Consider the following 144,179-nt stretch of genomic DNA (forward strand, 5'->3'; position numbering starts at 1 on the left):
ACTATGCTACGTAATTCTTTGTATCCGGGGAAGCAGTTACATCCACTTGTAAACCTCCCTTAAGGCTTGGGATTGGACATATTAATCCTGCTAGAGTTTGGATGGAAAAAAAGCATTCACTGGAGTAAACAGGAAAAGTAATCAAGTAGAAATCCTTTTTAAAGCTCATTTTGCTTCTTCATTCATTCTTCAGAATAAATTGCTGTACAGATTGGTCCCAGAGCTCTGAATTACAAAGCATCTAGAGTGTTCAAGACTAAGGCATTTGTTCTCTCACTGAAGGTCAACAATGAAAAGTCACTGAATAGGTCTGAGGAGGAAAAAAGCATAAGATTATAAGGAAAACTTTAATTTCTAATGATCAAATTTAAAAAATCATGAATACATTGTATATCTTGTTAACCTGCTTTAGGATGAACAGTATAAACTAGATGGGTCGAAAATACTGTGTTACAGTTGGCGTGCTAATAAATAAGCTGGTTTATTGGTTAATAAAGTATTTATACCATTTAGACAAATCTGACTCAGTATCACTCCTTGACTTATTGCTATCACAGTAATCAATCAATAATTACTTCTTTTTATACTAAGTATAAGGTACAATATAATAAAATATAATGCTTATCTGGAGTAATTGGCTTCATCCAAGTAAGAAAAAATGTACATTATTCAAAATTCTTGTTTGTATTTAGAGGAAGGACTATTAACCAAATATTTGGGCATTTGATTTTGGATAAACATTTTTGGTGCTGTTTAATTACTACAGAAGCTAAGATATAATGGAACTTTAATTGTCAACAAATGGTCTGAAGAGCCCAATGTGCTCCTTTGGTAGGATCAGGGCTTGGCATCACCAATAACAGGCATCAGAACCCGCTCAGCATCTCGAGTGCCAGCCTCCAAGCACACTTGGTCGAATGAGAGCACAGGAGGGGAGGAAGATCAAGGAGAGGGGACATGGACAACCAGGCAGAAGGAAGGCAGAGGTTACTGGAAAGGGAGAAGGAAGGCAGGGGAACACAACGGAGGGGGAGGGAGTGGAAGTGGAGGAGAGAAAGAAAGGAGGAGAAAGCAGTTGAGAGGACACGTGACATGGTTATCAAAAGATGAGATGGATGATTGAAGGAGATACGGGAAACAGAACGCACGTTTAAGAAAACACAGGAAGATACTGCACACGTAACAATTTGAAGACATGGAGACGTTTTATTGCTTATATTTTAAATTGCTAAATTTAAAGAAAAATCTCTCTGACCTATGACCCATGGTCAAGTCTGTGCAGGCTGTGCTTTGGTCTGTTCTCATGGCCAAGTCCCATAACCTCCCATTCCCTCTCAGAGAGTATCTTCTTGTGAAGTGACTATGAAAGTGAACTTTTGTCTTGCATATTAATTTGTGGGTACATTAACTTACAGAAGAAATAGGAAAAAACCCTTAGATCACATTGCCTTGAGTTTATATGACATATTTAAAGGCTTTTCATTGACATAATCCTTAATCTTTACAGTATCACTTTGAGGTAGATAGAAGATCTGTAGTTTTACCCCCATTCTGTAAAAACAAAATTAAAGTGAAAACAAGAATTAAATGGTATACACACAAAATCTAGAGTAGGATGATTTGCCTTAGCTGTCCTGATTAAATCAGGGGTAACAAAACTAAGCTAATTCCGTACTTTGTGATTGATGAAAATGTTTAAAGTTGTCCAAACTACAAGCAGGTTCAATTTGGCCAAATGAAACCACATTTCAAACTTAATCTGCTGAGTGCAAAGCTATAAAGATTATGCTCTGGTTAATCTTTTAGTTCTATTACTCTTTATCTGATCATTGTCCTTTGCGATGGAGATTAGCCCATAATTGCTATTGTCTGTTGACATCATCATTTTTGCTGCTAAATTTTGGCTGAAAGAGTGTCTGTCCCACAGGTGAATTACAGTCAAGAGCTTCAGGGCACAGCCTTGCTTTCCATTTGCTCTCCACAACAGCAATCCTAAGGGTACTTCATAGATCCTACGATTCCAGGTCTCTTTGTGACACCATAAAGTTAGTAGCCAGTAAAGTGTGGTGTGATGCAGCAGGCACTGGGGAGAGAGAAATGGGCAGGAGGAGACACATTTCTTGCCTTCGGGGCACTTAATGTGGCTCACAAAATTGTCTGTTTCTTCTTTTTAAAACTTGCATTTCTTTGGCTTGTCTGTCTTCTAGTGAATATTATTTTTCTGGTTTCTATTTCTTTACACTGTTGTGTCATTTGCTCATTACTCTTTAAGTATTGAACTAAATAAACCCTAGAGTATTGCAAATCTGTATTTCCCTCAGAAAAGAATGTGCTCATTACCCAATGATGTAATATTCCACTGGCCTTCACAACTGAACAAGCAAAACTTTCTACGGTAAATTTGTTTTTCCAAGGCATTTAAAGTAAATCATGTGGTTTATAGCCCAACATGAAGCAAAATCTTCCCCAGAAATACAGCATTATTGGCAAAATCCTCAACAATCACTGAGCCTCAGGGCCAAATGTGACAATAGGGGAAGAACAGGACTCTGAGTAGTAAATGTGACTGAAATACGAATAACAAAACGTGTGGTTTTCCAGACTCACAGAATATTGGAAGACAAAACCGTGAGCACATTATAATATGCAAGAGAAGGGCTGAAAGTTGCCACTAAATTATGTGTTTTTCTGTAGCCACGCAGCTATCCTGGCACTTCGCTCCTTGTTTTTCAGATTTTCATTCTTTATTGTCTGTAATTTGGCCTGAACTGTGAGTCTCTGGTGCTCCTCCAACATGTTACTGCAAAACTGCTGCAGCTGAAAGGACAAAGAGACGGTTAGTCCATCAGTGCAATTGAACTTCTCACTTAGGCACAGTAAGACAAAGTTCATGTTAAGTAGCGACATGATCTTGTGAATGGATGATGACAGTTGGAATGAGTAGAAATGTCTGTCCCTATATGGTGTGTCCCTGAGGAGACTGTGACTGAGAAAATGTGATGAAGACCACACCTGTCCTGAAGAATCCGATGCAGACTGGAAGCTCCAGGAAGTAGGAACTTTGTCTATTCTACTCACTGCTCTATTCCCCAAGCACATAGTAGGTGCTCAATAAAGATTTCCAGAATGCATATTGGATATTATACAAGAGTTGTAGACAGAGACACAATGAGACCTTTCCTTATTTCAAAAGAAACTTTGCAACTTCCAAAGTTCAAAACTGGTACACAACATCCATGTCTTTACAAATGTTATCCTTTATTTAAGAATATTTATAGTGGATTCATCCATTGGTTAAATTCCTTCATTGAGTCAGGTCAAGCATTCAGTTATGGGAATGTTTGTTGCAATATTACATTCAAGCCAGACAGATCCCAATTGAATAATTGGGATAATAATAATTGAACTGAATAAATCATATTCCAAAAGTCTATTTCTGTGTCATTGGATTATAACTCAGAACACACATTACCGTAAAATGACAGTGTACCCTACCAGCTCACAAAAGGTCACATAAACCCTAATGTACTTGAAATTAGGTAGTAATAGGGTTGTCAAGCCTAACTACAATGCAAAAGACAAATAAGGTTCTAGGAAAAAGTAGATTAAGGGGCCAGGAGTAAACTTCCCATCCTCTCCCACACCTGGGCATTCCTGCCAGGCAGTGGGAGCCACACACCAGCAGCACCACCCACGATCGAGCACCTGCAGTGGGTTGGAGGGGAGTGTGGGTCTGTGGGACTGTGTGTGTGGGGCTTCACAGGTGCTTGAGAGCACGAGTGAGGACAGGCTCCAGCAGGGTGGAATAGAAAGACCAGAGTAAGAGATAAGGAGAGTGTATAAAAACTGTGCTGGTGTGGAGGGAAAAGGGATTCATATGACTTTCTTTTCATTTACCACTTTTAGTAATTGTTTTCAATATTATCATGTGAACCAATACATTGCAGTAGGACTGCTGGTCATTAACAGCTTTTTGACAAAGATATTCATGGTAGCTAACTCTTTTCAAAATTACAATAATTTAACTACTGCTAAATCCATTTTTGCATTTTTTTAATGAACTATCAGTGATTATAGAATTTTGGAACTTTGGGGATTGCTAAAGTTATACAAACTTCATTCATTCGTTCAACAACAACAAAACTACTGGGTTTTGTAGAGATAAAGATGAACAGAGGCACTTTTGAAGATATCAACACAAACTCAGTTGATTCTAGGAGCTTTTGTTCCAGGATTTTTGGGTGTGCCCCTCACTCTCTTGTCTGGGGAATCCTTGATAAATCAGGTCCTGACAGCTCAGCCTCAGGCAGGCCAAAACCCAAACAAAGATCGTTCCTTCAGGAATTACCAGTTCTTCCTCTCTCTCTCATAGTAACAACTATATAGGATGATTTGGGAGCACAGAGGAGGAGAGGGTGTAAATTAGTTAGTTAAAAATTTCCTAGAGGGCTTCCCTGGTGGCACAGTGGTTAAGCATCCGCCTGCCAATGCAGGGGACCACGGGTTCAATCCCTGGTCCAGGAAGATCCCACATGCAGCGGAGCAACTGGGCCCCTGCATCACAGCTACTGAGCCTGCACTCTAGAGCCCGTGAGCCACAACTGAAGCCAGCGAGGCACAACTACTGAAGCCCGCGTGCCTAGAGCCCATGCTCTGCAACAAGAGAAGCCACTGCAATGAGAAGCCCGCATGCAGCAACGAAGACCCAATGCAGCCAAAAATAAATAGATGTATTAAAAAAAATTTCCTAGAATATGTGGTTGAAGCAGGGTCTTAAAGGAGGATTAGGAATTACCCAGGCAAGGACAGGCATGAGGAGGGCACCCCAGACAGAAGGTAGAGTGTTTCTGAAATCTGGGAAATGTGCAACAACATGATAATTTAAGAAATTCTGTTAAGTGGTACAGTGTAACTAGAGGAAAAGTGTTCGGGGGTACCTATGCCTCTTATTCTCTGACACTGGTTGGTGAAGTGGGCAAAAGTGAAGCTAGGGAGTAACGCAGGGGCCAGATTATGAAGGGCTTCATGTGCTAATGAAAAGATTTTAAAATTTCTTCTAAAAACTATGATGAGATACTGAAACTTTGGGAGCAGGGCAATGACCGGCAGTGATGTGATGGATGGGATGGAGGGAAGAACAGCCTACGCCAGGGAGCCCGGGCCATAGTCTACTGCAAGAATTCAGGTGAAATACAACCCTCCATGAACAAGAAAGGTCTCTATTTCAAGAGCAAGACAGAATTAAAAGACATTTCCTGGGCTTCCCTGGTGGCACAGTGGTTGAGAGTCCGCCTGCCGATGCAGGGGACACGGGTTCGAGCCCTGGTCTGGGAGGATCCCACATGCCGCGGAGCGGCTGGGCCCATGTGCCACAACTGCCGAGGCCCGCGTGCCTGGAGCCCGTGCTCTGCAACGGGAGAGGCCACGGCAGTGAGAAGCCCGCGCAACACAATGAAGACCCAACGCAGCCAAAAATAAATAAATAAATAATAATTAAAAAAAGACATTTCCTGCACAGTGATAATACCATCAATGGGGCATAGAATGTAACAATTCAGAAAAGCATATTATTTTTAATTTTAGCAACTCCAAACTACACAAAAAATGGCTTCTAAATTGTCTTTATAATGCACAATATCTATAGTACTTACCTCTAAGATCTGTAAATCCGTACTTATGGTTCTCCCTATTACGTATAACAGAGTAACCAACGATTGTGTTCCATACCTACAAAGCAACGAGATGCTAATCATGAGTGGGAAATGTTTGGCAAGACAAAGCTACAGAGCAGATAAATGCTAAGTATACAGCCCTTATTAATTCCTAACTCCCAAATCTAAGCAAAACCATATATGAACTTGTTTAGCTTCATCTTTTCATAGAAAATTCATGCTATAGGAAAGTCTATTAGCACAAAGAATTATAGTTTAATATTGATTTGTGTAACAGATAGTTTTAAAAGTTTCATTTAAATATAAAAAGCTGTTCTTAAAAACAGTAACAACAACTGTTTTTATCTTTCAAAATGAAGTGGTTAGAACAGATGTCACATACCCAAATTAAGAAATTTTAAAAGAGAATAGGTAGGGCTTCCCTGATGGCGCAGTGGTTGAGAGTCCGCCTGCCATGCAGGGGACACGGGTTCGTACCCCGGTCCGGGAAGATCCCACATGCCGTGGAGCGGCTGCGCCCGTGAGCCACAGCCGCTGAGCCTGCACGTCCGGAGCCTGTGCTCCGCAACGGGAGAGGCCACAACAGTGAGAGGCCCGCGTACCGTAAAAAAAAAAAAAAAAAAAAAAAAAAAAGAGAATAGGTAAATACTCAAAGTATACCCCTTAAAAAGTGTAGTTAATATAGAATCAGTTTCAGAAACGCTGACTAAAATACCCTGAAAGCTTATTGAAACTTCTGCATTTGTATATGCTTTTTGGAAAGAGATTCTCAAAATGTTGGTGATCCCTGAGGGCTAAGTACTCTGGCTTTCCTTAAGCTCCCTCAAACAGGTATGGTAACTGAAACTTCCCCTTTAGTTTAGTGACCTTGAATAACTGACAAGAATTGTCTGAAAAACAGCCATGAAATGTTGCTATGGAAAAACAGCAGATACATACCTGCTCCAAGTGTTGCTGTAGTTAAAAAAGTAAAGAAAGACTTTTGGATGCATTAAAAAGGAAAGAAAATTTAAAAGGTTAATACAATGGCCTGGACAAGAAAGGGCTGAATCAGGATTCTGTCTTGATAGTTGATAGTTAACACATACAATTGGTTTACTTCAAAAATGTATACTTGAAATGAAAAATTGTAAGAGTTAACATTGGCATGATATGCAGACAAAGGTGAGAGAAACACAGTGCTTTTGTCCTTTTTAAGTTTCCAGCTATAACTTAAGCTGAGTCTACTTCAGCAAAGTGGAGAATAAGAGACTGTCTACATATAATTCAGGCAACCAAATCTGTTTCTACGGGGAAAGAAGAAATATTTCTTAGTTCTTCATTTTGGTTGGCCAGGTTTAAAAAGCCTGTGAAATGACTCAAGAAATTTGACAAAATTTGCAAAGAAACTGAGTTCCAGACTTAAAAAAAAGTAGGAAACAAAAGAAAACTACCTACATTGCTAAATGTGTGCTTTTTCTACCAAATACAGGAGAAAGGTTACCCCAGAGGCAGGGCTGGGTTTGAAGTTACCTTGTGGCAACTTATAAATTGTAAAACTGGGGAATAACATATAGTTAGAAGCATTGGGATGGAGATTAAATGAGATAATGTACACTGAAGCACCTATCAGGGTGCCTGGCACACTTCATTCCTTCCTGTTCTTGAAAGTTTCAAGAGTAGATATTTTTGAGACAGATGATTTATCCTTCTGGTTGAGAGAGCAATCTCTCTGAAACAGTACTCAACAAAAATATATACATTACAGATAGCTTAGCCCACCAGTAGTCAAAGGTATTAACATGAAGACAGGAGGCAACATTTGTCACGATAGTTGCCCTTTCAAGAAATTGATAATATTCAGTGCTAGTCAGCGTGATTTGGGACTCTAGCCCATCTCACCTTCTGCTTCTCTCCTTTCTCACATTTGCCCTCCCCTCCCATCCCTTCCCCTGCCATGTCTGATTTCCTGCAGCAAGCTTGGCCACTTAGGCAAGCATGGAGGCAGCCAGGTTATCTCGCCTGACCCAGTGATAGGCAGTGAAAATGGGCCCTCCAGTGCTTGGACCCAGCGCTCCGATAACATCTTAATTCTCTCAGTTCGTTCCAATTTAACCCTTTCAACTCTATGTTCCCCATCATGAAATACAACAGAGTAGAAGTAAAAATGAGTGTAAGTTTCTGCTATATTTAAAAAGGATAACCAACAAGGACCTGCTGTATAGCACAGGGAACTCTGCCCAATGCTATGTGGCAGCCTGGATGGGAGGGGAACCTGGGGGAGAATGGATACCTGTATATGTATGGCTGAGCCCCTTTGCTGTGCACCTGAAACTATCAGAGCATTGCTAATCGGCGAGGCTCCAATTTAAAATAAAAAGTTAAAGAAAAAAGAGTGTAAGTTTTTCAAGCATAGGACTTTAGCCAGTATCACATATTTGGAGAAGAAATAAGGGGTTTGGTGAAGAAGAGGGTAAGATTCGTTTTGGATCAGTTGAGTTTGAAAGTGATGATACCTTGTATTCTATATTCAAATAAAGCTAGGGTATTGCTGTAGGCGGTGAAGCCTGAATCATTTTATGAAAGCCAAAAGCAACGTAACAAGCATGAAGCAAACATCATTTCTACCACATCCAATAAGAAGTCACAAAAATCCTATTGTTTCGTGTCTATTCACACATTTCTTCATAGGAGCTATGCACAAGGGCAGGTTCATACCGATTTCTCTGTAACCTGAAAGATGTCTTTATGGCTAGTGGAAGCTCCCTCACTGGGATCAGTATCCAAAAGATCACCTCTCATCTAACAATTAACTAAATACCCCACAGCCACCAGTGCAGTGCCCTGCACGTGGGACTGAGAAGCAGTATCAAACCAAAGTTGTTTTACTCAAGCAAGTGTTCCAAGATATATATTCAGATTAGGCTCTCTGGGAAGAATCTGGGGCCTGGCTAAGGGGAGCAGATGTTCCTGGACTGCTGTTGGCAGTGTCTCAACTCTAACGCTTGACCAGCCCTATTGCCTCCTTTCCAGGGCCCTAAGCTCCAGCCAGTTATGACGATCAGTCCCAAGTCAGACTCTCAGCCTTGCCCCCAGGCAATTACTGGTGTCCTCCCTTCCATGTAGAAGGTGAGTTTTTCCACCTGCTTGTTCAAATCCCCTTTCTTCTCTTTTAATCCCTAGAGCACTCTCCAACTGTCCTCTGTAACATTTATCAGAGACCGTGTCTTAATCACTTTATAACCCCCAAAAACAGCTTGAACTAACTGTGCCTTGGCATAGAAAAACCAGAACTTCTTATTACCAGAAAGAACTTTACAGCTGATCACATACAACATCTTTGATTTTATGCAAGAGGAAACCAAGGCCTAAATGTTAACTCATAGGCCATCAATAGATAAATGTTGTTCTAGTTACAGTTCCAGATGAGAGGGTTAGAGAATTTAGTTTCTCATTTGTCTTTCGCTTGGAACGACTGATCTACTGGCAGAATGACACTTTGTTTACATTAGCATAGACGGTACATAGCAGGATTACAGTGACAAGACGCCGGGCTAGATGCTAGATTTCCTTCTGATGGGCTTCTTGGAGCTTTATGATGTTAACATATACTGTGAATTTGTGGAGGTTAAAATAGACAGTTTCCAAACCGATGGGCTACTGTCTCCTTTGTTCATAGAAGGCTTGGCGGTGTCTCCATGAATAATGCTCAGTGAAACACACGGGAGAAATACCAGTTTCAAAGCTAATTTGCGAATGATCGGTCACATTATAGCAAATTTAAAATAAATCCTTTTCACTTAAATAACATCAAATTTAATTTGTCATCGCATTTGTTTACTTACACTTTTATACTACCTCTATCATTTTATGAAGACTGGTGGCATACAAATATTCATGTCAAATATAATGGTTTAATAAGTGCTAAGTAAATATTCTGATGTACAAAGAATAAGGTAAGCATTCCTGTGCCGTTTTAATGTATGTAACATTTTAATTATTAACTTGAACTTTTATTTCCTCTTAACAATCCATATATAACATTACTGTCTGTTCAAAATCATTTGCAAAATTCAGCAAGACTGGTGACTATAAATTGCATCCTAAAAATAAATGTTTTAGATGTAGAAGGCAAATTTATTTGAGTCTCAAAGACTTTTTGTAGCAGAATGTGTAAGAGGAGTGAACTGAGCTTAATGTATCATAAACAGAAAAGGGAAGGCATCTATTTTATGAGCATAGCGTTTTGTTGATAAAAGATAAAAACATTTAAGCCATGGTTAAAAGTGAATGCATTTAGAATTCTAGGGCTTCCCTGGTGGCGCAGTGGTTGAGACTCCGCCTGCCGATGCAGGGGACACAGGTTCGTGCCCCGGTCCGGGAAGATCCCACATGCCGCGGAGCGGCTGCGCCCGTGAGCCATGGCCACTGAGCCTGCGCGTCCGGAGCCTGTGCTCCACAAGGGGAGAGGCCACAACAGTGAGAGGCCCGCATACCGCAAAAAAAAAAAAAAAAAAAGGAAAAAAAAGAATTCTAAGACCTTCTTAGGGATAATGAAATACCTGTTTAGAGTTCTTTTTTTTTTTAAAAGGAAGTCCTTCTATACTCGTATTTAATACAGTTAAATCATTTAAATTGCTAGACAATGGACTTTTTAGAGAGCGCTGCAAACATGTCTCTGTTCTCCAAATGCAGAAAAAAGTTCTTCTGAGGAATAAAAATTAGCACACACTTAAATTAAGAGCAATCTTTCCCATGGGTTGCTCAAAGCCATTTGGGGGGCTTAACTAGTTTCATGTGCTGTGTATGGTATAGAAAGAGAGGAGAAATAAATTGAGAGGCTGTTTTACCCCTTAGAGCAGTGTTGTCCAGTTGAATTCTCTCGAGGACAGAAATGCTCTCTATCCGAGCTGTCCAGTATGGTAGCTACTGGCCACACTGAGTACTTAAAACAAGGCTACTACAACAGATGAACTGAATTTTTTTTTTTTGGTTGTGCCACAAGGCCTATGGGATCTTAGTTCCCCAACCAGGGGTCGAGGATTGAACCTGTGCCCCCTGCAGTGGAAGCGTGGAGTCCTAACCATTGGACTACCAGGGAATTCCCTGAGGAGTTGAAGTTTCAATTTTATTTAATTGTACTTAATTTAAATTTAAATAGCCATATGTTGGCGGGTAGCTATCATATTGAGCAATGCAGGTTTAGATAATTTTTTAATCCAGTGTCAATTGGTTCCATGTTAAACTACACCGGGGTCACCTGGGGTGCTACAGAAAGGTAGAGATTTTGCACCCTATTCTGGCAGATTCTGATTTTCAAGGGGTAGAGTGGGCTTGGGAGTCTTTAGGTGTATGAACCACCTAAACCTGCATCTTTCTCAGGGCCCGGCAGGGCATCTGAAGGCATGGAGACTGTGACAGGCTGCGGTGATTACAAGCTGGGTCCTCAGGAAAATCATCACTTATTTTTTAAAGGAGCTGTTCTCTCAGCAGTTTAATTCCAAAATTGCTGCTAGATTGTTCCACAGGATGCTCTGGAATAAAACAGTCAGGGCCTGTAGCTGAAGTGAATGATCTTGAGCAAAATGATCACGGCAGCAAGAGGGCAGATGGCTTCCAGTCCAGGCAAAGCTAGGCATGTCAGCCCAAGAGGCGGCATGATGGGGGTCAGAGCTTTAGATGCAACCTCCAGGGAGAGAGAACAGAATGTAATAGACAGCCCTACGAGGCTGGAACCTCTGAAACCCCATGGAACAAGGCGACCTGAGTAAATACTTCTGATTTATACCCAACTCTCAAATTCCCACTGGGAAGTAGGACCTGGGAAGGAGGGCATTACCTTTAATGACTTAAACAAAAATGGAAGACATAATTTACCCCCAAGGTCATAAGGCTCTCTGAACAATGAACCTAGAATGATAATTTAAAACAAGAGATAAGGCCAATTTCCTCAATATTGTGAGTATGCTATGCATGTCCCCCTGATGAGCCAGAAAAACGGTACTGTACAAAAGAGCTTTTATCTACATGTTTAAAATTTCTGATTTAAAAATACATTTTTGGTGTATTGTAAAGGTGTTCAATACATGTCCATGAAAGAAAAACATTCCATTATTTTGCTGTATAAGAGAACCATATTCAGATTCTTAAACATTTATATTCTAAATATATCTTCTGTTCCAAAGACCTAAATTTATTTGCAAAAAGTATCTTCCAACTTTACAGCTGTGTATGTACCTGAACTGTTGTCTACTCTGATCTGCTAACTCTTCAGTATGTGAATAGTTGTAGGACATATTATTCAAGGCTTTTAAGAATGTTATGGTTCAGGCTTTCAGAGACTGTGAAGCTGGGGAGATCCTGGCCTGGAGAAGGATGCTGTCAGATCTCTTTGTCTTCCCAGCCCTTCGACCCTCCCCTGAAGCCCCTCAATAAAATGGCTTGATCCACCCTCCCACCCCTCGCAAAACGAACGTATTGTTAAGTCATGTTCTAGAAAGAGCAGCTATCGAGGGTATGCTGCCTGACTTGTGCATTTCAACGTCTATTTTACCTGGCAGGCTGTAGCAAGCAGATTTAATCTTAAAAGGTGAGAAACATAAAAAGTTCAAGAACATGGAAGTCAGATACATAAAGGGAATCTGACAAAAGGCACAAGCAATATCCAAGCTTATGTAGTAATGAACATTGCTGTTTCTTAAAGATATGGCGATGTACTTCACAAAAGAAATGAATGGATGATGTACACTCACACCAAAAAACGTGACTTGCTCTAATCTGTGTCTCTGAAGACAAGATTCTTAGTGGGCACAGTGGGAAATCGAGGTAGATAAGTACCCCATGCAAATCTACATTCACAAAAAAAGCCAAAACTGAGGATAAGTGACCTTATCTTTCACACAGCTAGTTTGTGGTGAGACTAAACGCAGGAAAATTGATCTAGTTTTCTAGTCAATGCAAAGGACTTCAGTGACCTGGCCGGACTAAAGTTGAGCCACTAGCACCAAACCAATGAACTAAATGAAAGAGAGGTCTCACATTTCCTCCTTACCTTTCACTCACAGCTTGCCAATTGTTGATTAAAAAGTCCTTTGCAACGTATCGGCCAACTTCAGAGGCTGCCACAGCTTCGATTATATTTGTTTCATTAAAAGTGAATGGAGATGTAGTGATGGCATACTCCATATATCTGTAAAAGTGCATGTGGCAGAAAATAAATACGTAAACATTATCCAATGGAAAGAGTAAATTTAAATAAATGGAGCTAAAATCCCATATGGTTCTAAGTTACTGAATTATAAGTATGTTTCATATTAATTCTTATATTAGCTCATTTCTATTTTTCTCCCTTTGGTTTATTAATTGCATTCCTCCACCAAGAGCCCTTTCAAGGTAAGTTGTAATCATCACCTGTTAAGTATCCACGGATCTTTACTGCAGCTCATTGCATAAGCAAGTTGAATCCTTTCTTCTTCCTTCGTTTTATTATTGTAGATATTTAACAAAAAATCCCATTCTTTATCATTTCCCAAGGCAATGCCATAACATAAAATCACATTTTTAATCGGATAAGGTATTCTGTAAGGTATAACATGCAATGATATTTTTCATAGCAGTTAAGTTATATGTTAATCTAGGTTGTCATATATTTAGAAGTATAAATCTAGAAAAAATGTCTGTGATCTCAGATATAAATATCAAAAGTAGGAATCTAGAGAAGCAATCGTGAAAACTGTCATTCAGACCTCCATGAGACAATTGTGTGTGTGTGCTTTTTAAAGGACATTTGAAAAAAATAGTAAGAGAGAGAGTATCTAAGTAAAAACAAAATGTTCATTCCCAGAGTAAGAGCATCAAAAGGAAGAGAAATTGTTGGTGCTGAAACAGGACAAAAAGAAGGGCAATTACAATATTACACTTACTCATTCTCTGGATGGTTCATCCAGTTTCTGAAAAGGTCTCTTGACAGCTGAAGACAGTCCTCAAGACCCAACCAACACGCAGTTCCAAAAAGTTTTTCCAGTGATATTCTTGAAGGAAATATCAAAGAAAAACATATTTTTCATTACTGCATTGATTTTTTCTGCCGCCAAGAATATGTGTTTCATAAAAAGATGGGTATTTGAAAACATCCTTCCAATAACATCAGGTTTGTTAAAAAATAGCCTTTGTGGATGGCAACTGTATTTAAGGTTCAGGGAAATATTTGCTGAGAGGCTCTCAGGCACCAAATAAGCTCCAAGACTGGTACTTTTTGAAAGTAAGAAATAAATTACTGCCTTCCTTCATCTCCCTCAAACACACAAGGGTGTACACACATGCCACATCTGTTATCAATTTATTTTTCCTCCCTTACAGATGAAAAAAAATGGCTTTTAAGTATCTGATATAACACACTTAAAAATAAAGTTCTTTCTCTACACATGAGAGCAGAGGGAATGGTTTATTTCTCTCCTTTGACAGCGAGCCTCTCCTGGCTTAAGCTTCTGTTTCTTCCTCCTGACTATTAACGTTGTCTCCAGAAAAAGAACGGAGGTTTCTGCTTTGTTTTTATAGCTGAGCAGAGGTACACATTACCATTGCAAACGAAATAAGTTCAAAAGAACATGGAGAAGAACAATGATAAATCCAGATGAGCGGTGCCTTGAGGTGTTGCAGTTTGGAGTAAGAGGTAAAGGAATTCAAATGGGTCAGGAGTTTCCGGAAAATGCCAAGAGGCAAATTTCCATTGCTCCACCCTCCCTCCAGTTTCATCCCAGCCTGGCCTGACCTTCTGATAAGCAGAGGTAGAATCTCCAGGGGGGAGACCTTCTGAGAGACAGTTCTGAGCACTCATTTACACATTTACTCCTCTCCCCACCCACCCCAAGCTGGCAGCAGCAAGATGGAATTCTCTGGAAGCACAGTCTAACTCCCTGAGATTGCTCTGAAGAGAACTGGCCCAGGGATGCTACAAAAAGCAGGTCACTTCAGGCCAGTTTAGGAGAGCCAAGGCCATGGCTGGTTAACAAAGGTGCTGCCTGGTTGGGCCTTTCTGTTTGCCTATACAACTTGCCTACCCACTTTCCATCCTAGCTCATCTCTGCTGTCTTCCATCCATCTGTAAATCCAACCACATTGTTTGTCCATTCACACGCCTAGCTCTAAAATTTCTCCCCTCTCAGAAGGACACTTGTGAGAGAGAATAACCCCACCTTTTGTATTTCTTACTTGGTCTAATTGGTTTCGGCTTGATGTTGACTAGAGCTGTAAATATAATCCCTGTACCATTCATTGTTGGCCACAGATTCCCTCGCTAAATCTGGAAGCCCAGCCTACACACACAAACCTTGTGTCACAGGGAGGCCAGCGGTACTGCAGCCCTGTTTTGCCTTTCACCCCCTTTCCAGAGCAGCATGACAACAGGCATAGTCCCCTAACCGAACCAACGATGGGGAAATCGTTTGCAATACTTGGTCATGCTCACACACAGATGACTGATACAGTTCACTATCAACCTCCCTAATCATAGCTGCATAATGTTAGAATTTCTGTCTGACATAAATAATGGAACTTTTCCCTCTGTCATCAAGAATATACAGAGGGGATTTTTTTCCCCGTGTATCCTTCCTGTACCCTTCAATTTGTTTGTATAGGCTGGTTTTTCTTAACACAACCCTTCATCAATAGTACAACATACTTAAGATTTCAACCAGTAGCCTAAGATTGGAGAATATAAAGCTATAAATTCCTGTGTGTACTTGTATGTACTTCGCAGGTAAATTAAGATTCCCAAACTACTATTTCCTATTAGGATACATGTAGCTCACCAATCCCAAATCTACTATTCTCAAATGGCACACAAATCTCTCAGTGAATCATAACTATTAGTATCTTATTTTATGAATCTGGAAGCCTATCCATTAATATGAATTATTTAATTCAATGATCACTGCTCAAAAAGTACTTACAGAGCTAAATAGTCATCCTGCAATGTTGCCACATTTTCACGAATTATAGTTGAATAAGTATTCCATATTGAGATAAGTCTCTTTAACAGATACCTCTATAAACAATAAAGAAAATATACTGTTAGTTCTGCTCACAACACCCAATTTACACTGCTTTTCTCTTTGTCTGAAAAGACATTAACAGAAAGGTGACAGATATTTCTTCAGAAGTAATCTTTATTTGTCACTAAATGTATAACTTTTAAAACCTCTATAGGTTCAGTTTCCTCAAACGTAAGCAATACGTAAACAATATGATGTGTGTCAGCACACTGCTTGGCACATAGTAGGAACTCAATAAATATCAACCATTCTTATCATTTACTATCACCCAAACATTTCCAGTTGTCTTTAAAATAGGGAAAAAATGGAGAAATATAAAACGAACTTTCTACCTTGAAACTTCCATGCTTAGTATACGTATCTCTAAAAAAACAAGGAATACTGATTTATGCCTTGGATTAATTTAAGCCCTGACTCCAAAATAAAATTTCTTCAATTGAGCTATCGACTGGTAAATAATAAGGTTATAATAGTCCTACACTTACCAATACATCTCTCAGAATAAATTAATGTTATTCGTTGAAATTTTTAAAAACAAACATTAGCTTTTACTTCTTCACTCAAAACCAGTGATCAGATGTTATCAGTGAGCCACCTTGATCCCACCAACAAGTGCCTACTCCTACTGGTCGCCATGCCACATTCAAGTACGTTCCCATCAGCACTTTGTACACTAGATAAAAGAAAGTCTGGAACCCCGAAGTGCTTGCGATCTCGCCTTCAGACTGCCCCAGACTCTCACTTGGAATCATCACCTAACACACTTGCTGTTTTGTTTGCGGCCCTTAACTCTCCGAGGGGCTGCTCCCAAACTTTGGCTTTGGTTTTACCTGTACCATCTTTCTCACGATCACTGTTAAAGATCTAATAACAGAAATTTCCCCTTTTATAGATGTTATTTTCCCCTTTTATAAGGACAAGTTGGCATGGTTATTTCTTCATTCATTAACTCTAATTTCCCCATCTCTCTTCCCAATATCAAAAGCAGCTTCAAAATGTTTACTTTTTTGGAATATAACTCTCTGGTTTTAAGTGCCGGCCCTATAAATCAGAGTATATAAATCATGGATATAGAATTGTGAAAAATCATTCTGTTAGACTAACAATCTTTTAGGGAAACAGCTGTTAATAGATACTATCCTTTTTTTATAAGAAAAAAAAGGCATACCATTTCCATCCACTTCTGGTTTCTTAAGACACATTTATACCTCACCAAGAATTAAGAAACTGTCCAAACTTCTCTCATACTCATCTCCTAGACCAGGTCTATGACTAAGGTATTTTCTTCTAAGAGTAAACAACCATTCCTAAGAAAATGAATATATACAGAACAAACAGACTATTATTTTGGGAAAGACTGCTTTCACAGACACTATCTAAAATATGGAAGGAGGAAGACAGAAATTAAAAAAAAAAAAACCCATCTAACAAAGAATGAAATTACCTTTAATAGTGGATATATATCATGGTTGTTCACATCAGAAACGAGATCCCTGGTCACTAGGTTCACCAAAACTGCATGCCACACTATGATTTCATCTTCTTCAGCAAGGTACTTGGTTAAATCAAGTGCTGTTTCAATCTCTATATAACTGTTTCTGTTTGGTTTAAAAAAAACCCACAGACTCAAAAACTCATATTTGTTCCATGCTTCAGTGCCTGACTTCAATAAGGTATATGAAATCAAGAAGCTAGACGGTAAAAGTCCCATCTCATTGATGAAGTAGAACCTAAGCAATGTGGACAGACCCTCAATTTCAGCTTGATAGGTTCAAGTGCCCAAATTCTTGGAGGTTGTAGAAAATCCAGGCCAAATGTTGGGCTGATTGTCAGGCACTAGAATATTTGTGCATTTGGTATACATTCTTAAGAGACTATAATTTCCATTCAACAAGTATTAATTAAAAGTCATTCTCTATCTAATGCTCTGCCAGATACTAGTAGGAACACAAAACAAGTGAACACAAACAGGACACTCCTGTTGCTTACCAGCGAGGAGCTTATTACTTAGTGAAGAGCTGAGACTTGCACGTAAGAAGGTGTTAATGAAAGGCCCTAGCAGAGGCAACGAATACAATAAAGTAGCAAAGAAGAAAAATATACGCATGTGATGGGAGAGGCAGGGAGGCCTTCTGGAGAAGGAAGTTGAGAAAAGCAGTGAAGGAAGGGTAGGATTGGAATAAGAGAGATAGAGGAAGGCAGTTTAAAGTGGGAATTAGTGTGATGGGCAAGAAGATAAAGTGGGAATTCGTGTGATGGGCAGACCAAGTTAACCGAGGCAGGGAATTTCTTTTATGTGTAGTGAGAGATGGGAGTTAATAGGTAAGGTAAATCAAAAGTGTGGAGAGCCTTGAGTATCCGGATGAAGAGTTTACATGTGGTGGGAAGGTGTTTAAACAGCCGGGGTAACATCATGAAATCAATACCTTAAAATTTTGTTGCAACTGTGCTGCAGAAAACAGAATGGACTTCTAATATAAATAGAATTCTAAAGGACTAAAGGCTGGAAGCTAATGCGATAGGCTAGGCAAAGGGTGATGAAAGCTTGGCTTAGCACGGAAGCAGTGAAGGTAGTAAGTGAGGTGAGAATCCAAAAGACATTCCCCAGAACCCCGGAATGAATAGATAAGACATGATGACTTGATGGGAGATGGAGAGAGAGAGACAGCAGTCAAGGATATCTCTGATGTTTCAAGTGTGGGGATGGGAAAAGTAGTAGTAGCTTCGACAGACAGAGAGAAATTGATAGCAGGAGCAATTTAGAGACAGAAATAAAGTTCAGTGTTTAAGGTACTGAATTTAAATGACCACAGGATAAACAGAAGACAGGAGGAGACAAATAGACATCTAGATTTAGAAGTCATCAACATATCCTTTCATAAACATTTATTGCATACCTTATATCTGCTAGGCACTGTACATGTACATAATAAAATGATCACTGAAACCATCAGAAGGCATGAATTATCCAGAGGAAAGATAGAAGAAAATAACACAACCATGACTGGTCTTAAGGATGCTCACGGCAGCAAGAAAAAGAGAAGTCAGATCCTAGAGGAGAAATAGGTTTGCATATTGGAGCCTCAGGAAGTCAAAAAAGAAGTTTGCAGGAGGATGTGGTTAACAGTATAAAGTCATGATAATCTTAGAGAAATGTTTCAGCAAAGTAGTGAGCAGGGAAATGTGCTGTACATCACATGGGGAAAAGTAGTAAAAAAACGAAGGATAAAATATGCAGACCTTCATTCAAGAAATACAACAGGCCAAAGAAAGAGAGAACATACTGCATCATTTATTATGTGTACTCTTTAATTTTACTGTCTGGAATTTAAGTTCTGAACATATATTCATTTTCCTGGTTAGAAACTTATCAGCAGAGCTTATATTGAGTAAATCCAATATAAATGAAATCAATAATTCTGTAATACACTAAAATTCAGGCTCAATAAAATTATACCTACAGTCATCATCATTGGGTAATAAAAATCACTTCAAAATCTTAATTGATAGTCTATTTAGTTCCAGAAACTTTTTTTTTTTTGGATACATCAATTACTTTATTTCCTTAACTTCCAGTATCTTAGAAAAATATGAATACATCTTCTACAATCTTCCTAAATTTATCCATTTAAACATTTAGGGGCTTCCCTGGTGGCGCAGTGGTTGAGAGTCCGCCTGCTGATGCAGGGGACACGGGTTCGTACCCCGGTCTGGGAAGATCCCACATGCCGCGGAGCGGCTGCGCCCGTGAGCCATGGCCGCTGAGCCTGCGCGTCCGGAGCCTGTGCTCCGCAACAGGAGAGGCCACAACAGTGAGAGGCCCGCGTACTGCAAAAAAACCCACAAAAAAACCCAAACATTTAGCAGTCTTTACAAATGCAAGTCTGAATCACTTGTATTTTACCTAAGTTTTTACTCTTGATTGAGATTTTTAAAATAATGATTCTTATACATTTTGCAATAATCCTATAAATATTTAAACACTATTACTTTTTTCTATTTACATCATCTCTACTGCATCCTTCTAAAGGTTTTCCTTTAAGGGCTTCCTTTTTTTTTTTCTCATGGAAAGGCATTTTATTTTATTTATTTATTTTTACAAATTTATTTATTTTATTTTTGGTTGTGTTGGGTCTTCGTTGCTGCGCACAGGCTTTCTCTAGTTGTGGCGAGCAGGGATTACTCTTCCTTGTGTTGTGTGGGCTTCTCATTGCTGTGGCTTCTCTTGCTGTGGAGCATGGACTCTAGGTGCGCGGGCTTCAGTAGTTATGGCACATGGGCTCAGTAGTTGTGGCTCACGGGCTCTAGAGCGCAGGCTCAGCAGCTGTGACGCATGGGCTTAGTTGCTCCGCGGCATGTGGGATCTTCCCGGAGCAGGATCGAACCCATGTCCCCTGCACTGGCAGGCGGATTCTTAACCACTGCGCTACCAGGGAAGCCCAGGGCTTCCTTTTAAAACATTGAATTTTCTTTGCTGCTCCGTTAAGAGTCTTTCAAAATTTCTCCATAATCAGTTTAAACCTTATTATACCAAAGTTAATTTGATTGAAAATATACGATTTTCATATAATTAACTACCAAGTTTTGACTTGAGAAAGAATATATTCCTTCTTGTCAAATTGTTGTAAAAAACATTGTTTTCTGTGGCTTTCATTTCTAATAGTAGTAGATGTTATTGCTCTTATCCTGATAATGACTTTTTTGAATTGCCTTTTTTTCTAATTCTTTTATTGTTGCAAAATACACATAGCATTTGTCTTCTTAACTGTTTTAAAGTGTATGGTTCGCTAGTATTAAATACATTCATATGTATAACTGATTCACCTTGCTGTACAGCAGAAACTAACACAACATTGTAAATCAACTATACTCCAATAAAAAATTTAAAAAACATACATTCATAATGTTGTGCACCCATCATCTCTATCCATCTCCATAATTCTTTTCATCTTGTGAAACTGAAACTCTGTACCCATTAAACGATATCTCCCCATTGCCCCCTCCCACCCTCCTGCACCAGCCCTTGGCAACCACCAGTCTTTCCGTCTCTCTGACTCTGACTACTAAGTACCTCATGTAAATGGAAACATACAGTATTTGTCTTTCTGTGCCTGGCTTATTTCACATAGCTTAATGTCCTCAACGTTCATCCACGTTGTTGCATATTCTAGCAACTATTATATCATAAATTCCACAATAACCACAGAATTTGATCCTAATCTTAATAAGTTAGGGCCTGTATATACTAAAGAACCAAGTTCATAGTGATGAGGTTATTATTTTTATAAATTTCTCAAGGTATACGCTAAAATGATGAAAGAAAATATACTCACTTAGACAAGGAAAAGGCATCATCAACCAACTGAAGTCTGTGAATAACAGGAATAGCCTGCAAATGAGATCCAAAAATGTTCAGGAAAAGATGAGAACATTTTTAGTGAAAAAATAACTTTCAAAATAATAACAACATTAAAGATCATTGCTGCTTACAAAGCACTTTCATGTGAATTATGTACAGAGAAACGATCATTTCTAAGGATAGTTCCCATAATTTATTTATTATACATCTGCTTTTGATAAGTGATCCCTCTGGACATCAATCATAAGGCTTAAATATGGCTGAGAGTTTTGCCAAAATACTCTGTGAAAAACAGCATGCTAAAAAATAAAACAGGGAGCCAAGTTTAAAGGGCCTCTCCAAAACAGAAAGTATACATTAAATTGTATCACAATGTCCAAATTGTTGTCAGGGGACTTTTTGGCATAGGAAGCCTTAGAGAATATTACTTAGCACTATTTTGGCAATAGTGAGGTACTCTTTTCAATGGTATCTCTCTTCTCAAGAGTTTACTAATTTGACACAATACCACCAACAGAGCCCTTTGAATCATGAAAAGGCAGGAGTCAACTGCCAACCTAACTCCTCAGGCTTCGGTTTGAGCTCCCTGGCATTGTCAGGCCACAGAACTCTGTCTCAGCTTGTGTCCTAAGGGTGCCCAAAGTTTCCTACAGCAGTCCTTCAATACCCCCCCTCAGCATGTTCATATATGTGGTCCCAGAAAATTTATCTTCACAACATCCCTTTAAGCATCTGAACAAGCCAAGCTTAATTCTTTCCTTTGTTGTAGTCACATATCTTTTCTGGCAGTAATAATAACACTTACATTTTCTAGATTAATATTAATAATAGAAATGGAGCTTCCCTGGTGGCGCAGTGGTTGGGAGTCTGCCTGCCGATGCAGGGGACACGGGTTCATGCCCCGGTCTGGGAAGATCCCACATGCCGCGGAGCGGCTGGGCCCGTGAGCCATGGCCGCTGGGCCTGCGCGTCCGGAGCCTGTGCCCCGCAACGGGAGAGGCCGCAACAGTGAGAGGCCCGCGCACCGCAAAAAAAAAAAAAAAAAATAGAAATGTTTTATTTGCTCCGCAATTATGTTGTATGAATAATTGACCCCAGTTTTCCAATAAGTAAATCTACAAGGGTTTCAAGAAATCATAGCTATAATGGCATGACCTAGTGCTTCCATGGCTAAGACTGCCCTTAGAAATTAAAAAGAATTTAGCTACTCTGAAAAAGATTTTTAAATAAAGTATTATTATAACTGTTTTTTGTACCTTTATTCAAAAGACCAATGATAATTTTTAAAAATTACTGATCATGTTCTGAATGCCCAAATTGTGTCAGGCCTCTGTTAAACATACTACACACATCACCTTATTTAATCTTCACAACAACGCTTTAAGGTCTATTACACCCATTATTACACTGATAAGGAACCCAAGGCATGACTGGGTAAACAAGAGGCCCAAGGTCACACATCTGGTAAATGATAAACAAAAATATGAACAGAAGTCTACCTGACCCAGAACCCGAGCTCTGGACCAGTATGCTGTGCACTGCCTCTTCTGCCAGAGAGGCTGCTATGTGACTCACAGAACTCTTGAAGAGAGAGACACCTAAGATATCTTTCAGTTCAACTCTCTAGTTTTATGAATAGAGACTAAATGAACAGCCCAAGATTTCACAGCAGAGCCAACTCTATAGACCTCTAAGCCAGCACCCATCTGCACCAATGGAGATTTGGTTTAATTCAACCAATTAAAATCTGATTGATAATAGCTAGCCAATATTTTAATATTTCTACATTGCATAATAATTTACAGTTGTTTTACAACTTAAAGCAATATTGGATTATTATTGATACCTTGTGAATTAAATTGCCTCCTTTGAGGGAGGGTGAAAATACAGTTTTTAGAAAATTAACATTTTCTAGCATATACGTACTGGTACCTATTATGGGCTTTGAAATCTTAAGTATATGTTTACTTACATCATCTCTAATCCTCATAAGGAATAAGAAAGATATGATATTATCCCCATTTTAAAGTGAAGAAATTGAAGCAGAACATTTAACTTGCCTAAGATAACAAAATTAATGGTTAATAGGGAATTCTTCTGATTTTTTACCTAGAAAGGTAAAATTATTGTGGAAAAGTGAGATTAATGTTCAAAAACACAATGCATTCAACCAAAACCTCTCCTTTCTAAGAATAAGAAAAAAAAATCCAGTATGCCTTGGGGTGAGGGGTGGCAACAGGGGTCAGGTTCCCACCAGACAGGTTGATGAAAGCTCAACCTCTAAAGGCTAGAGAGTGCAATATTAATGATATTTAATAAAAGGTGTAAAAATATAACCTTACCTTAGGATCTTTTTCAAGCTGTTGATTTAATTTCTTCCAACCAAATTTATCATAGTTAACTCTATAATATCCAGTCATATTCAAATTTAAAATCACCCAGTCATGATCAGAATCTGAAACTTGCATTTCAGGGAATACTTCTACAAAGAAACAGGTGACAAGTTTGAAATCGTACATTTTAAAAATATTTTACTACACATCTGTACTACACCCTCTTAATTCTAAACAATAAGTCCAATAAAACAAAAAGTAAAGATATTGTAAAATATGTATTGATCTTACCATATAATTATATTTTTTCACATATAATGGGTTTTGATCAGAAACTTTTCTTTAAAGCTCTATGTTCAACAAGAATGATACAATATTTTAGTTGTAAACAAGATAGCTTTCCAAAAGATAGACATTTCAGGCTTCTCTGGTGGCACAGTGGTTGAGAGTCCACCTGCCGATGCAGGGGACCCGGGTTCGTGCCCCGGTCTGGGAAGATCCCGCATGCCGTGGAGCAGCTGGGCCCGTGAGCCATGGCCACTGAGCCTGCGCATCCGGAGCCTGTGCTTCGCAACGGAAGAGGCCACAACAGTAAGAGGCCCGCGTACCGCAAAATAAAAAAAAAGAAAGAAAGAAAAAAAAAAAAGATAGACATTTCAACATTTTAGTCTCTGCCTTTATATATATATATATATATGTTTACACACACATATATATATACATACACATATATATATTTGCATATATATGTGGAGATATTTTTTAAAATTTGTTACTTACTGCTGCTTTTATCTAGCCAGACTAAAGACTGTGTAGTTCCATTTTTTATCCAAAGGATAGGTACAATCCATGTGTCACTTTTTGGAAAAAAATGAAAAATTCAGTTAATGTTCACACATAAGAATATCAGCTCTGAGCCAATATTAAATAAGATGATAAAATAACTGAACTCAAATTCTTTGGTCATTCCCTGTGGATACGCAGGACTTTGCTCTTAGAATTATTCACTGTTGTTTCAGAAGTCAGTTTTGCTTTGGCTATTTGTTTACTCTCTTCTTGTGTCTTATAGATTTGCTTCTTTTTATAACTTAAGGTAGCTACTAAGACTCTCCTGTATCTGAAATTTTCAAGGCCTGTTTATATTAAATTACAGCCACCTGGCCTTACTCAGGGGTCATTCAAATGCTACAGACAGACCCAAAGCCATCTGTGCCAAGAGAGTTGAATAATCAGTTAAGAAGCAAAAGCTTGACAAACATTTCAAAATGCTTCTCCACCTCAAGCTTTCTCCTTGTCTGAAAAGTGTTCAACAAAAATCAGCCAGATTATTCATATTACTTGAATGCTGGCATTCTTCCCACATTGGTGGACATGACCTCGATGAAGTCGCTGACCACAGGGAGGACATTAGTCATCTGAAGAGACACACTACTTGGAATTTGGGCAATTATTTCCAATCTTGCTCAAACGCTCAAAAGTCTGGTTTCTCAGTCTTTGAACTGAGGGTCTCTGTTTATGTGATAGCTAAGGCCACCTCTTCTCACAAGTCATGAAATATCATAGGGAGAAGGGACCTGCAGGTCTCCTGTTCCCGCCCCTGGGGTTTTAAAGAAAGAGTAGGACAACTTGAAAATTTTGGTGGTGATATATGAAAATTAATTACTCATTTGTGCTGATACTTACTATAATGAGATCTGAGGATCAAAACTTTTATCAAAAACAGTTGGAAGGGCTTCCCTGGTGGTGCAGTGGTTAAGAATCCACCTGCCAATGCAGGGGACACAGGTTTGAGCCCTGGTCCAGGAAGATCCCACATGACGTGGAACAACTAAGCCGTGCGCCACAACTACTGAGCCTACACTCTAGAGCCTGTGAGCCACAGCTACGGAGCCCACATGCCTAAACTACTGAAGCCAACGAGCCTGGAGCCTGTGCTCTGCAACAAGAGAAGCCACCGCAATGAGAAGTCTGTGTACTGCAACAAAGAGTAGCCCCCTCTCACCACACTAGAGAAAGCCCGCACACAGCAACGAAGACCCAACGCAATAATTTTAAATTATTTATTTAAAATAAATAAATAAATAAAGTTATTTTAAACAAACAGTTGAAAATTATCTAACAAGAAAGAGAAGGAAAGGGAAGGAGAAAGTGATGAATGCTAAGCCACTTTATACTTATTATTCCATTTCACTTCTACAACAATCCCCTGGGATATATGTTATTACATTTACTTTATAGATAAGGCAACTGAAACTCAGAGATTTTGAATAAGACTTACCTAAGGTTTGGATTTGGGATCTATAATTCTAACGTTTTAGGTATGACTACAAAAGCACAGATAAGTGCATGGGCAGACATGCACAGAATTATTCCTCAAGGATACAGTCACCATTCAGTTCCGTTTCTAGGGAAGGGAAGACAACACTGCAACAGGATCCCCTTTCTTCTTAACTAACAGGAGGCATTTCAGGCTCTATTTTACTGCCTTTCACACAGAATTCCGACTAATTCATGACCTCTGTCTAAAGGACAGAAGAGAATGCGTAACACCCAAAGCTTTGGTCATGGGTGTGGCCCTATATCCCAGGGGAGGGGCACTGCTTGAATCCCTAAATGCAGGTCTCTGGCCTTGCTCAGCACATGAGGGGCTCTGCCCCATCCTAGCACACCAGCGACATCCTGCATGGAACACTCAGTCACCATCCCAGAATCACCCCATGGAAGGGTGTGTATCCAGTAGGGGTTATGCTTCCTCACCCACAGGCTGGTTTCCATTTGATCACAGCTCAATCCCAAGGAAGGTGAAGACAGAGGAGTAAATCTACCTACTTGTGGGTTAGAAGGGTCTGATTTTTAACCTTTCCAAGATAAAATGGCTCCTGTTTCATGACACCAGTAGATACATTTAAGGTGATAACTGGAAAACCACTCTGGTGTGTCCAACTGTCCATGATGCTTTTTACTGTTGCTGGCAAAAGAATTTTACTCTGGTCATCTATGGCCTGTTTTAAAAAAATCATCACAAAAGCAGATATTTATCATCCAAATCTTTTGAGGTAGCAATCTCCTAAAAGAAACTACATAGCTATTCTCTTCCTCATTCATATAGTACAGTAATTCCCAGTGGGTGATATTCTGGACCAAATTTAATGCTGTTCAACTCTCTATATATGAATGGTTCCTTAGTACATTCATTCATTCATTCATTCATTTACTGACCACATTTTTTATGGATCTAACATGCAGGCTCTCTTCTGGGCATTGGGAATATAGTGGTGAAGACTAAAGAAGCAACCCCTGACTTAAAGGAGTGTCACAAACAAGGAAAGATGGTTTTCCTGTGTCATCACCATACACACATGGCCTCCCAATCTTACAAAACAACTCAGCAAAAACATGGCAGGAAGTGAGAGAATTACCATTTGAAAATGCCTCCATAGATCATCTTGCTCAGCATTTGAGTAAGAAAATGTCTCCAAATATGACTGTCAAAATAGAAAAGTTAAGGTTAAGATAAATAACATGCCAAAGCAATTTATGTTTACTGTTTTCCAGGTAACAACAATTTTGTAAACTCACCTTAAGTGCGCTGATAAATATTTTCTCATTCAAGAAACTAGAAAGCATCCGGGCCAGAGACGCTCCCTAAGACATAAGAAGCTGTCCATTATTTAAACAAAATTCGGTATCTAAATATTGACGCATTCCATTCTGATAAGCAAGATTCTGGGCTGTGCTTCTGATTGCACTGCGTACTTTAGTTGAATGTCTGGGTTATCCCCAAATGTGCTAATAAAATAGGAGACTGTCACTAATTAATAGGTAAAAGATGAGAAAATGTCCTACATATAAAGAGTTCAGGGCACAGTAAAGTTTTTAAACTGAGATACTCATACGGCAAGTGTAAAGAAAAATTGTTGCCTGCCATTCCAGTTCTACGAGGATCAGCCATTAGCCACTGCAGATACCCACTGAGAGTGCACCCTGGGGGAAATTCAGGATGGAGAAAACAGGAAGCATTCTGTGCTTTGAATATCCTGGCCCCTACATAGTTAAGATGCATATGTAAGGAAACATTTCAATGACCCCAGATTCTTACATTTTTCCATATACAGAAAAGCACTAAAATCATTAACTTGAGATGTCTGTTCCTTGTGATTAGCAGTAATCTTTTTATGCAGTCAACTGCATGTTTTTCCCAGCAAAAAAAATTCAGATATATCCTGGCCCCTCCCTTACCACTTCGGAGTAGTTTCTCGGAGCACTCTGAGAGGCTGTCTCCTGGGCTATAGTCCTCAGTAAGATTCCTGAATAAAACTTAACTCACAACTTTTATGTTGTGTGTTCTTTCAGTCGATACAAGTACAAATTTCTACCAAGCAGAAGGGTTCACCTTAAAAGTAGCAAGCTAAGTCTATATTAATAAAGGTAGATGATACTGAGCACCTATTGTAGTTGATTAATATTTACTAGATAAGAACTGATTTAACCACGTTTTCTGAAATCAATCTATGGAATAATATTAAGGTTTTTGTACCAAAATTGTGTACTAGCACATTAGTCTAGGACCCTTAGAATCCATTTTATGTAGCTTTCTCCAAGAGTGCAGAACAAATGTAAATGTGTAACTGATTTTACCTTGTTGTAAGTAAATAGGTCAAAGAGCTCGTTTATTTCATTGGTTTCTGTGAAATTTTCCACCTTCATGGAGACGGCTCTAGATACCAGGGCGTGATCTTCTCTGAGGACACCATGTAAAATGTTAGAAAAAAAGATCTCATTCTAAAAGGAAAACATTGAGCCACGTTAACTTCTGAGGTGTCACAGAAACACAAAGTTCAATGTTCCTAAAATACTTTCAAAAACTAACACTGAAGAAGGGAAAAATCAATCATTGAGAAGTACTCTTTGGGCTACAATGGGCCAAATAAGTTAGGATTCCTTGAATAACAAAACGCTAGGATACTTTCCTTCCCGTTTGGTATCCATTTTTATTTCAATTTTAAAAAATCAATTACAAAAGTTAATGTGGTTTCCAAGAGAGACATCTACATTCCCCTAAGGAGGTTCCTGGCCACCCAGACAGGTCCTCCAGGTAACAGCATCTCTAGGTGGTTTCAACCCTCTAGAATTTTATTGGTAATTTTATTAGCAATCCCTTAAAATTTATCAGTCTCTGTTACAGGGACATTTATAAACCAAAAGCATGCCAGATTTACAAATTCACAATGATGCTGATGTAATATGAGTTATTAGAAATAAATCCACAGACTGGATACTCATGCATTAAGAGATGGCAATTATTTATATTTTAATAAGTACAGAACTCTCCAAAAGACTAGATCTCTCTTAGACACATGACAAGGGCCATTTCTTTCTGAAGGAAAGCTAGAAGGAAAACCAAAGAATAGTCAAGAAGTACCTGGGAAGACAGAGCCAAAGAAAGGGCAGTGGAGAAGCTACAGGGACAGCTCACTCATACCCTGGAGAGCCGGGCGAGCACTTGGTGATCTCCATGAAGTCTCAGCTCCCTAGTGACTCTTGCCGGGGTCCCCAAGTTGACTGTCTAACCCCTCAACAGTGTCAGATAAATTTTCAAACTCTGCCCCACTTCCATTTGCCAATGTTCCAATCAACCCTCTCCTATTAGCACATTATGTTTAGATTTATTAATACTTTGGTTAAGCTATCATCAAACTCCACTCTTCCCCAAATGAGAAAGTCTGTCATTTAGAGCAATGCATGTGAAACCTTAATGTCAATAAGGATCCCCTGGGGATTTTGTCAAACTCATATTCTAACAGTTGGTCTGGGCTGGGGACTGTATTTCTAATAAACTACCAGGTGATGCTGATGTTGCTAGTTTGAGAATCACACTTTGAGAACAAGGATTTAGAGGGGACATCTGCCTAAGTCTGACCTTATTCATTAAGTATAGATTTTACTAATTTAACACCCAAGAGCTCTTGAGAGTGTGCACTGTTGACCCATAACACAATGAAGAAAATAGCAAAAATAAAAAACACCCATAAGCCCACACCCTACATAACTCCCATTAGAATGTTGTTAGTCCAGCTCTTTCCAATCTTTTTTCCTATCTATTTATTTATTCTCATATTTGTAAAAACAATCTTTTTTATTTACTTATTATAGTATTCATTGAGAAATTTTGCTGTCTTATCTTTGTAACTATTCCTAATAATGGCCACTGCATTGTAAGTGAAATAAACATAACTTGGAAAGAAATAAACCAAACCTTAATCATGGTTATCACAGGGTGGTCAAATCACAGATGATTTTCTTCTTTTCAAAGTACTGCAGATATAACTTTTGCAAAAGCAAAACATTAACATAAATAAATACACAGCTGCAAAATACCCCATAACGTCAATGGACCATAGTTGACAACCATTTCCTTATTAGTTAGGCATTTAAGTTGCTTCAAGCTTTGTTTTGTTTTGTTTGCAGTTATAAAAAATGTATTAATGAACATTTTTGTACATATAGCAATTTCCATATTTTGTGGGGGTTTTCTCTCTCAGAATGGATTGTCTGTCTCTCTTCTGCCAGCCTGGTATAAGGTTTTACATAATCTTCTTGGTTTCATCAGAATCACACAAGATAACTGTGACTAATGAGACAAACACCTCTTCCTCAACATCCCTCAGGTTTTTCTGCTCTGGGCCTCCCATAAGGTGATGCTCATCCCAGCCTGTTCCACTCCTGAAGGGAAACTCTACGTAAAAAGTGATACCAGATTTTTAAAAAACATTATCTAGCTACTGCATACAGTGATTGGATAAAGCGATTCTAGACACTCACCATTACTTTCTTCCTGCAAGCTGTGAGATCCCAGAGAACAAAACCTGTTTCTATTAAATCTACTATTATCTTAAGAAATATAACAGTATTTATGATAATAAATTTGTATGGAATATCAATGGGGCTAAAAGCACAGGCTTTGGAGTGAGCTGCCTGGATTTGAATCCTACCGCAGCCTCTTAGGAGTTGTGTGACTCATAAAAGGCAACCAACTTCATCACTCTGAAACTCAGTTTCACCTCTGAAAATGCAGGAAGCAACACTGTCCTCACTGGATTATTATCAGGTCTAAATTAATTTACATAAAATTTTTAGCACTGTGACTGGCAAGTAGAGCATGCTCAATAAGGGTTAACCACTACTGTGATTATATTATTATTATTATTTCTTCAGAGTTGTTTGGAGGCTTGAGTCAGATAATGTACACAATACTCTATAAGTACATAATGAGTGCTTAGTAAAATGGTGGCTGTCACAACAGTGCCTGTTAGATACTCAATAATCTATTGAATGACTGTATAAAACTTATTTTACAGATGAGGAATGAAAGCTCAGAAATGTTCAGCTACTTGCCTCAGCTTACAGTGATCATAAAAGCATAGCGAGATCTGACAGGCTGCAAGGCCCTTATGTGCCCTTTCCCTCCACCGAGACTGCTGCTTCCTTAGACCAGGCAGAAGAAGGACAGAAAAACGTCAGTGAGTAGCAATGTCAGAGCTGGAGCTTCAGAGATCAAGAAACCAATTGGAATGTTCTGAATCCTTGACCATGACCCATTCACCTCGTACTTTAATAATTTTCAGCTGAAATTAGACCAGTTAGAAAAAATGGAAATCTGTTTCTGCATATGGTTCTGTGATGCTCTTTACTCAATTTCAATCTAATGACTAGATTAAAAGGAAGCCAAAGATTTGATCTCTCAAAGATCATTGAAACAGGGCCTTAAGCTTTTAAAAAACAAAGCCCATGGCAATTTTCTCAAGCTCCAGGATCTGATACTCCTCTGGCAAGGGTTATATTTCACTCATTTCAACATGGGATTGAGAAATGTACACTCAGAAAAGAGTGATTAAGAATCAATGATAAGGGCACATTGGTTCAAGATGGCAGAGTAGAAGGATGTGCTCTCACTCCCTCTTGCAAGAGCACCAGAATCACAACTAACTGCTGAATAGTCATCGACAGAAGACACTGGAATTCACCAAAAAAGATACCCCTCATCCAAAGACAAAGGAGAAGACACAATGAGACAGTAGGAGGGGCGCAATCACAATAAAATCAAATCCCATAACTACTGGGTGGGTGACTCACAAACTGGAGAACACTTATACCACAGAATTCCACACACTGGAGTGAAGGTTCTGAGCCCCATGTAAGGCTTCCCAACCTGGGGGTCCAGCAACGGGAGGAGGAATTCCTAGAGAATCAGACTTTGAAGCCTAGCAGAATTTGACTGCAGGACTTCGACAGGACTGGGGGAAACAGAGACTCCACTCTTGGAAGGCAAACACAAAGTAGTGTGTTCACCGGGACCCAGGAGAAGGAGCTGTGACCCCATAGGAGACTGAACCAGACCTACCTGCTAGTGTTGGAGGGTCTCCTGCAGAGGCGGGGGGTGGCTGTGTCTCACTGTGAGGCCAAGGACACTGGTGACAGAGATTCTGGGAAATACTCCTTGGTGTGAGCCCTCCCAGAGTCCACCATCAGCCCCACCAAAAAGCTGGGTAGGCTCCAGTATTGGGTTGCCTCAGGCCAAACAACGAACAGGGAGAGAACCCAGCCTGACCCATCAGCAGACAAGCTGATTAAAGTTTTACTGAGCTCTGCCCACCAGAGCAACAGCCAGCTCTACCCACCACCAGTCCCTCCCATCAGGAAACTTGCTCAAGCCTCTTAGATAGCCTTATCCACCAGAGGGCAGGCAGCAGAAGCAAGAAGAACTACAATCCTGCAGCCTGTGGAACAAAAACCACATTCACAGAAAGATTGACAAGATGAAAAGGCAGAGGGCTATGTACCAGATGAAGGAACAAGATAAAACGCCAGAAAAACAACTAAATGAAGTAGAGATAGGCAACCTTCCAGAAAAAGAATTCAGAATAATGAGAGTGAAGATGATCTAAGACCTCAGAAAAAGAATGGAGGCAAGGATCGAGAAGATGCAAGAAATGTTTAATGGAGACCTAGAAGGATTAAAGAACAAACAAACAGAGATGAACAGTACAATAACTGAAATGAAAAATACACTTGAAAGAATCAATATTCAACAGAATAACTGAGGCAGAAAAATGGATAAGTGACCTGGAAGACAGAATGGTGGAATTCACTGCTGCAGAACAGAATAAAGGAAAAAGAATGAAAAGAAATGAAGACAGCCTAACAGACCTCTGGGACAACATTACACATAACAACATTCACATTATAGGGGTCCCAGAAGGAGAAGAGAGACAGAAAGGACCCAAGAAAATATTTGAAGAGATTATAGTTGAAAACTTCCCTAACATGGGAAAGGAAATAGCCACCCAAGTCCAGGAAGTGCAGAGAGTCCCATACAGGATAAACCCAAGGAGAAACACACCGAGACACATAGTAATCAAATTGGCAAAAACTAAAGACAAAGAAAAACTATTGAAAGCAGCAAGGGAAAAATGGCAAATAACATACAAGGGAACTCCCATAAGGTTAACAGCTGATTTCTCAGCAGAAACTCTACAAGCCAGAAGGGAGTGGCATGACACATTTAAAGTGATGAAAGGGAAGAACCTACAACCAAAATTACTCTACCCAGCAAGGATCTCATTCAGATTCAATGGAGAAATCAAAAGTTTTACAGAAAAGCAAAAACTAAGAGAATTAAGCACCACCAAAGCAGCTGTAAAACAAATGCTAAAGGAACTTCTCTAAGTGGGAAACACAAGACAAGAAAAGGACCTAGAAAAACAAACCCAAAACAATTAAGAAAATGGTAATAGGAACATACATATCAATAATTACCTTAAACATGAATGGATTAAATGCTCCAACCAAAGGCCACAGGCTCTCTGAATGGATACAAAAACAAGACCCATATATATGCTGTCTACAGAAACCCACTTCAGACCTAGGGACACATACAGACTGAAAGTGAGGGGATGGAAAAAGATATTCCATGCAAATGGAAATCAAATGAAAGCTGGAGTAGCAATATTCATATCAGATAAAATAGACTTCAAAAGAAAGAATGTTACAAGAGACAAGGAAGGACACTACGTAATGATCAAGGGATCAATCCAAGAATAAGATGTAACAATTATAAATATATATGCTCCCAAAATAGGAGCACCTAAATACATAAGGCAACTGCTAACAGCTATAAAGAGGAAATTGACAGTAACACAATAATAGTGGGGGACTTTAACACCTCACTTACACCAATGGACAGATCATCCAAACAGAAAATTACTAAGGAAACACAAGCTTTAAGTGACAATAGACCAGGTAGATTTAATTCATATTTATAGGACATTCCATCCAAAAAGAGCAGATAACACTTTAATGGAACATTCTACAGGATACATCACACGTTGGGTCACAAATCAAGCCTTGGTAAATTTAAGACATTGAAATCATATCAAGTTTCTTTTCCGACCACAATACTATGAGACTAGATATCAATTACAGGAAAAAATCTGTAAAAAATAAAAACACATGGAGGCTAAAAAATACATTACTTAATAACCAAGAGATCACTGAAGAAATCAAAGAGGAAATCAAAAAATACCTAGAAACAAATGACAATGGAAACACGATGACCCAAAACCTATGGGATGCAGCAAAAGCAGTTCTAAGAGGGAAGTTTATAGCAACACAAACCTACTTCAATTAACAAGAAAAATATCAAATAAACAATCTAAACTTACATCTAAAAGGAACTAGAGAAAGAAGAACAAACAAAACCCAAAGTTAGTAGAAGGAAAGAAATCATAAAGATCAGAACAGAAATAAATGAAATAGAAAAAAAGAGCAAAGATCAATAAAACTAAAAAGCTGGTTCTTTGAGAAGAAAAACAAAATTGATAAGCCATAGCCAGACTCATCAAGAAAAAGGGGGAGAGGACTCAAATCAATAAAGTTAGAAATGAAAAAGGAGAAGTTACAACAGACACCTCAGAAATACAAAGCACCAAAAGAGACTACTACAAGAAACTCTATGTCAATAAAATGGACAACCTGGAATAAATTCTTAGAAAGGTATAACCTTCCAAGACTCAACCAGGAAGAAATAGAAAATATGAACAGACCAATCACAAGTAATGAAATTGAAACTGTGATTAAAAAACTCTATGTCAATAAAATGGACAACCTGGATAAATTCTTAGAAAGGTATAACCTTCCAAGACTGAACCAGGAAGAAATAGAAAATATGAACAGACCAATCACAAGTAATGAAATTGAAACTGTGATTAAAAATCGTCCAACAAACAAAAGTCCAGGACCAGATGGCTTCACAGGTGAATTCTATGAAACATTTAGAGAAGAGCTAACACCCATCCTTCTCAAACCCTTCCAAAAAATTGTAGAGGAAGGAACACTCCCAAACTCATTCTATGAGGCCACCATCACCCTGATACCAAAACCAGACAAAGATACTGCAAAAAAAGAAAATTCCAGACCAATATCACTGATGAATATAGATGCAAACATCATCAACAAAATACTAGCAAACAGAATCCAACAACACATTAAAAGGATCATACACCATGATCAATTTATCCTAGGGATGCAAGAATTCTTCAATGTACGCACATCAATCAATGTGATACACCATATTAACAAACTGAAGAATAAAAAGCATATGATCATCTCAATAGATGCAGAAAAAGCTTTTGACAAAATTCAACACCCATTTATGGTAAAAACTCTTCAGAAAGTGGGCATAGAGGGAACCTACCTCAACATAATAAAGGCCATATATGACAAGCCCACAGCAAACATCATTCCCAATGGTGAAAAACTGACAGTATTTCCTCTAAGATCAGGAACAAGACAAGGATGTCCACTCTCACCACTATTATTCAACATAGTTTTGGAAGTCCTAGCCACGGCAATCAGAGAAGAAAAAGAAATAAAAGGAATCCAAACTGGAAAAGAAGATGTAAAACTGTCACTGTTTCAGATGACATTATACTATACACAGAGAGTCCCAAAGATGCCACCAGAAAACTACTAGAGCTAATCAATGAATTTGGTAAAGTTGCAGGATACAAAATTAATGCACAGAAATCTCTTGCATTCCTATACACTAATGATGAAAAATCTGAAAGAGAAATTAAGGAAACACTCACATTACCATTGCAACAAAAAGAATAAAACACCTAGGAATAAACCTACCTAGGGAGAGAAAAACCTGTATGCAGAAAACTATAAGACACTGATGAAAGAAATCAATGATGATACAAACAGATAGAGAGATATACCATGTTCCTGGATTGGAAGAATCAATATTGTGAAAATGACTATACTACCCAAAGCAATCAACAGATTCAATGCAATCCCTATCAAATTACCAATGGCAGTTTTTACAGAACTAGAACAAAAAATCTTAAAATTTGTATGGAGACATAAAAGGCCCCGAATAGCAAAGGCAGTCTTGAGGGAAAAAAACAGAGCTGGAGGAATCAGACTTCCTGACTTCAGACTATACTACAGAGCTACAGTCATCAAGACAATATGGTACTGGCACAAAAACAGAGATATAGATCAATGGAACAGGATAGAAAGCCCAGAGATAAACCCACACACCTATGGTCAACTAATCTGTGACAAAGGAGGCAGGTATATACAATGGAGAAAAGACAGTCTCTTCAATAAGTTGTGCTGGGAAAACTGGACAGCTACATGCAAAAGAATGAAATTAGAACACTCCCTAATACCATACACAAAAATAAACTTAAAATGGATTAGAGACTTAAATGTAAGACTGGACACTATAAAACTCTTAGAGGAAAACATAGGAATAACACTCTTTGACATAAATTCCAGCAAGATCTTTTTTGATCCACCTCCTAGAGTAATGGAAATAAAAACAAAAATAAACAAATGGGACCTACTGAAACTTAAAAGCTTTTGCACAGCAAAGGAAACTACAAACAAGATGAAAAGACAGCTTTCAGAATGGGAGAAAATATTTGCAAACGAATCAATGGACAAAGGATCAATTTCTAAAATATACAAATAGCTCATGCAGCTCAATATTAAAAAAACAAACAACCCAATCCAAAAATAGGCAGAAGACCTAAATAGACATTTCTCCAAAGAAGACATAGCAGATGGCCAAGAAGCACATGAAAAGCTGCTCAACATCACTAATTATTAGAGAAATGCAAATCAGAACTGCAATGAGGAGCTTCCCTGGTGGCGCAGTGGTTGAGAGTCCGTCTGCCGATGCAGGGGACGTGGGTTCATGCCCCGGTCCAGGAAGATCCCACATGCCGCAGAGTGGCTAGGTCCATGAGCCATGGCCGCTGAGCCTGCGCGTCCGGAGCCTGTGCTCCACAATGGGAGAGGCCACAACAGTGAGAGGCCCACATACCGCCAAAAAAAAAAAAAAAACTACAATGAGGTATCACCTCACACCAGTTAGAATGGGCATAATCAGAAAATCTACAAACAACAAATGATGGAGAGGGTGTAAAGAAAAGGGAACCCTCTTGCACTATTGGTGGGAATGTAAATTGATACAGCCACTATGGAGAACAGTATGGAGGTTCCCTAAAAAACTAAAAATAGAATTTCCATATGACCCAGCAATCCCACTACTGGGCATATACCCAGAGAAAACCACAATTGAAAAAGACACATGCACCCTAATGTTCATTGCAGCACTATTTACAATAGCCATGTCATGGAAGCAACCTAAATGCCCATCGACAGATGAACGGATAAAGAAGATGTGGTACATATATGCAATGGAATATTACTCAGCCATTAAAAGGAATGAAATTGGGTCATTTGTAGAGACGTGGATGAATCTAGAGACTGTCATACAGAGTGAAGTAAGTCAGAAAGAGAAAAACAAATATCATATATTAACGTATATATGTGGAACCTAGAAAAATGGTACAGATGAACTGGTTTTCAGGGCAGAAACTGAGACAGAAATGCAGAGAACAAATGTATGGACACCCAGGGGGGAAAGCGGCAGGGGTGGAGGTGGTGGTGTGATGAATTGGGAGATTGGGATTGACATATGTATACTAATATGTATAAAATGGATAACTAATAAGAATATGCTGTATAAAAACAAATAAAATAAAACAAAAAATATAGAATCAATGATAAAAAGAAATAACTAAATGGTAAAAGAGAGGATAAGCTTACCATCTTAGCTTCAAAAACATTAGTAATATGTTTTCATCACTGTTTCCAGATATGGTAATCTTAGCCATTTTAGTTGCATTAAGAGGTAACTGATAGATATTGATAGTATAGTCTATTCAATTAAGGACATACAGGGTGAATCTAATTGTTTTATGGGAATGCAGTTTCTTTCCATATTGACTCTCAGCACAGAGTTAATTTGGAATACAACCAAATGCTTTCAAAAACAGTTATAGATGACACTAACCATGTGTAGATGCTACTTTATAAAAGAGAGATATAAACAATTTTGTAGATATAGAGTATACGGAAAGGACTATTGAAGACAACTGAGATTTACTGTATCTGTATAAAGTTTATGTATATGCAAAGAGTCATATAATGAACATATACACACACACCATAAACTCCTTGAGAACGAACACTCCCAGGTGTTTTCTCTGCAGAGCACAGAGGTTAAAGGCATGGGCTTTGCGGTTAGAGAAACCTGGAACTGACTCTCACCTCTGACCTTTAATAACTGTGAGACCTTGAATAACTTACCTAATGCTTCTATGCCTCAGTTTCCTCAATAGAAAATAGAAAAAAATAACAACTATACTCATATGATTATTTTGAAGATTGAGTAAGATGATATATGTATAGAACTTACACTACCAGGCAGATAAATCCTAAGTACTCAGTGAATGGTAAATACAGTATTATTGTTATTATCCTCATTATCCTCATCTTCAGACTAGACCCAGGTAACTGGAATGTAATCACAGTTACGCCTCAATCAGGCAAATGACCTTAGGCGAGTCAATTAACTTTTCAATACTTCATTCTGCTGATCTATATAATGATGTCCAATCCAGGGGAGGAAGAGCAGAGGTACTGCAGAATGGCTGGACTATGTGATGGTGGGCATTTTATAGGATGTTTGCAAAGGGCAGAGTGGGTGGCATGGAACTGGGGCAGTAAGAGGCTGCTACATCAGTGCTTCCCAGAAAGTACAATTTCACAAACAGGTAAAAAAGGATTTTTTTTTTTTAAGTTTCTGTGGCACCAAGAGAGGTCTGTCAACTTTTTATTCTGTCAACCTTTTAATCAACAAAAACCAAATATCTACCTACCATCTCCCTCCTTTCATAAGAGGGAAAATTTACAACCAATATAATAGAAAGAACACAATCTTAGACTCTCCATCAAAGTGAATAAATTTAGCCTGTAAAGAAGATCTGGCCAGTGGAGATCAGCATTTCAAATGGCAATATACTCTGAATGAGTGAGGGTAGGGAAGGGAGGAAAGAGGCCAAAAATTGGGCCTTGGAAACACTTGGGAGGGGAGATGAGAGAGAGGCTAGCAAAGAGCAGCAGAAACAGCAGCTCTGAGCATCAGAGGGATGGCAGGAGGCAGGAACAGAGGGGGAGAAAGGACCCCTGGCTTGCAGTGAAAAAGTGAGGTCTGTGTCAAAATATGGTATTAAATCTAAACATTTAAACACCTAAATCAAATAAAACCAATTTGGCTTTATCATGCCATTCTGAAAGCACTACCTAATTACTCTAAATAAAATATTAGAACCATAACTTACAGTTGAAATAATCAGATTTGCCCATCCATATGTTTATTTTTCCATATTACTATTTACTCAAAACAGCAAAAGAATATCAGCTATAATAGATACAATATCAGCTATTAGTATTATATGTAATATCAGCTATATTATATGTAACATAATATATAATATTTATAGTATATAATATAGCATATTCTTATCATTAAAGCCATAGACTACTGATTACAAGTGCTTTAAAATTTAGTCTAGGTAGAAATAAATGAAAATAACCTAAAATCTAATAGTAGGGAAATATTACATATATACACCTTGTAAGGTGATATGATAAAATATTAGGCAACCCTTAAAAATCTTGTTTTCAAAAATGATTTAATGATTTGTGAAAATGCTCTTGATATAGTATGAAGTAGAAAGGGTATTACACATTTCTGTGTAATTCTCTTTTAGGAATATTTATAATAATAAAAGTCTGGAAAAAGAAAACATACCAAAAAGATAAAATTGATCAACTCTGGTGTTACAGATAATTTAATATTCCTTATATTTTTCTGTATTTTACACACTTTCCACAATAAACATGCATTACCTTTATAATTAAGGGAAAAAATTATAATTAACTTAACAAACTACTTACCCTTGGGAGTTTAGGATTGAAGTAGTTAATTACTCCAAACTCAAAATAAGATGCAAAACCTTCATTGAGCCAGATATTGTTCCACCAATTCATGGTAACCAAGTTTCCAAACCACTTTTGGAGTTGGGAAAAAAAAATTCTTAAATTCAATTTAAGAAATATTTATTGTAATTGCATATGAAATAAATGTAAGGTCAAAGACAAAATTAAATGCGTTTTGCTATCAGTGACAAACTTGAAAACAGGACTCCAAAATGACGTTGTTGTTTTAACATGAAGAGATGTCAGTCATGCATTTCTTCTAAAATAATCATTTCACATCCAATGATTGAAAGCAATTTTTGTTTTAAAATTGTGATGTTAAAAAATAAGGTAAGCTAGAGTAGCAGTTCTTAAATTGTCCACTTTGCCCCAAAGTTAAGTTAAATCAGAAGTCCTGAAAGTTTACTTAGCACCTACTAATTACAGAATCTTATACCTCTAAACAGACTACATTAGGATCTTGCTGTAAGCAATGATTGTGTTTTCAGGACATGATTTGATCTACACCATGTAAAAATCACTCAAGTATTCATATGTTCTGCAAAGTGGTACAGCTATAATTATTTTCTATTTGAGCTTAACAGAAAGAGACTGTCAAACAGATGATAAATAGAATCAGGAAAGAAAAACACAATAATTTCCAAACCCAACAAATCCACGTCCTGGTATTTAACCAAATTCTTATATAACAGCTGTGATGTACTAATAGCAGCCTGTATTCCAAAACAATGTGTCATTTAGGCTATAATAAAAAATGACACTTTGGGTGACTGATCAAAACTTGTGAAAGCATGTGTTGACTGTGTAACAGGGTGTTATTCAATCCCAGTAAATCACTCTTCTCCAAAACTGCTTAGGAGTCCATATAACAAAAAGATAACAATATCATAGTTTAGATGACTTCTTTATTGACAAACTTGATTTATAAAGGTCAAAATGCAGATGTGAGAAACTCCATCAAATCAAATAACTAAACTTCAAAAATCACAGCATAAAAGCATATAGATCTAATGAAATAAATCCTGTTTACATCACCTTTGGGGATGCAGCTCAAGGATTAATTACTGCTCACCTCACTGACACTAGTATATTGACTATAATCCTTTAACTTGTAACTTCTCTCAAAAAAAAAAGTTTGTAATAATCTGCTAATGAAATGTGGATATCTTCCAGTGACTTTTTTGAATATCTCTATTTTAAGATGGAATGGAAAGCAAATAATCATAGCTCTGCTTGGCTTACTTTTCCTGAAGAGAACTTTGTGGAACACAGTTACTCTTTGGATATAAATATATGACCTGCAAATGTTCTTTAAGTTCTCATCACTGATTTATCACCAATAGTTCAAATCCACCCAGGATCTGATTACACAGATCCTTCCTTGTTTTCTTTCAGCGACCCACTTTTCAAATAATTTTTAAAATTTGGTATACAGCAGGGTTTGGGGGGGTCGCTACTTTTGGTACAGCAGCTGGAGAATATTTTCATGTGAAATAAGAAAGAACGTTTTACCACATGCCTGATGTCCAATCTCATGGGAGACAATATAGGAGATCACAGTCTTTTTTTCTGTTAGTTTATCATTTGGTTGTAGCAACAATAATGACTCATCAAACATCAACAGTCCCCAGTTCTCCATTGCACGGTTGTCAAAAGTAGGCAAAGCAATTATATCTAAGTGGATTTAAATGGAGGGAAAAATGAAATCATCTCTTCCTCAAAATTTGAGACTTCCAGATACAAACATCTCAAAATGAAATCATAAAATTACTGAAAGAAAAATGCAAGTAAATATTTATAATTTAAGGGGAAAGAAGGCTTTAAAGACATACCAAAGACAGAGCCAGAAAATAAACTGTTTTGACTATATGAAAATTAGATAATTTTGATAAAGGACCTATATTCAAAATATACCAAGAACCCTTGAAACTCAACAATAAGAAAATAACTTTACAAAATTAGCAAAAGATCTAAATAGACACTTCACTAAAGAGATACAAATGGCAAATAAACAGATGAAAACATACTCAACATCATATGTCATTAGGAATTTTCAAATTAAAATGACACTGAGATACCACGACACACCAATTCAAAACAAAACACCAAATGCTGGAGAAGATGTGGAACAACAAAGACTCTCATTCATTGCTGGTGGGAATGCAAAATGGTACAGCCACTTCATAAGACAATTTGGCAGTTTCTTGTAAAGCTAAACATAGGCTGACTATACAGTCTAGCAACTGAGATCCTAGGTATTTACCCAAATGAGTCAGAAACTTATGTCAGAAACATACACATGAATATTTATAGCAGTCTTATTCATAACTGCCAAAACTTGGAAGCAATCAAGATGTCTTTTAATAGGTGAATGGATAAAGAAACTGTAGTACAGCCATACAACAGAATACTATTTAGTGATAAAAAGAAATGAGCTGGGCTTCCCTGGTGGCGCAGTGGTTGAGAGCCCGCCTGCCAATGCAGGGGACATGGGTTCGTGCCCCGGTCCGGGAAGATCCCACATGCCGCGGAGCGGCTGGGCCAGTGAGCCATGGCCACTGAGCCTGCGCGTCCGGAGCCTGTGCTCCGCAACGGGAGAAGCCACAGCAGTGAGAGGCCCACGTACCGCAAAAAGAAAAAAAAAAAGAAATGAGCTATCAAGCTATGAAAGGACACGGAGAAAACTTAAATGCATGTCACTAAGTGAAAGGAGCCAGTCTGAAAAAGCCACACATGGTATGATTCCAGTTAGTATATAACAGTATGGAAAAGGCAAAACTATAGAGACAGTAAAAGATCAGTAGTTATCAGGGACTTGGGGAAAAGAGGGAGAATGAATAGGTAGAGCACAGGGGATTTTTTATGACAGTGAAACTATCTGTATGATACTGTAATGGTAGAGACCTGTCATTACTATATACATTTGTCAAAACTCACAGAACTGTACAACACAAAGAGTGAACTCTAATGTAAACTATGGACTTTAGTTAATAAAAATGTATCAATACAGGTTCATCAATTGTAATTTTAAAAAAAGCCACACCAATGTCAGACGTTAACAATAGGAGAAACTGGGGTTGGGGACAAGGGGAGGGAGAGGAGGTATATGAGTACTCTCTACACTTTGGGCACAATTTTTCTGTAAACCTAAAACTGCTCTAAAAAATAAAGTCTATTTAAAATCAATTTTTTTTTTTTTTTTTTGCGGTACGCGGGCCTCTCACTGTTGTGGCCTCTCCCGTTGAGGAGCAGAGGCTCCGGACGCACAGGCTCAGCAGCCATGGCTCACGGGCCCAGCCACTCCGCGGCATGTGGGATCTTCCTGGACCAGGGCACGAACCCATGTCCCCTGCATCGGCAGGTGGACTCTCAACCACTGCGTCACCAGGGAAGCCCTAAAATCAAATGTTTTACTTCACCAAAAAACACCACAAAAAATTTGAAAGGCAAAACACGGACTGGGAAAAATATTTGCAGCATATATCACAACTAGACAATATTTTTTTCAATATTTAAAGAACTCTGACGAATCAAAAAGAAAAAATAAAAATATGAACAACTCATGAAGGAAATAATTCGAACAGCCAAAAATCTTATTTAAAATGTTCAGCTTCTTTGTATCAAAAACAAAAATTAAAACAATGATATAACTTAATCTTTCAAATGTATGAGAAGATTGATAATTAGTATTGGCTAGAATTAATAATTAAGTATAGGAAAACTGTCACATAGCCTTTTGGCAAGGGTGTGAACTGGTACAATTTTTCTGGAGCAATCCAGCAAAATGCTTCGTGACCTTTAAAAATGTTCCTACCCTTTCCACTTTTGGAAATTCTACTAAGGCAAGTAGCATGGATATTTGTAAAAATTTCCTTATGTTTTCTTTAGTGTTTTAAAAGCAGCACCCACCACCAAAAAGGTAAAATCAGTCCAAATGTTCAACCACTGAGGATTAAATAAATTATTCTGTCAAACTGATATGTAGGCATCCTATGTCTTAAAAATGACAATAAAAAAGAATAGTTATCTGGATCATGTTGCTATATACTGTTAACTTAAAAAAAAAAAAAAGGCCAAAGAATAGTATCAATTCCATGGTATCATTTTTGTTAAAAACAAAGAAAGGTGGAGATTGAGACAAGGACAGACACTGGAAATATATACACCAAAATGTTACCCATGATTATCTCTACATGGTAGCAAAACAGGAGATTTTGCTTCTCTTTTTTGTGCTTTTCCCTATCTTTCCACATTTTCGACAGTGGGATCATTATTACTTCTAAAACTAGAACAAGTCTTAAAAGTTTCTTTTGCTAATGTAAGAAATATCATTCCTATAGTCCATGCTACATTTGCCTAATGAATGTTTTATGCTGTGCTATGCTCAGTAATTTTAGTTGACTTTACACTTGGTTGAAGTTGACAGTACGTAGTAAAGCGTATCCAGGTAGTGGATACATAGCCTCCACCAGGTAATGCTCTTTTATCTTTGGGTATACTTAGTTGCCTCAGCCTAGGTCTCCCATTCTTCTACCTATCCTTTCCTCCACCAGCACCCATCCTACCCAGCAACCCACCCACTTTCCTCACAAAAGACTGCTCTACTCCGCTCAAGCCAATCCCTTTTGCTCTCTACAACCACTGAGTCGTTCTCTGCTGGAGCTGTTTGCTATCCCAGGAAATCCTCTGCTCAGTCTATGAATGCCACCAATACTTGTGGTCCAATCTAACCAACTTTAAGAAGCCATTTATAACTAACCCTGATGACTATTTTTTAAAAATTGTTTTTTCTTTACTTCAGATGCATACAACTGGAGTAAGCAAAATTCTTGTTTCTTCACACATGACCCTGTTTTATTTTATTTTAATGATGAATTCATTATTTTGTGGGCTATATGTTTTCTGTAACACATTTAGCTCAGGCATACCAGCACAAAAGTAGCCACACACACTATGTAAGCAAATGAGCACGTTGTGGTGCAATAAAACTATGGACCCTGAAATATGAATTTTATATAAAATTCTCATGTATCACAAAATATTATTCCCTTGATTTTTTTTTTTTTTTGAGGTACACAGGCCTCTCACTGTTGTGGCCTCTCCCGTTGCGGACGGAGCACAGGCTCCGGACGCGCAGGCTCAGCGGCCATGGCTCATGGGCCCAGCCGCTCCGCGGCATTTGGGATCCTCCCGGACTGGGGCACGAACCCGTGTCCCCCGCATCGGCAGGCGGACTCTCAACCACTGGGCCACAAGGGAAGCCCTATTCCTTTGATTTTTTTCAACCATTTAAAATTGTAAAAACCAATCTTAGCTCATGGACCATACAAAAATAGGCGGTGGGCCAGATTTGATTGCTTGCCTGTGCCTAATTTAGATTATTATTAATAACTTGTATTCTGATTTCCAGACTGGCAGCATCAGCACCACCAGGGAGCTTATCAGAAATAAAAATTCTGGGACCAACCCCAGACCTACTGAATCAGAAACTCTGGGGTCAGGAGCAGCAATCTGTGGTTTAACCAGCCTTGCAAGTGAGTCCAGTGTATGGTAACATTTGGGAACAGCTGACTTACATCTTCCTCTGTGCTCCTTCTCAACTCAACCTTTGGCTTATTCTTCCAGAGATTCACCACTATCCTGAACTTGGTGTTTATCACTCCATTGTTTAAGAAAAACCAAGGGAATATATATATTGTTGCTAATATTATATATAATATTGCCTAAATACTATATTGTTTAGGTTTCTTTTGTTTTTAAACTTTAGAAAGAGTGTTTCATTTTCATTGCTGGATAGTTTCCCGTTGTGTGAATGAACCACACTGTATCTATCCATTCTCCTATCGGTGACCATTTTGCTTGCTTTCAGTTTGGGGCTAGTACGAAAAGTGTGGCTATGAACATTCTTGCACATGTCTTCTGGCACATATATGCCCAAATTCCTCTTGGGGTTTATCTAGCAATGGAATTACTGAGTTTTAAGGTATTCTAATGATCAACATTGTAAGATAACAAATAAGTTTCAAAGTTGTAACAACTGATACTCCCTTCAACAACGTCACTTTCTATTGGCATTTGTCAGAATGCCTACTCTTTGACAACTGAGTGGTATGAAATGGTGCCTCACTGTGGCCTTGGATATTCATTTCTCAGATTGCTTAATGAGGCTAAGTATCGCTCCATAAGTTTACTAGTCATATCTATTTCCTTTTCTGTAAAACATCTATTCATATATCTTTTACTTGTTTTTTTATATTGTATTTTTCTTATTTATTTGTAGGTGTTCTTTATATATTTGGGCTACTCCCATTACCAGTTATCAATCCTTTTTCTTTTAAGAGTTTTTTTTTACCCAGTACGTTATCTCATACTTAGCAATTTGTTGCTTTTGCTTTTAACATGTAGAAGCTATCTCCCTAACTGAGCTACTTGAACAGAGCCTAAGCCATCTACTTCTTCTGCATTCACAGAGCACCTAAGAAAGTAATAGGTGATTCTCATTTACTCAGTAGCTTCTAATTGATTATGGTCATTACTTCATTGCTTTATGATTTATATTGTACTTGAGTTTTACTACTACAAAAATACAGATCATGCTGGGATGTACAATACATATCATTAGCCTGATATAGTTACAAGTTAAGAGTAAAATAAAAACTTAAAAGAGAAGTTGCCATTTTAAAAGTTTGCAAATCTCATATGCCCATATTTATTCCTAAAAGCATCATGATGCCACTTTTTCTTTCAAAACTTACAACAACCCAAACAGCCAACTCTATCATCTCTGCAATATTTTGATATTTCAGTCCCCTTCTGACTTTAAACAGAGTGAATTAAAATGATAGCAACACCAGAAAAAAAAATGTTGTTCTAAAGATGAAAACTCTAATTTGAAAAGATACATGCACCCCAATGTTCACAGCAGCACTATTCACAATAGTCAAGACATGGATACAACCTAAATATCCATCAACAGATGAATGTGTGTGTGTGTGTGTGTGTGTGTGTGTGTGTGTGTATAAAATGAAATATTACTCATCCATAAAAAAATGAAATAATGCCATTTGCAGCAATATGATGGACCTAGAGATTGTCATACTAAGTGAAGTAAGTCTGACAGAGAAAGACAACTGTCATATATGTGGAATCTAAAATATTGATACAAATGAACTTATTTAAAAAACAGAAATAGACTCACAGACAGAAAACAAACTTATGGTTACCAAAGGGGTAAGGGGGAAAGGGGTAAATTAGGAATTTGGGGTAAACAGATACACACTGCTATATATAAAATAGATATAGGACAAGGACCTACTGTATAGCACAGGGAACTATATTCAATATCTGGTAATAACCTATAATGGAAAAGAATCTGAAAAAGAATAGATATGTATCTAACTGAATCACTTTGCTGTACACCTGAAACATTGTAAATCAACTATACTTCAATAAAAAAAGCAGAAAGAAAGAAAAAAATGTTATTCTATATAATAGATATATACACATCGTTTAGATTCTGAGGCTTAGAATTCAACTGAGCAAGCCTCAAGAAGGTAAGCTAAAAGAAAACCATGGAAGAAATAAATAAAAAGGCTTTTCACCTAACTCACTGAGAGTAAAGGGTAAGGAGTATGTGGGAAATGCTGATAGGGAAGGTTTGGCTTTCTTGCTTTTTTTTTTTTTTTTTTTTTTTTTTTTTGCGTTATGTGGGCCTCTCACCGTTGTGGCCTCTCCCGTTGCGGAGCGCAGGCTCAACGGCCACGGCTCACGGGCCCAGCCGCTCTGCGGCACGTGGGATATTCCCGGACTGGGGCACGAACCCGTGTCCCCTGCATCGGCAGGCGGACTCTCAACCGCTGCGCCACCAGGGAAGGCCCTTTCTTGCTTTTTTTTGTGCGTTTGTTTGTTCTTGTTTTTAAATGACTCAACCAAAAGTTAAAGTAATTAGGAAACATTAGTTTATCTTTCTCTTAAAGATCCAGTAATAGAGAAACTCCTTATTTTATTTATTTATTATTATTTTTTTTTTTTGCGGTACACGGGCCTCTCACTGTTGTGGCCTCTCCCACTGCGGAGCACAGGCTCTGGACGCACAGGCTCAGCGGCCATGGCTCACGGGCCCAGCCGCTCCGCAGCATGTGGGATCTTCCCGGACTGGGGCACGAACCCGTGTCCCCTGCATCGGCAGGTGGACTCTCAATCACTGTGCCACCAGCGAAGCCTGAAACTCCTTATTTTAATCATCTATCAAAATGCGGTTTTGACTAAGCACCACCTGCATGTGTGCTCACAGAGCAACATTGGCTGAGATGCTATGAAAGATACAAAAAAAGTGCCAATATAACCCTGACTTCCAAGAGTTGGTAATCTAGCCAAAATTTACATGGAATTACTGAATTCATTGCATGTATTTATTCCTCCGCCCCCCCCCCAAAAAAAAAATGTTTACTGTTTACCACTCTGAGAGAAGCACTGTCATAGGCTCTGAGAGTACTTAAAAAAGGACAGTCCAGATCCTGACCCGCAACTTGCCCTCGACCTACTGGGGGAGATGATTAGGATCTATTAGGTCAAGAGCTTGAAGGCAGGGGTGCACAGGATGCTGTGGAAGCATGAGAGATGGAGTCAGGGAAAACTTCATGGAGGAGGGGGCACTGAGTTGAGAAATATAAGAATCAACCTGTTGGGTAAAAGGTACGGCAGGATGTGCAAACTGCATGTGCAAGAGCCTGAAGGAGAGGAGAGGAAGATGAAAGTGTAGGAGAGGATAGAGATGGTGTTACAGCATCCCTCCTACTCTGAGAAACTGTGAAAAGCCCCAAGAGGTTGGCAAAAGATGCACTGTTACAAAGACAGGGTGTGGAATTTGGACTTTATCTTCAAATGGGAAGCCACAGAGAGGTTTTAGAGGATAGTAACATGATCAGATTTTGCTTTGGAAAAATCCCTCTGGCCTCAGTGTGGAAGACGGATTGGAGGAGACAAGAGCGGAAGTGGTGAAACTAAGTGAGAGCTGTTGTGGTCAAGCTGTTGGTGATGTAAACTAGGGAGAATGAGGGGGATGGGAAGAAGTGGATGGATGTGGAGATAATAAGGAGGTGACTAATTGGATGGAGGAGATGCTTTGACAGAACAGGATATCAAGAATAACTCTGGACTTCTCCTTATCTAAATAAAGACAAATGGAAATTTGCTTGCCTAGACAAGGGTTATCTTGAGATCTTCCAGCCACAGAAGTGCCAGAACTTGGTCTCCATGCCCAGATTCCTGCTGCCTCCAACTTTCTAAATGACGCGTATCACCTCTGGGATCCGTGAGGGGGCCAAGGCTAGTCGCCATTCCTTCACTCCCCATCCCTCCTCAGCAGAAGGCTTGAGCTGCAGAGCCCCTGGCTTCCCAGTGTTCAAGAGGCTTGAGCTCCCCAATTTTTACTCCCCACTTTCCTTCTACTATATGCCAGTAAAGGCCAAACATACTTTTCCCCAAGACTTGAACTAACTAACCTGTCAGAGGAATAAAACACACTTACATGATACCCTTAATTTTGATAGAAAAAACATGGAACAACTTTCTGAGCTGAGTGGCTCACATAATTTTAAGGACATTCCATACAGATCTATGAGAAAAAAAATGTTTACATATTCCTTCGAGGATCATATTATGTTCACACATGATCCCAATTTTATACAACAAAAATTCACAGATGGGACCCCCAGGTCCTAACCCAGTGACTCACAGCTAAAGAATATTTTTTGAAAAACCAACAAAACCTTACTAAAGTGAACTGGAGTAACTCACACAAGCAGCTAAAAGGATGCAGAACACTGCATTGCACACTCACGTTATGAGAGGAAAGGACAGAATGCAAGAGAGAGGACAGGGTCTGGAGGATGTAAGTTGCCAGTGAGTACCCAGGAGGAATCTAAAGCCAGGTAGCTCTCCGAGCACTTACTGGTCACATGGAATGATGCAGAGAAAGAACAGACAGGCCCCGTGTGTTTAGGAAGGTGTAGGACATAATGATGGGAAGCCAGCGGGGCTAACTCCAAAACAGCAAAAATAGCAAAGTGCCAATGGGTCCTTGGAGGCCCGTCTAGGTACCTTTTGATCTCAACCCAGGGCCCCCATAATAGGAAATCAAATACATTGTAAGGGAAGATGCCTCACCTGTTTTTGGAAGAGGGTAACTAATATTAAATAAATCCTCCAGAAAAGAGAAGATGGGACCTGTGATGTTCAAAGCAAAGTCTGCATTTCCAGCTGCGATGGCTTCTTTCCGGGCCCAGATGCGTATCTAAACAGAAACAATTAAGCAGTGATTAGGCAAAGCAGTAGTGATTTTTGGAAAGTGGCAGCCTGCTTGCTCCAGTTCCCTGATGCTCTGAAGCCAAAGGCTTACCTTTTCAGAGGAAGCTGCATAATAAAACGTTTGAATGTGTCCTCACAATGAGAAAAGCCCAGAAGGCTATTCACTAAGTTGAGAACAGTGGTTCCTCAGAAAGTGTGTTATTTCACTCTTTTGCAATAACATGTAAAATTTTGTAGTTCAAAAATAATCCTGGGAGAGACGAGGGGAAGATGGCGGAAGAGTAAGACGCGAAGATCACCTTCCTCCACACTGATACACCAGAAATACATCTACACGTGGAACAACTCCTACAGAACGCCTACTGAACGCTGGCAGAAGACCTCAGACCTTCCAAAAGGCAAGAAACCCCCCACGCACCTGGGTAGGGCAAAAGGAAAAAGAATAAACAGACAAAAGGATAGGGACGGGACCTGCACCAGTGGGAGGGAGGTGTGAAGGAGGAAAGTTTTCCACACACTAGGAAGCCCCTTTGTGGATGGAGACTGCAGGTGGCGGACGGGGGAGAGCTTCGGGGCCGCGGAGGAGAGCACAGCAACAGGGGTGCGGAGGGCAAAGCGGAGAGATTCCCGCACAGAGGATCAGGGCCGACCGGCACTCACCAGCCCGAGAGGCTTGTCTGCTCACCCACCGGGGCGGGCGGGGTTGGGAGCTGAGGCTTAGACTTCGGTCAGAGCGCAGGGAGAGGACTGGGGTTGGCGGCGTGAACACAGCCTGCAGGGGGTTAGTGCACCACGGCTGGCCAGGAGGGAGTCCGGGGAAAAGTCTGGACCTGCCGAAGAGGCAAGAGACTTTTTCTTCCCTCTTTGTTTCCTGGTGCGCGAGAAGAGGGGATTAAGAGCGCTGCTTAAAGGACCTCCAGAGACAGGCACGAGCCGCGGCTAAAAGCGCGGACCCAGAGACGGGCATGAGACGCTAAGGCTGCTGCTGCCGCCACCAAGAAGCCTGTGTGCGAGCACAGGTCACTGTCCACACCCTGCTTCCGGGAAGCCTGTGCAGCCCGCCACTGCCAGGGTCCCGGGATCCAGGGACAACTTACCCAGGAGAACGCACGGCGATCCTCAGGCTGGTGCAACGCCACGCCGGCCTCTGCCGCCGCAGGCCCGCCCCGCATTCCATGCCCCTCCCTACCTCCCCCTCCCCACCCCGCGGCCTGAGTGAGCCACAGCTCCCGAATCAGTGGCTCCTTTAACCCCGTCCTGTCTGAGCGAGGAACAGACGCCCTCCGGCGACCTACACGCAGAGGCGGGGCCGGATCCAAAGCTGAGCCCCTGGGAGCTGTGAGAACAAAGAAGAGAAAGGGGAATCTCTCCCAGCAGCCTCAGGAGCAGCGGACTAAAGCTTCACAATCAACTTGATGTACCCTGCATCTGTGGAATACATGAATAGACAACCAATCATCCCAAATTAAGGAGGTGGACTGAGAGCAAGATTTATGATTTTTCCCCCTTTTCCTCTTTTTGTGAGTGTGTATGTGTATCCTTCTGTGTTAGATTTTGTCTGTATACCTTTGCTTCCACCATTTGTCCTAGGATTCTATCCGTCCGGTTTTTTTTTTTTTTTTTTTTTTTTTTTTTTTTTTTTTTGCGGTACGCGGGCCTCTCACTGCTGTGGCCTCTCCCATTGCGGAGCCCAGGCTCCAGACGCGCAGGCTCAGCGGCCATGGCTCACGGGCCCAGCCGTTCCGCGGCACGTGGGATCCTCCCAGACCGGGGCACGAACCAGTGTCCCCTGCATCGGCAGGTGGACTCTCAACCACTGCGCCACCAGGGAAGCCCTGTCCGGTTTTTTTTTTAAATTTTTTTCTTAATAATTATTTTTTATTTTAATAAACTTATTATGTTTTATCTTACTTTATTTCATTTTACTTTATCTTCTTTCTTTATTTCTTTTTTCCTTCCTTCACTCCTTCCTTCCTTCCTTCCTCCCTCCCTCCCTTCCTCCTTTCTTTCTTTCTACTTCTACTAATTCTTTCTTGCTACTTTTTCTCCCTTTTATTCTGAGCCGTGTGGATGAAACGTTCTTTGTGCTACAGCCAGGAGTCAGTGCTGTGCCTCTGAGGTGGGAGAGCCAACTTCAGGACACTGGTCCACAAGAGACCTCCCAGCTCCACATAATATCAAACGGCGAAAATCTCCCAGAGATCTGCATCTCAACACTAGCAGCCAGCTTCACTCAACGAGCAGCAAGCTACACTGCTGGACATCCTATGCCAAACAACTAGCAAGACAGGAACACAACCCTACCCATTAGCAGAGAGGCTGCCTAAAATCATAATAAGTCCACAGACACCCCAAAACACACCACCAGACATGGACCTGCCCACCAGAAAGACAAGATCCAGCCTCATCCACCAGAACACAGGCACTAGTCCCCTCCACCAGGAAGCCTACACAACCCACTGAACCAACCTTAGCCACTGGGGACAGACACCAAAAACAACGGGAACTACAAGCCTGCAGCCTGCAAAAAGGAGACCCCAAACACAGTAAGATAAGCAAAATGAGAAGACAGAAAAACACACAGCAGATGAAGGAGCAAGATAAAAACCCACCAGACCTAACAAATGAAGAGGAAATAGGCAGTCTACCTGAAAAAGAATTCAGAATAATGATAGTAAAGATGATCCAAAATCTTGGAAATAGAATGGACAAAATGCAAGAAACATTTAACAGGACCTAGAAAAACTAAAGATGAAACAAACAACAATGAACAACACAATAAATGAAATTAAAACTTCTCTAGATGGGATCAATATCAGAATAACTGAGGCAGAAGAACGGATAAGTGACCTGGAAGATAAAATAGTGGAAATAACTACTGCAGAGCAGAATAAAGAAAAAAGAATGAAAAGAACTGAGGACAGTCTCAGAGACCTCTGGGACAACATTAAACACACCAACATTCGAATTATAGGGGTTCCAGAAGAAGAAGAGAAAAAGGACTGAGAAAATATTTGAAGAGATTATAGTTGAAAACTTCCCTAATATGGGAAAGGAAATACTTAATCAAGTCCAGGAAGCACAGAGACTCCCATACAGGATAAATCCAAGGAGAAATATGCCAAGACACATATTATTCAAACCGTCAAAAATTAAATACAAGGAAAACATATTAAAAGCAGCAAGGGAAAAACAACAAATAACACACAAGGGAATCTCCATAAGGTTAACAGCTGATCTTTCAGCAGAAACTCTGCAAGCCAGAAGGGACTGGCAGGACATATTTAAAGTGATGAAGGAGAAAAACCTGCAACCAACATTACTCTACCCAGCAAGGATCTCATTCAGATTTGATGGAGAAATTAAAACCTTTACAGACATGCAAACGCTGAGAGAGTTCAGCACCACCAAACCAGCTTTACAACAAATGCTAAAGGAACTTCTCTAGGCAAGAAACAAAAGACAAGTAAAAGACCTACAATAACGAACCCAAAACAATTAAGAAAATGGGAATAGGAACATATATATCAATATTTACCTTAAATGTAAATTGACTAAATGCTCCCACCAAAAGAAACAGATTGGCTGAATGGATACAAAAACAAGACCCATATATATGCTGTCTACAAGAGACCCACTTCAGACCTAGAGACACATACAGATTGAAAGTAAGGGGATGGAAAAAGATATTCCATGCAAACGGAAACCAAAAGAAAGCTGGAGTAGCAATTCTCACATGAGACAAAATAGACTTTAAAATAAAGACTATTAGAAGAGACAAAGAAGGACACTACATAATGATCAAGGGATCAATCCGAGAAGAAGATATAACAATTGTAAACATTTATGCACCCAACATAGGAGCACCTCAATACATAAGGCAAATACTAAGAGCCATAAAAGGGGAAATCGACAGTAACACAATCATAGTAGGAGACTTTAACACCCCACTTTCACCAATGAACAGATCATCCAAAATGAAAATAAATAAGGAATCACAAGCTTTAAATGATATATTAAATAAGATGGACTTAATTGATATTTATAGGATATTCCACCCAAAAACAATAGAACACACTTTCTTCTCAAGTGCTCATGGAACATTCTCCAGGATAGATCATATCTTGGGTCACAAATTAAGCCTTGGTAAATTTAAGAAAATTGAAATTTTATCAAGTATCTTTTCTGACCACAAGGCTATGAAATTAGATATCAATTACAGTGAAAGAGCTGTAAAAAATACAAACACATGGAGGCTAAACAATACACTACTTAATAATGAAGTGATCACTGAAGAAATCAAAGAGGAAATAAAAAAATACCTAGAAACAAATGACAATGGAGACACGACGACCCAAAACCTATGGGATGCAGCAAAAGCAGTTCTAAGAGGGAAGTTTATAGCAATACAATCCTACCTTAAGAAAGAGGAAACATCTCGAATAAACAACCTAACCTTGCACCTAAAGCAATTACAGAAAGAAGAACAAAAAACCCCCAAAGTTAGTAGAAGGAAAGAACTCATAAAGATCAGATCAGAAATAAATGAAAAAGAAATGAAGGAAACGATAGCAAAGATCAATAAAACTAAAAGCTGGTTTTTGAGAAGATAAACAAAATTGATAAACCATTAGCCAGACTCATCAAGAAAAAAAGGCAGAAGATTCAAATCAATAGAATTAGAAATGAAAAAGGAGAAGTAACAACTGACACTACAGAAATACAAAAGATCATGAAAGATTACTACAAAAAACTCTATGCCAATAAAACGGACAACCTGGAAGAAATGGACAAATTCTTAGAAATGCACAACCTGCCAAGACTGAATCAGGAAGAAATAGAAAATATGAACAGACCAATCACAAGCACTGAAATGGAAACTGTGATTAAAAATCTTCCAACTAAGAAAAGCCCAGGACCAGATGGCTTCACAGGCGAATTCTATCAAACATTTAGAGAAGAGCTAACACCTGTCCTTCTCAAACTCTTCCAAAATATAGCAGAGGGAGGAAGGCTCCCAAACTCATCCTACGAGGCCACCATCACCTTGATACCAAAACCAGACAAAGATGTCACAAAGAAAGAAAACTACAGGCCAATATCACTGATGAACATAGATGCAAAAATCCTCAACAAAATTCTAGGAAACAGAATCCAACAGCATATTAAAAGGATCATACACCATGATCAAGTGGGGTTTATTCCAGGAATGCAAGGATTCTTCAATATATGCAAATCAATCAATGTGATAAACCATATTAACAAATTGAAGGAGAAAAACCATATGATCATCTCAATAGATGCAGAAAAAGCTTTTGACAAAATTCAACACTGATTTATGATAAAAACCCTGCAGAAAGTAGGCATAGAGGGAACTTTCCTCAACATAATAAAGGCCATATATGACAAACCCACAGCCAACATCGTCCTCAATGGTGAAAAACTGAAAGCATTTCCACTAAGATCAGGGGAAAGACAAGGTTGCCCACTCTCACCACTCATATTCAACATAGTTTTAGAAGTTTTAGCCACAGCAATCAAAGAAGAAAAGGAAATAAAAGGAATCCAAATCGGAAAAGAAGAAGGAAAGCTGTCACTGTTTGCAGATGACATGATACTATACATAGAGAATCCTAAAGATGCTACCAGAAAACTACTAGAGCTAATCAATGAATATGGTAAAGTAGCAGGATACAAAATTAGTGCACAGAAATCTCTGGCATTCCTATACACTAATGATGAAAAATCTGAAAGTGAAATCAAGAAAACACTCCCATTTACCATTGTAACAAAAAGAATAAAATATCTAGGAATAAACCTACCTAAGGAGACAAAAGACCTGTATGCAGAAAATTATAAGACACTGATGAAAGAAATTAAAGATGATACAAATAGATGGAGAGATATACCATGTTCTTGGATTGGAAGAATCAACGTTGTGAAAATGACTCTACTACCCAAAGCAATCTACAGATTCAACGCCATCCCTATCAAACTACCACTGGCATTTTTCACAGAACTAGAACAAAAAATTGCACAATTTGTATGGAAACACAAAAGGCCCTGAATAGCCAAAGCAATCTTGACAATGAAAAACGGAGCTGGAGTAATCAGGCTCCATGACTTCAGACTATACTACAAAGCTACAGTCATCAAGACAGTATGGTACTGGCACAAAAACAGAAAGATAGATCAATGGAACAGGATAGAAAGCCCAGAGATAAACCCACACACATATGGTCACCTTATCTTTGATAAAGGAGGCAGGAATGTACAGTGGAGTAAGGACAACCTCTTCAATAAGTGGTGCTGGGAACACTGGACAGGTACATGTAAAAGTATGAGATTAGATCACTCCCTAACACCATACACAAAAATAAACTCAAAACGGATGAAAGACCTAAATGTAAGGCCAGAAACTATCAAACTCTTAGAGGAAAACATAGGCAGAACACTCTATGACATAAATCACAGCAAGATCCTTTTGACCCACCTCCTAGAGAAATGGAAATAAAAACAAAAATAAACAAATGGGACCTAATGAAACTTCAAAGCTTTTGCACAGCAAAGGAAACCATAAACAAGGCCAAAAGACAACCCTCAGAATGGGAGAAAATATTTGCAAATGAAGCAACTGAAAAAGGATTAATCTCCAAAATTTATAAGCAGCTCATGCAGCTCAATAACAAAAAAACAAACAACCCAATCCAAAAATGGGCAGAAGCCCTAAATAGACATTTCTCCAAAGAAGATAGACAGACTGCCAACAAACACATGAAAGAATGCTCAACATCATTAATCATTAGAGAAATGCAAATCGAAACTACAATGAGATATCATCTCACCCAGTCAGAATGGCCATCATCAAAAAATCTCGAAACAACAAATGCTGGAGAGGGTGTGGAGAAAAGGGAACACTCTTGCACTGCTAGTGGGAATGTGAATTGGTACAGCCACTGTGGAGAACAGTATGGAGGTTCCTTAAAAAACTAAAAATAGAACTACCATATGACCCAGCAATCCCAGTACTGGGCATATACCCTGAGAAAACCATGATTCAAAAAGAGTCATTACCAAAATGTTCGTTGCAGCTCTGTTTACAATAGCCAGGAGATGGAAACAACCTAAGTGCCCATCATCGGATGAATGGATAAAGAAGATGTGGCACATATATACAATGGAATATTACTCAGCCATAAAAAGAAACGAAACTGAGCTATTTGTAATGAGGTGGATAGACCTAGAGTCTGTCATACAGAGTGAAGTAAGTCAGAAAGAGAAAGACAAATACCGTATGCTAACACATATAAATGGAATTTAAGAAAAAAAAGTCATGAAGAACCTAGGGGTAAGACAAGAATAAAGACACAGACCTACTAGAGAATGGACTTGAGGATATGGGGAGGGGGAATGGTAAGCTGTGACAAAGTGAGAGAGTGGCATGGACATATATACACTACGAAACGTAAGGTAGATAGCTAGTGGGAAGCAGCTGCATAGCACAGGGAGATCAGCTCGGTGCTTTGTGACCGCCTGGAGGGGTGGGATAGGGAGGGTGGGAGGGAGGGAGACACAAGAGGGAAGAGATATGGGAACATATGTATATGTATAACTGATTCACTTTGTTATAAAGCAGAAACTAACACACCATTGTAAAGCAATTATACTCCAATAAAGATGTAAAAAAAAAATAAATAAATAATCCTGGGAATGGTATCTACCCCCACAGAAAATGTCGATTCTATGCTGGAATAGACAAAGGGTCCCTTGGATCCTTGCTTCCCTTTTCAGGACATATTTCCAACGATTCAAACCAGAATTGGGCAGTTAATAGGGGTTAAACTGTATAGAACATATTAAGCAAATTTGAATCATGCAAATTTAAAATGGTTTGTTAAAGAAAACATTAATAGTCCCATCTTATTTTCCAAATTTGAAAAAAGGTTAATTTCCTTAATTTTAAAAAGTGCATCAAAAGTCTTATGACTTTATAGTTGTTGAAGCAAGTGAATTATATTCTCTGTTTATGACACTTCCTGGTTAGTCCCTGAAAAGAAATCCCTGCCGTGTTTTGTTATTTTAACACAACCGTGCTGTCGTTTGGGCATCTGAACTTGTTTGTGTGACTTTGGTGACTAATGTGATGTTGTTTTAACATTCATTGGTATTTTAATATGAAGTCATGATATCCCCAATCCCACCTGAGCACTTTTAAATAGAGTTGTTAGTGTTAGCTAAAAAACACATATGAAACTTATAACCCTAGAATGAAAGTTAGCGAGGAGGGAATTAGATAATTATACTGACGTGAATACAGTTAATTTGAGAAAGAGCTCTCTGCAAAACATTAAAGAAAATGCAAAGAAAACGAAAAGCAACACACCAGTATCTTCAGATTGCTGCCCTCCTCGACCACGTTTATCTGACTTGGCTTTTACTTCTGCTGGAGAATTTGTCTTGAATCAAGTGACTTTTGAATTACCTGAGGGCTTCAGGAACGCTCCCCTTTCACAAAATGCAGCCACCTGTTTTGGAAGCCTCCTGCCTGGAGCCCCTCCTTCCTTGCAGCCTCCTCCCCGCCAGGCCCCATTATCCTGGGAAAGAGGGGCCCAGGACTCCGCCCTGCCCCTAACGCTACCGCTACCCGTACCTGCCCCTTCTCAAGCTCTCACCTCCACGGCAAGGCCAGGAAGACATCTAAACCAGAGCCCACGCTATTGAGTGGAAATAACAGTTGCCTTTTCCCACGTTCAGGATAACGTGTGCAAATTAACTGCAGTCTTGGGAGGAAAAAAGGCAGTTAACAACTAATGTTTGCATGTAAATTTCCAGGTTACAAAGCTCCTCCCGTAAACAACCACTCTTTAAGCCAAAAGGGAGGCAAATGATGATTCCGAGCTGTGGGGGAAGAGGCAGGGCAGCTAGGATCACAAACAGGTGCAGAACGTTTCGGGAACGCAGCCATAAGGTTCCTTCAAAGTCACAGCTAGCCCACCAGTGTGTCCTTGTGGCCCTCCTTAGACATAGCAGACCTCAACATCTAAGAGCAGAATATCTTTACACATGTCCACGTGTGATAAATTCTACTCAAAATATGTTATTTCCAACCTTAGTTATCCGTGTCTTACGTTTATCCTCATGCCACGCATGAACCGCATTTTCAACTTCACTAAATTTTTATCTCTTACTTAATGAGTCATCTTTGTAGAGTCTGGATGCTATTCCAAGAGTACAGTCTGGTTCCCTGTAGAGTATATGATGGACTCCTTCACTTCCCAGAGCTGAGCCAGAGCCAAGTGCAACATTCCACTGATAAACTCATCCCAAATTTCAAGTTTCTGGCTAAGACGGTGACTTTCTTAGGCATGTTCCATTTCCTCTTTGCTTTCTGTGGCAGCTGGCTTTCTTTCCAGGGTGATCTTTCATGAAGAAACAGGTATGATCCTTTATAAGAATTATTCACTGTGCAGCAGCATTGAGAGCAACAAGCCACTGGAGATGAGGATGCTGACAGTCACCTTGGGTCACTCGTGAGCTCCAGGCCCACTCCTTCATGCCAGGTACAAACTATGGGCTTCCACCTCATGCCTGAGTAGATTTATCAATATATGCCATGAACATCTGACTTGGCTCATGTTATATCTGTGAATATGAAGCATCTACCAATGATTGTTCAATGAGGGAAATCAGGCTGGATCCAACAGCTGAGGAAAATGAGTTGTTGTTTGCATCTAACACGGTATTATTAATTCATCCTTAGGAGGAGGGGCTTTGAGCGATTCTCCCCCTGGTGACAGACTTGGCTCATCCACAGCTTCCTTGCCTCCACAAGTCAATGGCACAAGCCTGGAAGTTCACGGGCCCAGGAGAGAGCCTCCGCCTGCTATAGGGCCTGACTCTCCTCAGCCCGGTGCAGTCGATCTGACTAGGAAGAACTGGGCCTGAGGCACTGGCCCTACTTACCTCCACACTCTAGCGTAGGGAGTGAACCAGTCTATAAAGTACTGCTACAATAACCTTGATATTTCTCTAAAGGATTATTATGTAAAGAGAGTATAATTGGGTGAAAAATTGGGTGTTTCAGGACAGAGCACCTATTTACACAACTCTAGGGAAGTGTTCATGCCCCAGAGGTGAGGAACCCAGCGGACCTGCTCCTTGATAGGGATGATGCTTAACCTGCCTGCAGCATTTCAGCCAGAGCAGCTGTCCCAGCTGGTGTCAGTTTGGGTTGTTTGGTGTCTGTGTCATAGTGGCTGCTAGGCATTTTGGGCAGCACCCTGGCTTCAAGGCTGCAGTAGCATGTAGGCGAAAGCAACAACAGGTAAACCTGAGCTTTCAGGTGCTAGTGTGCCCGCTTTCCCTGTTCTCTCCTGTACTCTGAAAGGCAGCGAAAGCCCAGGAAGTGGGGGGGGCTCAGAACCTGCCTCGAGTGGGCTTAATGAGCAGCCTTTCCATAGAAACCCGTCCGCAGAACCGCAGTGGGAACCGTTGCATCCCGTTCTGCAACTCCGTGCTGAGAGTGGTAACAGGGCTTGGGGGAGATCAGAGGGAGAACCAGGAGGGGACGGTGGGGTCTGTAGGCATAGCCCCTAATGCAGGAGTGCCTGAGCAGTCCGCGGCCAGTACAAATGTCCCCTTACCTGGAGGGTCTCCGTCACTCACCTCCTTGCCCCTTTCAGTCCTGCTGACGTGCTCGTAGTCACAGATGGCAAAAGCGGCTAGATAAGTGGGCATGTGGGGCGTGGTGTGAAAGGTAGTAACAGTCCACTTGCTTCCATTCACGTCTTCTCTCTCAGACTGACCTAGAGAAATCGATTTTAGTCCAAATCACTGTAAATAAGCAATAATAAGCACAATTATCTACCTTTGAAATAATTCATCAAGTCGACTGTCACTCAGCTAGTTCTTCCCAACTCCTCTCCAGAGTGCAGCAGTTTGGACTTGTCTACCTCCAAGCTATCAAAAGCATATTAGGAAGGCCTAAGGACAGTATCTCGGTCCTGAATTAGCACCTTGAATGACTCGGTCTGGATGGAGGGCAAATCTACGGGCACTGTAAACTAGACCCATGAGCTACCTCCTCTCTTTCCCATCCACGACTGTTTCCTAGTCCAGCCCATCTCTCTCAGCACTTAATCTAGGGTTTCCCAGGCCTATAGTAGGTCAACAAGGTACAATTCTGCCATTCTCAGGTTTCGGGCAGGTCTTCAGTGGAGTCACACTGTGGGTTTTAAACCTGAAATCACAAACTCAAACACCTGTGAGGGCCGGGTACTTGATGTGAACGGGCTGGTTTACACTAACAGGGAGTGGTGGGGACAACGGCAGGCAGGGGCATGGGCTTGGTCTGAAGGAGGTAGCCCCTTCTCAGCGGCAACTATCACTGGCACCTTGGAAGTGCAGGGCCAGTGTTGTTAGTTGTTCTGAGTTTCAAAAAAAAAAGTAAGAATTTTTATTTTTATGAGGAATCTCTGAATTAAAAGAAATTGGATGCCAATTCAATCAAAAGAAAAAACTACTGTGAGCCAAAAACAAAACAAAAAAACCAAACCAAACCAAACCCACATCTATGTGCCAGATTCAGACCAAGTTCACTAGCTTGTTACCACTAATGATCAATAGTTGAAGCCCAAATTAACGGGCAGACAGGCTGCCAATGTATGAGAACAGTGTAGTGTCCTCAGCTCCTAATACAAACAGAATCAGGATTTACCATCACCAAGATGTGGGTGCTGATGCATATCCCATGTGACTGCCCTCCCTGGTTATAATATACTACAATCATAACGCACTCTCAACACATTGACCAGAAAATCTACTGATATAAAATCTATCACAGAGTTAAATATATATACACATATATAATTCATATAAAAACATATAAATACAAATATATAAGTAAACATATAATTATATAACATCATATGTATATGTGTATGTATATTATATATGTATACACATATACATATATGTACATGTATACATATACAGCGATAGGAAACATTACTTACCTAGCTTTGGCATGTTGGAAAGGGCCACGTAACTTGGATGATGAATAAGTGTTATATTAAAAGTTGCCTTCAGAGCTGGCTCATCAAAACAAGGGAAAACATTCCTGGCAAATGTTGGTTCCATCTGAGATGCTAAGAGGGCCCTGAAATACATTTTTGGGAAAAATCTATTTTTATTTCAAACCAGAGGAAGCAAAAAAAATGTACATATTGAGGGATTATGGCTTATAATTATCTTCAGGAAGGAGCTGTAATGTTCTCCCCTCATCTTCCTCACTGCCCTCCCCATAATACAAACACACTCCAGTCCTCACTGTCCCTGAGAATTCCTGTAAGACCTAAAATACAAAAGAACTCTTTAATTTTCAACTGCAAAATAACATTTACTTCATTACATCATATGCCTTTAAAACTGTTTACAAACAAAATAGGAACAAATATAAAAAACATGCAATGCCAGGCTTTTGAGAACCAAGGATTTTTTTTTTTTTTTAAACATCTTTATTGGGGTATAATTGCTTTACAATGGTGTGTTAGTTTCTGCTTTATAACAAAGTGAATCAGCTATACATATACATATGTTCCCATATGTCTTCCCTCTTGCGTCTCCCTCCCTCCCACTCTCCCCATCCCACCCCTCCAGGCTGTCACAAAGCCCCGAGCTAATATCCCTGTGCCTTGCGGCTGCTTCCCCCTAGCTATCTACCTTACTACGTTTGTTAGTGTGTATATGTCCATGACTCTCTCTCGCCCTGTCAAAACTCACCCTTCCCCCTCCCCATATCCTCAAGTCCGTTCTCCAGTAGGTCTGCATCTTTATTCCTGTCTTACCCCTAGGTTCTTCATGACATTTTTTTCCCTTAAATTCCATATATATGTGTTAGCATACGGTATTTGTCTTTTTCTTTCTGACTTACTTCACTCTGTATGACAGACTCTAGGTCTATCCATCTCATTACAAATAGCTCAATTTCATTTCTTTTTAAGGCTGAGTAATATTCCATTGTGTATATGTGCCACATCTTCTTTATCCATTCATCCGATGATGGGCGCTTAGGTTGTTTCCATCTCCGGGCTATTGTAAATAGAGCTGCAATGAACATTTTGGTACATGACTCTTTTTGAATTTTGAACCAAGGATTTTTTAAAACTAGGATTACTTCTTTGGGGATGGGCTGGCTTTCATCCTCCATCAAAGTGCAAGTCAAAAGAAGAATGTATGTTTTTTATCTTTTTCTCACATGTTCTTCTTTTTCCTGGTTGAAAACTTTAAGAAGTTTTATTTTGCATATCCTTGGGGCTAAACAATATGGACACATCCCAACTGAACAAAACAATTTTCATTTACATGTGGATGGATTTATTGAATCCCTACTGCTCCTTCCTCCATCTCCAAGGAAAAATACAAAAGGTGACACGATCCCACAATGCACTGGTGATTTACAGGGAAAAGCTTAGGGACAAGAGTACCCTGAGCAAACAAGATTTCCAGGTTCATCCTCTGTAAACACTACCTGAGTCTGACAAGAGCACGGGTCCTATCAAACAACTTTCTCCTCCAAAGAAACCTGCAGTCTCATTATCCCATTTTCCAAGACTCTGTGACCTGGGAACTGCTTTTAGATGACAATTGTGGATGATAAATTCCTTTTTTTCTCCGAAGGTGCTGAGACTTAATGTCTCTCATGCATTTACCCCAGCTCAGGCCCAGTCCTTAGATAAATAAAAGGAGAATTCAACACAGATATCTTGAGAGCACTGTCTGTCCATTATTCACCTCTGTAAATCCCTCCTCCACCATGATAAGGGCCCTGCTCACATAAAACTTCACACAGCTTTAGGAAGAGCACACACAACAGGAGGCATGTTCAAAAGCTTTTCACAGTCAGCTAGTTTGATGTGCTCATAACCTCACTGTGACAAAATCGTAATTTTCAACAAGCCTATTTTGCTTTATTTGCTTTCCCCTACTTTATTCTACTCTTGCTTTCTTGGCTGAAAGGGGGCTTGTGGGCTCTGACAAGCAGCCACTTTGGCTGCAAGACTCTGCTCCATCTACCGCTGGCTGAGCAACCCTGAACTAGTCACGTAGTCTTGCTGAGCCTGTTTCCCCATCTAGAATAAAACGACACTAGCTATGTTTCATTGCTGGATGAGCTTTTATATTATTAGTAACTACATTTAGCAATAAATGACCTGTGAATTCGCCTATATTCCTTCCAATCTCACAGATTATTCTTGATATAGATGAACTACAGAAGAATTCAAGGAAGAATAAGTTACAGAGTAAGGGTGGAGGGTTGGAAATTACAAATGCATTTAAAAAGGTTCCATCACCTTGCTGTACAGCAGAAATTAAACACAACATTGTAAAAAAAAAAAAGTTTCCAGAGATCACAGGTGGCCACAAGCTGAATATGAACCACATTTGTCTCCCCAATTAATTTTAAACTATGAGAAATTAGGGGTTATGTATTTTTTCTTCTGTATCATTTAAAATACTTGGCTAAAATATGGTTTCATGGCAAATAAGTATTTTCTCAGCCGTGGAGGCACTATAAAGTAAAGGAAGCTTGATGTTAGTATATACAGAAGAACATGAAGTATTTTGCAGTTTGCCACCTTGGCATTTGTTTGTTTTGTAGTATTCGTTGGTATCTTTTAAAGGGATGGGATAAAGTACAGAAGATTCAAGCAATTGACAATACAGTAAAAAGAAAGATGAGCAGGGAATTCAGCAACCTGAGTAGTTGCTCAGGATCTGCAGTGTAAACATGGTGGTGTAACTTTGGGAAAGTTGCTTAAACTCTTTGGACGTCCATTTCTATAAAGTGCAGGATGGGACTAGATGATCTCTAAGTCCACTTAGAGCTCTAAAACTGATTCCCACAGAGATAATGGCTCCAACAGGATGGAGAAAAGAGCCCTTGAGGTGGCCATGACTGAGTCATCTAGGATGAAGAGAAATAGTCCCCTTGGGAGTTTTCATACCTGGCCTTCAGCGGATCTGTGAGCCTCCTGAAATCGCAGGGACACTTTGTACAAATGGTGATCTGTTAGCATGAAAAGTGCAATGTAAAGTGAAAAAGTGCATTCAATTATATAATACATGCTTATATATTTGGAAAGCCAACACATGCCTATTGTTTTTGTAATGGAAACTACAGAAAGTACAGCTTGATGACATCTCTGCTGCCATAACTCCCCAAAGCATGTGAATCTCAAGGAGGTGGCAAGGTGGGGATGAGGGAGAAAATCAGCCTCTTCAAGGAGGTGGGAAACTTTCATGCTCACCAAAGGTGCAGGTTTAAAAAGGCGAGGAGACACCAGCTTAGGGAGTCACTGCTTTAACAAATGAAGCCTCAAGCAAGTCCTTCCAATTCCATGATTAAGGTCTCCAGAGAAGTGAAATAAAAGAAACACTTGGATTTTACTCAACTATTTCCCTCCCTGGTGTTATACAAGCAAACAAAAAGGGAAAAATCCCTACAACACACAGCCTTTCTGGCTCTCAATCTTAACTCCAAAGGTCAGGGCCAGCCGGCAGCACATACAATCTGGTTATGCCACGTCTGGACCCAAGGCTGATATTTATTTCCCTTCTCTCTCTGCTTTGGACTCAAGCAACCCTGTAAGGATATCCTTCCTCCCTTCAAACCTCACAGAAACATGTTATTATGGTGCCTGTGAGGTCTGGGTTTAGAGTGGTCAGCCGGTGAGGGAGTTCATTTGGGAGAATTTGTCTCCTAGTGGCTCACTATCGCAAAGCCACTTTCCTGCCCTCTTGTACAGCAAGAGAATGGTGGGCTCACCACTTTCTTGTGCTGGAAAAGGTCTTAGCAGGCAAGACACGTGATGCCCTTGGGGATCCATCTACTACCACATAAAAAATATTCATTCAGTACAGTATTTCATTCCAAATTATTTTATGAACTCCATACGCCTACAGCTCTAGTTAAGAAGTGCGTAATAACATAGCTGGTCAAGGATTAAGTAAGACTCTTTAGAGAGTTGTCTGCCCTGATTTTTTTTAACACAGTAACAACACTCAGATATCAAAATGTTTAGTAAAGACGGACGTTACACCACTGGATTGGCCTGTGAATCATGTTTGTTTATTACTTGTGTAATACGATGTTAAAACTGAAGTTCCCACCAGACGACAAAACATAATAGATGTAAAATTCCAAACAAAGATGCCAGACCATGTTATGAAGATTTTGAAAGTAAATGGCCTCAAGAACCTTCAAGCCACTCTTGGGTTTCTCAGCTACATCGAGGACATAGAAGAAGGGTCAGAGAACGTAGATAAAAGAGATCAGAGGAGAGATTCCTTGGTGGGGAGGGACATTATGTTGCCATGTCCTCCTGCACTCAGGGAGTTGGGAGGAGGTGCAACCCTCTAAACCTGAGACAGGGGGAGAAAATCCCTCAGAGAGCAGTGGAAGTGTTTCCTAAGGCTGAGGGACTTAGAGGCTGGTACCCAATTCACTCCTGAGAAAGCTGAAATTGACACTGGCTGGAGTCGGACTCCTATCAGGTGGGAATCTACACAGACTGTTTTGGAGCCAGAACCAGGAGAGTGCTGCTGCCTTGGGACCCACATCAGTCCCAGGCAAGGGATGTATGAGTGTTCCTTGGAAAAGCTGTGGGCCCTGAGACAGAATCTTAGATTCTGTCCAATAGAGCCACCTGGAGGAGCTTGGAGATGCACTACTGTGTGTCTAGGGGCCGAGGAAGGAGTTACAAATGACAATCAGAACAGAGAAATAAGAGAAGCATCCTTCAGGGACAAGAGAATTGTAGGAGAAAGAGAAACAGTGAGAAAGCTCTGAGGAGTCCAAGAAAATGACATCTCAAGGGAAAAAGGCATCTGCTAGACCAGAGTGAGACCAAGCGATGAGAGTACTGGTTCAAATAAGAGCTGCCCTGTGTGTTGCCTCTCCCTGTCTCCACTAGTCCCACTGGACCTGGTAGGGTTTAAATAACAGCTCAAGATGGAAGGGGAGGACTAGAAATAGGAGGCAGAGAGATGGAAAGACCACTAACCCTCTATGTCACTGCAGGCTTCTATCCTGAAGTCAGCCCAAGCTCGGAGAAGTGAGGTTGGAGAGAGAAAAAGGGAGATTTAACAGCAACTTAAGTTCAAAGTTTTAACTATCACCCAGGACTGGATTTCCTGTTTTTTGCATCTGGATAATGTTTGTAACTTAGTGACCATAGATCATCTATTAACTAAGAATTAGCAGGAAATTATGGGTTGCTAGAGTATACATGCAGGAGCAAGAGCTATTATCCCAGAGACTAAATTGTAAAAGGACAGTGGGAGAAAAATGATTGCATTTTTACTGAATTATGAGGTGTGGTATTTCAATATGCTAGTTACACTTGTTTTCAAAAGATACAGGATCTAAACCTCTGATGAGCAAACCATCTCCCAGAGAAAACTGCTCAGCCACATAAAATGTGTGGGTTCAACAGCTCTATAAGGTAATGAACTGACCTCTTTTCTCTGTGACACCAGCGATATCATGTGCTTGGCACTTGAGTTCACTGACCTTGTTTTGAGACTTCTAAATTCTTTCCTAATATTACTCAAATTTCTCTCTTGTGTGTCATACCCTGAGGACTGTGCCAGATTTCCTGCATAAACAGAAACTGGAAGGGAGTCTTTTTAAATTCACTGCTCACTCTTTGGACACCTGCACAAAATGATTGACCTTGATCATGCTCTTTTCACCGTAATTTGTCCCAAATAAAGATCTTAATTTTCTTCAGGCATTTGACACTAACAAGCCACTCCCACCTCTTGATTTTTCTATTTTCATTTCTCTAAATACTACCGTATTTTTTCTTATCTTTTAAAAAGGAAATGGGGTGATCAGAAATACAAGTATTCCTAAAGGATACTGCACAAGAAAAGGATTCATACATTCGCTCTCTTTTTTTCCTTAAATTTCGGTTGGTTTTTATTTTATTTTAATTTAATTTTGTTTTTACACAGCAGGTTCTTATTACTTATCTGTTTTATACATGTTAGTGTATATATGTCAATCCCAATCTCCCAATTCATCCCACCACCACCAACAACCACCGCCCACTTTCCCCCCTTGGTGTCCATACATTTGTTCTCTACATCGGTGTCTCTATTTCTGCCTTGCAAACTGGTTCATCTTTCTAGATTCCACATATATGCGTTAATATACGATATTTGTTTTTCTCTTTCTGACTTACTTCACTCTGTATGACAGTCTCCAAGTCCATCCACTTCTCTGCAAATGACCCAATTTTGCTCCTTTTTATGGATGAGTAATATTCCATTGTATATATGTACCACATCTTCTTTATCCATTCATCTGTCGATGGGCATTTAGGTTGCCTCCATGACCTGGCTATTGTAAATTGTGCTGCAATGAACATTGGGGTGCATATGTCTTTTTGAATTATGGTTTTCTCTGGGTATATGCCCAATAGTGGGATTGCTGGATCATATGGTAATTCTATTTTTACCTTTTTAATGAATGTCCATACTGTTCTCCAGAGTGGCTGTATCAATTTACATTCCCACCAACAGTGCAAGAGGGTTCTCTTTTCTCCACACCCTCTCCAGCATTTGTTGTTTGTAAATATTCTGATGATGCCCATTCTAATTGGTGTGAGGTGATACCTCATTGTAGTTTTCATTTGCATTTCTCTAATAATTAGTGATGTTGAGCAGCTTTTCATGTGCCTCTTGGCCATCTGTATGTCTTCTTTGGAGAAATGTCTATTTAGGTCTTCTGCCCATTTTTGGATTGGGTTGTTTGTTTTTTTTGATATTGAGCTGCATGAGGTGCTTGTACATTTTGGAGACTAATCCTTTGTCAGTTGCTTCGTTTGCAAATATTTTCTCCCATTCTGAGGGTTATCTTTTCGTCTTGTTTATGGTTTCCTTTGCTGTGCAAAAGCTTTTAAGTTTTATTACATCCCATTTGTTTATTTTCGTTTTTATTTCCATCACTCTAGGAGGTGGGTCAAAAAAGATCTTGCTGTGATTTATGTCAAAGACTGTTCTGCCTATGTTTTACTCTAAGAGTTTTATAGTGTCCGGGCTTATATTTAGGTCTTTAATCCATTTTGAGTTTATTTTTGTGTATGGTGTTAGGAAGTGTTCAAATTTCATTCTTTTACATGTGTCTGTCCAGTTTTCCCAGCACCATTTATTGAAGAGACTGTCTTTTCTCCATTGTATATCCTTGCCTTCTTTGTCATAGACTAGTTGACCATAGATGCGTGGGTTTATCTCTGGGCTTTCTATCCTATTCCATTGATTTATATTTCTGTTTTGGTGCCAGTACCATATTGTCTTGATGATTGTAGCTTTGTAGTATAGTCTGAAGTCAGGGAGTCTGATTTCTCCAGCTCCGTTTTTTTTCCCCTCAAGATTTCTTTTGCTATTCGGGGCCTTTTGTGTCTCCATACAAATTTAAAAATTTTTTGCTCTAGTTCTGCAAGAAATGCCATTGGTAATTTGATAGGGATTGCATTGAATCTGTAGATTGCTTTGGGTAGTATAGTCATTTTCACAATATTGAGTCTTCCAATTCAAGAACATGGTATATCTCTCCATCTGTTTGTATCATCATTGATTTCTTTCATCAGTGTCTTATAGTTTTCTGAGTACAGGTCTTTTACCTCCTTAGGTAGGTTTATTCCTAGGTATTTTACTCTTTTTGTTGCAATGGTGAATGGGATTGTTTCCTTAATTTCTCTTTCGGATCCTTCACTGTTAGTGTATAGGAATGCAAGAGATTTCTGTGCATTAATTCTGTATCCTGCAACTTTACCAAATTCATTGATAAGTTCTAGTAGTTTTCTGGTGGCTACTTTAGGATTCTCTCTATATAGTATCATGTCATCAGCAAACAGTGCCAGTTTTACTTCTTCTTTCCCAATTTGGATTCCTTTTATTTCTTTCTCTTCTCTGATTGCTGTGGCTAGGACTTCCATAACTATGTGGAATAAGAGTGGCTAGAGTGGATACCCTTGTCTTGTTCCTGATCTGAGAGAAAATGCTTTCAGTTTTTCACCATTGAGAATGATGTTTGCAGTGGGTTTTTCATATATGGCCTTTATTATGTTGAGGTAGGTTCCCTCTATGCCCACTTTCTGAAGAGTTTTTACCATAAATGGGTGTTGAATTTTTTCAAAAGCTTTTTCTGCATCTATTGAGATGATCATATGGTTTTTATTCTTCAATTTGTTAATATGGTATATTACATCAACTGATTTGTGTATATTGAAGAATCCTTGCATCCCTAGGATAAATCCCACTTGATCATGGTGTATGATCCTTTTAATGTGTTGTTGGATTCTGTTTGCTAGTATTTCCTTGAGGATTTTTGCATCTATATTCATCAGTGATATTGGTCCGTAATTTTCTTTTTTTGTAGTATCTTTGTCTGGTTTTGGTATCAGGGTGATGGTGGCCTCATAGAATGAGTTTGGGAGTGTTCCTTCCTCTGAAATTTTTTGGAAGAGTTTGAGAAGGATGGGTGTTAGCTCTTCTCTAAATGTTTCAAAGAATTCACCTGTGAAGCCATCTGGTCCTGGGCTTTTGTTTGTTGGACGATTTTTAATCACAGTTTCAATTCATTATTTGTGATTCGTCTGTTCATATTTTCTATTTCTTCCTGGTTCAGTCTTGGAAGGTTATACCTTTCTAAGAATTTGTCCATTTCTTCCAGGTTGTCCATTTTATTGGCATAGAGTTTCTTGTAGTAGTCTCTTTTGGTGCATTGTATTTCTGCGGTGTCCATTGTAACTTTTCCTTTTTCATTTCTAATTCTATTGATTTGAGTCCTCTCCCTCTTTTTCTTGATGAGTCTGGCTAATGGTTTATCAATTTTGTTTATCTTCTCAAAGAACAAGCATTTAGTTTTATTGATCTTTGCTATTGTTTTGTTTCTATTTCATTTATTTCTGCTCTGATCTTTATTATTTCTTTCCTTCTACTAACTTTGGGTTTTATTTGTTCCTCTTTCTCTAGTTCATTTAGGTGTAAAGTTAGATTTTTTTATTTGAGATTTTTCTTATTTCTTGAGGTAGGATTGTATTGCTATAAACTTCCCTCTTAGAACTGCTTTTGCTGCATCCCATAGGTTTTGGGTCATCGTGTTTTCATTATCATTTGTCTCTAGGTATTTTTTTATTTCCTCTTTGATTTCTTCAATGATCTCTCGGTTATTTAGTAACATATTGTTTAGCCTCCACATGTTTATGTTTTTTACATTTTTTCCCTGTAATTGATTTATAATCTCATAGCGTTGTGGTCTGAAAAGATGCTTGATATGATTTCAATTTTCTTAAATTTACCGAGGCTTGATTTGTGACCCAAGATATGATCTATCCTGGAGAATGTTCTGTGTGCACTTGAGAAGAAAGTGTAATCTGCTGTTTTCAGATGGAATGTCCTACAAATGTCAATTAAATCCATCTGGTCTATTGTGTTATTTAAAGCTCGTGTTTCTTTATTTATTTTCTGTCTGGATGATCTGTCCATTGGCGTAAGTGAGGTGTTAAAGTTCCCCGCTATTATTGTGTTACTGTCAATTTCCTCTTTTACAGCTGTTAGCATTTGCCTTATGTATTAAGGTGCTCCTATGTTGGGTGCATATATATTTATAATTGTTATATCTTCTTCTTGGATTGATCCCTTGATCCTTACGTAGTGTCCTTCTTTGTCTCTTGTAACAGTCTTTCTTTTGAAGTCTATTTTATCTGATATGAGAATTGCTACTCCAGCTTTGTTTTGATTTCTATTTGCATGGAATATCTTTTTCCATCCCCTCACTTTCAGTCTGTATGTGTCCCTAGGTCTGAAGTGGCTCTTTTGTAGACACCATATATGTGGGTCTTGTTTTTGTATCCATTCAGCCAGTCTACATCTTTTGGTTGGAGCATTTAATCCATTCACATTTCAGGTAATTATTGATATGTATGTTCCTATTACCATTTTCTTAATTGTTTTGGGTTTGTTTCTCTAGGTCCTTTTCTTCTCTTGTGTTTCCCACTTAGAGAAGTTCCTTTAGCATTTGTTGTACAGCTGGTTTGCTGGTGCTGAATTCTCTTAGCTTTTGCCTGTCTGTAAAGCTTTTGATTTCTCCATCAAGTCTGAATGAGATCCTTGGTAGGTAGAGTAATCTTGATTGAAGGTTCTTCCTTTTCATCACTTTAAATGTATCATGCCAGTCCCGTCTGGCTTGTAAAGTCTTTGCTGATAAATCAGCTGTTAACCTTATGGGAGTTCCCTTGTATGTTATTTGTCATTATTTTTCCCTTTTGCTTTTAATAATTTTTCTCTGTCTTTAATTTTTGTCAATTTGATTACTATGTGTCTTGGTGTGTTTCTCCTTGGGTTTATCCTTCCTGGGACTCTCTGCCTTTCCTTGACTTGGGTGGCTGTTTCCTTACCCATGTTAGGGAAGTTTTCAACTATAATCTCTTCAAATATTTTCTTGTGTCTTTTCTCTCTCTCTTCTCCTTCTGGGACCCCTATAATGTGAATGTTGTTATGTTTAATATTGTCCCAGAGGTCTCTTAGGCTGTCTTCATTTCTTTTCATTCTTTTTTCTTTATTCTGTTCCACAGCAGTGAATTCCACCATTCTGTCTTCCAGGTCACTTATCTGTTCTTCTGCCTCAGTTATTCTGCTTTTAATTCCTTCTAGTGCATTTTTCATTTCAGTTATTGTATTGTTCATCTCTGTTTGTTTGTTCTTTAATTCTTCTAGGTGTTTGTTCTTTAATTCTTCTAGGTCTTTGTTAAACATTTCTTGCATCTTCTAGATCTTTGCCTCTATTCTTTTTCCAAGGTCCTGGATCATCTTCACTATCATTACTCTGAATTCTTTTTCTGGAAGGTTGCTTATCTTCACTTCATTTAATTGCTTTTCTGGGGTCTTATCTTTTTTTTTTTTTTTTTTTTTGCAGTACACGGGCCTCTCACTGTTGTGTCCTCTCCCGTCGCGGAGCACAGGCTCCAGACGCGCAGGCTCAGCGGCCATGGCTCACGGGTCTAGCTGCTCCGCGGCATGTGGGATCCTCCCAGACTGGGGCATGAACCCACATCCCCTGCATCGGCAGGCAGACTCTCAACCACTGCGCCACCAGGGAAGCCCCTGTAGTCTTATCTTGTTTCTTCATCTGGTACATAGCCCTCTGCCTTTTCATTTTGTCTGTCTTTCTGTGAATGTGGTTTTCGTTCCACATTCTGCAGGATTGTAGTTTTCTTGCTTCTGTTGTCTGCTCTCTCATACATTCTCTCTTTCATTGAATTTCAAAATTGGAAGAGACCTTGGAGAGTTCCACCATCTTAGTTTACAGATGGGGAAGCTGACACCCAGGAAATTTATGCAACTGATTTGATAACTAGTAAGTGGTAGGGATGGTACCAGAACCAGGGCTCCAGCTCCCAAGCCCAGGGTCTTTTCCATGCACTGCCTGCTTGAAGTATATAATGTCACAAATACTAAAATTAAAGTAAGATATCATGAAGATGACTGAGGATTAACTTCATAATTAATAGCATTACCGAGAGATGATAAGACTTCTATTTCCAGCATAAGGAAGCAGCAAAGGCTAGAATTAGCCTTCTGCTGAAAACAACTAAAAAACCTGATGAAATATATGAAACAACTGATTTCAGACATTGGATAACAGGACGCACAGGACTGTGATTCCCAAGAGAAGAGAAACAAAGAAGTTGAACTCTACAATCACCTTGTCTTTCTATCTGGAAGTGATTTCTAAACTGCAGCACAGGGAAGGAGAACTGAAACAGAGTTCAGTTGTCTCACTAAGTTGAGGAGGCAGAGTTGGATGCTCAGGGAGACCTAAATAGCTAGAATTTGCAGGGTAGACTATAAGGAAGGAGTAGGTATGCAGAGAAAGACACCCAGAAATCTGCATAGAATCCCCCTCGAGTCTTTGGTCAAATAGTAATCTGCACTTCAGAAGCTCAAGCAAAGAAAATCTGTCAGGGAAAGAATAGCTACCAGGGAGGGAAAAGCTGAACAATTCCCAGAGTTCACATAGTGCTAGGAGTTGTTCAAGCTTCCACAAACCAGAGTATAGACATCTCCAGAATATTTGGATTTTTCAACAGAGACCAGAAGGGTAATGCCTGCATAGTGAACTAAACTAGCCCTAGAGTAAAGGCGACTTTAGATCCACTCTAAAAGTGCTTAAACACAAGACTCAAGAGATCAAACAAGGATCAAAAGGATCACCAAGTAATTTATGTGCCTATTCAAAAAAAGGCCATCATTCATTAAAGCAATATAACAAAATGCAGCATTCAGCAACATAAAATTTAAAATATCAGGGGTTCAATTAAAAAAATGAGAAAATGCACAAATATTTGGAAACAAAATAAACAGTTCTAAGTAACCCACGAGTCAAAGAAGACATCAAAAGGGAAATTAGAAAGTATTTTCAACTGAATGAAAATGAAAAAGCAACATAACATCATCTGTGGCATGTCACTAAAGCAGTAGTTAGTGGAAAATTTATAGCATTAAATGCCTATATTGGAGGAGAAAGAAGATCTTAAATCAATGACCTTGCACCCACCTTAAGAAAACAGAATAAGAAAAGGAAATGAAGCCCAAAGCAAAAAAAGGAAATAATAAAGATTAATGTATGAAGTACTGATATAAAAAACAGAAAAATAGAGGAAATGTATGAAACAAAAAACTGGTTCTACAAGAAGATTAATAAAGTAGATAAATCTCTAGACAGACAGGTCAAACTTGTTGACTATCAGAAGTGGAAGAGACTTTACAGAGCTCCACTCTCTTAATTTACAGATGTAAAAGCTGAAGCCCTGGGAATTTATGCAACTGGTTAGACAACTAGTAAGGGACAGGAGTGGTAACAGAACCAGGGCTCCAGCTCCCCAAAGAGAGAAGACACAAATGACCAATATCAGGAAAGAAAGAGGTGACATCACTACAGATTCTACAGATATTAAAATAACAAGAGGAAAGGAATATTTTGAACAACTTTATACTTATAAATTTGGCAACTTTGATTAGATGGACAAATTCCTTGAAAGACTTAAACTACCAAAGCTCACTCATAAAGAGATAGATAACCTGAATAGTCCTATATCTATTAAGGAAGCTTATTTTGTAGTTAAAAACCATCTCACAAAGAAGCTCCAAGCCCAGGTGGCTTCATTGGTGAAACTCAATCAAGCATTTAAAGAAGAAATAATACTAATTCTACATGAATATTTCCAGAAAATTAAAGAAGGAATACCTCCAAATTTATTATTTGAAGCCAGTGTTACTCTGATACCAAAACCAGACAAAGACATTGCAAGATAAAAAGCAAAACAAAACAAAAAGCCACAAGTCTATATGTCTCATGAACATAGATGCAAAAATTATAAACAAAATTTTAGTGAGTTGAATGCAACAAAATATAAAAGGATAATACATCAAGACCAAGTGGGATTTATCATGGCAATACAAACTTAGTTTAATATTAGGAAGTCAATCAGGGCTTCCCTGGTGGCGCAGTGGTTGAGAGTCCGCCTGCCGATGCAGGGGACGGGGGTTCGAGCCCCAGTCCGGAGGATCCCACATGCCGCGGAGCGGCTGGGCCCGTGAGCCATGGCCGCTGAGCCTGTGCGTCCGGAGCCTGTGCTCCGCAACGGGAGAGGCCACAACAGTGAGAGGCCCACGTACCGCAAAAAAAAAAAAAAAAAAAAAAAAAAGAAAGTCAATCAGTGTAATTTGCCATAGTAACAAATTAAAAAAGAAAAATCATATGATTACCACAGAAGAGCAAATCTCATACAGAGGAACAAAAATTAAAATCCCTAGACTTCTCTTCAGAAATTATTCAAGCCATAAGTCAATGAAATAACATCCTTAAACTGCTGAAATTTAAAACAAAACCCCACCAATCAAGAATTCTATACTGAGCAAAAATATCTTTCAAAAATGAAGGAAAAGTAAAAGTTTTCAGACAGACAAAAACTGAGAGAATTTATCACCAGTAGACCTGAACTTGAAGAAATGTCAAAGTCTTTCAGGTGAAAGAAAATAATATAACATGGAAACTTAGATGTGCACAAAGGAATGAAGAGCCCTGGAGATGGTATATATGTAAGTAAATAAAAATTTTTTCTCTTGTAAAAATTTATCTTAAAGTAATTAATTGTTTAAAGGAAGAACAATAACAGTATATGGTAGGGTTAATAACCTATGTAAAAGTAAGATGTGTAGCAGCTGTAGCACAAAGGATAGGAGGGGGAAAACAGAAACATGTTCTTCTAAGATTTATATATTATACGTAAAGTGGGTATAGTTCCATTTGAATGTAGTCTGTGATAAGTTGGGACACATATTGTAAACACTAGAGCAATCCTCCTGCTCTACTTCTCACCTCACCACACACAAAAAGACATAGCTAATTAGCCAAGTTAATATTAAATGGAATATTAAAAACTACTCAATCCAAAAGAAGAGAAAAATAAAATAAAAAACAGTTTAGACAATAGAGAGCAAATAGCAAGATGGTAGATTTGAATCCAATCAACTCAATAACTACATCAAATGTAAATAGTCTAAACACCCCAACTAAAGGGCAGAGATTGTCAGACTGTAAGACCTAACACTATGTTTCAATAAGAAATTCACTTTTATTATCAAGACACATATAGATTAAAAGTAAAAGTTAAGAAAAGATACATCATGTAAATAGTAATCATAAGAAAGCTGGAACAGGAATATGGAGAGAAGGTCACTGGTACAGAGCATGGCCTGTGTAGGGCACATTCTCTCAAAAGTGCTATGAGCAGGTTAAGCAAGTGTTGCCATTTCTAATGTAGATTTGACCTTCAAACTTTTCAAACAAAGAGAAGACGTTTTCTTCACAGTGAACTTAAAAGATCTCATTTGTTAGAAACAAGACAACAGGCCCACAATGGAGTCATTGGTACTATGCCCCACATCACCAAACCGAGACTTGATACTTAATTAGAGTTTCCCCTTCTCCCAGGAATGGAATCTTAAACCACTCAACCTGGAATTACCTAGTCAGCACTAGTGAGGTTATATGTCTGATAGACCACAGTCACCCCTAAAGAAAGGTGACCTTGCCCTGAACAATCAGTTTTTTGCTAGTATGACTTCCTTGTCCTGCCCCGTTCTGCCTATAAAAGTCTTTCATTTTGTACAGCTCCTGGGAGCACCTTCCTATTTGCTAGATGGGATGCTGCCTGATTTATGCATCACTGAATACATGTACTCAGTTGAATTTTGTTTTTTTAACACAGTCTAAACCCTCTCAATTGACTTACGCCAATAAGAAAAAGAGGTGGCTCTAGTACTCTCATTTTTTTTTAAACAACGTTACTGGAGTATAATTGATTTACAATGGTGTGTTATTTTCTGCTATATAACAAAGTGAATCAGCCATATGTATACATATATCTCCATATCCCCTCCCTCTTGCATCTCCCTCCCACCCTCCCTCCCCCACCCTTCTAGGTGGTCACAAAGCACAGAGCTGATCACCCTGTGCTATGCTGCTGCTTCCCACTAGCTATCTATTTTACACTTCGTAGTGTATATATGTTAATGCTACTCTCTCACTTCGTCCCAGCTTACCCTTCCCCCCTCCCCAGGTCCTCAAGTCCATTCTCTATATCTGCGTCTTTATTCCTGTCCTGCCCCTAGGCCCATCAGAACGATTTTTCTTTTTAAGATTCCATATATACGTGTTAGCATACGGTATTTGTTTTTCTCTTTCTGACTTATTTCACTCTGTATGACAGACTTTAGGTCCATCCACCTCACTACAAATAACTCAGTTTTGTTTCTTCTTATGGCTGAGTAATATTCCATTGTATATATGTGCCACATATTCTTTATCCATTCATCTGTCAATGAACACTTAGGTTGCTTCCATGTCCTGGCTATTGTAAATAGTGCTGCAATGAACATTGTGGTACATGTCTCTTTTTGAACTACGGTTTTCTCAGGGGATATGTAGTGGGATTGCTGTGTCATATGGTAGTTCTATTTTTAGTTTTTTAAGGAACCTCCATACTGTTCTCCATAGTGGCTGCATCAATTTATATTCCCACCAACAGTGCAAGAGGGTTCCCTTTTCTCCACACTCTCTCCAGCATTTATTGTTTGTAGATTTTTTGATCATGGCCATTCTGACTGGTGTGAGGTGATACCTCATTGTAGTTTTGATTTACATTTCTCTAATGATTAGTGATGTTGAGCATCCTTTCATGTGTTTGTTGGCAATCTGTATATCTTCTTTGGAGAAATGTCTATTTAGATCTTCTGCCCATTTTTGGATTGGGTTGTTTGTTTTTTTGATATTGAGCTGCATGAGCAGCTTGTATATTTTGGAGATTAATCCTTTGTCAGTTACTTTGTTTGCAAAGGTTTTTTCACATTCTGAGGGCCGTCTTTTCATCTTGCTTGTGGTTTCCTTTGCTGTGCAAAAGCTTTTAAGTTTCATTAGGTCCCATTTGTTTATTTTTGTTTTTATTTCCATTTCTCTAGGAGGTGGGTCAAAAAGGATCTTGCTGTGATTTATGTCATAGAGTGTTCTGCCTATGTTTCCCTGTAAGAGTTTTAAAGTGTCTGGCCTTACATTTAGGTCTTTAATCCATTTTTAGTTTATTTTTGTGTGTGGTTTTAGGAAGTCTTCTAATTTCATTGTTTTACATGTAGCTGTCTAGTTTTCCCAGCACCACTTATTGAAGAGGCTGTCTTTTCTCCATTGTATATTCTTGTCTCCTTTATCAAAGATAAGGTGACCATATGTGCATGGGTTTATCTCTGGGCTTTCTATCCTGTTCCATTGATCTATCTTTCTGTTTTTGTGCCACTACCATACTGTCTTGATGACTGTAGCTTTGTAGTATAGTCTGAAGTCAGGGAGCCTGATTCTTCCAGCTCCGTTTTTCTTTCTCAAGATTGCTTTGGCTATTTGGGGTCTTTTGTGTTTCCATACAAATTGTGAAATTTTTTGTTCCAGTTCTGTGAAAAATGCCATTGCTAGTTTGATAGGGATTGCTTTGGATCTGTAGATTGCTTTAGGTAGTATAGCCATTTTCACAATGTTGATTCTTCCAACCCAAGAACATGGTATATCTCTCCATCTGTTTGTATCGTCTTCAATTTCTTTCATCAGTGTCTTATAGTTTTCTACATACAGGTCTTTTGTCTCCTTAGGTAGGTTTATTCCTAGGTATTTTATTCTTTTTGTTGCAATGGTAAATGGGAGTGTTTCCTTAATTTCTCTTTCAGATTTTTCGTCATTAGTGTATAGGAATGCAAGAGATTTCTGTGCGTTAATTTTGTATCCTGCTACTTTATCAAATTTATTGATTAGCTCTCGTAGTTTTCTGGCAGCATCTTTAGGATTCTCTATGTATAGTATCATGTCATCTGCAAACAGTGATATTACTGTCATGTTTTTAAGTTGTTTTTATGGAGTTAGATCCCATACTTCTCACATCCATCTTATACCGTACATATATCTTGCACACAGTAAATGAAGAGGGGCATATTTAAAAATTCTCATAGCTAGTAACGGTATAATATCACGCTAATGAAAGAGACCCCAAAGGTGTGTATTTATTAATTGGGGTTAGTGATTATGAACAAGGGTCTCAGGGAAGGCCAAGTTCATCTTGCAAGATGTACTAGTGGAACATGGTCCCCTAATATTCTCAGTAGTGCTGTAACCAATTTTACCCTCAGGAAGATATTTCAGAAAAGGTCTCCTTACATCTTTAAAATGGCCAAAGACAACCTATTAGCCATTCTGTACAGTCTAGGGCCATCTGAGCGAGTTGTACTTATCAGGAAAGGAAAGAACACAAGATGTTTTTTATTTCAGTTTTCCTAGTACCTTTTTTATCAGGTGACTAATCAGACCTTGATAAGCTGAGAAACTGGCCTTTAGCATAAGTATTCTCTGCAATGGTTTCCAAAGGTCAGAAGCAACTGGTACAAAATATAGTTTTGGAGTACACTGGTTTATGGAGTCCTTGGTAATAATTGTTTGGAAAGCTTGGATGAATAGGAATGTTATAAGCTCTAGTCATTAGTGTTGGAGGAAACATTTATTTTACATGAAGAGAATTAATTGTCAAAATTTACTTACCAGAACTCAGATGTGTAAAGCAATCTGTCCTATAACTTCATATTCTGGAACCCATATTCTCACTGATGGTAGAGGAAAAGAACGCAAGCTTGCCAATTACAGGTTACTCATCGTTACTGATTTTAAAACAGTCTTGTTTGGGGGGATAGTCATTTAAAATCCAAATTCCCTTTCAGGGCTCTTTTATTTCCTAAGGGCATGAGAACTAAGAAGCTTTCTCCTACACCCAGATGCCAAACTGGGGAAGGGCAGAGAAGGAGGAGACCTCTTGACAGGAGAGGACTTCTTGGATTTGCCATATTGATGTGACTGCATTCTCTTGACTGGTATGACTTGTAACCATTCCTTCACAACAGTCAAGGCTCAGCAGTTCCCACTGATAACACGGCACTCATCTGGGCTCTTGAACACACGGCCAGTCCTCTGAGTCTGGCTGCAACTCCCTCTGGACCACACCTTGCACAACTACTCCACAGCATTCACTGCAACACATTTACTTTGATCCCTGGCATGGTGGCCCCTCTTTAGCTCCCTAGTCAATGTTCTTATCCCATGTGCAAAATTCTAGATCCCCTTTGACCTCAAATAGATCACAAGGAAAACATGCACAATCCAGGGCCCATTGGCCTAAGCCATTTCTACTCTATGAATTAGAAGCCACACTGGTTGCAGACCATGCTAACCATAAAGGGAAGAACAAGGATCTTGCTCTGAGATCTTCTTCAGGCACTCTTTTGGTAATTTTGTTGTATCCTCCATTTTCCATTACGTTCTATCCAGTAACCGGTAATGTCAGTGTTTGACAAGATCCAACACCTATTTGTGATTAAAAAAAAAAAAAGCAACTCAGAAATACTGTGAATAGAGGGAAACTTCTTCAACTTGATAAGGAACATATACAAAAAAACCTCCACCTAAAATCATACTGAACAGTGAAAGGCTAAAAAATTTCTCCCTAACATTAGGGAAAAAGAATGTCCACACTTATCACTCTTGGCCAACATAGTGCTGGAAATTTCAGCCAGCAAAGTAAGGTAAGAAAAGAAATGGCATATGGATTGGAATAGTAGAAATAAAACTGTCTCTGTATGCAGATAACATGATGATCTACATAGAAAATCCCAAGGAATCTATAAAAACAAAACAAAAACTCCTAGAACTTGCAAGTGAGATCACCAAGTCCTAGGACACAAGATAAGCACACAAAACTCACTATTTCTTTGCAGTAGAAACTGATACATAAAAACTAAAATTAAAAATACAATACTATTTACAATTGCTCAAATAAAATTAAATACTTAGGCATAAATCTAATAAAACAGGTATAGGATTTGTATGTTAAAAATGCTAAAATGCTGTTGAAATAGATCAAAGATTTAAATAAATGAACAGATATTCTGTGTTCATGGCCTGGAAAATTCAACATAGTAAAGAAAGGCAAAAAAAGAGTGGAAGACAAAAATGGGAAAAAGAGCAAGGGCAAAAACATAGAAAACAGTAACAGATATGGTATATATTAATCCATTATATCAATACCAATATCAGAAATGAAAGAGGGAACAGCACTACAGATACCATGGACATTCAAAAGATAATAAGGAATACTATGAACTAATTTATGCCCACAAATTTGATACTCTAAATGAAAAGGACCAATCCTTGAAAGATACAATCTGCCAGAACTCACACAAGAAGGAACAATCTGAAAAAGCCTATATCTATTAAAGAAATTGAATCAATAAGTAATAATCTTTCAAAATAGAAATCACCAGGCCCAGACGGGTTCACTGGTAAATTCTACCCAACATTTAAGGAATACCAATTCTCTACAATCACTTTCACAGGATAGAAGCAAAGGGAATACTTCCTAACTCATTCTATGAGGCCAGCATTACCCTAACACCAAAACCAGAACAAAACATTATAAGAAAAGAAAACTACAGGCCAATAGCTCTCCTGAACAGAGACGCAAAAATCCTCAACAAAATATTAGTAAATCAAATCCAACAACGCATAAAAAGAATTACATATCCCGACCAAGTGGAATTTATCCCAGGTATGCAAGACTAGTTCAACATTCAAAAATCAATTAATGTTATCCATCACATCAACAGACTAGATAAGAAAAATCACATGATCACCCATTAATAGATGCAAAGAAAGCATTTGCCAAGATCCAGCACCCATTTACAATTAAAATTCTCAGTAAAGTAAGAATAGAGGGGGACTGCCTAATCTTAATAAAGGCCATCTACAAGAAAATCTACAGCTAACATCATACTAAATGGTGAGAATTTGAAGCTTTCCACTAAGATCAGGGACAAGGCAAGGATGTCCCCTCTTGCCACTCCTTTTCAACATTGTACTGGAAGTCCTTCCAAATGCAGTGTCAAGAAAAGGAAATAAAAGATATATTCATTGGGAAGGAAGAAATAAAACACTCTTATTCACAGATAAGATGATCATCTGTGTTTTCTACAAAATCCAAAAGAATTGACAAAAACCTCCTGGAACTAATAAGCAATTATAGCAAATTTTCAGGATATAAGGTTAATATACAAAAGTCAATTTATTTCGTATATACCAACAGTGAACAAATGGATTTGAAATTAAAAACATAATGCCATTTACATTAGTGTCCCTAAAAATGAAATATTTAGGTATAAATCTAACAAAATATGTACAAAATTTAGATAAGGAAAAATAGAAAACTCTGATGAATGAAATTTTAAAAAGAACTAAATAAGTGGAGAGTTATTCCATATTCATGGATCTGAAGACTCAATATTATCAGCGTATCAGTTCTTCCCAACTTGATCCATTGATTCAGTGCAATCTCATTTAAAATCCTAGCAAGTTAAGTTTATGGATTTGGACAAAATGATTCTAAGGTTTATAGTGAGAGGCAAAAAAACCAGAATACCTAACACAGTATCGAAGGAGAAGAACAAAGCTGGAAGATTTACACTACCTGACTTCAAGACTTACTATAAAGCTAAAATAATCAAGACAGTGTGGTATTGGCAAAAGAATAGACAGATCAAGGGAATAAAATAGAGAGCCAAGAAATAGACCCATAAAAATATAGTCAACTAATCTTTGACAAAGAAGCAAAGGCAATACCATGGAGTAAAGAAAATCTCTTACTGGACACCCACATGCAAAAAAAAACTGAATCTAGACCCAGACCTTACACCCTTCATAAAAATTAACTCATAATGGATCATAGATCTAAATGTAAAATGTAAAATTATAAAACTCCTAGAAGATAACATAGGAGAAAACCTAAATTATCTTGGGTATGGTGATGTCTTTTAAGATAATACACCAAAGACATGATCAATAAAAGAAATAATTGATAAGCTGGATTTCACTAAAATTAAAAAATTCTGTTCTGTCAAAGACAATATAAAGAGAATAAGAGGACAAGCCATAGACTGGCAGAATATATTCGCAAAAGACACATCTGATAAAGGACTGTTATCCAAAATATACAAAGAACTCTTAAAATTCAACAATAAGCAAACACGGACTTCCCTAGTAGTCCAGTGGTAAAGAATCCGCCTCACAATGCAGGGGACGTGGGTTCAATCCCTGGTCAGGCAACTAATATCCCACATGCCAAGGGGCAACTAAGCCTGCATGCCACAACTACTGAGCTTGTGTGCCTCAGCTAGAGCCTGTGTGCCACAAACTACAGAGCCCATGCACTCTGGAGCCTGTGAGCCACAACTAGAGAAGAGAAAACCCTCATGCCACAACTAGAGAGAAGCCCATGCACCTCAACAAAGAGCCCGCATGCTGCAACTAAGACCTGATGCAGCCAAAAATAAATTAAATAAATAAATCTTAAAACAAAAGAAAACAAACAACTCCATTCTATGTATGTTAACTGAATCACTTTGCTGTACAGCAGAAATTAATAACATTGTAAATCAACTACACTTGAATAAAATAAAATTAAAAAAAAGAAAACAAACAACTCAATTAAAAAATGGGCCAAAGACTTCAGCAGATACCTCACCAAAGAAATTATACAGAAAAGCATATGAGAGGATACTTCACATCATATGTCATCAGGGAAATGCAAACTAAAACAATGAGATACTTATTAGAATATAGGCCTAAATCCAGAACACTGACAACATCAAATGCTGACAAGAATATGGAGCAAAAGGAACCCTCATTCATTCCTGATGGGAATACAAAATGGTATATCCACTCTGGAAGACAGTTTGGCAGTATCTTACAAAACTAAACATAAGCTTACCATATGATCCAGCAATTATGTTTCTTGGTATTTACCTAAAGTAGTTGAAAATGTATGTCTACACAAAAACCTGTGCACAGAGTCTATAACAGCTTTTTTCATAACTGTCAAAACTTGGAAGCAGAAAAGATGTCCTTCTGTAGGTGACTAGATAAATAAACTGTGGTACATCCAGACAATAGAATATTATTCAGCACTAAAAAGAAATGAGCTATTGCAACATGAAAAGACATGGAGGAACCTTAAATGCATATTGCTAAGTGAAAGAAGCCACGCTGAAAAGGTGATATACTGTATGATTCCAACTATACGACATATGGAAAAGGCAAAACTATGCAGACAATAAAAAGATCAGTGGTTGCTGGGCAGAGTGGGTGGGTGGGAAGATGAATAGGCAGATAGCAAAGGATTTTTAGAGCAGTGAAAATACTCTGTATGGTATTATAATGATGGCTATAAGTCAGTATATATTTGTCCAAACAGATAGAACATACACCACCAAAAGTAAACCCTAAGGTAAACTATGAATTTGGGGTGATTATGATGTGCCGATACAGATTCATCCTTAGTTTAAAAAAAAAGTGCCATTCTAGTGAGTGATATTGATAATGGGGAAGGCTATGCATGTGTGGAGGCAGGGGATATATGAGGAATCTCTCTACTTCCCCCTAAATTTTGTTGTAAACCTAAAACGTCTCCAAAAAAAACCCAACAAAGTCTTTAAAAAAAGAATTCTTAGACATTACACCAAAGGTATGTTCTATAAAAAATACCAATAAATTGGACTTCTTTAATATTAAAACTTTTGCTCTCTGAAAACCTTATTAAGAAGATTAAAAGACAAGTTACAGACAGGCAGAATGATATTTGTAAGCCACATATTTCACAATGGACTCAGATGTAGATTATATTTTAAAAATCCCAGGATGCCACTGTAAAAAAAACATTCAGCGGGCTTCCCTGGTGGCAGAGTGGTTAAGAATCTGCCTGCCAATGCAGGGGACACCGGTTTGAGCCCTGGTCTGGGAAGATCCCACATGCCGCAGAGCAACTAAGCCCGTGCGCCACAACTATTGAGCCTGCACTCTAGAGCCCGCAAGCCACAACTACTGAAGCCCACATGCCACAGCTACTGAAGCTTGCACGCCTAGAGCCCATGCATGCTCTGCAAGAGAAGCCACCGCAACGAGAAGCCTGAGGCACCTCAACGAAGAGTAGTCCCCACTCGCCGCAACTAGAGAAAGACTGCTCACAGCAATGAAGACCCAATGCAGCCAAATAAATAAATATAAAATAAAAAAACAATTCAATTAGAAAATGGAAAAAAGACATGAAGAGACATTTCATTGAAGTGATATACATACAGATGGCAAATAAGCACGAAAAGATGTTTATCGCAGCAATTGTTAAAATATGTAAATTTCCAAACCCCACTCAAAACTCACTGCTCTGGAAAGTTTTTGCTTTTAAAATTTTTTAAATTGTGGAAAATATTGGGTTGGCCAAAGAGTTCCTTTGGGTTTTTCCATAACATCTTATGGAAAAACATGAACGAAAATTTTGACCAACCCAATACACAAAACATAAAATTCATCACCTTAACCATTTTTAAGTATAACGTTGAGTGGTGTTAAGTACATTCACATTGTTGTACAACCAGTCTCCAGAACTTTTTATCTTGCAAAACTAAAACTCTGTACTCATTAAACAAAAACTCCCCACTCAGGACTTCCCTGGTGGCGCAGTGGTTGAGAATCCACCTGCCAATGCGGGGGATATGGGTTCGATCCCTGGTCCGGGAGGATCCCACATGCCACGGAGCAACTAAGTCCGTGTGCCACAACTACTGAGCCTGCACTCTAGAGCCTGTGAGCCACAACTACTGAGCCCATGTGTCACAACTACTGAAGCCTGTGCGCCTAGAGCCCATGTTCCACAACAAGAGAAGCCAGCACAATGAGAAGGCCACACACTGCAACGAAGAGTTGGCCCTGCTCGCCGCAACTAAAGCCCGCACACAGCAATAAAGACCCAATACAGCCAAAAAAACTCTTCACTCCCCCAGCCCCTAGCAACCACAATTCTACTTTATGTCCCTATAAATTTGACTACTTTAGGTCCCTTATATAATGTCCCCGAGATTCATCTGTGTAGTAGCATATGTCAGAATTTCCTTCCTTTTTAAGGCTGAATAATATTCCATTGTATGTATAGACCACATTTTGTGTCTTCCCTTCATCCATCAGTGGACATTTGGGTTGCTTCCACCTTGTAGCTATTGTGAATAGTGTTGCTATGAATATCGGTGTACTGATCTGGAATTTCTGAGGGTGTGCCCCTGGAATCTACATGTTTAATAAGCTCCTTTAGTGTTTCTGATGCACATTAAAGTGTGAACCACTACTCTAATGCAGGATTTTCCAAAGTATAGATGGAGAGGGATTTTTGGTAGCCCTCAGACAGACTATTACATAGATCAGACTCACACACGATAAAGTCAGTCCTTTCAGTTTTATGAATCACGCTGATTAGGTCAAGAGAAAGCATTGCTTTGGTGTTATTTATCTTGAACATGTAATTCTAATTTCCCTTTTTTAAGAAAGAGAGAGCAACCTTCAGATTCAAAGCCTTCAGATCTTTCAGCAGACAATAATGATAGCTAGAACTTATTAACAATGTTTTGTTTTCGTTGTATTAGTCTGTGCCATTCCTTTCTATAAATTTCAAATGGTTTTCCATCTATAATAATGGTATAGAGTTGCTTTTCAATAAATCTACTTAACATTTTTGTTTAAATCAAGTAACTTTTTTAGCAAATAATATGGCCACAGATACTGAATATGGCAAAATCTGAAAATAGTCATATGCCAGTGAATGAAGTTTGGGAAATACTGCTTAGAGGGACATTAACATTTGGATCTTGCTCTCAACTTTCCACACATGGAAGATGCACATGTCCAAGGTATCCAGTAGATGGCTCCTATATGGCAGAAATGTGAAGTCACCTGTCAGGTAGAGAAAGGCTGAGCACAGGTAGAAAGCATCCCCAGCAACCTCTGAAGCTAGCAAATAGTAACCTAAACCTTAGAAGTGTCAAATAGTGATGCTCTTTGTATTTTCTGGATTGACCTTCTTTCTCTCTTCTGTTAGAGTTGAGTAAAATTATTTTAAAACATTAGCCTGTCTGGACTGTGATTAGAGACCATCAAAGAACAGAAGTAAATACGTTCCAACCACTGCAGCTGGAATTACAGACACCCCATGAAAAATGTGAAAACATTGGGCAATTTCTCTGCATATAGAAATCTTCTTAGAATCGTATCTACCAGGAACGTGACAGCTTCCACGTTTAGATAACAGGATAATTTTACCCCAAGCTAATGATAGTAGCCATCACCGCACAGATTATATGCCAGTCACGGTGCCCCCTTTCCCACTTCATTCTCACAACATTCTAAAGGCTGACACTTATTATGTCTATTCCATGAATGAGGCAACAAACTCAGAGAGGTGAAGAGACTGGCTCAAGTGACACAGCTCAAACTCAAGCCTGCTGGGCTTCCAAAATCTGCCTCATCACAAGTCATCATTTTGTTCAGGTTCTTTGTGACCTTGGCTTCAAGCTCAGCTGCAGGTTTCTCTTCTTCCTGGTTTCAGAAGCAGAGACTCAGAAGAACAACTTCCAGGCGACAGCTCCTCTCAAGATGCCCCAGTTCTGGAGCTCCACCTAGGTCTATGAACATCTGTAGGACTTTATTAAATTTTCTGCTTATTTGAATTTGAAAGCTCTCAAAATATGGTTTCTAGTTACTACTAGAGTTGGCAGCACAATAGAAAAATGGAAAGGGACTTTCATTTCCCGTGTTTGCTAGGGCAGTTTGTCCAGGCCAAAGACCCATTAAGACAGGAAGAAGGAAGAGATGGTGAAGAGATGAAGATTTGCTAACTGAAGGCAGAAAACACTGTCAGGTAGCTGTGCAAAAAAGCATCCTTTTCTCCCCCTCTGAAAAATCCTGTACCTTAACAATACACAGTTATTTCAAAAGGTTTCCAGAGCCCATAAGTCCAGTAACACATTATACTCATGAGAAACTTTTCAAAACTGTTTCTCAGGTATTGATGCATTTTTGAGAGAAAAACCAAGCATACTGTCCTTAAAAACAAAAGTTACAGATTACGCTTCCACTTACGCCAGCTTATTAAACTTACTTTAAACCCCTGAAGTTTTGAAAATAGTGCAGGAGAAGAGTTAGGGGGTAATTTAGTGGGTTTCTTTCCCTCAGAGAACATCTGAGAACATTTTCTCTAATAATAAAGGGCAAAGTACATGCAGTTGTGTAAACCGCAAAGGCTCCACCACTGCATGAGCGAAGCAGGAGCTCACCAGTTTGAAAAAAGAAAAAAAAAAAAAAAAAGACCATTTCCCTCGCGCTCGCCGGGGGTCAGTAATGTGGTCCCAGAGCGTGGAAAGAGGCAATTCTTGGGCTGGAAACATTCCGCGTGGGAGACACTATAGCAAACGAGTGTAAAGAGAACACATGTACACTATGTGAGCCTGCAGACTCAGAGGGGAGGTCCCTTGTCATCGCTTTTACTTTTTTTTTTTTTTGAATCCCGAAACTCTGGCACGTAGCCGGTCAAAGAGCGGGGAGGGGAGGGGATGACGCTGCTCACCCGCAAAACGACACGCGGGGCCCGGGCAGGGGATGGAAGGGCTGAAATGAAAGGGGATTCTGAAGTTTTGGAGAACCTTAGCAAAAAGAAAAAAATTATGGAAACTAACAGCCGCGACGTGGGTCTATTTGTTGCAAGAGCAGCACTTACGGAGCGCCCAGGCAAAAGAGAGCAGGAAAAGCGCAGAGAGGCGCTGGGGAGGAACCGCAGAGCGGCAACGGTGCTCTAGCCCCGTGCTTATCCAACTCTAACGCGGGTGAATCGCCCGAGGAGCTCCGGTAAACGCATATTCGGATCCCCTTGGTCGAGGGTGGGGCTTAAGAGTCTGCATTTCTAACAACCTCCCAGATGTTACGTTGGTACCGCGGACCAGCAACTCAAAGTTTTTGACCAAACTTTGAGTAGCGAGGGGTTTGCTCGTTGCCCTAAGTAAATTCTGGGTTAGAGGACAAAGGGGTTCTCTGAAGAGGAAAATAAACTTTTGGGGCAGCAGCGACCTTAAAAGGGGCAACGATAGAAACGAACTGGAATGGGCAGGGATGGGGCTGAAACCTGGCCAAAGGAAGAGGGAAAGGGAGGAAGGAGGCGCTCACCCTCTGACTCTAAAAGAAAACGTCGCGAAGGATGGGGTGGGTTTCTTTGCGAAGGGCAGGAGACGCGCACCTAAGCACCTGAACCCGCAGTCTGCGCGCGGGCAATGCGGGGCGGGGGCCGAGGAGGCCAGGGCCGGCCTGCCCTTACCTGCGCTCACCCTGGTCCGTGTAGAGATTGAGGAACAGTCCCTCCCTGGTGTCCTGGTACACCGGGCCAGAGAAGCTGAGCTGCAGCTCATAGCGGCTACCGGGCTGCAGGGCTTCGCCGAGCTCTAGCACCATGTACTGCATGTCCAACGCGAACCACACCTCGTCCACCAGCACGCGGCCCACGGTGGCGTCTCCGGCGTCCGGGGACAGTGGTCCCCGCACCTCGGCGCTTTCACAGTCCAGGAAGAGGCTGTGAAGCAGCAGCCGCGCCGTGGCCGCGATGCAGCGCACGGTGATGTTCACGCGGCCAGTGAAGCGCAACGCCGGCACCGAGAGCTCTTCTGGCCTCAGACGGGGCCACAGCTCCAGCTCATAGTGCAGCGGCACGAGCCAGGGCGGCAGGCGCAGCTGGTCCCAGGGTCCCGGGGGTCGCCAGTTGCGCGGGGTGGGCGCCACCTCCGTCTCCAGAGTGGGGCCGGGCTTCGGGGTCCGCGCCGGCTCCTGCCTGCCTGGCGGGGAGGGCGCGGCGTGCGGGCCCCCGCGGTCGTAAAGCTCCGACGGCGGGACGCGCGCGCAGTGGCCGTACAGGGCGGCGAGTACGGCCAGCGCCAGCAGGAGCACGGCAGCCAGCCCGGCCAGCAGCAGGGCTACCACGCGGCTCACGTAGAAGCCGGAGCTGGAATGGGGTCCCATGGCTGCAGCCCGGGGCTGGGGGTGAAGTGAGAGCCCGGCGGCGGCGGCGGCTCAGACCCCCGGCCTGGGTGCTCGGTGATGGGACCCCCGCCCCTCCTCTCTTGTACCGTCCCTCCCTCCTCCTCGAGGAGCCTGGGAGACAGGAGAGAGCTGTTGGGACCTCGGCTTCCCCTCCCAGCTAATCAGATCCAGGTCCCTGCCTACCCACCCCCGCCCCCGCCAGGGCCTGGGGAAGAGGCGGACCTGGAGCAACTGAGCGCGCGCCCCTTTGGGTCTGAAGGGAAAGACCTCGCAGAGGAGCTTCCAGAGTAGGTGCAGGGAGGGGACGGTAGGACCAAACTCGAATTTGGGCACCTCCGACGGGGGGGCGGGTATTTGGATTCACGGGATCTGTTGGGCGTGACCCGGTGCGGTTTCGGGTGTTGTCGGAAAAGAGACAGGTACAGAGCACCCTCGACTCCTTGACTGTAGTGATGAGCTGCGGGCTGCACAGTTGCCGGCCACTACCTAGGGAATTCGTGCGCTAGGGGCTGGGGTGAGGGCTTACGAACCGGGACTTTGGGGCACATGCTTTGAAATGAACCTGCTAGGGACAGCCGCGCTGTCCGAACTAACTTCCGGAGCCAAATTTTTGGCCCTAAATTCGCCTCCTGCATAAGCTCGGGCCTCACGCGGCCCAGGCAACAAGTGCGAGGCTGGAAACAGGGTCAGGGGTGTCCCGGAGCCTTTTCCGAGCTTGGGAAGTGGAGCTGGAAGACGGGACGTCAAAAAACCGGAGAGCGTGGCGTCTGCGTCTCCAGATGATGGAGAGTGGAGGGCCGCTTTACCTTGGGAAGGGGCACGGCGGGAAGCCGCCTCTTAGATCCGCAACTGCCGGGGATGGGGTTTCCAGTCCTGGGGCAGTGTCTGGCTCTCCGCACCCCTGCCCGGGGAAAAAGGATGCCCTCCTTTCGAAACCTACTGGTTTCAAGCACAGAGAATAATAGAGTCCGGTGGCCAGCCTTTTCCACTAGGAAACCGCTGTCTGGAACTCATCTCCCAGGCGGTGCCCTAGTCGGGCGAGGTCTTTGGCATCCTCGGCATCTGTTTGCTATTTATCGGATACTTCTGGGAGAGTTCCCCGTCCTGTGAGCCGAGTTCCCAGTCTGCAAGCATGCACTCGAGTGAATTGAGAATGGCTTTGCAAATACTCAGGAGGTGCTGGGGAAGAGGGAGGGGAGGTGATTAAAGATCCTGCTGCTGGCCGATGATTTATTTGAGGGTATCCCGTCTTTAGACTCCTTCAGTTTTTTTCAGAATGAAGAGAATTTTTCCGTCGCAGCCATAAAATGGTCTTCGCTTTTCTGCTTGGAACTGTTATCTCCATTCCAATGAGGAAACCCTTCCACCTGAGGTCAGAGGCAGGGTAAACGAAAGTGATTCTCCTGGGAGATGTGATCTTCCCAGTTCCTCGAACTGAAATTAATCACATTAACAAAAAGACTTCTGGAACAAGACAGGGAGGAGAAAGGAGACTTAACACCAGGCTCATGCAGATGGTTGTGCTGTAATCTGTGGACCAGTCTCTCTTTTTTTTTTCTTTCTTTTTTTGCGGTATGCGGACCTCTCACTGTTGTGGCCTCTCCCGTTGCGGAGCACAAGCTCCGGACGCGCAGGCTCAGCGGCCATGGCTCACGGGCCCAGCCGCTCCGCGGCATGTGGGGAGCACAAGCTCCGGACGCGCAGGCTCAGCGGCCATGGCTCACGGGCCCAGCCGCTCCGCGGCATGTGGGATCCTCCCGGAACGGGGCACGAACCCGTGTCCCCTGCATCGGCAGGTGGACTCTCAACCACTGCGCCACCAGGGAAGCCCTGGACCAGTCTCTTGATTACAGGTTTGGTTTGCTTTCTTCAGAAATGGAACAATCATATTTTAAAATAATTATGACCACATACATCACTCTCAGAAGATTCTGGGTAGAGCTGAGGGAGGAGAAGCTTGTTTCGTTTCCCTCTACAGGACCTACCACCAGTCAGACTGTCAGAATTGTGAGCTACTGAGGTAGCAGGGCCCTCTGGGTGTAGGTCATTGCCAGATGGGGATTGCCACAGATATGGAGCTAATTAATTATTGGCCTTACCACTCCCTGGACAATTTCTTGAAGGATTTTGATGGATTCCAGACTCCCAAGGAAAGGTTAAAAAACAAAGGAAAGAGAAGAAAGGAAATGGAAAGAAAAGGAAGGAAAAGAAAAGGACTCAGTAACAGAACTACTAGAAGTGTCCCTCCCTTCAATTTTAAATTAAAAACTCTACTGAAAAGTGTATACGTGGATCTGATTATTTAATTCCATTTCTCCAGTATCATTAAAGAAATAGAGGTTGGCTACCACACAAAAAGTTTCAAAGTGATAAAACCACATTAAATGGTTGAACAATTTAAATATCTTATTAAAGGGAAAATATTCCTAATAAATCATTAATGTCACTCAAAAGAAGTTGCAAAATAACATACTGGTTGAGTCATGCTTATGTTAATAATTTTTAGAGAGCTAGAAAATACTCTTATATGAAAGATTTGACATCTCAGTGAAAGAGTAGTTCTGGGACACAGATCAGTTGCCGGGAAAACGTCTCTAGAAAATTAAAAAGAAAAAAATGTTTTCATGAGTTGCTCACTCTTCAGATAAGCTAAAGCAGTGATGCTCAACTGGGGAGAATCACTTTTGGTGCCCCCTTCTCTGGATATCTGGCAATGTTTAGAGACATATTTTGTTGTCACAATGTTGCAGGAGTGGTGCAACTGGTACCTAGTGAGTGGAGGCCAGGGTATTGCTAGATGTCCTACAATGCACAGGACAGCCTCCTCCAACAAAGAAGTACCCCACCCAAAATGTCATCAGTGCTGCCCTTCAGAAATCCTAAGCTAAACAATAATCCAAGCCTTTTATATGCTACCCAAGGGAAACTTCTTCTTGGTATCTTGTGTTGCTATTTACTTTTGTTATTTATGCTTATTCTTTGGCATGTCTATTATTTTTCCATCTTTTTTTTCTTGGTATTTATTATAAACCTCTGTAATACTTTACTATCCCCCTTGGGCCACATGACCTAATTTTTATTTTCCTTCTTTCTTCATTTACTTTGAAATTTTAATTTTTTTTTTTTTTTTTTTTTTTTTTTTTTTTGCAATACGCGGGCCTCTTACTGCTGTGGCCTCTCCCGTTGCGGAGCACAGGTTCCGGACCCGCAGGCTCAGCAGCCATGGCTCACGGGCCCAGCCGCTCCGCGGCATGAGGGATCTTCCCGGACCGGGACACGAACCCGTGTCCCTGAATCGGCAGGCCGACTCTCAACCACTGCGCCACCAGGAAAGCCCGAAATTTTAATTTTTTTGAATGGGTAACATATTCATAAGTTTCAAAAACTGAGACAATATGAAAATTTATATCTTGCTTCCACTACTTCCACAGTTAATAATTTTCATAGTTATTTTGTATTCTTTCAGTATTTCCTTATGCAAATCAAGCAACTACAATTATATACCTTTGTGTGTCTCTTCTTTCCTACTTAAAAAAATACTATACTAAATATGCAGTGCTGCACCTTGCACTTTCATTTAACAATATATCCTGGATGTCTTTCCATATCAGTCCAGAGATATCTTTCACATTCTTTTCTGCAGCTGCATGCTATTATATTGTTTATGTACATACCATTGCAAAGATTTCCCCAGTTTGGTTATTTGAAAGGATTCACCAGCTTTCACAGAGTATTTTCATTTAAGCTTTTATTTAAAGGAAAATTACGGTTGCAGCAAGAGAAAGAGAATACAGGCAAGCATTGGAAGTCAGAGAGACATCCCAAGTGCAAGCTCCCCAAGGGCCCTTATTTGCATGAGTGAGCCATGCTCTGTCACCAGCTTGAACCACCAAGCTCTGTGAAAGGAATCTTGTTTACAGAAAGCTCAAAGGAGAAACTCCTAGGGAGGCTCTTTAAATAATCAAGCCAGGTTAGTCAGACACATAAATCCAGTTGTAAACCATCACTAAAGAAACTAACCCTAGGGGTCTCCAGGGAAAATTCCAGACCTTAATCAGCACATCATAAATTGATCAAGAGTCAAAAACCATATATCCAGAAGGAAGGCAGAGCCAGGATCACTGAAAATCTTCTCTTCCATGAAACCAATGTGAACACTGGAAACATTGTCAGAATTAACTATTTCAGAACTCAAGAAAGTAACCAAAATCTTGCAGCAATTAATAGAGTGTTTGTTCAAGAAAAATAGCCAAATCTCTGTAAAAAATCAGTGAGCTTTATGGCATTTTAACTTGCTTTATTCTCATTTTCCTCTCCTCAGTTCTGCAGTAGACTTAAAAATCAACGGCCTGGTATTGTGAAAACCAGCAGTCTGGCAGGCACTTAATGAAGCATAGAAGTGTTAAATTCCTTTAAAGCCTCATTCTGAGAGAACTGTCATTATTTGAACTATCTGATGATTCCCTGGAAGATGCTACTCTGATGGCTGTCTTTATTGACCAGATTCAGAGTTGACGCAGTGCAAACAGTCTTTCCCCAGGGGTACTGGTTGAAAACAATCATAGGCAATTGTTTAACATTGCAACTGCCTGGAGTGGGCAAATAATTGAGGCAAACACTAAGCTCAACAGAAAGCTTAAAAGGAAAATTTCAGGAATTAGATATCTATAGGGGGCTTTGAAAAGCTCCAACATATTCCAAAAATCTAGAAGGCCACATGCATGTATACAGCTGTGCACACAACTAAGGCTGTACACATGCTTAGAAAAGAACTGAGAAGGCCCTAAACTCTCACATCTAGCTAATCTTGAGGCACTGCTCAAGGCAGATGTGAAGACTATGGCAGAAATGTCAACTGCCTGGATGTGTTGAAGGGGTGCCTCAACACACACAGAGAAGCCCTTGGCAAAAACTGGGAAACTTACTGATTCTAGGTATTTAAGGAAACCTCTGTCTAACCATTAGCTGACCAATAAGCTAACTGAACATAGACATCAGTGGCTACTATAGCAAAGAATACAGACTTTACTGAATTAGTTCAGAAAAGTCTTTAAGCTAACAAATGACAACAACAACAAACCCTGAAGAAGCAAGAAAATATTTTTTTTCAGAGTTGTCACATTATTTTAAATGTTTCCAATGAAAGAAAATTATGAGAAATGAAAAGAAACAAGAAAGTATGCCCATACACAGCAGAAAAAACAATCAATAGAAAATGTTCCTAAGAACTTTTAAACTTTGGCCTTATGAGACAAAGACTTAAAATTAGCTATTTTAAATATGTTAAAAGAACCAAAGGAAAGCATGTCTGAAGACCTAAAGGAAAGTATGGGGACGATATCTCATCAAATAGAGAATATCAGTAAAGAGATAGAAATTCTAAAAAAAGGACCAAATAGAAATTTTGAAGTTGACAGTACAATAACTAAAATAAAAACTTCACTGGAGGAGCTCAAGATCAGTTTTTAACCAAGAAGAAGAAAGAATCAATGAAATTGAAGATAGGTCAAATGAGATTGTCCAGTTTGAATAACAAAAAAAAAGAAGAAGAAAAATGAACAGGGCCTAAGAGCCCTGTGGGATACCATCAAGAAGACCAACATATGGGAATGTAAATTGATACAGCCACTATGGAGAACAGTATGGAGGTTCCTTAAAAAACTAAAAATAGAACTACCATATGACCCAGCAATCCCACTACTGGGCATATACCCTAAGAAAACCATAATTCAAAATGAGTCATGTACCACAATGTTCACTGCAGCTCTATTTACAATAGCCATGACATGGAAGCAACCTAAGTGTCCATCGACAGATGAATGGATAAAGAAGATGTGGCACATATATACAATGGAATATTACTCAGCCATAAAAAGAAACGAAATTGAGTTATTTGTAGTGAAGTGGATGGACCTAGAGTCTGTCATACAGAGTAAAGTAAGTCAGAAAGAGAAAAACAAATACTGTATGCTAATGGCATTTTATTCCATATATATGGAATTCCATATATAAATGGTATTAGATTCTATATATATGGAATCTAAAAAAAAAAAAGGTTATGAAGAAACTAGGGGCAGGATGGGAATAAAGATGCAGACCTACTAGAGAATGGACTTGAGGACATGGCGAGGGGGAAGGGTAAGCTGGGATGAAGTGAGAGTCGCATGGACATGTGTACACTACTAAATGTGAAATCGATAGCTGGTGGGAAGCAGCCACATAGCACAGGGATATCAGCTCAGTGCTTTGTGACCACCTAGAGGGGTGGGATTGGGAGGGTGGGAGGGAGGGAGATCCAAGAGGGAAGAGATTTGGAGATATATGTATATGTATAGCTGATTCACTTTGTTATAAAGCAGAAACTAACACGCCATTGTAAAGCAATTATACTCCAATAAAGATGTTAAAAAAAAAGAAAAAAAAGAAGACCAACATACAGATTGTGAGAGTCTCAAAAAGAGAAGAGAGGGAAAGGGGCAAAGAGATTATTTGAAGAAATAATGTACAAAAACTCCCCCAGTCTTTTGCAAGATATAAATCTACAAATCTAACAAGCTCAACAGATTCCAGGATAAACTCAAAGAAATCCACACCAAGGCATATTATAATCAAACTGACAACAGCCAAGGACAAAGAGAGAATCTTGCAAGAGAAGAAAGAAGTGATTTGTCACATTCAAGAGATTTCCAATAGGACTATCAGCTGATTTCTCATCAGAAAGCTTGGAGACTAGAAAGCCATAGGTTGACATATTCGAAGTATTGAAAGAAAAAAACTGTCAGCCTGTAATTCTATACCAAGCAAAACTGTCCATCAAAAGTGAGGAAGAAATAAGACATTCCCAGATAAACAAAAGCTGAAGAAGTATGTTACCATTATATCTGCCCTGTAAGAAATGTTAACAGGAGCCCAGGTTAAGATGAAAGGACACTAGGCAGTAACTCAAGGTCATTTGAAGAAATAAAGGTCTCTGGTAAAAGTAAATACGTGGGTAATTACAAAAGCAGGTATTATTGTAATTTTGGTTTGTAACTCCACTTTTTATTTTCTATGTGATTCAAAAAATAAATACATAAAAAACTTAATTTACATTATTGAACACACAATGTATAAAGACATGACATCAATAATAGAAATGTGGGGGGAGGAGAATCAAGCTGTATATGAACAGAGTCTTCATATGTTATTGAAGTTAAGTGGGTATAAATTCAAATTGGATTGCTATAACTTTCGGATGTTAAGTGTAATCCCTGTGGAAACCACAAAGACAATATCTATAACTTATATACATAAATACATGAGAAAGGAATAAAATGTTTCATACAAGAATCAATCAAAAGGGTTTACCTGGTGACACAGTGTTTAAGAATCTGCCTGCCAATGCAGGGGACACGGGTTTGAGCCCTGGTCCAGAAAGATCCTACATGCCACAGAGCAACTAATCCCATGCTCCACAACTACTGAGCCTGTGCTCTAGAGCCTGTGTGCCACAACTAATGAAGCCTGTGCACCTAGAGCCTGTGCTCCATAACAAGGGAAGCCACCAGAAGGAGAAGCCCGCCTACCTCAACAAAGAGTAGCCCCCACTCACTGCAACTAGAGGAAGCTGTCATGTAGCAATGAAGACAAAACACAGCCAAAAATAAATTAAATAATTAATTAATTAATTAATTTTAAAAACTCAATTAAACACAAAAGAAGGCAGTAATGGGGGAAATGAAAAAAAATTAAGGCATATAGAAAACAAATAGCAAAATGTCAAAAGAAAATCCCTTCTTATAAGTAATTACTTTAAATGTAAAAGAATTAAACTCTCCAACCAAAGGACAGAGATTAGCAGAATGGATTTTTTTAAACATGATTTATCTATATGCTATCTACAAGACTCACTTTAGATCTAGAGATACAGGTTGAAAATGAAAGGAGGAAAAAAGATATTCCATGCCAATAGTAACCAAAAGAGCTGAAGCAGCTATACCAATACCAGACAAATAGACTTTAAATCAAAAAAGTTTACAAGAGACAAAAATGGATTTTATATTAGTAAAAGGTTTTCTACAGCAAGAAGATACAATAATTATAAACATTCACACATCTATAACATATTCTCAAAATACATAAAGCAAAAATTGACAGAACTGAAGGGAGAACTAGACAGTTCTACAATAATAGTTGAAGACTTCAGTACTCTACTTTCAATAATGGATAGATCAACCAGACAGATGATAAGTAAGGAAACAGAAGACTTGAACAACACAATAAACCAACTAGGCTTAACAGACATATACACAATACTCCATCCAAACAACATCAGTCTCAAGCACACCTGAGACTGCTCCATGGACAGACCATATGTTAGGCCAGAAAACAGTTTCAATTGCTTTAAAAGAGAGATATTATACAAAGCATCTTTTCTGAACACAGTGGGGTGAAGTTAGAAGTCAATAACAGAAGGAATACTAAAAAAATCACAAATATGTGGAAATTAATAACACACTCTCAAACAACTAATGAGTCAAAAAAAATTAAAAGGGAAATTAGAAAATATTTAGAGTTAAGTGAAAACAGAAATACAACATACCAAAACTTATGGCAACCAATGAGACAATGCTCAGAGGGAAATTTATAGCTGCAAATGTCTATATTTAAAAAGAAGAAAAATCTCAAATCCATAACCTAACTTTATACCTTAAGGGATTACAAAAATAGGAGCAAACTAAACCTGAAGATAGGAAATAATAAAGATCAGAGTGGAGGTAAACAAAAGAGAGAATAGGAAAACAATAAAGAAAATCAATGGAACCAAAAATTGGTTCCTAGAAAAGATTGACAAAATTTACAACCCTTTAGCTAGAATTACAAGGAAAAAAGAGAAGATGCAAATAACTAAAATCAGAAACGAAAGTGGGGACATTACTATCCATCTTACAGAGGTAAAAAGGATTATAACAGAATAATACAAAGGTAGTTAACCTGAAAGAAATGACAAATTCTTCAAAACGCACAAATTACCTCAACTGACTCAAAAAGAAATAGAAAATAGAGATTGAATAAATAATCAAAAACCTCCCCCCAAACAAAAGTGCTGAACCAGATGGCTTCACCAGTGAATTCTACCAAATATTTAAAGAGGAATTGAAACCAATCCTTCTTAACCCTTCCAAAAAATTGAAAAGGAGGAAACACTTTATAAAAACATTATTTTGATAACAAAGCCAGATAAAGACATCACAAGAAAAGAAAATGACAGACCACTATCTTTATGAATATAGATGCAAAATAGCCAACAAAATATTAGCAAACAAAATCCAACAGAATATTAAAAGGATTATTCACCGTGACCAAGTGATATTTATCCCAAGAATGCAGGGCTAGTTCAACATAAGAAAATCCATTGATGTAATAGAACAAAGGAATAGAACATGAATAAAACAAAGAAAAAAAACTACATGATCATCTCAAACGATGCAGAAAAGGCATTTGATAGAATTCGATATCCTTTAATTGATAAAAGCTCTCAGAAAACTAGGAAAAATCCTCAACATGATAAAGAGTATTTATGAAAAACCCACAGCTAACATCATATTCAATGGTGAAAACCTGAAAGCTTTCCTCCCTGAGATCAGGAACAAGACAAGGATGCCTGCTTTCATTGCAGCTCTTCAACATTATACTGGAAACTCTAGTCAGAGCTATTAGACAAGAAAAAGAAAGAAAAGAAATGCAAATCGGAAAGGAAGAGATAAACCTGTCTCTTTTTGCAGAAGACATAATCCTATATATAGAAAATCCCAAAGAATTTACAAGAAAGTTATTACAGTTAAAAAAATAAATAAATTTAGCAAAATTGCAGGATATAAGATCAACTCACAAAGATCAGTTGTGTTTCTGTACACTAGCAATGAATAATCAGAAAATGAAATTAGGAAAGTAATTCTATTTACAATAGCACCTAAAAGAATTAAATACTTAGGAATAAATCTAACCAAGGAGGTGAAAGACTTGTATGCTGAAAATTACAAAGCACTGATGAAAGAAATTAAAGAAGACCTACATAAATGGAAAGACATTCCATGTTCATGACTAGGAAGATTTAAAATTGTTTAAATGTCAAGGTCACCCAAGGTGATATACATACAACACAATCCCTATTAAGCTTCCAACAGCCTATTTCACAGAAACGGAAAAGCCAGTCCTCAAATTTATATTAAATTGCACATGGCCCCAGATACCCAAAATAATCTTGAAAAAGAAAAAGCTAGTGGACTCACACTTCTCACTTTTGAAACTTACTACAAAGCTAAAGTGATTAGAACAGTGTGGTACTGGCATAATGATAGACATATATACCAATAGAATAGAATAAAATAGAGAGCCCAGAAATAAACCATCATAATGGTTGAACCATCACGTTAACAAGAGTGCCAAGACTATTCAATAGGAAAGAACAGCCTTTTCAACAAATGGTGCTGGGAAATCTGGATACCCACATGCAAAAGAATGAAATTGGAACCTTATCTTACACCACATACAAAAATAAAATCAAAATGGATCAAAGACATAAACATAAGAGCTAAAAATATAAAACTTATAGAAGAAAGCATTGGAGAAAGTCTTTATAATGTTGGGTTTGGCAATGACTTTATGGATATGACAACAAAAGCACAGGCTACAAAAGAAAAATAAACTGAACTTCAACAAGCTAAGTACTTTTGTACATCAAAGGATACTGTCAAGATAGTAAAAAAAAACCCTGCAGAATGAGGATATTTGAAAATTATATATCTGATTAAGGATTAATATCCAGAATTTATAAAGAACTCAACAACAAGAAACAAACAACCCAATTCAAAAATAGTCAAATGACATGAATAGACATTTCTCCAAAGAAGATAGACAAAGGCCAATAAGCTTAAAAAGATGCTTAACATCATTAGTCATTAGGAAAATGCAAATCAAAACCAAAATAAGACACTACTTCATATCTGCTAGGATAACTATAATAAAAATCAAAAACAAAAATGAAAAACAAAAAGTGTGGACAAGGATGTGGAGAAATTGGAACCCTCATGCATTGCTGGAGGGAATGTAAAATGATGCTCTGTAGAAAACATTTTGGTGGTTTCTCAAAAGAGTAGACATAGAACTACCATATGACCAAGTAAATTCCACTCCTAAGTATATATCCATAAAAATAGAAAACAGGGAATCAAAAAGACATTCATATACCAATGTTTGTAGCAACATTATTCACAATAGCCAAAAGGTGGAAAAAACCCAAATGTCCATCAACAGATGAATATATAAACAAAACATTGTATATACATACAATGGAATATTATTGTCAAAGAAAGGATTGAAATTTTGATGTATGCTACAACATAAGTGGACTTGGAAAACATCATGCTTAGTGAAATAAGTCAGACACAAAAGGATAAATATTGTATGATGGTATGAAGTTATATGAGGTACCTGGAAGAGGCAAATACACAGACAGAAAATAGATTAGAGGTTACCAGGGGTTGGGGTGAGGGGGAGAAGAGGTATTGTTTACTGGGTACAAAGCTTTTGCTAGGGATGATGAAAAGTTTTAAGTCTAGATAATGGTTATGGTTACATAACACTGTGAATATATTTAATGCCACTGAATTATACACTTACAAATAGTTAAAAGGTAAAGATAACATTTTGTATATCTCACCACAATAAAAACACATAGTACTATAAAACTAAGTGTAATAGTAAGATTTTATAGTGATCAAGTGATAGTGATCAAGAGCTATTACTTATTAAAATCCAAGACTATGCAGGCAACATTAGCTTAAAACTTATTGTCACTCTCTGGGTGTTTTAGTCCATGAGTGTTTGTAATTATACCTGTTATTTTGCAAATTTAACAAATGAACTGCTAGGGAAAAAATATAAATCCTTTTGAAAAATGAATATTATGCTGGAGTAAAAGACTACAAGCATACCTTGTTTTTTTGTTTGTTTGGGGTTTTTTTGTGGTATGCGGGCCTCTCACTGTTGTGGCCTCTCCCATTGCAGAGCACAGGCTCCGGACGCGCAGGCTCAGCGGCCATGGCTCACGGGCCTAGCTGCTCCACAGCATGTGGGATCCTCCCAGACCGGGGCATGAACCCGTGTCCCCTGCATCGGCAGGTGGACTCTCAACCACTGTGCCACCAGGGAAGCCCAAGCATACCTTGTTTTATTGCACTTTGCTTTATTACACTTCACAGATACTGTATTTTTTACAGATTGAATTTTTGTGGCAACCTTGCATCAAGCAAATCTATTGGTGCCATTTTCCCAACAGTATTTGCTCACTTTGTGTCTCTATGTCACATTTTGGTAATTCTCTCAATATTTCAAACTTTTTCATTATTATTATATTTGCTATGGTGAACTGTGATCAGTTGTCTTTGATGTTACGGTTGTTAATTGTTTGGGGGCACCAAGAACCACATACACATAAGAAGGTGAACTTAACCAATAAATGTTGTGTGTCTTTCGACCACCCCACTGACTAGCCGTTCCCCTATCTCTCTCCCGTCCCTCAGGCCTCCCTTTTCCCTGAGACACAACAATATTGAAATTAGGCCAATGAATAACCCTACAATGGCCTCTAAGTGTTCAAGTGAAAGGAAGAATTGCACATCTCTCACTTTAAATCAAAAGCTAGAAATGATTAAGCCTAGTGAAGAAAGCATGTCGAAAGCCAAGATAGGCCAAAAGCCAGACCTCTTGCACCAAACAGCCAGTTCTGAATGCAAAGAAAAAGTTCTTGAAGGAAATTAAAAGTACTAATCCAGTGAACACATGAATGATTAGAAAACGAAATAGCCTGATTGCTGACATGGAGAAAGTTTTAGTGGTCTGGAAAGAAGATCACAACATTCCCTCAAGCCAAAGCCCAATCCAGGGCAGGGTTCTAACTCTCTTCAATTCTACGAAAACTGACAGAGGTGAGGCAGCTGCAGAAGAAAAATTTGAAGCTAGCAGAGTTTGGTTCATGAGGTTTAAGGACAGAAGCTGTCTCCATAACATCAAAGTGCAAGGTGAAGCAGCAAGTGCTGATGTAGAAGCTGAAGCAAGTTATCCAGAAGATCTAGCTATAAGATAATGAATGAAGGTGGCTACACATTATCAACAGATTTTCAATGTAGATGAAACAGCCTTCTGTTGGAAGAAGTTGTCATCTAGGACCTTCATAGCTAGAGAGGAGAAGTCAATGCCTGACTTCAAAGCTTCAAAGGACAGTCTGACTCCCTTGCAGCTGGTGACTTGAAGTTGAAGCTAATGTTTATTAACTTCAAAAATCCTAGGGCCCTTAAGAATTATGCTAAGTCTACTCTGCTTGTGCTCAGCAACACACGAACAACAAAGCCAGGGTTTACTGAATATTTTAAGCCCACTATAATAAAGACCGACTTCTCAGAAAAAAAGTTTCCTTTCAAAATATGACTGTTCATTGACAATGAGCCTGGTCACACCAAGAGCTTTGGTGGAGGTGTACGACGCGATTCATGTTGTTTTCATGCCTGCTAATGTAACGTCCATTAGGCAGCCCATGGATCAATAAGTGATTTCAACTTGCAATTTCAAATTGTACCCTTCTCTTCTAGAGCCTGGTTGGGGTAGAAGTCTCTAGACTTCTTTTGTTGTCTTTACTAAATCTTGCTTGTATGTGCCTAATAAACTTTTAGATTGTCGATACTTATCATCTATGGTCCTCAGGTGTAGGGTTGTGGCTGATTGCATTCGGTGGCCCTGAAAATGTACATCAGTCCCATCTCCCCCTTCAGTGAGTGCAAGTGACTGACAGCCTCAGGTGCTGCTCTGAGTCTACCACAGTGTTAACACTGAGGCCATGCACCCTGTAGGCTGTTCCCAGCCAATGAATGACAAGCATGGCAGGGACATTAATGAAAGTCTCGTGAAGGACTCTGCTGATAGGCAATTTTGGCTGGAGGGCTTCTCATTGGTCTGTCAGAAGTTTTCTTAACATGGCACTGCAGTCTGGGACTCTTCTTCTCCAGCCCTCTTCTCTTCCCTCCCTCCTACAAAGAGGTCAGACCAGCATCACAGTCTGAAGGCTCTCCCTACCTCCTCTGGCTCCCTGCCCTTTTCTTTTTACAGTCATTTCCCCCAGTAAATCCTTTCCACATCTAATTCCATCTTGGAGTCTGCTTCTTGGAAGACCCAAACTAACACACTATAGAAAATGTCCTGTTTGAAATTCTATTATGCTTCTGTCAGGATACATATAGGACTTTTTTCTTTATCTTCATAATTCAAAAATTATTGCTAGGATATATTTAAGCGCAAACCTGTTTCACAGGTTTTTTTAAAATTTAGAATATTGTTATTCTTTTGAGATTTGTAATCAGTTTTTTCTCTTTAAGAAAGTTTTATAGACTTATGTTTTCAGTTCTTGTTTCTTTTGTTTCAATTGTTTTTTTTCCCTTCATCAGAAGCATCCATAATTCTTAGCTTGAATCACTGTCATTTTTTCTTCTTTATCTATTGTCCTCTTTCTCTTTATTTTTATCTTAAGTCATTTTTATCTTTAGTTCTTGGAGAATTTATCAAGTGTTTCCCCCCGCAATATAGCTGCACAAAAGGAAAAATCTATCCAGTCTTGGGACTTGGACCAGGATAGTATCCAGGCTTAGTACTGAGAAAGAAATTTGTCTAAGTGGATAGAGAGTGAAATCAAGAGTCCTATACACCCGTAGATGGTGAGAGTGGGTGTAACACAGGGAACCACCAGGCTGAAGTGAAGTCTCCACTCTCTGCCCGTACTACCACCAGCCCCATGATCCAGTTCTCTGACACTGAATATCGATTCAGGAAACTCTAATGCTCAAGGGCTTTGCTGCCTCATGTCTCTATCCCCACTTAAAATGCTTTATCTGTGGCAATAATACCACCTCTGATGCAGCATGTCATTCCCTGGATACCTTCCTCAACTCACTGTTAAATCCAATGTCATAAAGACTTTCTCCAATGTTTTCTTCAATGAGTTTTATGTTTTTAGCTCTTCTGTTTAGGTCTTTGATTCATTTTGAGGGTTCTTTTTTTTTATGGTGTAAGATTCCAATTTCATTCTTTTTGCACATGGATATTCAGGCAGGGGCAGGGCAGAGGGCTTCCTGTGTATTTCCAGTCAGGCAGGTTTGCCCTGTTTCTGACTGCATGGAACTAGTTGTAACTATAAACTCCTCCAATGCTATCAATAGTTGTTACTCCTAAGTTTTGGTGGTTTTTTAAAATCCTTTTCAAAGCCGACTAGGTATTTTAGTGACAGGCTGGGGGAGAATGCATCAGGAGCTCTCCTGAGATGCTGTTTTACAGAAGCCTTTACTCCATCACTTATCGTTTTATACAAGAAATGTGCAAATCACTCTCCTCCCTTCAATTCATTAAAGACATTTCCCCTAGAAACCATGGCTTGAGTGTTAATGAAACACTGAGTCCACACCCTCACAGCATTATATGTTGAATAAGTGTTTGAACAATGAGTAATGGGGTTCAAATTATTAGTTCCCAAGAATTTTATTTCTCCTACTCTGTCACATTGCATATTATATTTTAATCACATTCACTAAGTTAATGTGTTTAAAATGAAGATCAACAGTGTATAAACCAACCCTCTTTCCTAAATTGGAAAATATACTTCCTGACTTTGACAATTCACATAGAATAATTGAGAACAACTGTAAAGAAGAGGAGGATAAAGTCATGAGTGTTTTCTCTGTCGTATCTTGCACACAATCTGGTGTGCAACCAGTGTGGGAACTGTAAGTATGGAAAATAGTGATTTAAAAAAGGAGAGGAAGCAAAACACATGAATGAGAAAATCATCCTAGAAATAATACCAAAAAACACATATTAAAATATATGTTCATTTCTTTTTTTCAGTATCCATTTAAGCACATAAAATTAATACAAAAATCTGATTTTCAATAAAATATTTTATTTGGTCACCTGTTTATTTAGATGGGAAGTTAGGGATTACAGGAGAGCTTCTCAGACAAATTTGCACAAAACAGTCAATTGTCATGTATGACTTTGAAATAAGCCTTGATGCATTATTAGTTAAGGTTTAGGCTAAGCTGCTATAACAAACGGATCCAAAAAAGCAGTGGCTGCAGCAAAACAGAAATTTATTTCTTCACATGATAGCCCAGTGGTAAGTGGAGGTTCCAAGATAGGCAGGTGGTTCTCTTCTGTGACATCATCCATCCCCCAGGGAGGCGGTCTTTGTCCACATGTTCAAAACTGCCTCACCAGCACTTCGACTGCACCCTGGCCCCAGTTAGGGAAAAGGCAGAAAGTGGAGGGGCAAGTGTTTTTATTTAGGAAGTTTATGCAGATGTGTTGCACATGTCTTTTTTGTCCATATTCCAATGAAAAGGAAATCACATGGCCATATCTGGCTCTAAGGAATACTAGATTTGTCTCTAACATTCTATGGGATGCTTTCTAATACTAAAAGGAAGAAAGAAAGAATGGACATTGGAAGACAATTACCAGTCTTTTCCATACTTGAAAAACAAAGTTTAGTATAGTCATTCTTGCCTCAAGATTTAAATAAAATACTTATAAGGAGGAAGCTATCACAAAGCTAAACCTCAGGGAAAATGTTACGTATTGCCAAACACTATTTTTATCTAAGGATGCACAGAAAGCACTCTCAGAGTGGTTATTATTTGTCACACAGTTTATGAGCTGTAGGAAAGAAATGAAGTTCACCCAAAAATGGATCTCAGTCAGCTTGGTGCTTTGTGACCACCTAGAGGGGTGGGAGGGAGGGAGACACAAGAGGGAAGAGATATGGGGATATATGTATACGTATAGCTGATGCACTTTGATATAAAGCAGAAACTAACACACCATTGTAAAGCAATTATACTCCAATAAAGATGTTAAAAAAAAAGTGGATCTCAGACCTGCCAATTGCATCTTCAATTTTCCAGTGTCTTCTCTAAAATTACCACTCCACCCCATTTACTATGCCTTGAGGAGACAGGAGTTTTACTGAGCACTGACCTATAACTGGCATCTCACTCAGCCAGAAGACCCTTATTGGCATTAGGTGCAGCTTCACCATTTGTGTAAACCAGGAAAACCATACAAAAGAAAAACAGGGCAAGTTCTGGAATTCAGGTAGAGAACTGAACAGCAGGCTAGGAGCTGGATAATTTCACTTCCCTTCCTGGTTCTATTACTACCTCACTGAGAAGCTTTCCCATGGACTGACAATATCAAAATAAGATCAGGAACACTATGTTTTTTTTTTTTTTAATCTCCATATCCTGGGAGCATCCCCTCAGTAGCCAAAGATAAATTCGTAAGTAGCAAAGGCTAAGATCAACAGAGATTTCATAAAGGTCTGCTCCTGTAGCAGATTTTTGGCAAGAGATTGGTATCTTGGGCTAATTATCCTCGGTTCCTCATCATCTAATCCAATCTTTGCCCTGGGAAGCTGATCTCTACTAATAGCATCAGCCAGCCTCTCTTGACCTTTGAGTACAATTGGGTTTGACCAATGGGAGGCTTCATCAGGAGATCAAAAGGCAAAAAGAGAGAGAAGTTGAAGTATTTCTTCTTCCTCCTTCTGTACTTCAGCACTATGAGTCTGGCAAGGGCTCCACTACAGCCCAACTCCTGTTGAGTGGCTCTCTTCCACAGATCTAGCTTTCCTAGGCTCTGGCTAAACCATTTCCTCTTGTCCTTTGAGGTCTAAGTGTGGTAATGATTTCTCATGGTTGCTAGTTCTTGGATGTGTGATGATTCGTTATTGCTTCCCTTAATCTTGTCCACACCTCCAGAAACAGCCCCTTTGTTAAATGCCAGTTAAACCCATGGATTGTGCAATCTGTTTTGTTTTGGGACCTGATACAATACTTATGTCAGGAATTGTTCCAGGAAATAGATTCTCAAGATGTGACTATGAGATTGGGCAGCTCACATATTTGAAGAGCACATGAATATCCTCCTTGTGGGGACAATGCTTACTCAAATTCTCATCGAAGGTGGCATAGGATGAATTACAGGTAGGAAGCAAGGCACTGGGAGATGGAGTGGCTATAGGAGTTAGCTATTATGGTGACAATGGTGATTATGAGGATTGTGGATTACTATGGCTTCTTCTGACTGTCCTAAAGAGAGCTCCTTCCCCATGCCTCAAAAAAAAAAAGATTAAGGATCTAAACTCCCATCTCAAAGTATAAGTGGACAGTCAGAAAATCTTACGGTTACCTTAAAGAAGGCCCTTATCTCATCTAGCTGCAAGACCAACATAGATTGGATTAGGCCCAGAGTTGCAATGCCAGTTAAATATGTAACACTACCAGGTCTCTAATGCTAAGGTAAAGACACTGGAAAGGAGTGAGATGCTGAGATAGGATGGGGCTATTTGGAGAGACAAAGCTGAGAACTTCAAATCAGCAGTTCTCGCAGAACCTCCTTTACCAGTAGAAGCAGCTCTCTACTCTGAGGAAACCATCTCTCCTTCAGAAAAACCTTTCTGCCTCATCTGGAGCATTTGCCTTGAAAAGGGATACTTATTTTCAGACCTCACCCATCCACTTCTCATTGCCTCCAGGCTCAAAATGAGATCCTAAAATAGCCCAGACAAAGAGATGCCAGGTCTTCTCCAGGAAGAAGGTTTACACACGTAGGATCTTTCTATTTTGTATCAACCGAAGTCTGGGAAGCATATATGGGAATGGATTCTAAGGGTGTTAGATCAAATATAAGATTGAATCAGGTTAAATTTAATGATACTGATGCTTTCATCGAAAACTTCATATTTAATATGTTTCTTGAAGATCTGGATTAGAACGAATTGAAACTTAAACTCAACAGTAGCCTAGAGTCAATGAGCCTGATATGCCAGAATGAGAGCAGCAGATTCAGCCCTGGCTGTAGATTAGAATCGCCTCAGTTTTCCAAACAAAGATGCTGAAGCACCATGTCCAGAAATTTTGCTGTAATTAGTCTGGGGTGGGGCCAAAGCATTGGTTTTTTTTTTACATCTTTATTGGAGTATAGTTGCTTTACAATGTTGTGTTAGTTTCTGCTGTATAACAAAGTGAATCAGCTATATGTATACATACATTCCCATATTGCCTCCCTCTTGAGCCTCCCTCCCACAATCCCTATCCCACCCCTCTAGGTAGTCACAAAGCACCAAGCTGATCTCCCTGTGCTATGTGGCTGCTTCCCACTAGCTATCTATTTTACGTTTGGTAGTGTATATATGTCCATGCCACTCTCTCACTTCGTCCCAGCCTCCCCTTCCTTGCCTGTGTCCTCAAGGCCGTTCTCTACATCTGTGTCTTTATTCCTGCCCTGCCACTAGGTTCATTGGTACCACCATATATATGCGTTAGCATACAGTATTTGTTTTTCTCTTTCTGACTTACTTCACTCTGTATGACAGACCAAAGCATTGGTATTTTTTAAAATTTCCCAAGTGATTTTAATGTTGAGAACTGCTGCTGTAGTGGAAGGAATCAAAAAGCTCCTGCTTATGGAAATATTGGAATGGATCTATTATGCATGACTTACTTTTCCACCTCCTGAACATACCCAGAAAAGTGCCCATTGGCACTGCAGAACAATAGTCTCAAAAGTGCTTGGAGGAAATAGATGCAGCCACCAATGGAAAACTACCTGGCACATGGCACAGAGCTGGGGGATGGGGTGAGGAGACTGCCCTGGGTGCCCATAACACAGGCACAAAGGATAAAGGACATGTGCTATTCCCCTGCTGTCCGCTTTGGTGCTGTAGACTAGCTGGAATATAAATGTGAGAACTGATGCATGGGCCCACATACATGGATAAAGCCTAAGGGTCATTGGTGGGGCAGTGGTAGACCAGAGAACTGAACTTATACTGTGTCTCATGTGGGTTAGAGTCATCCAAAATCAGCATATCGGCACTTTCTGACAGCCCAATGTCATGTAATCTTGCAAAAGAAATACCACATCAGGCACAGGAAACAATGCACCAGTCAAGCCACATGCCTGCATTGGAGCTCCTCAGGGCTCCGGTCAAGCCCATGCTCAAGGTAAGGGTTAGAGAGCATCCAGCAGGGGAGAAATAGGGTCCAGAGCCCACAAAGGTCCTGGTCTGGGTTTGGGACACTCCCACAGGATGGCGCTAGTGGCCTCAGCTGGTCTCAGGCAACAGGGGCAGACAGGACTTGAAAACTTCTAAAAAGGTCTTCCAAAGCACAGGACCCTCTAAGGAACAAGCCAGAGAGAGAGCTCTACTTGCCCAGGTCTAAGGGTGTTGCTGGTGCTGGGATTCCACTTCCAAAAATGATAAAGCAACTGGAACCAGCCTTGCCCTCCTGTGGTAACTGCCCTCTTATGGTAATCAACTAGAAAATTGAGTAAGGTTTATGAAGCAACTGTTTTCAGATATTAAACAAAAATCAGTATAGGCTTGTGATTCCTCTCTGAGAGAAGGGACACGAATGACATAACACCTGTGATTATCCCGGCTGTCTAGCCTGGAGTTTGAAGAGACTGAGGTGTCTAGTATGACTACGGCAGAGTATCAGAGTATCAGGTAGTTGTACAGAGAAATTTGCACAGGAGTCCCTTGAGTCAGTTGCTGCATACTTAGCTGCACATGCATAGGATAAAATGTCACAAAGTTAGCCAGAAAACAAAACAAAAACCAGGAAGCTATAAGATGAATAATTCCAGAGTTCACAAAGGGCTGGGGGATATTCATGTTCCAGCCAGCCAGAGTGGAGAGTCCTTGCTGAACTTTAGGGCATTTAATCAGAAACTCCAGAAAGGAAACTCCTTAGTTTCAGGGCCAAACTAATCCTAGAAGAAAAAGCTATCTGAGGTCTGGCCCACCTAAGCCTGAAAACAAGCCTCAGAATCTCCAAGCTGATTTGACAAGTAAGTTAGCTGTCTGTCAGAACAAAGTCACAGCTTGGTGTTAAGTCTGGATCCTCCCAGAAGCAGACGCCAAATGCCAAGATGAGATGAAACGTGCAAGGGTTTTATTAGGGGAAATGCCTGTGGGAAAGGAAATAGGCAGGGAGCCAGGGAAAAATGGGAGAGTCATCAGACCTCAACATAAATCTGAACTCGAGTGAAGGAGAGAGGGAAAGAAGGTTGGGTGCAAGCATCCTAGACTGCCCTGCAGTCGGTGCAAGGGTTGACAAAGCTGTTGGGAGTCTGGGAGCCCAGAGACTGCCATCAGAACTCTGTGTCTCCCTACCTGACTCAGCGAGGAGAGCCCATAGGAAGAGGCATGGCCTCCCTTGGTGATGGCTTTTAAGCATAGCAGCTTGGGCCCAGGAGGCCAGCTAGGCACATTTTCACAGCTTCCACAGACCACTGTGAAGGAAGATCTGCTTCTCCATAAAGGTTCAGAGAGCAGCAACTCTTTCGTTTCCTATATGCCTCTCTTTCTGAGAGGAAACTCAGAAAAAGTAGTTTAGTGGGAGGTACTACAGCTCCTGACATGGCAGTTGATCTCAAGGCCACAACTGGAACTCATCCCCTCCCTCCTCCACCATTTATGCTAAATTCCCTTCAACCTCGGCAGGTCTAGTGGCTTTTCCAATGGTAGGAACCAAACCTTCATTCCCAAGGGGTCCAATCACTTGATCGTCACACCGTTTTCAGTCTAGGGTTAGTGCACATGTCCACTCACAGTTACAGCAGGGCAAGGAAGTACCTGAAGGTGCCCAACAGGATCATGATGCTGTACCCATTGTGTAAAAGCATCCTACCTCTTCCCACTAATCAGGGTCAGTTACCCTTGCCAGAGTGGTAACTCCTCCATTTGCCAGCTAGTCCCTGCACACGATGAGTCCAAAGTGCCCTGGGGCAGCCATAACTGATAGTCCAATGGTACCCTTGCTGTGTCCTCTAGGAAGAGTGTACCCACTTAGGGCACTGGGACTTCCAACAACACAGAGCCCAGACTGCAAAGATGAGAAATACAAATTTTCTCATGAGACATTGGAAGAGATAGTAGGTGGGGCCATTCCTGTCTTTGTTGTTTTCCAGACTTGTACCCTTCCAACTGGGGAAACAGCACATTAGAGGTCTCTGATTTAATAAATCCCTGCACTCCGAAGGGATCCCATGCTTTCGGAGTGTTTCCTTCAAGGTGGTAATTGAATTGCACCTTTAAAAGGCCTTTCCAGCATTCTATAAGGCAAGCTGCCTCTGGACAGTGTGGTATGTGCTACAACCAGTGAATTCCACAGGCAGAGGCCTTCTCCCACAACCTTGTTACTCTAAAGTGGGTCCCCAAGTCAGATGCTATGCTGTGTGGGATTCCATGTCTATGGATCAAGCATTCCCAAAGTCCCCAGATAATGGTGCTGGCCAAGACTTTTCGGGCAGCAAATGCAAACCCATACTTCAAATAGGTTACCAATCCCTGTGAGAATGGACCACTGGCCTTTGCAAAATAACTAATCATTCACAACTGCAATTGGTGCTACTTAGTCAAATCTGCAATAGTCTACATCATTCTCTAGGATTCATCTGGTTTCTGCAGAAGCCAGACTGGAATTAAATGAAGATATGGTAGGAATCACCATCCTTGCATCTTTCAGGTCTTTAATGGTGGCACCGATCTCTGTCATCCTCCTTGGGGTACAATATTGTTTTGATTTACTATCTAACTGGGGGAGGGAGGTATGGATTCAGAGGTTCCCATTAGGTCTTTCCCCCTGTGACGCTCTTTACTCCATAGAAAAGGCGCTCAATATTAAGGTTACTAAGTAACCCCACCAAGTATATCGATTCCAATTGTGCACTCAAGGACTGTAAATCAGACTTTAGCCAGGACTCTACTTAATACTGTGGTCCCACTCTAATGAGGGTCTATGATGACACTTTGAGTCTCTGGTATCAGGTCAGCTCAGATTCTATGTCCAATACTCCTCAAAATTGGTTATTCTCCTTTTCCCAAAGTCACCCAAGTAAATGGTTACAGGTCTCTTTCTGGAATAACTGGAGGCATCATGTCAGTAGACACTAGCCAACATCATGGCTAGTCCTTCCTCCTACAGCACAGTCACTTCTTCAGTCAATGGGTTTCAGATCTAAAAACTGTCTTGAGCCTGGGAACAAAACAAGGGATTGTGACTTTTCATTGTGATGACCACCCTCAGCCTCCTGATCTTCAATTCTTACTTTTTGTTGTTGTTTTCATTTTAATAGATGTTAAGGAGCAACCTTATTGGCTGCCAGTATATTTTGATCCTAGAGACACCATGCTCTAATAACTACCTCCACAACTCCTGGGGGGGTCAAGTCCCATCATCTACAAACAGAAAGTAAGTATAGCCCTATGGAGATTCAGCTGGAGTCATTAGGAGTAAGGTTTTAAGAAGACCTCTCTTTAGAAGAGCTAATGGAAATCAGAAGCGTGGTTGCAGGGGCAGCTCCAACCTCCATGCAGCTCCTGTGTGGCCAAGTTCCAGAGAAACAAACCACGAAGTCACACAGAATTTAAGGGATAAAGAACAAAAGAAAAGATCTAAAGTTAATATAAGGCAAACATTTAAGAAATGACTGACGAAAAATTCAGAATAAAAAGAAATGTAAAAGAAAAAGGAGATAAGATAAAATTTTAACCAAGGAAAAGAATCTTGTCAGTTTAAATTAAGAAAAATATAAAACAATGGAAGTTTAAAATATATATACATGATAAAATTCTTAAAGACAGGTTAGGAGGACCTTCAAGATGGCAGAGAAGTAAGACATGGAGATCACCTCCCACCCCATAAATACATCAAAAATACATCTACATGTGGAACAACTCCTACAGAACACCTACTGAATGCTGGCAGAAGACCTTAGACTTCCCAAAAGACAAGAAACTCCCCACATACCCAGGTAGGGCAAAAGAAAAAACAGAGACAAAAGAACAGGGACAGGACCTGCACCTCTGGGAGCGAGCTGTAAAGGAGGAAGAGTTTCCACACACTAGGAAGCCCCTTCACTGGCGGAGACAGAGAGTGGGCGGGGGTTGGGGGGGAGCTTTGGAGCCATGAAAGAGAGCTTTGCAGAGGGCAAAGCAGAGAGATTCCTGCACAGAGGATCAGTGCTGACCAGCACTCACCCGCCTGAGAAGCTTGTCAGTTCACCCAGGGGGCGGGTGGGGGCTGGGAGCTGAGGCTCGGGCTTCGGAGGTCAGATCCCAGGGAGAGGACTGGGGTTGCCTGTGTGAACACAGCCTGAAGGGGGCTAGTGCACCAGAGCTAGCCAGGAGGGAGTCCGGGAAAAAGTGTAGAACTGCCTAAGAGGCAAGAGACCATTGTTTTGGGGTGCACGAGGAGAGGAGATTCAGAGCACCGCATAAATGAGCTTCAGAGATGGACACGAGCCGCAGCTATCAGTGCGGACACCAGAGACAGGCATGAAATGCTAATGCTGCTTCTGCAGCCACCGAGAATCCTGTGTGCAAGCACAGGTCACTATCCATCCTTCCCCTCCTGGGAACCTGTGCAGCCCGCCACTGCCAGGGTCCTGTGATCCAGGGACAACTTCTCTGGGAGAACACACGGTGCGCCTCTGCCGCCGCAGGCTCGCCCTGCATTCCATATCCCTCCCTCCTCCCAGCCTGAGTGAGCTAGAGCCCCCTAATCAGCTGCTCCTTTAACCCCTCCTGTCTGGGTGAAGAACAGATGCCAGAGGGCAACCTACATGCAGAAGAGTGGCCAAATCCAAAGCTGAACCCCAGGAGTGGTGCGAACAAAGAAGAGAAAGGGAAATTTCTCTGTGCAGCCTCAGGAGCAGCAGATTAAATCTCCACAATTAACTTGATGTACCCTGCATCTGTGGACCACCTGAATAGACAGTGAATCGTCCCAAAATTGAGGCAGTGGACTTTGGGAGGAACTGTAGACTTGGGGTTTGCTGTATGCAACTGACTAGTTTCTGATTTATATGTTTATCTTAGTTTAGCTTTTAGCACTTGTTATCATTGATGGATTTGCTTATTGGTCTGGGTGCTCTTCTTTTTTTAATTACTTAAAAAAATTTTTATTTTCATAATATTTTAACAAATTTTTTATTTTAATAACTTTATTTTATTTTATTAATTTATTTTTCTTTCTTTCTTTCTTTCTTTTTCTCTCTCCCTTTTCTTCTGAGCCATGTGGCTGTCAGGGTCTTGGTGCTCTGACTGGGTGTCAGGCCTGAGACTTGGAGGTGGCAGAGCGAGTTCAGGACATTGGTCCACCAGAGACCTCCCCAGCCCCACGTAATATCACTCGGTGACAGCTCTCCCAGAGATCTCCATCTCAATGCTAAGACCCAGCTCCACTCAATGACCAGCAAGCTCCACTGCTGGACACCCCATGCCAAACAACTAGCAATACAGGAACACAACTCCACCCATTAGCAGACAGTCTTACTAAAATCATAATAAGTTTACAGACACCCCAAAACACACTACCAGACTCAGTCCTGCCCACAAGAAACACAAGATTCAGCCTTATCCACCAGAACACAGGCACCAGTCCCCTCCACCAGAAAGCCTACACGAGCCACTGAACCAACCTTACCCACTGGGGGCAGACACCAAAAACAATGGGAACTATGAACCTGGGACCCCAAACACAGTATGTTAAGCAAAATGAGAAGACAGAGAAATACATAGTAGATGAAGGAGCAAGGTAAAAACCCTACCAGACCAAACAAATGAAGAAGAAATAGGCAGTCTACTTGAAAAAGAATTCAGAGTAATGATAGTAAAGATGATCCAAAATCTTGGAAATAGAATGTAGAAAATACAAGAAATGTTTAACAAAGACCTAGAAGAACTAAAAGCAAACAAACAATGATGAGCAACAAAATAAATGAAATTAAAAATTCTCTAAAGGAATCAATAGCAGAATAACTGACACAGAAGAACAGAAGAACAGAAGAACGGATAAGTGACCTGGAAGATAAAATAGTGGAAATAACTAGCACAGAGCAGAATAAACAAAAAAGCATGAAAAGAATTGAGGACAGTCTCAGAGACCTCTGGGACAACATTAAATGAACCAACATTCAAATTATAGGGGTCCCAGAAGAAGAAGAGAAAAAAGAAAGGGTCTGAGAAAATATTTGAAGAGATAATAGTTGAAAACTTCCCTAACATGGGAAAGGAAATAGTCAGTCGAGTCCAGGAAGTACACAGAGTTCCATACAGGATAAATCCAATGAGAAACAAGCCAAGACACATTATTAACCAAACTATCAAAAATTAAATACAAAGAAAAAACACTAAAAGCAGCAAGGGAAAAGCAACAAACAACATACAAGGTAATTCCTATAAGGTAAACAGCTGATCTTTCAGCAGAAACTCTGCAAGCCAGAAGGGAGTGGCAGGACATATTTAAAGGGATGAAAGGGAAAAACCTACAACCAAGATTACTCTATCCAGCAAGTATCTCATTCATATATGATGGAGAAATTAAAACTTTTACAGACAAGCAAAAGCTAAGAGAATTCAGCACAACCAAAACCAGCTTTACAACAACTGCTAAAGGAACTTCTCTAGGCAGGAAATGCAAGAGAAGCAAAAGACCTACAAAAACAAACCCAAAACAATTAAGAAAATGGTAAAAGGAACATACATATTGATAATTACCTTAGTGTAAATGGATTAAAGGCTCCAACCTAAAGACACAGACTGGCTGAATGGACACAAAATAAGACCCGTATATATGCTGTCTACAAGAGACCACTTCAGACCTAGGGACACATACAGACTGAAAGTGAGGGGATGGAAAAAGATATTCCATGCAAATGGAAATCAAAAGAAAGCTGGAGTAGCAATTCTCATATCAGACAAACAAGACTTTAAAATAAAGACTATTACAAGAGACAAAGAAGGACACTACATAATGATCAAGGGATCAATCCAAGAAGAAGATGTAACAATTGTAAATATTTATGCACCCAACATAGGAGCATCTCAATACATAAGGCAAATGCTAATAGCCATAAAGGGGAAATCAACAGTAACACAATCATAGTAGGGGACTTTAACACCCCACTTTCACCAATGGACAGATCATCCAAAATGAAAATAAATAAGGAAACACAAGCTATAAATGAAATATTAAACAAGATGGACTTAATTGATATTTATAGGACAGTCCACCCAAAAACAATAGAACACACTTTCTCCTCAAGTGCTCATGGAACATTCTCCAGGATAGATCATATCTTGGGTCACAAATCAAGTCTTGGTAAATTTAAGAAATTGAAATCATATCAAGTATCTTTTCTGACCACAATACTATGAGACTAGATATCAATTACAGGAAAAAATCTGTAAAAAATAAAAACACATGGAGGCTAAAAAATACATTACTTAATAACCAAGAGATCACTGAAGAAATCAAAGAGGAAATCAACAAATACCTAGAAACAAATGACAATGAAAACACGATGACCCAAAACCTATGGGATGCAGCAAAAGCAGTTCTAAGAGGGAAGTTTATAGCAATACAATCATACCTCAAGAAACCAGAAACATCTCAAATAAACAACCTAACCTTACACCTAAAGCAATTAGAGAAAGAAGAACAAAAAACTGCCAAACTTAGCAGAAGGAAAGAACCCATAAAGATCAAATCAGAAATAAATGAAAAAGAAATGAAGGAAACGATAGCAAAGATCAATAAAACTAAAAGCTGGTTCTTTGAGAATATAAACAAAACTGATAAACCATTAGCCAGACTCATCAAGAAAAAAAGGCAGAAGATTCAAATCAATAGAATCAGAAATGAAAAAGGAGAAGTAACAACTGACACTGCAGAAATACAAAGGATTGTGAGAGATTACTACAAGCAACTCTATGCCAATAAAATGGACAACCTGGAAGAAATGGAAAAATTCTTAGAAAAACACAACCTTCCAAGACTGAACCAGGAAGAAATAGAAAATGTGAACAGAACAATCACAAGCACTGAAATTGAGACTGTGATGAAAAATCTCCCAACAAACAAAAGCCCATGACCAGATGGCTTCACAGGCAAATTCTATCAAACATTTAGAGAAGAGCTAACACCTATCCTTCTCAAACTCTTCCAAAATATAGCAGAGGGAGGAACCCTCCCAAACTCATTCTACAAGATCACCATCACCCTGATACCAAAACCAGACAAAGATGTCACAAAAAAAGAAAACTACAGGACAACATCACTGATGAACAGAGATGTGAAAATCCTCAATAAAATACAAGCAAACAGAATCTAACAGCACGTTAAAAGGATCATACAGCATGAACAAGTCGGGTTCATCCCAGGAATGCAAGGATTCTTCAATATATGCAAATCAATCAATGTGATACACCATATTAACAAATTGAAGGAGAAAAACCATATGATCATCTCAATAGATGCAGAAAAAGCTTTTGAAAATATTCAACACCGATTTATGATAAACACCCTCCAGATAGTAGGCATAGAGGGAACTTATCTGAACATAATAAAGACCATCTATGACAAACCCACAGCCAACATTGTTCTCAATGGTGAAAAACTGAAAATTTTCCACTAAGATCAGGAGCAAGACAAGGCTGCCCACTCTCACCACTATTATTCAACATAGTTTTGGATGTTTTAGCCACAGCAATCAGAGAAGAAAAAGAAACTAAGGAAGCCAAATCAGAAAAGAAGAAGTAAGACTGTCACTGTTTGCAGACGACATGATACTATACATAGAAAATCCTAAAGATGATACCAGAAAACTACTAGAGCTAATCAATGAATTTGGTAAAGTAGCAGGATACAAAATTAATGCACAGAAATCTCTGGCATTCCTATACACTAATGGCGAAAAATCTGAAAGAAAAATTGAGAAAACACTCCCATTTACTATTGCAACAAGAAGAATAAAATACCTAGGAATAAACCTACCTAAGGAGACAAAAGGCCTGTATGCAGAAAACTATAAGACACTGATGAAAGAAATTAAAGATGATACAAATAGATGGAGAGATATACCATGTTCTTGGATTGGAAGAATCAACATTGTGAAAATGACTCTACTACCCAAAGCAATCTACAGATTCAATGCAATCCCTATCAAACTACCACTGGCATTTTTCACAGAACTACAACAAAAAATTGCACAATTTGTATGGAAACACAAGTCGCCGAATAGACAAAGCAATCTTGAGAAAGAAAAACAGAGCTGGAGGAATCAGTCTCCTGGACTTCAGACTATACTACAGAGCTACAGTCATCAAGACAGCATGGTACTGGCACAAAAACAGAAATATAGATCAATGAAACAGGATAGAAAGCCCAGAGATAAACCCACGCACGTATGGTCACCTTATCTTTGATAAAGGAGCCAAGAATATACAGTGGAGAAAAGACAGCCTCTTCAATAAGTGGTGCTAGGAAAACTAGACAGCTACATGTAAAACAATGAAATTAGAACACTTCCTAACACCATATACAAAAATAAACTCAAAATGGATTAAAGACCTAAATGTAAGGCCAGACACTATAAAACTCTTAGAGGAAATCATAGGCAGAACACTCTATGACATAAATCACAGCAAGATCCTTTTTGACCCACCTCCTAGAGAAATGGAAATAAAAACAAAAATAAACAAATGGGACCTAAGGAAAGTTAAAAGCTTTTGCACAGCAAAGGAAACCATAAACAAGACGAAAAGACAACCCTCAGAATGGGAGAGAACATTTGCAAACAAAGCAACTGACAAAGGATTAATCTCCAAAATATACAAGCTGCTCATGCAGCTCAATATCAAAAAAACAAACAACACAATGCAACAATGGGCAGAAGACATAAATAGACATTTCTCCCAGGAAGATATACAGATTGCCAACAAACACATGAAAGGATGCTCAACATCACTAATCATTAGAGAAATGCAAATCAAAACTACAATGAGGTATCACCTCACACCAGTCAGAATGGCCATGACCAAAAAATCTACAAACAATGAATGCTGGTGAGGGTGTGGAGAAAAGGGAACCCTCTTGCCCTATTGGTGGGAATGTAAACTGATATAGCCACTGTGGAGAACAGTATGGAGGTTCCTTAAAAAACTAAAAATAGAACTACCATATGACCCAGCAATCCCACTACTGGGCATATACCCTGAGAAAACCATAATTCAAAAAGAGTCATGTACCAAAATGTTCATTGCAGCTCTGTTTACAATAGCCAGGACATGGAAGCAAACTAAGTGTCCATCTACAGATGAATGCATAAAGAATATGTGGCAATATATACAATAGAATATTACTCAGCCATAAAAAGAAATGAAATTGAGTTATTTGTATTGAGGTGGATAGACCTAGAGTCTGTCATACAGAGTGAAGTAAGTCAGAAAGAGAAAAACAAATACGTATGCTAACACATATACATGGAATCTTAAAAAAAAAAAGGTCCTGAAGAACCTAGGGGCAGGACAGGAATAAAGACACAGAAGTAGGGAATGGACTTGAGGACACAGGGAGGGGGAAGGGTAAGCTGGGACAAAGTGAGAGAGTGGCATGGATATATATATATATATATATATATATATATATATATATATATATATACTACCAAATGTAAAATGGATGGTTAGTGGGAAGTAGCCGCATAGCACAGGGAGATCACCTCAGTGCTTTGTGACCACCTAGAGGGGTGGGATTGGGAGGGTGGGAGGGAGATGCAAGAGGGAGGGGATATGGGGATATACGTATAGCTGATTCACTCTGCTTTACAGCAGAAACTAACACAGCAATTTAAAGAAATTATACTCTAATAAAGATGTTAAAAAAAAGACACGTTAGAAAAATAAAAGGATTTTACAAAATAAATGAGATCATTAATTAAACACTTAAAATAATCATAATTAAGGTAGAAGTAAAAATTGATTTAAGAATAGAATTTTAACCTATAATGGAAATGAACCTGAAAAAGAATATAAATACATATATATGTGTATATATATATATGTACATATAACTGAAACATTTTACTGTACACCTGAAACTAACACAGTATTGCAAATCAACAATACCTCAATTTAAAAAAATAAGAATTTAAACATTTTAACAGTAAAAATAAAGAAAAGTATATAAAAAGAAAGGAAAACAAGACAGAAGCAGGAAGACAAAGATGAAAGAGATAGACATCAAGCTAATTTAGGAATAGATGTAAGGAAGGGAATAACCATCTAAACTACCACTAAATGTTCAGAGGCAACACAGACACAGTTTTCCTCAGTTGCCTTGATAGCAAGAAATCTATTATCTCCATAATAAAGCTTTCTTCTACCTAGCACCTCCCAAACCCTTCCCCACTCCCAAGGAATGCAGGAACTCTTCCGGAATTTACCCAATCAAGGGGTAACCTTGTTTCAAAAACTGTTTGAAATGACTCTACCTTCAAACAGTCTTTTCTGAAAATTCTCAGTGATGGAAGCTAGGTGGAGAGGCCACACCTGAAGTGGAGAGAGAAAAAGGTCTGATTAACTCCACCACTGGTGGTGCTTTTGCTGTAATATGAGGTTGCTGTTAAAAACTGGTCCTTGGGCTTCCCTGGTGGTGCAGTGGTTGAGAGTCTGCCTGCCAATGCAGGGGACATGGGTTCGTGCCCCGGTCCGGGAAGATCCCACATGCCACGGAGCATCTGGGCCCGTGAGCCATGGCTGCTGAGCCTGTGCGTCCGGAGCCTGTGCTCCGCAACGGGAGAGGCCACAGCAGTGAAAGGCCTGCGTACCGCAAAAAACAAACAAACAAAACAAAACAAAACAAAACAAAACTGGTCCTTGCATATATACTGTCCATTCTCCCAAGATGTCTTATTTACATAGATCCTTGCACAGGCCACTCTGGTTCTTTGAGAGTGGAGGAGCTCAGCCAGGTCCCATGCTGGGGTCTCAAGATTGCAACTCTTAGGGGTCAGCTCTTTCACCTCCCACACAAGGCACCATCAAGTGCCCCAATAGCACTGGGTCCAGCACAACAGCAACTCCAGGGAGTCATCCCTCAAGTCTTCTAAAGGAGGCCATCCTGCTTGATTCCAAAATACCACATTTATCCTTCCAGAGAGGCAACCTTTGTGACTTGGTTGATGTTCTGGCACTTCGCTCTCTGGAGAAGAGGAAACTAAATCACAAATTGAGTTCATATGCAGGTGCCTTGACAGAATATCCATTCCTCTAATATTATGGAATACATTCTAAGATACTGAGACACACAACACACAACTCCTTGATATAAGAATATAAGAAGTCTTAACATAAGAATGTAAGTCCTTTATAAAATATAAAAGCAGAATAGAAAGAGAAAAATGAAAACAAAATTAGCAAAACCCAGCTATAAGCAGGCCAGAAGTCTCATCTCTTCTGGAATTCCTACTTTACTACTTCTCCCTATTTTGGGTCCTTCATGCCCAAGAAGGAAGAGCCAGAAAGAGCTATTTTTCCCTGGAGCCCATGTTGAGGGCCATGGTCATGTCACACGAGTCACTGCTCTTCAGAGCCAGGAGTCCCTGTGACTAGAGTTGTAGGGCACACCCTGCCCACACATAGTTCAGCATCATTAGACTGGCATATCATCACATCACAGAATCCAAAACCAGATAATAAGCCTCCGTTGGAGTTACGTGCTGAGATGGTGATCTTCACAAACCAACTAATTGGAAAACCAGTGCTTTGTACCGTGCCTCACAAGGGGGTGCTATTTCCCACTGATTGCACTTGGACATACTGAGGAGACTTTGAAAAAGCACTGATGGGTCCTTCCCCTCATATATAGAGAGAGCAATAGACTTTTTTGTACCTCCATTATATATTTCAAGAAGAATAAAATGAACTATCTTCTTCAATAATTAAGTGTACAGAGTCTGCTGGGAATGATGTCATTTTGCTTGCCATTTTACGTATCTATGAAGAGGCGTGGGAAGAAATGATTTGAGGATAGCCTATTTTTCTTTTGTAATTTTTTTCTGTGTTAAATGAAGTATACTCACATAGCGGACAATTAGAAAACAGGACAGGAAAAAAGTGTCCCTCATACTATCGTATATCGTTATATACATTTTGGGGTGTTTCCTTCCAAATATTTTCCTAGCTACTCACTAGGAAAAAAAACAACAACTATGAACACATAGTATATAAAATAGAGTCCTTTTTAATTTAATTTAAATCATATTATGAGCATTTCCTCATATTACTATCTATTTTCACAAGGCTTATTTTATTTTTAATATCTGTATAATAGAATTTTTGTTTACATAACCATTCTTCTATTACTGTACATTTAGATTATTTCTAAAAGTTTATAATTACAAGAAAAGCTAAGGAGTGGTAAATCAGATATAGATCTAGTTCCAAAATTGTGTTACTTCCCTAGGAATGATACTCAGGAGTAGACTACAGGGTACTACAAGGTGACCATTTTTATATTTCTAAGTAAATGTCACTAAATTGTCTTCCAGCTAGGGGTGGAATTCAAAATATTTAACACCTAGTATGGACACAGGCCAATCAGAACAGACTTCCACTGTCAATAACCCGTAAAAGAGCCTTGGGGCACACGGGCAGAATATTAGCGTGCTTATGCTAATTTACACGGTCACCAAATTATACCCTAAACAGCATTATTACCATTTATATATTTAAAAACCTCTAACCAAAAAGAGAGATCCCTCATCTTTTTTTCATCAATACTATTTTAATGTTTAATGTTCAACCTTATTGGTAAGGTTGAAGTTTTTTTTCCTCATTCCAAACGGATTCTTTTAGAAATTAACTCTTCATTCCATTTCTTTGCACATTTACTTATTGGAGTCCTAATATTTTATTTACATATCAGAGAGGCCATATTGTACAGTGGTTAAGAGAGCAGCCTCTGAAGTTAGATGGACAGGGGTTTTGCTCCTCAAACTATGGCTAAGTGACATTGGACTAGTGTTTTTAGTCAGCTCAGACTACCACAACAAAATACCACAGACTAGGTAGCTTAGACAACAGAAATTTATTTCTCACAGTTCTGGAGGCTAGAATTTGAGATGATATCAAAATCATGTAGGCTTGAAAAAAGGATTTTTTCCCCCTGATGCACACCACCAGTTCAGTAGCACAAACTGATCATACACATTATATCTTCTTGTTCTCCAAACACACATACACAAGAATGAGAGAAGGGAAGAGTGGATGAAAAATTTCAACAAATTTTTGGAACACTTCAAGAAGCTGAGGCAGCAAAAACCTGCAGAAGAGAAGAGTAATGAGAAGCCAGGGAATCCACTTCCACAGAACCCCAGAAAGGCTTAGGATTTGGAAGTATCTGTTTCCATGGAAGGTGCAGATATGATGTGAGAATAAAAACAGGGGGCTTGGTTGAACACAGATAGAACAATTCAACTCCCCACACATCCATTCACTCACTCTTTACAGCCCAAAGACTTCACATTCCTGTCCCCACTCCACCTCCACACACACACATAAGGAACTGCAGGTTTATTCTTTGGAAGAGTTGAACTGAAGTGGCTCTGACTTAAGACACTGCACCCAGCAGAAGGCAAGGGTAAGCCACAGGAAGACTCAACACAACCAAATTGAACTCCAGACATTCCTCTAATTGTAGCACATGGGAATTTCTTCCGTCCAGTTACACAGTTCACAGACCTGAGATTCTTCCTTGACACTTTCTTTTACACTTGACATCCATTTTATCAGGAAATTCTGTTGACTCTATTTTTAAAATTAATCCAGAATCCAACTACTCTTAACCACATTTATTGCCGCTACCCTGGTGAAAGCCACCATCTCTCTCTCTCTACTGGATTACTGGAACAGCCTCCTAACTTCCAATATTGCTCCCTACAATCTATGCTCAACACAAGTGCCAGAGTGATTCTTCAAAATCTGAAGTCAGACTGTGTCACTCTTCTCCTTCAAACCTTAAATGACACCCCTCTGTACTCAGTAAAAGCTTCCCATTACCCACAAGACCTTCTTTTTACCTCTTTGATCTCCCCTCCTTCTATTTCCTCCTCAGTCTCTCTCCTGCTGCTATATTGATTTCCTTGCTATTCCTCTAACATGACAGACCTGCCTCTACCTCAGGGCCTTTGCATTGGCAGTTCCTTGCAACTAGTCTTCTTCAGCCTTGTCCCAGATATTCTGTGATATATATACACAAATACTATGCCTTTTTATATAAGGGACTTGAGCATCCATGGATTTTGGTATACTGGAACCAAGTCCCCACAGATACCTAGGGATGACTGTACTGTGTGACCAGCATAATTAATTGGAAAACAGTAACAAAAACAAAAACTCAAGACTCCCACCAAGGTACTTCATTGTGAATTTCAGAGCATCTAAGAAGGACAATCTTAAAAAGCCTCCAGAGAGAAAAATCCAAATAAACAGGAATCAGGATGGCATCAGATTTATCACAACATTGTGAGCTGCTTCAAAATTCTCAGTGAAAATTATTTTCAACCTAGAATTCTTTGCCCAGCCAACATGTCAATCAAGTAGGAGAGCAAACTAAATATCTAAAACTCTCAGATACGCAATGACTTAGAAAACTCACCTCCCATGTACTTTCTTAGGAAGCCAACGAAAGATGTGCTTTCCCACACACTGAAGAAAGACAAAGACATGGGACTCAATAAACCATGGATCTGTCATCCCTGGGGGTGAGAGCTATGCAGCAGACCTAGAGAGAAAGCTGTCCAGGAGGGTGGGGGGCTGTGTTATTCCCAGGCTAAGGTGAGATGTGGGAGTGATGGTGGGATTATCTGAGATACTTTATTTTTTGACAAACATTTTTGCCACAAGTTTGACTGATCATTGGATCCTTTTAAGAAAATTGCAACGCATATATGGCAACAAATGGATACGAACAATGAAAAGAAACAAGGCAATTATTAACACCAGGAAGAAGGAAAAAATTATCTTAGAACAGAAATATATTCACGACTACGCTATCGGTTTAGCAGTGAATCATGTGCATGTCAATCGTTGCTGATATAAATTTAACTGTGGCGTAACCATATTACGAGGATGGGAAGAAAGAGACTGAAAGGTGATACTGTAGAAGGCAGCTTAATTCCTAATTCGGTGTAATAGAATGTCAAAAGATACTTTCTAAAATTGATAATCGAAAATAGCTGTCTATGCATAATATTTAGAAATACGGAAGAATAGTCAAGAAGGAAAAGTTAAAGCAGGTTCAGGGATGGGTGGAGAGGGTGTGGTAGAAGATTGCTGTTTTATATGATAAGTTTTTCACATTGGTTGATTTTTTTTCTAATGTGTACACATTACTTTGGTAACAATATGAATTAATTTCAAAAGTAAGTACATAAATGCATACAAGTGATGCATACTCATTCAGTGTATAAAATAGCCAAAAGGGGGGTGGGGAAATCAACCATAATTTCATAACCCCAAACAATCACTGTAAGACTATTGTATTTGCTTCATCTTTTATAAAAAGAGCATTATAACTATATTTTTATACAATTTAAATCTTGCCCCCCCTTTTTTTACTTTATATCATTCCAAAGCAATTTTTACCAACAATTTTACCAGCTGCGTAACACTCCTCTGATCTGCATCCCTACTGATTCTTAGGCCTCACATGGACAGCAAAGACATCTTGAAAAAAGAGATGACTGAGGGAGTAGGGGGTTCCTTTTTAAAAATTAAGATCTTGCAACAGGGAACAGCCCGTTTGAAACCTCAATCCAAACTAGCTCAAGTGAAAAGGGAAACTTATTGGCTCATGGAACTGGAAAGGGTGGTGTATCACTCCAGGCACTGCTAGGTGCAGGGCTCAAACAACAACGTCAGGACTGGATTTCTCTTTCTCTCCATCCTCAGCAACATTTGCTCTCGTAGTGAGCTCTTAACTGGTTCTTCCTCATAGTTGCAAGATAACAGCAGCCGTTTCAGCCTTTCCTCTTCCCAGGAAGGCCTCTTTCCCTGGCCTCCAGCCCTAGAGACAGCTGGTGGCTGGATTCATGATGCTTTGTGGACTCGCCATGTGGTACAAGGAATACACAGTGGGAGCTCAGGGGTGTACTCGGGGTCGTGGGCAGTGGAAGAAACACCCCAACATATTATGGCCGATTTGTATTTTCTTCTGCATACTTATCTCTATCTTACCATTTTGTTACCATTAAACAAAATGAAACAGGAGAAGGTAACATGGCTGGGCAGGTTGGTAACACTATAAACTCATGATGACCAGCTTCTGCTGGATCCTCAGTCCTACCATTTTTCTCTGTCTTGCATGGTCACTGTCTACCAAAACTATTTTCACACAGTCTCCACTCTCCTCACTTTCAACCCTCCTCCTCCCCGGTACCGCCTTCTTTACCATGAAAATAGAAGTGATCACCTGGGAACCGCTTCAACTTTCCATACCAGCCTGACTTACCTGCGTCCTCACTCATCTTTTCCTCTTCCCTCCAGACACAGCAAATAACATGTGCTTCTGATCTAAAGTCAGTCCATCCACTTATGCTCTGAATCTTACTCTCTCATGTTTCCTTGGAACTCTGGTGCTATCTATTAATCTCATTCTCTCGGTCCCACTCTCTTACCTCGCCCTGGCTGTATCATTTTTCTTCCCATTTAAACATGCTCAAGTCTGCACTTTAAAAAAAGAGAGCTATTCCCTTGGCTTCCTGTGCCCCTGCATTTATTATGCTATCTCCTCCACCTTAGAGCAAAGCTTCTTTAAAAAGTTATGTGCTGTCTGTATTTTCTCACCTGTTACTCACTCTCCAAATTACCTCATTTGAAATTCCAAACTCATCATCTCCTGAAACTGCTTACTCTCCGGTCACTATTATGTGCGTAGTGCTGAATCTAAAGTTCTCACCTCACTTGGCCTCTCTGTAGCAGTCGTCATAGTCGGCTACTCTCTTCCGTTGACCCCTGAGACCCAGCTAGCTCTCCTTGGTTTCTTCCTCTGTGGCCCATCTTGATACCTTTGCTCAACCTTCTTTTCTCTCCAAATATTAATTATAGGAGTTCCTCAAGCCTTGGTCCTGGGCCCTATTGCCTTCTGATTCTGTGCTCTTCCTCTCAGAGTGATGTCACTCTGCCCCATAGGTCCAAAGATCCCACATCTTTGATGAAAGCTACATTTGTGTCCAGTGTCTGTCGTCTTGATCCATGTCCCCACCTGCTCCATCTTCACTAACTGTCTCACAGGCTCCACAGCCTGAACTGGTCTCGTTCTTTGTCCCAACCTCTTGCTCCCACATCTGCTCCTCTTCCAGTGTTTCCTGTCTTGGGAAATGACATCACCACTCCCACCCCTAGTTGTTCAAGCCAGAAAATTGGGAGTTAGCCATGTTGCCTCCCTCTTCCTCATCTCTCACATCCAATCAGTCACCAAATTTGGGTAGTTATCCATGTTTTCCCTTCTTCTGCACTCTTTACATCCAAGCAATTGCCAAGTTTTATCTGTTTTGCCTCCAAAACAGCTCTCTAGTTTTGTCTCTATATATACCCTTCCCGGCCAGGATAACGTCACCGCTAACCTGGAGAATTGCAAAAGCCTCTTAACTGGTCTCTTGGTGTGTGATTGCTTGTTTGAGGCGTATTTTATCCACTTGGATGGACTGTTTACTCCATAAAGGCAAAGATAAAGACTGTCTTATTCACTACTTTATTTACAATTCCTATTTTATGACTTGGCATAGTATATGCCTAATAAATCTTTTATAAAATTAGTGAGGGAATATAAGATTCTTGAACTAAAATCAACTACTACATCACTTCAAGCCAACACATCTTTCACTCAGCGCAAAATCCAAATGCAAGAAAACTATCTCCCAGTTGTGATAAAAATAGGTGTCACAGATTTAGGTGCTCTGCTCGCCAGCAGCCATATGAAGATATCTTCAGGGCCTGGAGACAGAGGAGGGGACGAGAAGCCATGTGACTGGCCTGCATCACACAGCTGGTTGGTGGAGGAGTAATTACTAGAGCTCCAAGTTTCTGGCTCCCATTCAAGTCACTTTTTTCCACATTGCCGCAGACAGGACCCATTAACACAGCATCGTACATAAAATGAATCTCACTGTCCTAACAAGTTTATTTATCTAGCTTCCCCTGGAAACCCTGGAATTTTTTGTAGGTTATAACCATAGTTCATGAGGAACAGCAGATTATGAAATGGTAGGGGTGGGAATAGAAGCTAGCACCCTGAGAAGTAAGGAGTTTACAGACCCATCAAACATCATGCTTGCAAATATTCTGGAACAAATTAAGTTACATGCAAACAGTTCAATACCTTCATAATTCATTTGACAAATATTTATTGAGCTCCTACTGAATGTCAGGCATTGTTGTAGTCGCTAGGGACGTAGCAGTGAATAGAACAGCCAAAGTCCTGACCTCAAGAAGATGACATTCTGTCAGGGGAAATAGACAGTAAACAAGCAAACAAATCAATAATATGGGGTAGTAATATATGTTTTAGAGAAATAGGAAGTCAGTAAAGGAAGAGAGTGGTGGAAGTGGGGCAGCTGTCATTTTAGAACAGCTAGAGAAGATCTCTCTGAAGAAGTAACATTTGAACAAGTGAGAGAGCAACCGTACAAAGATCTGGGAGGAAAGCATTCCAGGCAGAAGGAGCAGTAAGGACCCTGAGACAAGAGTGTGCTCACTGAGTTTGAGAAACAGCAAGGAATGTGGCTGGAATAGAGTGAGAAGCGAGGGGAGATGCAGCAGTGGGCTGCCAGGGCTGGATCATCCAGGGCAAGGTAAGGACTCCGGATTTTCTTCTCTTTGTGACAGGAAGCCAGTGCAAGGTTGCAAGCAGGCGAAGGATGTAATCAGGTTCTGTTTTGAAAGGATCACTCCGCTGCTGATGGAGACCAGTTAGAAGACCATCTCAAGGCAACAACACATGAGGGTATCTTGGACTACGATAGTATCAGTTGAAAGTGCTGAGAAGTGGTTAGATTTTGGTTAGATTTTGAAAGTGGAGTCAAAAGGATCTGCTAATGGAGGACGTGTGGAATATGAGTGAAAGAGACGAGCCAAGACTGACTCCAAAGCTCTGACCTGAGAAACGGGATAAAAGGAAGAGCCATTTATTGACAACCAGAATTCTTGGCAAGGATTAGGCATGTGAAGGAAAATCAAGGGTTCTGTTTAAATCATCGATTTTGATATGCCCATTGGATACTCAAATGGAGATAATGAGTAGGCTGTCTGGAATTTAGGGGAGACATGAGGATTATACATATAAATCTGGGAGTTATCAATAGTTGGGATCTTTTTATGGCTTTGGCCATGTAACTGTGTGAAATAATCTAGGAAAGATGTATGCATGGAGAGGAGATTGTACACTCCAGTATTCAGACTTTTGTAAGATGAAGAAAATTCAACAAAGGACACAGAAAAGAGGATGTCAGTGAAGGGGAAAATAAGATGAGTGTAGAGCCCTGGAACCCAAGTAATGAAGTGTTTTGAGAAGGAGAGAGTGAACAGCTGTGTTAGATGTGCTGAAGGCTTAAGGCAGGTAAGGACATGGATTTAGCTACAGCACATAGCTTCTGAGCATAATCCCATAATTGACTTCAGAAGTAAAGGATTTCAGTTCTTGGAGAACCTTAGAAATCAACCCCTAATTTTAAATGTGAGAAGATCAAGACCCAGATGAAGTGATTTGTCGAAGTAACAGAGTTAATTTGTTATAACCAGATCTCCTGATCCTGTGCTTTTTCTAATATATCACTACTCTACCTTCCAGATATTCAACATGATTACCCTGAGTCATCCACATCCAAGTCAAAAAAGATCTAGCTATATTCTGTCTACTTGGCTTAAGGAAGCTGAAAATGTTAAGATTTCCTCACGGAAATAGTTAAGAGTTTGGAAAAAAAAAGTTTTCTTGGTTCTTGCCTACAAAATTTGAGTAGAGCAGCTTGTTTTCCGGCCATACCCGATAAATTACAAGGTATTGTTTAAAGAAAAGAACTGCAAATTTGATAAACAATTTTAAACAGTTCTGCTTTTTCCTCTATGTTCCACTCTATTTCCATGGAAATTACATCCACTAGCATAGAATCAGCTTCAAGAATGTTATTACTAAGATCAAGAATAATTTCCAAAAACTAGAAAGCTGGGGAAGATGAAATTATTGTATATAACTGACACATTCAAATACAAATCAAATCTGTCTTTCAAGATAAAACCAAAGGTCTATGACTTCCTGTGCTTTTTGGCTATGACTATGTAACCAGTTTTCCAACTATTATCCGGTGGCTTTATAACTCCTATTATAAGGCTGACTGTTGACTGACATTGCAGGTTATTAAAGCTTTTGGGTTTAGATAGTAAGGTTCACTTTACCCTACCCCATTTTCAGCATAGTTATAAATTCACCATTGCGTCCAACAGTCTTTTTCTTTCTGGGACTCAGGTTAGCTTTCCTGACTGTTCAGACAGGCTTGAGTTAGCAAGAATTAAAATTGTTAGAGCTGTACTGAGGCACTTAGTCTGCCATGCTGTTTGAAAGGTGCAGGTGCATCCAATCTTACAAAAGAGATGTTCAGATACCTCTGCGTTGCCACGAACACATTACATTAGAGAAATATGTTGTCTTTAAAAAAAACCTTTTTTGTCACAGAAGCCTTTCTACCTAATCTTTTAACTTCCTTTACCATCTCTCTTTGCATCTTCAGAACCATTCTGCTTATTTATTAATATTGGGAAAGAACATTTCAATGAAACAAATAAAAATTTTCAAGTGCACAGAATATACTCACTTTTTGAAATGAAGGTAACTTCTTATTTTCAATTCTTTCATTCTCCATGTTGATCTTCTTGAACTGATCTCATCCTTCCTTGAAGTTATCTGATTGCATGGTCTGTCTCAGCCTTTCTCCTCTGTCTCCAGTTACAGAATCAGCTCCACTATCTGCAGGGGTCAAGTTGGCTTTCTATCACATAGTTCATCTGAAAGGGGCAGCTTACAGTATTCTATATTACCACAGGGGGCAAGAAACATACAAATGTTGTGTTCCTTGGCCCTTATAAGGGGGACAGTAGTCTTAACCACTGAAGCCTAGACAGTAAACAGTAGCAACTGATGATATTTAAAAGGACAAGTTAGATTTTGCATCTTTCCTGTGGAAGTTTTAAAAAATTGCCTCAATTAGACAACTCATGCAGTTTGTGAGAACATGACAATGTTACTACTGACATCATTTATGTTGGTCTTTGCCATCTGCTTAATTCTACCCAGGATCAGCCAGCCAGCCTGGCATCATTCTATCCCAACAGGGCTGCTCCCCTCCCTCTGTTCTTACCCATCCTCCAATAGCTGCTACATGGGAAACTGATTCTCCTCCAGTTCTTCCGGGGATGTAACATGAAGTTTACAAGGAGAGGGGCAGCAGCTGGTTCAGCTGGACCATAATGAAAGTCTAGGAGAAGCAAGATGAAAATAAGAAAAATAAAATGTTTTTTGGGTTTTTCTTAAAAAAAAAAAAGGAGAAAACGTCTCAGCAGAGAGACCCTGGTAAAAAGCAGTTTGCTCCACTGGCCAATGGTATAGCTTGAGAGAAATTTTGCCACAAGCATTTGCTAACTACTGAATTTAATTAAAGTAACCTTGGTGACCAAAACCACAGTCTACTATTAAAGGTTTGTGTGTAAAGTACTGGAACGGAGATCAGTATTTTATAATAACATACTTTTTAAAAGAAGAAATTATAAATATGGGAAAAGGGTAGCTGCTGCCGTCTTTGCCAGGGCAAGTTCCCTCTACTAACCTCTCTAAAGCGGTTTCCTTCTTTCCTTAGAACTGGAAATTTCACTAGATCTTCTTTAGATGCAACTCTACATTTACTTATCCTTTCAGAAATACTTATTGATTACCTCTTATACATACTAGATTCTGGGCTAAGGAAGTTAAGACACATACCCAAATAGTTATAATACAAGATAGAAGGTGATGAAGTGCCATCAGAGAAATGTGAACTCTCCTCAAAGCAAAGAAGGTACAAATGTACAAGGCACTCAGCGGAGAAGAGCCCTCACTGGCTGCCAGGCCGATGGCGTGAGACGGCTTACTGCACAATAGCGAAGGGCACATATTCAAGCACCAACCTGGCTCCTCCATTAATCAGCTTCTCCCTGGGACAGTTTTCAGCCTTCTCAAAGATACAATTTCCTCATGCATAAAAAGGAGACAAGATGCTACTTACTTCAGAGGGTGATAGGTGAAGATTAACTGAAATCATCTAGATGAAGAGATTTGCACAGTGCCTGGTCCATAGCAAGGGCTGAAGAAACATTCATACTAGTGCTTTTGTGCTTGATGTACCCATTAGGAGTATCAGGTTTAATCAATAAAGTGTGGCTTTGGCTAATATAGGCAAATAAACAAATGAAAAGGAATGTGTTGGTAATTTAAGGGGATAGCTTATAGCTTCAAGATAAGAGTTAGATATAAAGCAGAAACTAACACACCATTGTAAAGCAATTATACTCCAATAAAGATGTTAAAAAAGAAGAAAGAGGGCTTCCCTGGTGGTGCAGTTGTTGAGAGTCTGCCTGCCGATGCAGGGGACACAGGTTCGTGCCCCAGTCTGGGAAGATCCCACATGCTGCGGAGCGGCTAGGCCCGTGAGCCATGGCCGCTGAGCCTGCGCGTCCGGAGCCTGTGCTCTGCAATGGGAGAGGCCACAACAGTGAGAGGCCTGCGTACTGCAACAAAAAAAGAAAAGAAAACGAAAAAGAAAAGAGAGAATCAGATCATGCATGGGACAGGAATTCAAGGCTGAGTCAGGGATCTATGTAATAGGAATGAATGAAGAGTCTTTGTAGGAGACCACTGTCACCATTTTTCAATACTAATATCACTTGGCTCAGATTCCAGGGAGAAAGTACATTTCTGGCCTACATGTTGGACACATGACTAGCCACACCCACCTCTTGGACAGGGGAAGGAAGGGTAAAGACTCAGAGAAGACTTCTCAGAAGCTGAGGTATTTCTTGGTCAAGGGGAAGAAAAAAGAGGACATTCACAGTGAGAACCCTAAGGCCCAGGTGGCAACACTGAGCAGCAACATCACTGCTCGTAGGAGGGTGGCATCTGCCTAAAGCTGTGGTCAGGGAGAGGGGAGATTGTGGTGAGGTGAATAGGTAGGGCCAGATTTTTCAGGGGTACCTGGAAAGCCAACAAGAGTGGTTCAGAGTTGGTGTGACAGGAACTTAGAAGTCACTGAAGGGATTTGAGGAAGATTGAACATAGGTTAACGTACACTTCTCATATAGAGTTTGGCAGGGTTAGGTAGTGTAATTCGGAAAGGGGAGAAAAGAAAGCAGTTTAGACTCGAGAATTCTGCATGAGGTGATGAAATTCTAGACTAGGGTGGTGATATTGGGAAGGGACAAAAAGGTCTAGGCAAGAAATATGCTACCTTTTTTCAGAGAAAAACAATGTTTGAAAGTCAACAGGATAGCTAGAATCGAATAGACAATAACAAGAGTTGGAGAGGATGTAAAGAAAATGGAACCCTCCTACACTGCTGGTGGGAATGGAAAATGGTACAGCTACTTTGGAAAATAGTCTGGCTGCTTCTCAAATGATTAATCTCAGAGTTACTATATGACCCAGCAATTCTACTCCTCAATATGTGCCTGAGTAAAATTAAAACATATATACACACAAACAGTTGTACACGAATGTCTATAACACCATTATTCATGACAACCAAAAAGTGGAAACCATTGAAATGTCCATCAGCTTATGAATGGATAAACAAAATGTGGTATATCCAGACAATGGAATATTATTTGGCCATAAAAAGGAATGAAGTACTGATATATGCTACAACACAGATGAAACTTGAAAACATTAGACTAAGTGAAAGAAGCCAGTCACAAAAACCCACATACTGCATGATTTATTCATATGAAAGTCCAGAATAGGCAAATCTATAGAGACACAAAGAGTAGTGGTTGCTTAGGGCTGGGGGATGGGAGGGACAGGAATGGGAAGGTACAGAGGTGATAGCTTAAGAGAACAGTTTCTTTTAGAGGTGCCGAAAGTGTTCTAAAATTGACTGTGGTGATGGTTGCACACATATACAACTATCCTAAAAACCTCTGAATTGTACATCTTAAATGGGCAAATTGTACAATATGTAAATTATATCTCAATAAAACACTTTAAAAAAAGTCATCAGTATGTGGCAATTTAGTGTAATGGGGAATGATGCGGAAGAATGATCTACGATAGTTCTAAGGCAACCTACTTGGGTCAGTGGGAGACTGTAGTATAATGACAAAGAGAAGGAAGACAGAAGGAATCTGGTTGGGTAGCCGAAAGAAATATTGCATCACCTGATACACATGCTGAGTCTGCAGTGACTGTGAAAGAGCCATGGAGGTTATGAAAGTGACCAAGAAACAAAGGGTGCGAGAATGCTCTTGGGCCAGCTAAAGTCCCTATTCCTGGGGACCTGGGCTTGTTTTAGAATGACAGAGGAATGCATCAGACCAGATTTCAAAAAGGCTGCAAACTCTGCACAAGTTTAGACATAGAAGAAAGATTTTCATTTTCTTCACAGGGTTAGATGGCAGGTTATGAATAATATAATGTTGCTGTTATTACAGTACTGGCTTGAATTCTGTCTGTTGACTACAGGTCCTGGCTGCCTCCTCTCAGTGCCTGCATTCCCACCCCAGCTAGCTCACTGTCTTGCACTTACGGACTACTCAATAATTCTTAGTAATTTCAAATTTAGATTTTCACTTCACTTCTACCAAACATTTGAAACGTAAAGATAGTCCATATCATCAGCCCATACCCACCCCAGGTCCGTCTGCATCCCCTTAGAACTCTGCACAGATGTTTTGATTGCCTTTTTGTGATTTTGCATCCTCTAGAAGATTGTCCTTGTTGATTCTAAGATATTTGTATTTGTGAAACAGTATCACGTATTTTGGATGACTTCATCCTATTTCTGGCATTTCTTCCCTCGTTTCTGGTTTGCCTTTTTGGTGACAAAAATCCCAGGAAAACTAACAATTGATGATACCTAAAGAGAAAGCTGGTAAGCCCCACCTGATGATCTGAAGATGCTTTTAAAATCAGATCACTGACCGATCTCTACACATTGTGTCAAACTTGAAAACACACATCTATGTCAGATCGGGCCTGATACAAGAAAGTCTATGGTCATTCTTTCTGCTGCAGTGATTAAAAACTCACTTTTCTCTCTACTGAGGAATCGAATAAATCTGCACAGTCATAAATGTTTCAGGTCTGAACCTGGCACTTCACGTACATTTTCTTATTTAATGTTCACTCAGATGAGGAGATAGGCCAGAACAGCAAAGGGATTTGCTCACGGTCACTTAGGTAGGATTTCTATTTACAAAGACTGGCTGGCAGCTAATATACTACAATTGCTTCGAATGTTTAATACCCACCACTCAATCCACTCAATAATGTCTTTGGACAGCGGCGGTCTCCCAACCGAAGCCAGTATTTGCGTTGCACAACAGGTCTCACAGCTGGGGATTGGCCTCAACAGAACCAAATACAGAAGCTCCCTGCTGCTTGGGGATGGAGAATCCTGAAAGCAGGCCTGGTGCTCTGCCTTACTGTTCAAATACTTTAATATTGACTACCTCTCAACTGGATATTACCAAATAATTCATTCACTCCCTTCATTTTAAAGACCATGCTCATTTAAAAGCAAATGTAATCCATATGGTTCTGGTTTCTTTACACTCAAGTCACCAACAATATGTTCTTTTGCAATAGCTACTTCATGTCCAAATGTCCTTGGAGACGATTTTTTTTTTCCAATGAGGGCAGGAAGCTGCATTTGGACAAGAGTAATCACCAAAAGGTTTAAGTTCACAACTTGAAAATTCAAAACCCATAAGGTTTAAATTGTAAACTTGCCCACTTCATATTCTGAAAGGGCCCCAAAGAGCAATAATAGCAAGGATCTGGCAAGTATTAATACATGAACATCTGGAAAAGGGGGGGTGGAGTGGAATGAGAGGAGAGGACAGTGACCGATGCGAGGACAGTGACAAATGTGGATGCCATCAGGAAGCCAGGCCAGGGCAGGGTCCCTTGACGAATCCAGGAGACACTATGTCCTTGAAGTGCTGATGTTCTTGTTGTGAAATCAGCAGCCAGAAGAACACACCAGGAGCCATGAGGGAATTTGTGGTCGGAAACAGAGCTAGGACTTAGATCCATATATTATATAAAACCAAAAATCTGTGGCTGGGCTCTGAGGCTCTTATTTGTTCAAAGGTCATATGAAAAGGTCTGTACTTCTGCTGGGATACTGGTAAAAAAGTATGTAAAGCTAATTTTTCACAGTCAGTGGATTAAACAGTAACTCTCTTGATGAGATCTATATAATGTAGTACCTTATTATGTGTTTCTTTTTATCTTGATTTAGAAAGGACCAAGGATTTTCTCAATTGTGATAAACATCACAAAATGGAAATAAAATTTGACTAGATTGAAAAAAAAAGTAAATGAATTTTTCTTAAAATTGTTGAAATGTAAATATTTTCTATAATTAATTGTAGATAATAGAGAACAAAGACCAAGTACTGTATGAAATCTGACCAGATGGGCATTCTCTTGGATAAAAATTAAAATTACATGATTCCTAGCTAAAGGACTAGGGGAGGAAGTAACAATTAAAAAATGGGGCTTCCCTGGTGGCGCAGTGGTTGAGAGTCCGCCTGCCGATGCAGGGGACATGGGTTCGTGCCCCTGTCCGGGAAGATCCCACATGCTGTGGAGTGGCTAGGCCCGTGAGCCATGGCCGCTGAGTCTGCGCATCCGGAGCCTGTGCTCCGCAACGGGAGAGGCCACAGCAGTGAGAGGCCCGCGTATGGAAAAAAAAAAAAAAAAAAAAAATGCGTGATGGGTTTCTTCCATGACATTATGAGCCTCACGGAGACACAGGTGACATAGGAGAACATGAAATGACAGTCTCATAGACAAATTCTACATTGATGAGCCCCATCTGTTGCTGCCATAAGCAGCTACCTTACCCACGCCTGCACTTTGTCTTCCTTTGGGTCTCACTGGCCTAGTTTCTTGTCAATTCACTGAGTTAAGACGGTGATCTCCCAACAATTCTCATTTCCACAAAATGAGTCAACAGTTAGGGCAGGACATGGAAGGAATTTCCAATACTGGAAGTACACACACCACATCAGGTCTGAGCTCTGATATGGAGCAAACAGGGAGCTTCCTGTCAGTGTGTCTGCATCATTTACGCTGTTTCTGGATGAAGCAACATGGAAATTGAAAGGAGATGGTTCTAACAGATGCTCAATTCTCAATCACCCTTTCCATTTCTTCTTGAAAGAAGGATATATTATTTTGATCGGGAGAGTAGACTGGCAAAGAGGCTCCAGGTACAGCTAGATGGGAGGAAGAATGAACCTCCTAAGGAGAGTGTGCTGGGGTATATGGGTGCAAGGGCACATACACACGCCCTACATGTTCTGCGTGAGTCTCATTCATGGAAGAAGGCAGGCTGTGCTGCTGCACAGGGCATCCCCCTCTGATGCCACCCTACAGTGTCCAACATGAGTAAACAGTATTAGGGATTGTCGGGGAAAATAGTCTATTACTGCCTATCTCCTCAACCTCCACCACAAAAGCTTCCCACTGCTCCCTAAGCCACTGTAATGCTAAATGGGGTCACCCTGAAAGAGCAGAGAGGGGGGGCAGAAAGAAGGACATGAGGCTCTTTGCCTCCTACCTGGCCTAACACATATGGAAGCCAGGGCATCCGTAAGTAACCCAGAGAGGAAATACAAGGGCTCAGGTATTCTACAGCCATCAAATACTGAATATAAATGTACCTATATGTCCTGGCCTTTAGATATAGCCAATCTTTAGATACAGATGAGGTCACCTATATGGTAATGCCCCAAAGACACTGTTTGGTACACTTAATAGCAGGAATTCCAGTGTTTTCTGTCCAGGAGTTCTTTGGCCCCAGATGTCTACATGTGGTGTTGCCAATATGAATCAGAAATTTACTGCTGTCACCAACACCACTGCTCTTGGAATAGACTTAGGACCAGGTCCCTTGAGGCCAGTGGGGGCCAGGGGTGGGTTGTAAAGACAAGTTGCACATTCTTGAATGGCCGAAATTTTCCAGTTCGTCATACACACTTGACACATGCTGGGCGTGCGATATTGTAAGCTGGGTGGGTGGGTTCTCCAGAAGCAGATGTTGAGATAGGGTTTGGGAGGCAAGATATCTATTAGGAATAAAACCTGTGACAGGAAGGGGGATGAGGCAGGATTGGGCAGAGGGAGAAGTCAAGCTGTGGCACAGGCCAACCCAGTGGGGAGCTCTGGACTGAAAACGGCCCTTCAAAATTGACCCAAAACAAATACCTGGGGCTTTATATCCCTGAAACAAATGGCCAGCCCATGTTCAGTTACCAGATGCAGCCTGCCCCTGAATGGGCATGACCCTGCTCAAAGCAAGTCTCTGAAGCTAAGGCAGAGCCTAAAGCAGCTGACAGCTGGAGGCTATTTACTGATTGCACTTTTCACTGCTGGTCAGCAAATGCTTCCTTGAAGAGAGATCTCGATGGTCCCTATCACTGTCTACCATAATGATGGGTTACTCCAAATCAGGGAGGAGAGGAAAGAGATGAGAAGATAAAAAGATGTAAATGGCCCAAGGAGTGAAGAAGCCGGAGCCACCTACTTGAGGTCAAATCCACTCCCAGTCTTGGGCCTGGGAAGACCTGGAGTCAGAGGTCATGTGTCCACTTCCAGCCTCCACTGCCATGACCAACTCCATGGAGTCTTCAACAACCTGACAGGCTGTGCCTCTTGCAGCTCTTGGCTTGGGCTTCAATCTCCTCAATGTTGATGAGGCATGGGACCACTCAGTGCCCACATTTGTACAATCCAGAAGGGGGAGATGTTAAGGAGGTGGGCAGTTAATGTGTTATTTGACCAGTAGGAGGCAGAATATAAATTCTTCTATCCTGTCCAGTCCTGTGAGACTGAGCAATCAGTTGTATTTGGCACCAGCTGTGGAGCTGGTAATGCACTATCATACTGGATCTCACACCTCCCCATCTCAGTCCTTTCCCCAACTCCTTTCCTGGGATTGCTCTAGCTAACAAAGCACATAAGCTTCTACCTCAGGCTCCACTCATTGAAGAACCCAGGCTAAGATGATTTGTTTCTTAGGTTAGGGCAAAATATCTCAGTATCAAAATTTACCATGCAGCAAAACAGCCAGTCATGTGCAAATGACATGGCTGGTCCAGGACCTCAAGACTGTTGCTGTGTAGAAATTCCCCACCCCAACCCTCCTACACAGTTGGTGGGAATGTAAGTTGGTGCACCCACCACGGAGAACAGTATGGAGGTTCCTCAAAAAACTAAAAATAGAGTTGCCATATGATCCAGCAGTCCCATTCCTGGGCATATATCCAGACAAAACTATAATTCTAAAAGATACATGCACCCCTATAGTTCATAGCAGCACTATTTACAATAGCCAAGACATAGAAGCAACCTAAGTGTCTATTAACAGATGAATGGATAAAGAAAATGTGGCATACACACACACACACACACACACACACACACACAATGGAATATTACTCAGCCATTAAAAAGAATGAAATAATGCCATTTGCAGCAACATGGGTGGACCTAGAGGTTCTCATACTAAGTGAAGTAAGTCAGAAGAGAAAGACAAATACCATATGATATCACTTATATGTGGAATCTAAAATATGACACAAATGAACATATCTATGAAACAGAAACAGATTCACAGATATAGAGAAGAGAACAGACTTGTGGTTGCCAAGGGGGAGGAGGGGTGGGGGAAGGATGGAGTGGGAGTTTGGGGCTAGCAGATCCAAACTATTATATATAGGATGGATAAATAACAAGGTCCTACTGTATAGTACAGGGAACTATATTCAATATCCTGTGATAAACCATAATGGAAAAGAATATGAAAAAGAATATATATATATATATATAAAACCGAATCACTTTGCTGTACAGTAGAAATTAACACAACATTGTAAATCAACTGTACTTCAATAAAATTTAAAAGAAAAAGAAATTCCCCACCCTAACCCCCACCCATCAAAGGAAAAACGTAGATTCTAATTTTGCCCCTTCCCCACTTCCCCTTGTAATTAGAGCTTTAACACATGCAAATTTGCCCCAATCCCTTGCCTTTCCCTATGACCAAAAACCAAAAAATTCAGGGAAGTACTTATGTCATTTTTTTTCCCCAACTCAAAAGGCTGGGACTATTGAGTGTGCTTGTATTTCTTCTTTGAAGGTGGGGAACTCAAATCAAGAAGATAGAGAGTAAGAAATGTTTCTATGTCCCGAACCTTCATCTGGTATCTGGTGTCCAATACAGAAACATTGCTCCCATTGCTGAGTTGAATGTCCGGCCTCAAACACACCTACAAGAGCACTTTCAGATGTGTCTTTATGAGAAATTCCTTGGGGTCACAGTGGAACTGGGCCAAAGGAAAACTGAAGTCTATTATACCAAGCAGTGCAGTTTACAATTCCAAACAGATTATTACCAGACTGATGTGATGCACCAAATGAAGCCTCTTGGCAACAGGGCTTATTTTCAAGTGTCACTCAGAACTCCACAGTTGATTTGCATCTAAATGTACAATAATGTAGCTGAATCACCTGCTACAGATTAAGTACAGTAAGTCCCCTACATACGAACCTTCAAGTTGCAAACTTTCAATGATGCCAATGGTGCGTTCACATGTCTAATCACATAAGTTAGTTCATGTGTCTGGCATACATTGTCATGGGCATGCATCCTCTACAAGTGGTTGTGCTTTTGTGTACTTTACTGTACAGCCTGTTCATGATTTTCGTGGATTTGAGAAGGCAGATGAGAAGTCCAAAGAGGTCTTCAGCAACTTAGTAACCCTCAACGAGAAGGTGGAGCTAGATCTGCCAGAGGACGACTTCACTCAACTCCTTGCTGTGCAACATGAGGAGCTTACTAATGAAGACCTGATGGAATTGGAGACCCAGAAAAAGGACAAAGAGAGACAAGAGGAAGAAGTAACTGAAGAACTGAAGAGATTCACGACAAGGAAACGGCAAGGGGATTTTCCTTATTTGAGGAGGCACAGTTAGTTTTTGAGGCACAGGATCTGAATGTAGAAAGGTACACGAAGGTTGCAGCAGCCATTCAGGATGGAATCCTGTGCTAGCATGTCATCTATGATGAGAGAAAAAGGGCCACTACCCAGACATCACTGGATCATTTTTTCAAGAGGGTAGATAGAACTGAATCCAGCGAGGAACCAGGACCTGTGCCATCCACGTCAGGCGTGAGTGAAATTGCAGCTTGCCTTCCGTCTCCTGTTGCTGGCGATCTTTGGTTCTACCATCTCCCACCTCCTCTCCCTCCTCCAGTCAGTAACTCTTCTTGCCTGTTCACTCAATGCCAGCCCCTGTATGCCAGCTGTTGTACTGCACTACTATACTTTTCAAGGTACTGTACTGTAAGATTTAAAATGTTTTCTTTATTTTTTGTTTGTTTTTTATGTATTATTTGTGTGAAAAGTATTATAAACCTATTATAGTACAGACTATATAGCCGATTGTGTTAGTTGGGTACCCAGGCTAACTCTGTTGGACTTACGAACAAATTGGACTTAACGAATGCACTTTAGGAACAGAACTCGTTCGTGTGTAGGGGACATATTCGTATGTATTTTTCCCCTCTTCACGTTTAAAATGGGGGAAGTTCTGGGGTAGCTCTCCTTGGAACAGGGTAGGGTCCTATTGTTGGAAACGAGAGCAGGATCAGCCTTTTGGTGTCCAAGGTTGTTACATTCCCAGAACACACCAGACCACCTCCAGGTCCCATGAGCCCCTGAGGCACCTGGACACCTGGGGGTTGGTTAGAACCCGCTGCTCCCCTCAGCCAGAGGTCAGGAGCCTGTACTCTAGGGATGAGCTGGGACCCAAGGGACAGAGAGCAGGACTCATCAGGACGGCCTGAAGCTATGCAAACCTTAAGCTCTGTTAGCCACCCCTGCAGTCGTCCAACATTGCAGAAACAGAAGCTTCCCCAGAGAACTCAGCACGAGGCTCAGAGGAAATAATAAGTGATCAGGAGAGCTTGTCAGAATCTTAGGCTGCCACTGCACGAAGGCAGAGGCCTGAGACAGCTGCCCAGATGTTTGAACTTAGATGTCTCTTTACTCTGGGCTTCCCTGTGCGCTCTTCTTCTGCAGCCACAGCTACTTGCAGGATTCTGTGAACCTTATTTTGAAAGGACAGCTCTGCCAAACAGGTAGAAGAAATAAAAAGATAAAATGAAAAAGAAGAGGACTAGCTCAATTTGAATTAAGTGGGGCTGGAGTAA

At 39.9% G+C, this 144,179-nt stretch overlaps 1 protein-coding gene across 1 annotated transcript; it reads right to left on the reverse strand.

The window, feature by feature from the left end:
* Positions 1–1,303: 1,303 nt before the first annotated feature.
* Positions 1,304–90,704, reverse strand: LVRN (laeverin). The gene is made up of 20 exons (XM_032627441.1): positions 90,010–90,704; positions 62,137–62,279; positions 60,788–60,927; positions 49,982–50,108; positions 41,334–41,488; positions 39,773–39,886; positions 28,034–28,177; positions 26,975–27,040; positions 26,815–26,880; positions 26,225–26,397; positions 24,176–24,252; positions 23,405–23,544; positions 21,037–21,092; positions 17,148–17,301; positions 15,602–15,696; positions 13,574–13,681; positions 13,062–13,229; positions 12,703–12,840; positions 5,652–5,727; positions 1,304–2,817 (listed from the first exon to the last, which is right to left on the reverse strand). The coding sequence occupies exons 1-20, from the start codon at positions 90,702–90,704 to the stop codon at positions 2,677–2,679; spliced, it is 2,976 nt and encodes a 991-aa protein (XP_032483332.1). The 3' UTR covers positions 1,304–2,676.
* Positions 90,705–144,179: the final 53,475 nt, after the last annotated feature.

Source organism: Phocoena sinus, chromosome 3 (assembly GCF_008692025.1).
Source record: "Phocoena sinus isolate mPhoSin1 chromosome 3, mPhoSin1.pri, whole genome shotgun sequence".
NCBI classification, from domain to species: Eukaryota; Metazoa; Chordata; class Mammalia; order Artiodactyla; family Phocoenidae; genus Phocoena; species Phocoena sinus.

Excerpts from the sequence above, each read along its gene's own strand:
- LVRN (XM_032627441.1), bottom strand. The coding sequence starts at position 90,704 with ATGGGACCCCATTCCAGCTCCGGCTTCTACGTGAGCCGCGTGGTAGCC. Across the intron at positions 17,302-21,036 it reads GATGCCTTTTCCTTGTCTAA|AAACAGTTATATAGAGATTG; the intron begins GTGAGTATATTT and ends TAAACCAAACAG. Across the intron at positions 15,697-17,147 it reads ATATATATCCACTATTAAAG|AGGTATCTGTTAAAGAGACT; the intron begins GTAATTTCATTC and ends TATTGTTTATAG.